The sequence below is a fragment of the Miniopterus schreibersii genome (genome assembly GCF_964146895.1).
Source record: "Miniopterus schreibersii genome assembly, chromosome: 13".
Classification (NCBI taxonomy): domain Eukaryota; kingdom Metazoa; phylum Chordata; class Mammalia; order Chiroptera; family Miniopteridae; genus Miniopterus; species Miniopterus schreibersii.
In genome coordinates, this window is record NC_138113.1 from 17,947,639 (window position 1) to 18,090,942 (window position 143,304).

The 143,304-nt window shown below is 42.5% G+C and overlaps 4 protein-coding genes and 1 pseudogene across 17 annotated transcripts in view; 3 read left to right on the forward strand and 2 right to left on the reverse strand.

Annotated features, from left to right (window-relative positions):
* The first annotated feature begins 15,447 nt into the window (after positions 1-15,447).
* GALM (galactose mutarotase) lies at positions 15,448-56,392 on the forward strand. Of its 3 annotated transcripts, XM_081156602.1 has the most exons (8): positions 15,448-15,897; positions 21,301-21,455; positions 25,624-25,830; positions 30,909-30,990; positions 52,913-53,054; positions 54,495-54,669; positions 55,283-55,361; positions 56,135-56,392. In XM_081156602.1, the coding sequence occupies exons 1-7, from the start codon at positions 15,708-15,710 to the stop codon at positions 55,358-55,360; spliced, it is 1,029 nt and encodes a 342-aa protein (XP_081012728.1). In that variant the 5' UTR covers positions 15,448-15,707; the 3' UTR covers position 55,361; positions 56,135-56,392. The 3 variants fall into 3 exon arrangements, with proteins under 3 accessions (XP_081012728.1, XP_081012727.1, XP_081012726.1); XM_081156601.1 differs by having other exon boundaries at positions 55,283-56,392; XM_081156600.1 differs by lacking the exon at positions 55,283-55,361 and having other exon boundaries at positions 15,619-15,897.
* Positions 56,393-66,995: 10,603 nt separating this feature from the next.
* Positions 66,996-72,770, reverse strand: SRSF7 (serine and arginine rich splicing factor 7). Of its 4 annotated transcripts, none has more exons than XM_081157087.1 (8): positions 72,568-72,770; positions 71,398-71,578; positions 70,643-70,819; positions 69,697-69,771; positions 69,510-69,611; positions 68,507-68,560; positions 67,944-67,979; positions 66,996-67,294 (listed from the first exon to the last, which is right to left on the reverse strand). In XM_081157087.1, the coding sequence occupies exons 1-8, from the start codon at positions 72,593-72,595 to the stop codon at positions 67,240-67,242; spliced, it is 708 nt and encodes a 235-aa protein (XP_081013213.1). In that variant the 5' UTR covers positions 72,596-72,770; the 3' UTR covers positions 66,996-67,239. The 4 variants fall into 4 exon arrangements, with proteins under 4 accessions (XP_081013213.1, XP_081013212.1, XP_081013215.1 ...); XM_081157086.1 differs by having other exon boundaries at positions 69,501-69,611; XM_081157089.1 differs by lacking the exon at positions 67,944-67,979.
* An 8-nt stretch (positions 72,771-72,778) lies between these two features.
* LOC308566617 (tetratricopeptide repeat protein 39B pseudogene) lies at positions 72,779-86,771 on the forward strand (annotated as a pseudogene). 4 transcript variants are annotated; one of them, XR_014000649.1, is made up of 5 exons: positions 72,779-73,144; positions 82,753-82,851; positions 83,656-83,771; positions 83,872-83,998; positions 84,571-86,771. The product of XR_014000649.1 is annotated as a tetratricopeptide repeat protein 39B pseudogene (transcript). The 4 variants fall into 4 exon arrangements; XR_014000650.1 differs by lacking the exon at positions 83,656-83,771 and having other exon boundaries at positions 72,794-73,144; XR_014000651.1 differs by lacking the exons at positions 82,753-82,851; positions 83,656-83,771; positions 83,872-83,998 and having other exon boundaries at positions 72,974-73,144; positions 84,571-86,708.
* A 7,634-nt stretch (positions 86,772-94,405) lies between these two features.
* GEMIN6 (gem nuclear organelle associated protein 6) lies at positions 94,406-97,497 on the forward strand. Its single transcript, XM_081157100.1, has 3 exons — positions 94,406-94,622; positions 95,023-95,165; positions 96,770-97,497. Exons 2-3 carry the CDS (start codon positions 95,032-95,034, stop codon positions 97,143-97,145), a joined length of 510 nt encoding a protein of 169 aa, XP_081013226.1. The 5' UTR covers positions 94,406-94,622; positions 95,023-95,031; the 3' UTR covers positions 97,146-97,497.
* Positions 97,498-100,788: 3,291 nt separating this feature from the next.
* The window catches only part of DHX57 (DExH-box helicase 57), a 45,489-nt gene continuing 2,973 nt past the window's right edge, over positions 100,789-143,304 (reverse strand). For 4 of the 5 annotated variants that reach the window (XM_081157091.1, XM_081157092.1, XM_081157090.1 and 1 more), the window contains exons 3-24: positions 139,597-139,755; positions 138,409-138,594; positions 137,286-138,124; positions 135,522-135,700; positions 133,970-134,091; positions 132,835-133,030; positions 131,971-132,095; positions 128,822-128,955; positions 127,844-127,898; positions 126,132-126,337; positions 122,381-122,497; positions 119,807-119,903; positions 118,854-119,027; positions 118,114-118,314; positions 115,929-116,205; positions 115,189-115,284; positions 115,017-115,100; positions 112,659-112,793; positions 111,926-112,000; positions 110,193-110,327; positions 106,877-107,077; positions 100,789-105,199 (exon numbers count right to left, since the gene is read on the reverse strand). In XM_081157091.1, the coding sequence (XP_081013217.1) occupies positions 105,056-105,199; positions 106,877-107,077; positions 110,193-110,327; positions 111,926-112,000; positions 112,659-112,793; positions 115,017-115,100; positions 115,189-115,284; positions 115,929-116,205; positions 118,114-118,314; positions 118,854-119,027; positions 119,807-119,903; positions 122,381-122,497; positions 126,132-126,337; positions 127,844-127,898; positions 128,822-128,955; positions 131,971-132,095; positions 132,835-133,030; positions 133,970-134,091; positions 135,522-135,700; positions 137,286-138,124; positions 138,409-138,594; positions 139,597-139,755 (3,937 nt within the window). In that variant the 3' untranslated portion in view covers positions 100,789-105,055. The remainder of the gene's footprint in view (positions 105,200-106,876; positions 107,078-110,192; positions 110,328-111,925; positions 112,001-112,658; positions 112,794-115,016; positions 115,101-115,188; positions 115,285-115,928; positions 116,206-118,113; positions 118,315-118,853; positions 119,028-119,806; positions 119,904-122,380; positions 122,498-126,131; positions 126,338-127,843; positions 127,899-128,821; positions 128,956-131,970; positions 132,096-132,834; positions 133,031-133,969; positions 134,092-135,521; positions 135,701-137,285; positions 138,125-138,408; positions 138,595-139,596; positions 139,756-143,304) is intronic. The other variant, XR_014000203.1, reaches the window with a different exon arrangement.

Sequence of the window (143,304 nt, forward strand, 5' to 3'; positions counted from 1 at the left end):
ATCGCTATTGTTTTTTTATGTTTAATTGCCTTTTTTTTTTTTTTGCTTTATCGAGGTATGGGTGACAAATATCAATTCAAGTTCTTGATGTCATTTTGGTGTTAGAGTCCTTTTATTTTTAAAGATACTTCATTATCTTGGTATCTGCAGAATGAGACAGGGGACACTTGGCAGTAGATGCTGACACACAGCTGCAGAGCTCGTCGACGCTATGAAACGGCATTTAAATTTTGTCTTTTAGAATTTGAATGAGCTGTGATTCCATTGTGATGCTACTGAGCGCATTTATAACGTGAGCATTCACAAACGCTCCCTCCGTGATCAAACGGCTCGATTGCCCTTTCCTCCCAAACTGCTGAAGACAGATCCGTTGCTGGATTTAAACAACCTGTACTGTGAGGTCAGAGCCAGATGCTCTACATCTTGCAGATAAAGAAGCATAAAACCACATTGACCATCTTCTTTGGTGGAAAAAATGCATCTATTTTCACTGTAACTACTGTATCTCAGTCCTTAATGGTGTATGTCTTGTCCAGAGAAAATGAAAATAGAAATTCTGGTGCAGATAAAATGTTTAAATTAAGGAGGAACGTGAGAACATTCAAATCACTTTGAAACTAAATAATGATAAATTGTAACAGCTTCCAACAATTACTTAGTTCTTATGAAAAGTATTTACCATGGCAACCACTGCATCAAATTGCTCTTAAATAAGTCCTGAGCCACACACACACACACACACAGCAAGCAGGAGAAAATGTGTCCCCTATGCCCATGTTTGTTTGGTTTAGGGCAAGGAGGTAGCCTGCAGTAACATGCTAACACAAAGGAAGCACGTGTGCCCCTCTTCACACAGTGCCTCACACACACTGTCTCAAAGGTGTGCCCATGATGGTGGGATCGGCTTAATTATGTTGATCTCTTCCCTAATATTTCAAAAAGGACTCCCAGACTATTTAACTGTGAAATAAGAGGTCTTTTGCAAAAGCAGGGAGATCACTTCCATACCTGGTTTTAAATCCAGGCTCTGGCACTTTCCAGATGTGTGATGTCTTTTTCCCTGTTTTTCACCTGAGGAATTGAGGTAACCATAATACCTATGTATAGGATTATTGCAAGGTTGGTTCAAGTCAATACAGAAGCAGGGCACGTGAACAATGCAGCACGTAGTAGGTGCACTGTGTGGGTTTGCTGCTACTGCCACGATCACTATTAGTAAGCCATTCTATGGGCATGGCCTTAAGATCCTTCAAACACACTGGCTCCTTTCATCGATGCAGGCACCTTATATGGTAAGTATTATTAGTCTCATTTTATAACTGGAAATTCAGACTCAGGAAAAATGCATAATCTACTAAAATCAAACAACTAGTAATTGGTAAGACACACTAATTGCGTAGCTAAATAAATAAATAAATTTAATATTCTGGATCTGTTTTTACTAAATTTAGGTGGGATATTTACAAAAAAAAGATGTGACTTAAAATTTAGGCTACCTGGTTTACAAAAAAAAAAAAAAAAAATCACTCTGGGGAGGACTACAGAGTAGTTACTGACCAATGCATCTGATGCTGAAGTACCTTGTGAGGTCATTGGGGGTGCTCACTGGGACAGACATGAAGTCAGCTCAACTATACACCATTTGTAGCGGCTAACTGGTGCAAAACATCTCCCCACAATGGTGAAAAGTAATTAAAAGCTATAGGAAAAACCAGCTAAGAGGTATGAAAACCTTCAAAAATGCAGGGGTAAGTTCCCTACTTTAAGTGGTATGTAGCCCAGTATCAAAGGTGATTTATTAAAATGTTCCCTCACTTCTTTGGGGGCACAGTTTTTCTTTTTTCAGTATTATCTGGCATGAATTTTCTGGTTTTTTCCACAGCTCCTCAGACCTCTGATCAGAAAGCCCTGGCCCTGGAGCTCCTTGGTGGCAGTCCTCGGCCTGCGCTGAAACACGCCTCATTTCCTGTTTTCTCTCATCTTGATGCAACAGGTACAAGTAGAGCAGGATATGACAGTTAGAGGGAATGTTGCAAACAATAGTGAAAGCAGTTACTCTGAGCCTCAGGCCCATTTGCTCTTTTTCATTTCAGTAGGCAAGTGACATCTCGTCTATAATGTTCAGAGTGGGACGGGGCTGTCCCCGTCCACATGGAGAAAGGGCACCTGGCTTCGGTGCTCACTGTCAATCAGCAGCGGGTTTGGCCTCTTCAGGTCTGTGTGTGTGTGTGTGTGTGTGTGTGTGTGTGTGTGTGTGTGTGTGTGTGTTTTAAGCAAAGCCTTTCCACTAATGAGACTTTGAGTTTGAATTGGGGTTTTGTAACTTTATATCTACTTTATATTTTTACAAATCTCACTTACCTTAAAGAAAGGCTGGAATATAAGACAGACAGGATTTAGCAAAACAGCATGATTCTTTAGGACAAAATGAGGAGAGAGGTGATGTGCTCAGAAACTCTACTTTCCCCGAGTGCAACACCAGATCAGCTCTTCACAGAAAAACTCCACCACAGCAGATGAACTGCCTTTCATAGTATATTTAAATCCAGCTTTATACCCTGACACTCATCTTTATAGTGTTTTCACTAGACATTCCAGCAGAAAATCAGACTCTTACACATTTGTTCTTAAACAGAAAGTGAACGAGTGGTTGCCGTGGCCTGGGGTTAGGTCCGAGGTTACTTTTTGGGGTAATGAAAATGTTCTGACCTTCGATTTGGGTGGTAGGTGCACAACTCTGTGAATGTACGAAAACCGTTGACTGACACACTGTAAATGAGTGGGTTTTATGGTTTGTACATTATGTCAATAATTTAATTAATAATTTGATTTTTACCCTCAAGGAGGAATCTGAAAGAGAGAAGAGTATCATAAAGAGAAGTTCGGAGTCTCTTGGATTTGAGACATCTCTTTGCTAATGCACTAAGGCCAGGAGAGACCTGAATTTTTTATTTGATATACCCTCGCCTTCACTATTCTTTCTCCCCACCTCCCATCAGGGTTCTTTTTTATAATCCATCTCATGAGTATAGCCCTGTAATAGACGTTGGGGATTGGCAGCCCCAAAGCCATTCATAATGTCCTGCTCTCTTGCCCTTTTCTACTCTTGAGGCTGGAAAGCAAACTACTTGATTTTCCTTTTTCGCTGCTGGTGGCGGCCATGGAATTCAGTTCTGGCCAATACAAGGTGAGCAGAACCCTCTTAGACACGATTTCCAGGAACATTTACTTTCCAGATGAAAAGGGGTAGATGTAACTGGCGGAGCCCTTTTGTCCCTTTCAACTCTACTGTCTTTTCCCTCTTCTTCTTGTCTAGGAAGCAGACGTGAGGCCTGGAGATGCAACAGTCAGGGGGTGACATGAGGTGACACGCATGAGGGTCAAAGCCCATAAGCTAAGGAAGGTGGAGCAGAAAAACGGAAAGACCCTTGGTCCTTGCTAGCATTTCTTAGCAGCTGCACCAGTGCTGACAGCTCAGTTCTGAGCTCTCACTGTATATGAAAAAGAAACCTCTTTTTGTTAACCTACTGCTACTTGCCGTTGCAAACAGGTACCCTGTTACTTGCAACCAAAAGCACTCCTAACAAGCCGGTTATGAGACATCCATGTTTTAAAATTATTTAGATATGTCAGTGTCAAAGTGGGTATATTTTAATGTCCAGGGGCTGCTTCTTGTGCACATAAAAGACTGTTTATAGTTCATTGGTGTTTAAATTATTATTGAAGACACAAATTTTCCTTAAGCCTTTAAGTTTAACTTAAAATATTTTTTTTTATCTTTCTTATAGAGAAGATAAGTGCCATACAAGAGATCTGTACAAACATAAAGAAAAGGAAAAAAATTGTTTCACAGAGAAGCATTTTGAGCTAGGCCTTAAAAATTGAAAAGAGAATTCCAAACAGAAAGAATGCATAAACTCAGAGGCATGAAAGGGCGTGATGTGTTAGACGGGCCTGTGGGGCTGGAGAAGGGCACACTGGGCTGGAAAGCAAATTGAGATAAAGCTGTCCAGAGTTTTTTGTGTATCAGACTAAACAGTTGAATTGCCATCCTATAAGATGCTTTTAGAAATTTTGGAGGAAGGGAGTGACATGATCACATGGCTGCTTGAGAAAGAAAAAGAAGTTGGAGAAGGCCATAGGTAGAGAGGCTCTTGGGCGATGGCTGCAGTAGAATTAACGAGAGGATGAGGGTCTGAAAAGAGAGAAGGTCCCACGGCAGAGGCTGCGGAGGGCCCCAGGGCAGGGGGCGAGTGGAGAACAAAGCAGAGGCTCAGGGCTCAGTCGGAGGGGGCGGAGGAGAGGCCAGTGCAAAGGGAGAGGGCGGCAGTGTCCCCAGGAAGCACGGCAAGGCTGTCACGGGCCTCAGGGTAACTGCTGCAGCTTCGGAAACCCGCAGAGCATACGGCAGACAGGCGGAGAGGGGAGCAGAGGAGGCAGAGGGCGCCCCAGCCGGGGGACCCGGCTTTCTGCTGCGCCAAAGACTCATGAAACATGCCTCTTCCTCTTCACCGCTTTAGGAAAACAGGCAGGGAGACGGGGAGGTTATCTGGGAGCTGTATTATTTTTATCCAAGAGAAACCGAGCATACCTATTAAATTAATTAAACAAGGAGGCCATTAGACTGAGTGGCTCTAATGCCATGTGGCCTACATAAGCAGACCCAAGTCTAAGTCTGTAAACGCTTCAGGGTTATGAAATTGAAACCTAAGACAGCCAGCCACAAATAGCCAACGAGGCTTTATGCCGTAGCCAATCAATAATTTCCTACTTTGCTTCTCTGCTTTTTCTCTCTAAAAGCCTTTCCCCAAACTCTTGCCGGTGGAGGCTCCTAACTACTTGTAGTTTGGTGCTGCCCTGATCCCAATCAATCTTTGCTTACATAAACCTGAAATTTTTAATATACTTTAGTTTATCTTTCAACATACCTAAAAGGGTCATTTCAGTTATCGCATTACCATGCTTTAAACCAGATCAGACATTTACATAATCACTACCAACAACTAATCAAGTAGGTGGAAGCTCTAGATGAGCCCAGATCAGATATGAACAAAATAAAAGGAAAAGCCATCTTCTCTGCACAACAAAGTTGTAGCACAAGTTAAATTATGCAACTTTGATGCAGATACACAGAAAAAGAAAGTCGAAATGCAAACATTGGCTGCTTATATTCAACACTGTCTGTGGGAGGCACTGAATCCAGGGGGCATTAGCAATCTGGTCATCAGAGGTAAGTGCCACTTGTGAAGCAGGTCTATTTTGTGGGGCTTGGCTGTAGCCCAAGACTCTCCAGCTCTTTGCTCCAATCCACTCTCATCAAATGGCCCTCGATTACTAATTCATCATCGTCAGTTCTTCAATACTACAGACTGAAAGAGTATAACCACCTTTTAAAGGAAAAAAAAAAAGGGGGCTTTTAGTTTATGCATTAGTCTCTTAAGAATGTAGTTGGTATTAGCATCCCTAATTAGGAGAGCTCTTGAGGTCCTGACAAGACTGGGTTTCTTGCCTAGAAGAGCAAGGACCAGACCCTGGACTCATGGGTGAATTCACACCCTGGTGATCACTCAGCCAGTTTCTCTGATGACACCACCGCCTCCCTGTCCTGCCCCTTCTATCAATGTCATGTTACACTGCCGCCTCCACCCAAGATGGACAAGAATCTACATAGAAGTAGAACACAGGCCAGCTAGGTGCATATATTTCCTGTGCCTGCCATAGCACATTCTTCAGGTATGTTGGCCAAGCTGTCCACTCAATGACTCATCCCTGAACAGCACTGCCTATCACCTAGTGCACTTCCTTACTTTTAAAGTCCTGCCTGCTGATTTTTATATTTCTTCTCAATGATGAGAGAGAGTCATTGATCGACTGCCTCCTGCACACCCCTTACCGGGGATCAAGCCCACAACCCGGGCATGTGCCCTGACTGGGAACCGAACCACGACCTCCTAGTTCATAAGTCAATGCTCAACCACAGAACCACGCCGGCTGGGCATTTCTTCCCATAATTATTTTCCCACTGTTCCCAGTGGTTCTGACTTTGGCTGACTCAAAAAGCCTTAGTTGACACTTTACTATTTCTCCCTCTACCCCAACCCTGAACAGAAGGGCTGGTCTCCACGAGGCCTACCCTGGCATTACAGACAGGACTTAGACCCATCGAACAATCCAGGGCACACTCGTCATGTCAGAAGAGGCCCAAGTTGGCATCAGCCATGCTAGATTCAGCATGGGATGTATAGACCCCAGCAATTTCCAGAACTGGTGGTTGAGCTCTACCTCAGAGATTGGATTTCAGCAGAAAGATATGGGAACATTCATTCAGCAGGACTGGCGACTTCCCAGGGAGGCTCGGCGAAGGAGGCGCTCCAGTGACTAGCATCTGCTGGCAGAGCTGCCCATCGGTGCTGCCGTTTCCAGAAGTGACGATAGAGTGATTGACACTGTCCTGTGGCTGCAGCAACTCCAGCTCACAACCAAGTCACACCAGCTCAACGTGCTCCCTTTTAATTACTTACCATTTTGAGGTAAGTATTGGAATTCTAGCCATACTTCATCAGCCCCAGTCTTCTCTGAGTCTTGGTTTCCTCAGCCATGAAATAATAATGGTTATACTTCCCTCACAGATAAACCACATAAAAACACCTAGCAGGCACATTGCCCAACACACAGCAGATCTGTTCTGTGCTCAGTTGTAATTCTTTGTCCTTAAATCAGGAGGGGATCTCGACCTACAGTCAGACTCGGGCTCTTCCTTCAGAGTGTGATTAGACTTGCTTCTGGAAAGGACTGGTGTTGGGGTGGAGGAGACTCAAGGAAATGCTTACTCCACGATTCTCAAACTTCGGGGAGCATAGGAATCATGTAGGTTTATTAAAAATACAGAGACCAGGTCCCTCTCTCAGTGATCAAAAGTCACTGAGACTGAGACACAGAAATCTATATTTTTAAGTTTCCCAGAATATTCTAATGTGCACCAGAGTTTGAGAATACTGCCCTTTCTGGAAGTTTCTCCTCCTTGACCTGATTGCTCTGGTAGACAGAGTAGGTGGTGGGGCCTAGTTTGGCTGTAGTATAAAAAAAATCAGTCTTTGTCTCCAGTTCCTGGCACAGAGCTCCCCAAACCCTTAGAATCTCTTGAGTGATGAGTCTTACTTATGCTAATGAGCCCCCAAGTTGGTGAACCCATTCCGGGGCTGGGAAGATGGCAGGACAGGAGAGAGCGCGAAAGTTCTCAATCCCACCACCACCACCCCTGTAACTTGGCGAATGTATTTCTTCCACTTGGCTGTTCCTAGGTTATATCCTTTCTAATGAACCGGTAAAGGTAAGTAAAGTGTTTTCCTGAGTTTTGTGAGTCATTCCAGCAAATTACCAAACCTGAGAGGAGCTCATGGAAACTCTCAAATTTGTGGTCAGCTGGGCAGAAGTGTGGGTAGCCCTTTTGCAGCTGGTGTCTGAAATGGGGACAGTCTTACGGGACCGAGCCCTCTAACTGGCAAGATCTGACCCTAATTCTAGGTAGATAGTATCAGAACTGAACTGATCTGTTGGGTATACAATTGGTGTCATAGATAGAACTGGTTGGTGTGTGTAAAAACAACACACATTTAGTGTCAGGAATGGTACCAAAGAAAAAAAAAAAATACAGGGCCCCTGTCACATTTTGGCTCCTCCTGACTTTACTTGGCCCTTGTGAAACCATGCTTCTTTATAGAGTGTGGTTAAACCCAGAAGAAACGGCCAATTCTGCTGCAATTCTCTGACCTAAATTCAGAGGTGTAAAAGGGGGGCTGAAACTTTCCCCATCCCAGCCTACCCAAAGGAGGGCAGAATTTGCCCACAGGCCTCTGACCTGCTGACAGTAATCCCACCATGGCCAGACGCAGTCTCCAACAGCCAGGGAGCAAAGGGCCTGCTCTAGAAAAGGGCACAAGCCCATCTGTTGGAATCATCTTATGGATTCGCTCAGCACCTTGACGCTGGCTGGACCCCACGTGAGCTGCCTCTTCACCTTTTAAGCCTGTTTATAGGTGCCTGCCAGGGCCCTTCCATCCAGCTAGATTCTTTGGCCTAGGTCCTCTTGACTATTTGTCAGTAGTCAAACCTTTCTTTGTGCCCCAGAGTTGCTACAATAAACTCACTCAGCCATTTCCACTAGAAAGTGTCCCAGGACTCCAGGCAAAGGCTCTGCCAATGAGCCTTCCTCTCCTGGCTTCATGCCTCAGTGCCAGCTGCGCTGCTCTCAGCATTGTTGTTAAAACACTGTCCCCTCCCTTTCTTGCCTTCTGTTCCCTCTCCTCCTAGAGAAGCCACACAGTCTTGCCAATCAGTGTCACTCATCTTGGTATACCTGCTGGCATACTTGAAACTATTCAAAGGGGCCTCATTCCTAGGGGTTTTGGGGGTTTTTTGTTTTGTTTTTTAATGTGGTGATTTCTTATAGGGTCTTCCTCTGCTAGGACCCTATTCAAGACAAGGTTAATCTGGCCAATGATTGTCTCACCCAGCTGCAGGGAGGGAGACACAGTCAATTTGGTAAGAGATGGCACAAAATCAAGGCACATGATTGAGGACTAATGGGCTGTAGAAGCCCAAGTGGAATAAACTGGCCAAGTGCTTCTACTTTGAGCAGAAGCTTCCCTGGCACCAGAGAGCTATTTTGCAGAGCCACCACTAACTAGTGGAGAGGGCCTGACAGCTGCAAAGTCATCCCTAAGGACTTCAGCTGGACACTACTTGGGATAGTGTCTCCGGCAGCTCCCAGTCACTTGGCCCCAGGAAATCCCTTACTGTAACTGTACTGGGTCAGCACTGGCTCCTGAAGCCCCTCCGCCCGACAGTGGCTCAGTCTCCTCTTCCAAGACACAGACGGCCCATGTCCTGTGCTGCCTGACTTGGGATTCTCCATGTCCTTCTTGGGAGCCAGTTCAGGGAGGGTTGTGGGAGGGGGAGGGGGAATCCAGTGTGGATTAGGTTCTTCCTCTCTTGACAAAGCCATCACCATCACAATGGTTCTCACCTGCACTACCTACCCTCTGGGCATAGTGACTTTTTTAAAAAAAATGTGTTTCTATTGATTTCAGATAGAGGGAGAGAGAAACAGAAACATCAATGATGAGAGATAGCCACTGATCAGCTGCCTCCTGCATGCCCCTCACCTGGAATCAAACCCTGACCTCCTGGTTCATAGGCAACACTCAACCACTGGGCCACACCAGCCAGGCCATAATGAACTTCTACTAGAAATCTTTCAGACTTTGAGACTGTGATCCTTGGAGTCTCTAGCTGCACACTCACAAATTCACCATCATCTGGAGTAGAATCTCTGTCTCCTTCCACATCCCTGGAAATCATGACTCCTTTGTATTTTCACCTTGGGCAGTGCCTGACATGTATCTGATACCTGTAGTCCCATCCCAGTCCTGTGCTTATAGGAATCTGGCTTTTTAAAAAATATATATATGTCTATTGATTTCAGAGAAAGGAAAGGAGAGGGAGAGAGAGAGAGAGAAACATCAATGATAAGAGAGTCATTGATTGGCTTCCTCCTGCACGCCCCCTACTTGGGGATCGAGCCCTCAACCTGGGCATGTGCCCTGACTTGGAATGGAACTGCCATCTCCTGGATCATAGATCAAAGTTCAACCACTGAGTCACACCAGCCGGGCTTACCTATACTTTCTGATACAAGATTCCATATTATAAGGAATGGAGTCTAGATAAACTTGGAGAGCAATTCCCTGACCTGCCTTTAGGCAAAGCAGGAATGAATCTGCTTCAGGCTAGGTTGAATCTGAGCTAACATTCTTTCTAGAATGTTGGCAGCTCTTGTCCTTTGAAAAACAGCAGCGTAAATGGAAATGTGCAGAAATGTTCAAGCAAAGTTGCACCACTACCACATTAGTCAGGAGACCAAGGAAGACAAAGATAAAACAGAAAAAGAAGTGAGGATGTGGCAACACCTACTACTGAACCACTGACAAAATGTTGAAAGCTCTTTTGAGACAAAGGCATTTCAATGTGCTGAAATAATCTAGATGTTTGAACACTCTGATGAAATTAGCCCCTTTACTCTTTTTGGTGGGTACATGTTGTTTTGGCCCGATCAACACCCATTCTCTCTTTGGGAACAGCATCCAGATTTTCCCTTGGGGCATCACCTCTCCCACTTTCTCAGTCCCTATTGTTGAGTGAAGCTGACTGCCATACCCAGCACCAGGTAACTGATTCAGAGGGCACATGATGGAGTGATTCGAAGCTGGGGCTTTTGTCGCTTCTGCTGAGATTGTTTCCGTGAATAACATAAGGTAGAAATCATAAGTATAAAGAGCAGTGCTGAAAATAGGGCCACCACAGTGGAAAACAGGACCAGGAGGAGGCGAAATATCACATAGTTTTAACTCAGTCCAGCCGTGCCTGAAGGCAGATCCCTTCCTGGGCTTTTCACTGTTAGCCAAGAAATTCTCTTTTTTTTTCCGCCTAACCCGAGTTTGAGTTGGTCTATACCTTCCAGAAACAAAAGAGTTCTGACTCTTGAAGGTATTGCTGCCTCGGGAATACCTAGAGGTGACTATTTAGTTTGTATAAAGGCAAAGAATGTGCTCAGGCTGGTTGTGGCTCCAAATTTCTATAAATAGGTGTCACGTTCAAGTCAGAGGGACTTGTTTTGAAGCTGCTTTACATAAAATTGATTAAACATCTATTATTCATTTCAGAGAATGGGGGGAAGAAAAGACACCAACACCCCAGCCACTCCCTTGGCACCACCACTGACTCAAACCAAGGAAAGAGCAGTCAACAGGCTTCCCAGAGTCTAGGACATGTCTGACCGTCGATGCTTACCAGAGCCAAAACGACGCAGTGGAAAGCGCTCTGGGGTCAAATCCTAGCTCTGCAGCTTACCAAGCTAAATGGCCCTGGGCTAATGGCTTAAATTCAAGGAGATCTAGCCAGTTTTGCAAATTTTTGTATTTGATGTAAATGATGTATTTGAATCCTTCTACCACTGTTTTTTTTCTCCCTTAACTTCGTAATTATGAAGTTCATGCCCGAGGACTGGGGGAGCCCCAGTGCATATTATATCCCATTACATCAAGATGCCATAACTTTTAAATCCATTTTTCAACTGATGGACCTTAGGTGGTTCCAAGTTTTTATTCTTACACATAATACTGCTATAAATATTCTTATGCCCACATGCAAAACATCACCTAGGGTATAGTCCAAGGAATGAAATTGCTGGATCATGGCCACTGCTGAGTTATAGGTAATTTGACTTTATTAGATATTGACAAGTTGTCATCCAGAGTGGTTTTATCGACTGAGACTTTCACTAGCTTTGTATGAGAGATGCTTCATATCTTTTCTATCGTTCAAAAGTTCATTCAGGCCTGGCCGAGTGGCTCAGTTGGTTGAGTGTTGTCCCATGGACCAAAAGGCCACAGGCTTGACTCCCGGTCAGGGCACATGCCTGGGTTTCGAGCTTGATCACCAGTAGGAGGCATGCAGGAGGCAGCAGATTGATGTTTCTCTCTCATTGATGTTTCTCTCTCCCTTCTTCTCTCTCTGAAATCAACAAAAACATATAAAAAATGTTCACTCAACAAATATTTCTTAGTGACCTACTAATCTGCTCTAGGTACTGGGATACAGCAGTAAACGTTCCTGCTCTCTTGGAGCTTCCATTTTCTTGGTAGGAGACATGATAACAAATAAATGTTATTCACACACTGTGTAAGTGAATACAATACCTTTTTTTTTTTTAATGCAATACCTTCTTGAGCTCAATGTGACCTAATTCCAGAAGCTGATTTTTTAAAATATGTAATTACTATAAAAATTAGAAGATAAATGTCTTACATTGGTGTAATATGTTAGTGTTTACAGTGTGTTTGGGAATCCATGTTCTCAGTTGACCACAATACCAGTCAACACATAAGGAAGTGGTTAAATGTTTCTCTCCCTGCAGTCGATCTGCCTGGGATCAAGTCTTGGTTTCCTGACTTACTACCGTGTGACCTTGAACAAGTTACTGAACCTCTCTAAATCTCAATTTTTGTATCGGATAATAGTGCCTGACTCTTAGGGATGCTTATCGTGGTGCCCAGTAAATTTTTAGTACTTTTTGCTATTTACTAGCAATCAATAATAATTGGGTGGGCCAATCATGTAATATTATTCCCATTTTATAGATGAGGAAACTAAGGTTCAGAGTGGTTGAACAAATTGCCAGTAAGTTCTAGTAGCTCTTAAACCAGCTCTTCTGACACCAGAGCCAATCCTCTACTACAACAATGTACTTATGAATGTATCGTGTGTTCGTTTAATAATTATTTCTTGAACATCTCAAGTGGCCAGTCACTATGCTTGGTGCCAGAGAATTCTGAAATAATCCCAATATGACTCATCATCTTTGGGCAACCCTGAAATCATAACTACCTTGTGGCTAGTCCTAGCACTTTGCTTCATCCAGCGTGGGCTGGTAATGAATTTTCAAGATTCTACTGAAGTTTTTATGGAGGCTAGAGATGAGCATTTATCACATTAGACTGGGACTCCTTGAAAGGCAAGGATCATGTTTTACTTAACAGTGTACAACTGGCACATAGCACAGTGCCTAGCACATGCCAGTTGAATATTTGACAAATGAACAACATGTCATACAGCTAAATCTACTTTATCTTCCTCAACAGCTTCTCACCTGTCCATATAACACCTTCCTAGCAGCTGCTCCAAAATTACTCATGGGATAGAGTTGCATTGCATTGTGAAGAATTCTACCTCTCTTGAACTTGATGGGATTCTCCCAGGTATCCCTGTTTTCCAGATACACGTAGTTTCCATCTGAAACCAAGTGTAAGTGATGGCTGGGTTAGGAAAAAAATACGTAAATCAAAATATTGAATCAGGGGGCCAATAGTTGAGTAAACAATCACAACAACAAAATGTACTCATGGAAAGACAAGGAATGATCTAAGACAGTGCATGCTGAGCACCCTACGAAGAGAACTGGCAATAAACACTATTGGAGTTCAGAACAGTGAGAAAGAAAACAGGAGGATGGTAAGGTATCTGATTGAAAGGAATCTATTCTAGGTCTCTTTATAGACAAACTGAGGCATTGTGAGTTGTTTTTATTGTTATATCTCAGAGTTTCCTCTGCACAGCAGCAGCCTGTCAACTGCTTAAGGCTTTGGAGCCAGCCATCTTCATGGGCCCAGAGTCTGACAGTGCCCAGGAACGGCCCATCTGCAGTTTCTGTGTAGAATTTGGAGGTGGAGCCCAGGGTCCCAGGGCTCACATTTCCTCATTTTTGGCTCCCCCACGCTCAACTTAGGGTACTAAACTCCAGCTGAGAACAGGGACAACATTTTATCTTCACCTGTCCATCGCTGGTTGAAAGAAAAGGTATCCATTCTAAGTAACTCCTCGCTGACATAAACGTCACAATTTCTACTTCCTTTACTTCATAACCTTACTCTCAGCCTCTATCCCCATAATAAAAATAAATACCCCCTAGAATTTGGCAATGCTTCCTTTTCAAGATTACTACCTTGCTTCTGATCTAAATCCTATCTTGGAGATGGAGAATATTTTCTTAGATTTAGGCTTCTTTTTTTAGGTGCATAAATATTTCTTTAGAGTATGACTGTGGGACTAGAAAAATGGGATGTTTTGGTAAGAAAAATCAAGGTTCGTACCTGACAGCTGCCTTAGCACAAGGTAGTCCTATTTGGCTCTGTATGTTAAGCCCTTAAAAGGGAAAGGAAAAGGAAATTAAGAAGTGTACTCCTTACATCTTAGAGAGACATCACGGTATGTTTCATTTTCTACCAAGTCAAGCTACTAGACCTCCCCTAATGACACTGGAGTTTGGCCATTCAAATGCACTTATTTCTTTCCAGCGACAACATGATCTTGGCAGAACATTGAGAACTGGTGGCCGAGAAAAGAAAATGCAGTCTTCCTGCTTGCAGAAGAGATTCTGAGACACCCTTGCTAACACAGCCCAGCCCAAAGGGCTGGTGTATGAATCAGCCATAAACGTCGCGTGGGCTGATGAGGGTTGCAGAGTTCATGAGAATTTCTGATGAAGCCGCACGCAAGAGTGCTTATCGGTTATTGTCTGTGTGGTGCAGTCTGTAATTTGCCTTGTTTGGGTCTTTTTGCTATTATGTGTTATGCTTCCCCGAAGCCTGACGCAAGCTCTCATTTTCCTTTGCTGTCAGAATTCCCCCGCTTCAAATGAGAACTCTGAGGCTTTGTGGCAAGAATGCTAAATATGCCTTCCAACTGCACAGACAGAAAGGGCTAAGAGATGGTTATATTGTGTTAGCATCGGATTCCAGAAACATGATCCCAATTCTCCTAATTTCTTAATCACGAATGCTTTTGGCACTCGCCACAGTATAGTTGGATCCTCTCTGAAGTACTTAGGAACCAAACCAAATCAAGCAAACACAAGAAGAGCATGCAACGGTCAAGTAAAACATGTTTTCAGGCTTCCGGCATCCTTCCTTCCTAGGCCCAGTACTGCCTAGTTTTACCAGATTTAGCAAAGGAATACGTATATACAGGCTCCTTTATTTTATCTGACAATCCTATTAAGGCCTTTAGTGGGTCCGTTTAATTCCCTGCCATCGGAGCCTATCTGGGGCTGGGGGAGGGGGCAGTGAAATTATTCATCAAAACTTAGAGCAATATTTCTTAAAGTTTGGTCTCAGATAATCTGCATTAGAATAACCCAGGGAACCCATGAAAATGGCAGATTTCTGAGTCTCGACCTAGGCTCACAGATTCAGAAATGCCAGGGATGGGCCTGGGAATATGTGTTTAAAAATCTCTGCAAATAATTCTGACAATTCTTTAATGACCTCGGTGTCTTTCCTCTCCCAGTAGTACATATTTAAAGCCTTTTTCTGCTTGTGGAAAGGAGATAATAGAAGTACAGTATCAGATATTTATGAGGGCCTTATTAAATATTTGTTTCCTTAATCCCTTCTTAAATGGACTCTGGGCTTCAAAAGAAAGTGAGAGGCTGCCTCTGATCGCCTCCATATGCATCTGACCATCTATGACTGACCCTTTGTAGGCTGCTGCTATTCCAGGCAGGCAGTCAGGAGAGTCTTTGGGCAGCGGCTCCAGCAGAAACATGTCCAGAGCTTCACCCAGTGGGACAAACAGAATGGATCTTCCATCAGTGTGCAGTGTGCCAAGAAGCCTGCAATTACCCCTTCTCTAAACCCCTGTACTTCTTTCCCCTCTGGATCAGAGTTAACTTAAATCTAAAAGTCAGCCACCAACATTAAGCAACGTTGCACGTTGAGAACCTTGGGCCACAGACCCTGGTAGAATCCTGCAGGTTTAGGATTGGGTTTAGAAAGACTACAGGCCCCAAAATGCAATTTCACCTTCCAAAGACTACCATTCCCAACATGCAATGCAGCCAAAGTTAGCAAAAGAAAAGACCTGCAAGCACGGTTGGAAATTTTTATATTTAGGTCACCTTAGGCAAAGAAATTATTTAAAAGGGCCTCAGGATAGTTTTTTTTGCAGGAGTGATCACTCCCTAAATCCAGGAAAGGAAGGGGAGGAGTCTGAGCCGTGTCACACCCCTTTCCCAGTAAACTTCTTTCTCTCCAAGTTTGGGGGCCGGAGTTCCAAGGTCCAGGAGTAGCAGCCGTACACCCTGAGCTTTCCCCATGGTTTCGGTGACCAGATCCGTGTTTGGAGAGCTGCCCTCGGGGGCAGGGACGGTGGAGAAGTTCCGGCTGCAGTCAGACCTGCTGAGCGTGGACATCCTCTCCTGGGGTTGCATCATCTCGGCCCTGGAGGTCAAAGACAGGCAGGGCCGAGCCTCGGATGTGGTGCTCGGCTTTGCCGAGTTGGCAGGTGGGTTAACTCTGCCCCGCGCACGGCCGGGCTCGGGCTCGAGCTTGGGCCCGTCAGGAACGCTTGGACCCGCTAACTCACGGGGTTGTGATCCTGTGCTTGGGAAAAATCAAAATGAATGGAAACAGCTATGGGACTTGGCCTCTGGCTATCCATTCAGGCTTTGCCTCAGTTGATTTTAAAAGGCAGTTGAGAGTAAGATAAAACTCCAGCAACCCTGGAGCGATCTTTGAACTGTCTGATCTTTGTGAGCGCAGCAGAGGAAAAGGCAGGCTGGAGGGGGTGTGGCTCCCCGTTTCTTCCCCGGGGCCCTTTCTCAAGAAGGGAAATCAGAGACGTGCTTCTTCAACTTCCTTTTTCCTTGATTAGATTCTCTCGGAGGCCTGGTTGTCTCAGAAATGCTCAGGGGACACAGGCAGCTTGTGCACTTTGTTCTGAGCCGGGATAGCGCCCAGTGTGCCCTGGCTGCTCAATGCCCAGGTACAGACGAGCACAAACCTCCTGATTGTCCAGAAGCCAGGTCTCCTTCTGACCAGGGTGGACTTGTATTCTGTTGGAATCCATGGGCCATTAAGATCACGCATCGGTACCTGCATTTAAACACTGTTAATCCAGTTGCCTCGTCCAATGAGACAGTTGAGGTCCCCACCCGCACAGAGCTTGCAGTTTAGCTGGGGACATGGCCATTATCCAAGGAATGGCATAAATAAATCATTACAGTTGCAGTTTGATAGCAACAAAGGAGAGCATACATAGTGTTCTCTTGGCAGTGGGCGTGCAGCTAGACAGAAAATGGGGTCTGAGATAAAGTTGGCAAGGGGGTGCTGTTGAGAATTGACATCCTCTGCTCAGCGGTAGAGGTGTGGGCAAAATCTGCTTAGAGGGGAGGTTTGAGGTTTCCCTTTAGGTGTGTCTTTCTGTCTGTTTGGTTCTTTAGATATGCAGCATGGTTCTTGGTTGGAGGTCAACAGAAAACTCTTGAGAGTATTGGTTTTCCCCTAAGAGACTGAAATTTGCTCCCCATATCCTTAGCAAAATGTATTGTAAGCATATTCCTGAGGATCCTTTCCCTTGCCCTCCGGTTGTCTTAATCTGCCTTGGAGCTTCGCAGCTTGGCTTGGAGAGGGGTAGATAATCTTCAGCAGAATTTCTTTGGTAACTTCAACAAATCTGTTATGGGAGACTCAAGGGTGGGAAGGTGCAGGGACATGGGGAAAATCAGCTCCATGTCCCTGTGAATTTCTGGGGGTAGAGGTTCACATCTGTCTTCAAAGTGAGAAGGCAAGAGAGTTGATAAGTGACAAAAGAGGATTCCTCATTTTGCTGCGTTACCTCTTGCTGTTAGTAGCATAACTATTTTCCAGGCTGAAACAGAGCCATAAAGAGTTTACTGGCCCGGCCGGGCGTGGCTCAGCCGTTGAGCGTCGTTGACCTAGGATCCAGGAGATCGGGGTTCGATTCCCGGTCAGGGCACATGCCCGGGTTGTGGGCTGCAGCTGATCAGTGACTCCCTCTCTCTTCCTCTCTCTGAAATCAATAAAGATATATTTTAAAAAAAAAAGTTTACTTGACTGGAGCAAAATTGTCCATGGAGTTGAAGAATTGGGTATTTGGCCAACAACTGCAGAACCAGTAAAGAACTGGAGATGATAAGCTGAGAGCACCAGCTTTTTATCATCTCACTTCCATCTCTGCCTTACCAGCATTCAGGAGGTAACCACCCTCCCTCTATACACAGACTCAACACACACACTCACTTCGTACCATTTTCAGTTCTGATGTGAGTCACTCGGACCTTAAGCACAAGGTGTCTCTGGAATTCATATGAAATGTGTCCTGATGACATGGCACCTGGGAAGCACCAGGCATGGAAGTGGCGATTTTGCGAGGGCATTTATATAATTGTCTCTATGAGTCTATGACTCTTGTGAGATTTCTGTTGAAAGAAAATATTATCCCCTAATGTTCCTAAAAGAGAGGGAAAAACCCTGATCCCTTTAGATCCCCTGGCTTATATTGTATTGCCCTTCGTGTTATTAACATCTCTTGAGAAAGTTAGAGCATTTTCTTAACCAGAATGCATCACAGGCTTCACAGAAAGCATCGAGAGGGACATTTCCATTCCTATGCTGTCATTTAGATAATTTCTTTATGTTAAAAGGGAATCAAGCTGTTTTCAAAAGAGAAGTTGGACAAAAGCCCTGAGAATATCAAAGAAAACTTTCTAATATATTCAACCACCTTCGAGGTTATTGTTTCCTTTTTAAGGCCCTGTCCTTCAGGTTTTTTGTAGATTCTTTTAGTATTGCCAAAAATAAAGAAGACTTCATAACAGGGATCATAATTGTCTCAATCAGAATATAGTCATGGCTCCATAACTATGTTTCGGTCAAGGTCGGACCACACTTCGGTAATATACCGACCATATAGCCCAGATGTACAGTGGGCTATACCATCTAGGTTTGCACAAGGACACTCTGTAATGTTTGCACATCAAAATCTCTCAGTGTGTCCCCACCATTAAGCTGCGCATAACAGTAGAATGAAATGGCTCTCTGCTACTATTTTGATCAATTCTAGTGTATTAAAGCCCATGTTAAGAAATTGGCAACAGTGGTTGTCCTTAAGCAAAGACCCTGGATGACTGGGGTACAGGGATAGGAAGGAGACTTAATTTTCACTGTGTAGTCTTTGAGAATGTCTGAGTATGTAAGTGTTATATAAACAAACCGAGGCCAATAACTTAAAGCAATAAGATATGACAGAGTAAAGGGTTACTTTCCTTACCATGTCCCAAAAAATGTTTTGAGCCACAGGGAAGAGCTAAGCATGTATAATTCCATGACACATGGTCGTTTTGTAACTGCCAGGTTGGTGTGAATGAACTATCTCCAATTTCTCAGGTAGATTATATAAACTGCTTGGATGATGGCCATGACCTGAGGTCAGAATGGTTCAATTCCTCCCTGGGAAAATGAGATCTTTCTCCTGTAGAATTCTAAAGAGGTAAATCATATGATCTTTTAGTTACAGGCTGGGAACATTAGTCATGCCTCCTGTGAGTTTTTCTATCATTTTTTTGTATTTAAAATATTTTTAAATGTTTCTTATCTGCATGTCCCACCTGCAGTCATTATGACTTCCTTCAAAACCTGTGATGAGAATATTTTCTTACAAGCCACAGGTACAAACAACCTACCCATGAAATCAATGCAATGTCTTCCCCTCCATCTTCCCCCCACCGCCCAGTTACCACCCAGCTATTACCAGCATGAGAGCCATTATGGAAAAACTAGGAAAAAACAAACAAACATAGTGCTTTTAGAAAATCTGAGTTCCTAAGAGGGGATACCCCGGAGGAAAAGGGACCAGTGTAGAGGCTGCACTTTAATATCACAGAGGCCCAAGAGTGCCCTTATAGGAGCACTGAGGAGTCCTGGTTTAAATCTGCTTTGTCCCTTAAAGCTGTGTCACCTTGGGCAGGTTATTTAACCTCTCCAGACCATTTCCTCACCTGAAACAAGTGGATATGATTAAACATGCTGTTGGCTGCGATAGTGTCTGACTATGGTGAACAGTGAATAATTTTATCTTCTTTCCTTCCTCTGCCCTCAAATTTCTTCCCTCACACTACTTGAACTTTTTATTTCACTTTGTTAACACTGAAAAAAATGGCATGGAGATTCATCTGCGACAACCGGCAGCCATTAAAAAATATATAAAATATTTGGGATGCTTAAAGTGCTTGTCAATTAAAATAATGTTTGTTTTCCCCCAAAAGCCAAAGGAAAGTGGATCAGGGTGAAGAGGTTTTGACTGAGACTAGTGAGCAATTTTGTTGAGACTTTAGGGCACTCTGGCTAAGGTTTGGGCTGTCTGAGGTGGATGTCGTAGCTGGGATCTTTGGGATGGTTCAGCATTTATGACTGTGTTCTGGCCAGTCCCTTGCCCCCCTACCCCAAGGAAGGGACAAGGTTTTTCTCTATCCTTTATCCCACATTAGCAATTGACTTGAATAAATCAGCATTCCTGATTTGACCTGGAAACTTTGCCTTTTTTCATAGAAAAACATGTGAACCAAACCAAGGAAAGGTCTGGTTTTGGTGACCCAGGGTAAGGGGTTTTAAAGCTACAGCTTCAGAAAGAGAGGAAAGTGAGGGGAGAAAGGTGGGAGCTGACAGAGATCAGCCTGGCCTGTGCTGAGAGATGGTAGTAAGGGCAGTTACCTGAAAGCCTTGTGCTTTCCAAGTAGTGTGAGGCTCAAGAACATGTACTCAGGAGCCAGGCTGTCTGCATTCAAATCCTGGTTCGGCCATAACTAGCTGTGTGTTTGGGAGCAAGTTACTTAACCTTTCTGTTTCCAGTTTCCACATCTATAAAATGAGGATAATAGTGTCTCCCTTATGGAAGCATTCTGAGGATGAAATGAGTTACATGTAGAGCATTTAGAAAGTGGCTGAGACTTGGAAAGCTCAGTGTTAGCTGTTAGGACGTCTACAGGCAGGACTCTGAGGATCTGCATATTAGCAAAGAAGTAAACCAGGGAAGACCCAGAAGAGAAGATTAATGTTTCACCTTAGGCCCAACCAGTTGAGTAATGAGAACCCGTGACCTGCAACTGGCCTAATCTGTTCAGGGTCCATATCCCAAGAGCCCCTCCAACCACGGTAGAAATAGTTCATATGCTTAAATTGCATGCTCTTCGGATCCACAGCAGATGTGATGGCTGCACAGGACTGCAGAAAGGGAGATGGAATTCCGAGGGCATCTGAGTGAGAAATAGAGTAGAAAGCAACCCTGGCGATAATACAAAAAACAAACTACCTCCAAACTTTAATCTCTGCCAATGTAATCTGCACTAAAAGATTATATAGCGTAGAGGAGCTCACAAAGACGGAAAGTACTGTAATGTGCCCAGGCACAGAGTAAGTACAGGACGCTCTATGTTTATTTGTAACCCCCCTCACACACACACGCACAAAAAAAGCTGCCAACAGTTTATGCTCATCAATTGCCTGTAACCATCAAAAGGAATATGGTAGGTGGATACGTAGTCACATGGAGAGCTCTTAAGACATTTGATAACTGAAAACAGCAGAACAGAGTGTATAATTCTCTTTCAATAGAAAGTGTGTTTGTGTATTTGTATGTGCTTATACGTAGTTAATTTCTTTTAAAGTAAGTGTATATTCCTAACTGCTAGCAGTGGGAAGGCGAGGAGTTGAGAGGCTGGGGAGAGCTCTCATGTTTTACTCTTGATTAAGGTTGCCAGGTTTAGCAAATAAAAATACAGGATGCCCCATTCAATTAGAATTTCAGGTAAATAATGAATATTTTAAAGTGTAAGTGTGTGCCATGTGCAACAATAATATGGACATACTCTGTCCTCCCATGGCCTTGCAGGGTACCTCCAAAAGCAGCCCTACTTCGGAGCAGTGGTTGGCAGGGTGGCCAACCGCATTGCCAAAGGAACGTTCACAGTCGACGGACGGGAGTATAAGCTGCCCATTAACAACGGGCCCAACAGCCTGCACGGAGGAGCCAGAGGGTTTGATAAGGTGAGTTGTGGCACTGGGTAGGGTCCTCACCTGGCACACTTCACAGAGCACCTTCGAGTGTACCTTCTGTTTACCAGGCACAATCCTAGGCACCGGAGGAAACGCATGGAAAGGTGATTCAGGAGAGAGGCTGCTCCCACGGTGCGGAGGAGCAGCCGCGCTGACGCCGTTCCAGGACCCATCCTCGTCTAGCTCATCCGACCATAACAGGCAGGGGAGCCCCGAGGGAAGGACAACGGCCCTTGACTTAGGGAAGACAGGGAATGACTTTGTGACAGTGTTGGGATCAGGGAGTCAGGTTGACCTTAAGCACAGCAGGAAAGTGGATTGAAATAATGCCTAACCACTTACGACACGAGGCATTTTCATGTATTATCTCTCACCCTTTCTAGAACCCTGTATTATCACCAAATGAGAAATCTGAGTCTCCGAAAGGCCACACACTCCTAAGTCAGGCTGCCTGGCCAGAAGCCCTCATTCCTACCCAGCAGGGCCACCACCGTGGGTGCCCCAATCCAGCGCACATCCCTGTATCCGTCATTAAGCCCTGCTGCATTCAGGGCTACCCTGCCTCAGAATCGCCTCTCACTCCACAGTCCCCCCTTTCCACGATAAAACTCCCATTCCCCAAGTGGATCCCTGGATAAGCAAGGTTAGGAAAGCAAATCGATCAAACAGCTTCTCCCCGAGGCAGGAATGCCTGGCCGCCTGCTTCCTGGCTGGGTGGCACCTGCCGGTTAACCCCCTGCCAGTGACTCTCTTACTAGTCTGATTTCAGGCTGTGAGGGAGATTGTTTTGGAAGTTAACTTCCTTTCGATTATAACCACCCATTATTTCCTAAAAAGAGCCAGAGAAGACAGGAACATGTGTGCAGTTAAGGATCACAATTTCTTTTCTGCCTCTGACCACCGCCTGTCCTGTAGAAGGAAGTTGGTCAATCTCTGCTTCCCTCGACCCACCAGCTTCCTGTCTGTGGCCCAGAACCAGACTGCCCATCAGTTCCCTTCTCCTCGATGATGGGACTCCTCACGCCAGAGAGACACAGAGCCAGAGGGTCTCTGGCCTATGCCCAGTCTGCGGGCAAACCCCAACCAGAGGACGTTAGGCCCAGCTCTGTTTGGACCAGGATCGTCAGAGGAGCCTCAGAACAGCACCTTGTTCCTGTTCCTTCTGTTCAGCTGTGGCGTTTTCTGTGGCATTGCCGAACATGCATGCCCTGTATGAACGTAGCAAATAGTGAGTGTACATGTGTACATGTCCCTGAATGCAATGTGCCCACCGAGCCCCTCCTGTGAACCAGGGCACATTATAGGGTGGGGGTTTCTGAGGCTCACAGTATAGCAACAGAGCAGGACCCTTCCATTAACAACTGTTATAAGCCTGTAATATAGACGCCAGTGGTGTGGTAGAGGAACTGGGCATGAACAAAGTCATAGCAACTGGGGAGGTGGGATTTGCACTGGCCTTGAAGAAAGGACAGCATTTCATTCACTATGTTGATATTGGGGAGAATGGCTGTGCAACAGCCCAGAGAGAAGTGGGGAAAGACTGGGAATGTTATTACGGCGCCATAGAAAGTCTTTGAACAGTAGGTGTGCTATAGTACCATGAGCAGTAGCAGATGAACTTTGTTTTAAGTTGTGTTTGATCTCAACAGGTACTGAATATTGTTCTTTTGCAGACATGTGTTTTCTTTTTATAGCAACGTGTTTTTTAAAGATGAAATTTGAATAACCTGACAGGATTAGAAATGGTATACTTAGGCCTAAAGGTGCAAACTAGGAAATTCTCTGGCATTTTGGAAACTACAGGGCCAGGGAAATCCTTCCAGGAGTAGGACTTTTACTTCCCACGGTATTATACTTATCTGATGATATTGGTTTACACACAAATCTTTCCATTGTGTCCTTTCTCTAAAGGAGAAAAGCTAAGTAGCAAGTTAAGATCATTTTATTTCAAATATTTCATTCCTAAAATTTTCCATTTGGGAGATTCTTTTTACTTTCTTTAATCGCATATATAACAGGCTTTATATGTTCAGTGTCTTGAAAGTTCAACATTTCTGGGAGGTAATTAGGGTGTAAAATTAATATTTTACTAAGGTCAGTGAATTTGTTTCAAACACCAGCTGCTTTCACAGTAGGTGAAGGCAGGGACCTCCGTTCCCGCTGGGCTCCCCTTCCTGGCAGATGCAACGTCACTGAGAGGTCCAGCCAGGAGTGGGTGGCTGAGCCTGGGCTCATAGGCCATTCCTCAGGCCAAAGGAGTTGTAATCTTTCAAGTCTATTTGGAATGACACTGTTTGGCCTCAATTCATGGAGATTTGAATGAAACATTTACTGAAACCAAGCTATGTTATAATGTCGATTATCAGACTGAATTTGAATCCTAACTCTGTCACTAATTATACTTCCCAAGGTATTATACTTGACTTATCTATGACTTGCTTTCCCCCCCCTCCTTTAAACAGTGGGCATGAAATATTAACAGTTTCTACTCCACTCCCCTGGGATGTGGGAGGTAGAAGTGAGCAAGTTACCTCCACTGAACTCAATTTGCTCATCTGTAAAATGGGGATAATAATATTAATTAGAACCATGTAAAAGCACCAGGCTGATGGGCACTCAACAAATTGGCAATCTCATGTCTGCAAAAGGCCCCTTTACCCCAGGGCTCTCCAAAGGGCCTGGGGTCTCTGGTCACCTCGTCCTCTGAGAGTGCGAAATAAGGGAACAGGATCAGACCACTTGTTTCAAATGCACGTCTTACTAGCTGTGTGGCCTGGAACAAGCAGGTTATCTTTTCTGAGCCTCAGCTCTGTCATCCCCAAATGAAGATAATGGTACCTACCTTAAGTCAGCTCTGAGACAGATAATATAGTGTCTGTGAAGTTTCTAGCAAAGTGCCTTGGCTCACAGTGAGCACTCAATAAATGTTGGTTTTCCCTTCCCCATAAGGGTCATCTTGGAGCCTTGAAGGCAAAGCCAAGAGGAATCACTGTGTTAATCGAAGATTCCTATTTATATTTTCAAAAGCAAAAAAACTCTTAAAAACTTTTATTTGCCTGGCCGGCGTGGCTCAGCGGTTGAGCATCGACCTGTGATCCAGGAGATCCTGGTTCGATTCCCAGTCAGGGCTCATGCCCGGGTTGCGGGCTCGATCCCCAATGGGGGGTGTGCAGGAGGCAGCGGATCAATGACTCTCTCATCATTGATGTTTCTCTCTCTCTTCCTTTTCCTTCCTCTTTCTGAAATCAATAAAAACATATTTTAAAAAATAAAAATTTTTCTTTCCACTCTTAGAATACTATTTTCCAGAGTGAGAAGAAACCTTGGCGATCATTTTCTCAGCCCCTTTATTTTATGAATAGAATTGATGTCCAAAGTCACACAGTGAGCTGAGAACAAACTTGGCCCCCAAATCAAGACTCCTGACTATGGGCTAGAATCTTCCTAATGGAGCAAGTGCCTCATTTGTTTGGAACACCAGGGAACATAGAGAAACTCATGGTGCTTTTAAATAAACATTTGTAAATAGTACCCCCCAGGAGAGAGGAGCTGATTTATTAAGGTTATTTTTAATACTATTAGCAGATAGCGTGGCCGGGCGTGGCTCAGTGGTTGAGCGTCGACCTAGGATCCAGGCGATCAGGGTTCGATTCCCGGTCAGGGCACATGCCCGGGTTGCGGGCTCGATCCCCAGTCAGGGGCGTGCAGTGGGCAAACAATCAATGACTTTCTCATCACTGATGTTTCTATCTCTCTCTCTCCCTCTCCTTTCCTCCCTCTGAAATCAATAAATATATATATTTTTAAAAATTCTATTAGCAGATAGCAGATATTGCTATATGACACTCAGAATGTGGTGCTGAGGTTTCAAAATAGTCTTAAAGTAGGAGAAAAAAATATTGTAGACACGTATAAATTTAGGGGGAAAAGAGTACGGGAAATGTGAGTAAAGAGAAAAAAATTTTTTATCTCAAATTCTGTATAAAACAGAATTTTAGAATATTAAAATCTAGGCTATTATTTTAAACTTTATAAATTGTATCATAATTTCCCTTCCTGGAATCAGTTGTCTTTAATATTGAAATAATACTATGTCTTTAATATTGGCATTTAGCTTGGGATTGGAGTGACTAAACAGCTTTGAAAAAATTTGTTCTAGGTCCTCTGGACCCCTCAGGTGCTGTCAAATGGCGTCCAGTTCTCCCGGGTCAGTCCAGATGGTGAGGAAGGTTACCCTGGGGAGTTAAAAGTCTGGGTAACATACACGCTGGACGGTGGGGAGCTCATGGTCAACTATCGAGCACAGGCCAGTCAGACCACACCAGTCAATCTGACCAACCATTCTTATTTCAACCTGGCAGGCCAGGTAAGTGGCCTTGCCTCTTCTCTCCTGTGATGTGCTTTGTGAAATGACTGGGGGGGGGGGGGGAGGGTTGACTGGAAAGACCAAAAAAGCATGAAATTACTCTGGCAATGGGATCACCCCCATGATGATGAAAAGTGCCCAGCCAAGCATCTGGCTCATAGTAGGTGCTCAATAAGTGGAAATTATAGAGAAAGATAGGAAGAGCACATTCTACTGCCAAGAGAACTATCTGTTTCCTATATGCTCAGACAACTAACTAGCTATTTTAAGAATTCCCTCTCATCTAGTAACTATACTTACATTTGCTTCCCCTACTTTACTCCTACTCCCCACCCCTTCTGCCAAAGAAATTGGTTCCAAGGACAGTGCTTCTACCCTTGGACCTTTCAAGCTGTGCTCAGCCCAACCCTTTTAGATATGCTGCCTATATTTGCATGTTCCTACTGGGCACCCTAAGTGTGGTGTAGAGACATTGACACCCCTCCTTAGGTAACTTCTAAACGACCTCATTCCCTCCTAATGCAAATATTTTAGCTTGTTGAGGCGATTGCATGAGACAGAATGAAAAAAGCTTAGCTAAACTCTGCAGATTGTATCTATGACTTCCTGCTCATCTGAAGAACCTCATCACTGTCTACTCTACTTGAATCAGTCACTTGGGCATGATTTTCTACCATGAGATGATCTTCACAGCCAACTAGTAATATCTTGCATTTTCACACTCTTTTAGGAGTTTGCTGATTTTTTCCCCAAGGATCTTTTCAAAGAGCATGAGTTAATGGGTTCTTATGTAATTTCCAAAGTCTCCCTTTAAAAATAAGGAAGGTGTGTCTTTGTATGCCTGTTTCTTATCTTCAGGAACTTCTACCACCCTTCTTGAGATCTTAAAGACAAACCAAAGCACAGAAACAAAACAAACATGCCCAGCCATAACAGGCTCTGCAATAATGAACATAAACACTCTGCTTTTTAAAATAAGTTCAGAAAGAAACTTGACAAAAATAGAACAAAATATTCATGGCTTAATGTAGGCAGCATATCATGGTGATTTTTTACTATTTCTCCCCATTTTTATACACTTAGAACATCCTATTTTATAATCAGGGGTGGCCTAAAGGAATGGATTCAGAAATAGAAAGAGAAGTTAACTGTGAAAAATTACATCTGCCAATGTGTCCCAATGGAGGAGACTTAATGGGAATGTAAGGTTCACTGAGGCTCTTTCCACTGACCTGGCAGGAGAACCCTCCTGACCGGAATTTTACTCCTTTCCAAGCCTAAAGGGACTTGAAGTGACAGGTATTTCTGAATCTCTTTCCAGAGGCTGAATAGTTTCCCAGATTACAGACCCCGCCCAGAGGATGGTCAATGTCAACTCCCTTCTGTATGTAGTCTTAGTATGTGCAGCTCCATCCCACAGCCACTAGCTTCAGGCTGAGGGTGGGCAGGGGTTGCCAGCCTTCTGGGGCACTCAGGTAAGAGTGGATGGTCAGTCACCAGGCCTTGCGGTCAAGGGGCCTCTGCGTTTTCAAAACATCTCTTGCCAGACCCACAGACGCATTATCATGTGTCTTAAACCCTCCCCAGGGAAATGGCTCAAAACGTGGTATTTAAGTCAGTTCATCTTATATTATTTTCTTCTTTTGTTTGTTTTTTAAATTGAATACTATTTTTGTTCTACTTGGGGCTAAGCTTTGACTCATCACTTCTAAGTCTGAGTGTTGGAGGCCTTGGAAGGAGAACTGGGTTTTTCAAAGAATGGAAAAGTTATGTGGGTTGTGGGTTAGTTGTGGGGTTTTGTTTGTTTGTTTGTTTTTTCTGCTGTTCCTACTTTTGCCTAACATAAAACAGGGAGAACACGTTTTTTTATTGAAACTTTACCTAAAGAGCTATGAGAGCAGGCCTGGTGGAACTTGAGATAAAAAGCAGTAACTGTGGCTCCAGTACAACTGGGGAGGTATGTCATTAAGGACCCAGATTGTTCTGTCTTTCCATTTGGCTTCTTCAGTGCTTTGGCCTTTGTCTTCAGGCTGTCCCCTCATGGTCACAAGATGGTTGCCACAGCTCCAGAAATCACCCCTTCATATAGTCATATCTAGAGGCAAAAAAGGACCTATTCCTTTTTCTTTTCTTTTTTAAATATGTTTTGATTGATTTCAGAGAGAGAGAGAGAAACATCAGTAATGAGAGAGTCATTGATCGGCTGCCTCCTGCACGCCCCCTGCTAGGGATCAAGCCCCCAACCAGGGCATGTGCCCTAACTGGGAATCAAACCTCGGTCTCTTGGATCATAGGTCAATGCTCAACCACTGAGCCACACCTGCCTGGGGGCATTCCTTTTTTTCGTATCTTTTATCTTCCATTTTTAAGAATAAGCAAAACTTTACCCAGAAACTCCAGACTTTCCCTACTTTTTCTGGCAAAAGTGTGTCCTAAGCCCCGTTGAACCCAATCACCAGCAAGGGAATTAGACCACCGGGATTGGCTTAGACCAACCAAGATTTGCCCTCTGGGGCCAGGGTGGGGGTCCTTTCCCTGAATATAAAATCTAGCATGTGATAAATCAGCAGGTCATTTCCTCCCAGGGGGAAGGGAGGGTGCTAGTGAAGGAGTTGCTATGGCTTGGGTAGTAACCAATAGTGTCTTGTTATATCCTGCTAGAGGCGATAAGAGTTAAATTAAGACAGGGTAGTGGCAATACACAAAAAGGTCCATCAAACCCATGCAGGCCACAGTGAGCTCTATAAATGATTAATGTTACAGACTAGCAACAGCCAAGCCAAGTTCACCAAAACAAACACTGAGTTCAGAGATGGACCTCAAGTTCCATTTGTGAATTCGCATTCTTTGCCAAGTTTTCATCCACCTGGGAGGGAAATGAATCCAACAGTAATATTCCACCGGAGTAGATCACTGCATTATTCCAGGTCAGAAGAGTCATAAAGGAAGCACGCTTCCCTTTAATGAAGGAATTAGTGCTGCTCAGCGACCCAGTAACCCTTGGGAGAGTGGGGGCCTGATGAATGTTTTTTTCCCTTCTCCCTGGCTCCTTCCTAACATCTCAGGCTCATCAGTTTATTCGGTGTGTGATTTCACATTGAATCATTTTCTTTCTGTGTTAGTACTTAAAAAAAAATGAAAGGAAGGAAGGAAGGAAGGAAGGAAGGAAGGAAGGAAGGAAGGAAGGAAGGAAGGAAGGAAGAAAGAAAGAAAGAAAGAAAGAAAGAAAGAAAGAAAGAAAGAAAGAAAGAAAGAAAGAAAGAAAGAAAGAAAGGAAGAAAGGAAGGAAGAAAAGAGGAAATTCCTAAGCAGCTTTATTCATAATAGTAAAACACTGGAATGACCCAGAAGCCCGTCGGCAGGAGAATGGGTGAACAAGTCGCGATGTATTCATACGATGGAACGCTCCTTAACCCTGACCTGAGCACTGAACAGGTAGAGCCAAGGAAACAGTCTCAAATTCTCTTCCCTCAACAGGGAAAAGACACCCCTCAGTCCCAGAGGCCTCTCTGGGGCTGGCAGTGCCCCTGAGGCATGAGAGGATGGCAGGAGGGAGAGCCACCCAGATGACCCCTCTAGTCTAGAGCTGCCCTCGGCAGACCCCTCCCGTCTTGGACCTGCCTTCCCAGGCCAGAACAGGGACCAAACAAGTGGCTAAGACAGTGCAAGCAGAGGAGAGCCCCTGGCCCAGCCTTACCTGCCACCGTCCCTACCCCTGCCCAGCATGCACCCGCTGGGAGAATACAAGAGATGCTCCCCAGAAACACACCGTCGTAGCAGTGTAATTAAAACTATTTCTGTCCTGAAGGTCTATTTAGATCCTGAAGGTCTCTAAAACTGGCCTCTTTCCAATTTGATTATGCGAACCTGAGGCTTTCTGACCACAGAACCTTGTTTTCCATTAACCATAGTGCTCTGTCTTTCTACTGACTTCTCGAACCCAGCAGAACCTTCTGCGTCGCTTAGCTCAGGGTTTCTCAGTCTTGGCACTATTGACATTTCGGCCAGATAATTCCTGTTGCAGGGTGGGGAGGTGCATTGCAGTGTTTAGTAGAATCCCTGGTCTCTTCCCACTAGATGCCGTTAACATTGCCACCCCAGTCATGACAATCAAAAATGTCTCCAGACATTGTCAAATCTTTTCCCCCATGGGGCAAAATGGTCCCCATTTGAGAACCACTGGTTTAGCTTATTTTTTATTACTCACTAGGCAAAAGCCCTCACCTGGTTTCCCTTTCATATCTTCTGCCATGAAGGTTTAAAATAAACTGTTACTAATCAAAAGAATCCTTTTAATTAGAAACATACGTGTGTATCTTTTAATTTGCAAGCAGCACAACACATCTTTACTAAGCTGTTCTTCAGAAGAGCCCTGGAAAAGCTGGGGCCTTCATTAGCCCAGTTTTACCCTGAAGGAAATGAGATTCTAGGAGGTTGTGTCACTTCCCTGGGGCCACTCATTGGGAGCTGAAACTAGACTCCAGGCCTCTGACCACTGACGAGACTTTGACTCCCCCAGGAGAGCAGGGTACGTCTTTATGGAGGAGACAGACAAACTCTAAAAAGCAGGGACCCCAGTTCTGACTCCCCGGCTTCTGTCATGTGGCAGGCAGTATTTGGGTGGGAAATGGGCCAGAAAAGGTGAATGCCCCACCTCTAGTGAGCCCGGAGGCGAGGCCTTGGCCGTCCAGCCCCTGTGTGCTACAGGTCACCGACCCTCGCTTCTGTTTGCCTGGCATGTGAGGAGAGTGGAAGAAACCCCTCTGCTAATAAGCTGAAATGCAAAAGGCTTTCAAACCACTGATATCTCCCTGACTTTGCACCTTTACAATTTCCTTTAGTAAAGAACATGCATACTGGGGTCACTCTCGAAAGTTTCTTCCAAACGTTATCAGCTGCTATTTGAGGCCCTGTCTACCCCACTTAAATGAACATTATCAGCCATCACCACAGGTCACATGAGATTTCTAACGTTTTGTCAATGCCTGAAAACATTTCTGCGAGAGAAATTATAAAGCAAATGTATGAAATAAGACTAAGCTTTAAATCTTTTCTTCTCTATCTCTTCCCCCGCCCAGGGTACCCCAAACATATATGACCATGAAGTCACTATAGAAGCTGATGCCTTTTTGCCTGTGGATGAAACCCTGATTCCTACAGGTTGGTGAATTTTAACTTTTTATAAGAATGTAGAGCTGGGGTGCAATTTGAGAAACATCAAAACTTCACTTACCTAAATTTATTTTCCCTGTTGGCCTACCAAAATACTTATAATTACCGTGATTAGTCATATATTTTGGTTAAAGTTGGGTGACCATATAATTAAACAGCCAAACCAGGACCCTTTTGAGAGGGAAAGGGGATACTATTACTAATTAAGCCAGGGCAACAGGCATAAACTGAGACAGTCCCCAACACATTGGGCCCCCTGGTCATCCTAGCCAAGCCTTAGGTTCCAGAAGTTCTTTACTAAAATGTAAATCTGTTACTTGTTAGCTCCTTAGCAGAGATCAGTTTACCTGAACGTTACCTCACAAATGCAGGGCACTGATAGAACAGCACATGGTTTTTGATAGAAAAGGGAAGGGTTGGATGAGTTGTACCTTGAGCAGGACAAATGCAGATGTCATGTAAGATATTAACATTAGAGAAAGGTGGGCGAAGAATACACAATGATATATTATTTTTGAAATTAAAATTATTAAAAAAAAAAAGTCCAGGGCACTAAGCAAGACATTGCTTTAAGTTTACTGGGCGCCTGCCATACTTTAGGTAAGGGCTTTTGTTCTGTTTTGGCCTCTTTAAAACAATGGGATTGTGTTAATGGCTGCCAGATCAAAACGGGTAGGAGGGAAAAGGTAAGAATGTGAGCCTGCATATTAAACAGCAACTTCAGTTAGCAGTAGGCATTAGAAACTCCCATAGATATAGTGACTATGAAACTAATTAGAAGACTGTGAAATCAAGATAAATGGATTAAAATTTTGGCATCACAACGTCGAATGTTTTCCTGGCTCCAGGGCTGGGTTTAGAGGCTTTTATTTGTCTTGGTGACATTTGTCATCTTTTGATATTGACATGGCTCAATAGATGGGCATGAGTGAGCTGGCCCAACTTGTCCTAGATGCAGAATAAATGCATTCGAACTGTATCTTGTGAACTGCAAGGAAAAAATAGTGGCGGCAGCTGTTTTGCAACTGATAAAGAAGAAAATGAACTAAGCACCTTACAGGCAGAGGTGATGAACTAAGTGCATATTTATTTGTGTATATGTATAAAATCTTATGCTGTCCTCTCGAGTTTTGATTAGGCGAAAATCACCAAAAATGCGTAATTCATTCTGTGTAAAGATTACTTCCATGACTGTACGAGATAATGCAGTTGAACAGACTGCATATAATCGGGCTCATCTCAGTGCTGCACTGTGCATGGTTTTAGGGTCAAATTCTATACCCCACCAGCACGGAACTCCTGGGAAGTCGAGTAGGATGTAAGCGCCCCAGACTCAGGGAGACAAGAGCCCTGGTTCTGGCCTTGGCTTTGCTGTCAACTAGCTCAGGGACCTTTGGTGTATGTATCATGCTTTAACATTTAACCTCTCTACACTCTCACTTTCTTTTCTGCAAAGAGAAGGGATGTTGAACTCAATCCAATTTTATGGGCCAGTAAATTTTCTTTAATAAACAATTTAGGAGACTTCTCTGGGGTTGCCTGACTTTTCCTTTTGCCAAGTTAGAAAGCTATCCTATATATAGGACTATTAGAACTAATTGGGATGTATGTACGTTATATTTCAATACATTTTTAAGAAACTAATTGCGCTAATAATGAGAAACAGAGAGAGACTATATTTATTTTTTTAAATTCCAAACTGCCATTTATAATCACTATCTTTTCATAAAAGAAAGAATATTTTAATACCACAAAAGTGGGGGAAATTCAATCTCAGACTAAAAAACAATCCTTTACATTGAATTCATCTTGTTTTTTAAAGAAATGTGATAGATTATCCAAATATATCTCCATTTTCCATGGACCGGTGAAAATTTTATCACACACTCAGGATTGGGAACGAATAATTTGTAAGATCACTTGTAGCTCTTACATTCTGTGATTCTAAGAGGCTCTTAGTAGAAAATTTTACTATTTCCAACACCCTTAAGTTCATCAGAACCCTCTCAGGAAAGTCACTAAGTGGTAGAGGTTGGCAATAAATTTTGGTCTCCTGGCATGTGAATGGCTTTTACTCCATAAATCAGTTACTTTGCCCACCATCCCCATCTTTTGCTTTCTACCCCAAATCCTAAGGTCATAAAAATCCTCATTATTTTTACTTGGAGCTCCTAGAGAGAAAAGTCTCTTTTCATCATTGTACCAAAGGCTCCTCACCTACAGCCAGCGTCACAAGAGCAGAGAGCAGCTGAGCACCTGAGAGCCTCTTACAGGCGCATCGCGGCGGGTTTGGAGGGCATCGCGGTGGGTTTGGAGGGCATCGCGGTGGGTTTGGAGGGCATCGCGGCGGGTTTGCGGGACGCTCAGGGCCACGTTCTAACCCGGAGGCTTTTTGTCAAATCATCCTTTGAATACTTATGGGCTTGTCTCAAATATATATAATCTGACAAATTGCAATTTCTTAGCACCATTTGGTCAGTCTCCTGTGGACTTTCTGCCACGTCTCCTTGACTGGCTTCTAAGTTTGTGATATAAGGATGTTTAATAGTCCCAGGCCCCTGCTTTCTGTGGCTATTAATTTATACTTAAGTTTTTCAACTCCTTCTTTTCTGTTTGCCCTTCATAAACACTGTAACCTGAGTAGTTCCTGGGGAAAATGCTGATGCAGATCTAAACTTTGGGGGTGTTTTTCACCTTGGTTACAGACACTCGGTAAATGATTTTTCAGGTGATGGGAAAACCCACTGTCAGGAGAGAGCAGCACCCCTTATTTTATAGTAGCTGCCCGTCTGTGGCCAAGGCACTCAGTACCAAGGGCCCTTCCGCAGTGTGTGTTTGGGGGAGGGATGAAGTCCTGGCCTCGTTTTGTTTGTCACCGGCTCATTGATTGGATGTTATTACAGGGAGAGGAAAGGAATATGCTGGGATACAAGTTTCAGGAGCCAAAGCAAGCACGTAGGATAGAATCCCCCCGTCTTACACTTACAGCCCCATCGGGATCCTTACCCTGGGCTTCCTAACACAGGTGAACAAGCCCTGTGTTGTTAGGCTGGAAGGCTCCAGCATCTTTGATTTTCTTCGGGGGGGGGGGGGGGAGGAAGAAATAGTTTGAGTAAAAGAGTAGAATCCATCAGCTAGCTCCTGAAGCTACTGCTCTAGGTGAAATTCCAGGCACCTTGGAGTCGCAGGGGCGTTTTGGGCACGAGGTCCCTGCTCACAGGGGCCTCTTGGCTGTGCGGTGGCCACACCAACAGAAGGCATCGCCCTGCAAGGCTGAGAGCTCTTTTTACCTGCAAACCAGGAGCAAGGTTTGCCGCTGAGCTCTCAGGCTGGGTTTGCATGTCAGCAGTTAGTTTAGCTTTGCTTCTTCCAAGCAGTTTTTTTCTTTACTTAAAAAACAATTGCAGACCATAAAACATTTGCTACTACTTAGGTTGTCCTCAGGGCTGTCCCTATAGTTTCCCGGAGGTGGAACTCCTGGAAACCGTTTACCAGAAAGGACAGGAATGTGAGGGATGTCCAGAGGGCGAGGGCCCTCCAGGGCCAGAGCACTGTGCTGCCGTGTCAAGAATTTAGCTTCGGGACCCGAGTCTAGTGTCCTGCCTGTGGCAACAAGGGAACCGGTTCCCTGGTGCCCTGCTCAGGTAATAAGCCAGCTAAATGTGAGCCGGTGAGAAAATGCAATCCTGTTTCTCAGGGACGAATTCACCCCCAGGGTGGTAAAGATACGTTTCACCCCTTCGCCTTACGCAACTGTGGGACTTAGAGGCGACCTGGGCAACCCGCCCAGCAAGACAGTACCGTGTGGAACTAAACGTGTGTCTTAAAGGCATTTACAGCACATAGCTTTTTTTTCTTTTAATTTTGCTGCTCTTTATTTGCAGATAAGGAATTAAGAAAAGAAAAAAAAGAATGCTTTGACTAGGTCCTTTGCCTCTTAAAGTAACAGTAGAAAAATCCCATCTTATTATTTTTCGTGAGAAAAGATACCTTTTCTTTTTATAAAACTTAACCCAACCCAGTTTTTCCCCCAACCCATCTATGTTCACTTGCTATTCTTGCTGCTTTCCGTTTTTGAAAGCTCGTTTTAAAATTGCATGAAAGCAACCCCATTTTGACAAAATTAGAATTCTGGTCGGAAAGGCTCACCACAGGCTGTGGGGAGAGACCCGGCCAGATCTGCGTATTTTATTTCAACCTCTTTGGGTTCAGCGTACAGTTCAGTCAATTTTATAATTACTTCCCTAGGGCAGGTGTGAGTCTCTGCCCTGAAGAAATAACAAATTCCAAAGTAGTCTCCTGGTTCAAAGACAGCACAGATGAAGACTGTTTTGATCTGTATGTTTTGATCTTTCTGGAGCTTCTTCCAGAAAATTTCTTCAGGCTTCATATGATTCTAAAATTTTGGACATATTTGTTTCAACTTTCCATCAATGTGCTTCCTCTTTTCTTTTCAACCTCACCCCTTCCCCACCCAGGACTCTTAGTCATCAGGTCCTGCTGATTATTAACTCCCGAGTGTTTCTCGAATCTGCTTCCTCGGTGTGTATTCTTGATGATATGGCTCCATGTTCATCACCACTGTCCTGGTTTAGGCTCTTCTTGTCTAGGTCAGTGCCTGGCTTCTCTTATGAGCTTCATAAATTGGGATCAGTGGGTGAACAAATGAATCTGGACGATAGCTCTCTAATTGGAGGGGTATATCTTTAGCACTACCTTCCATCGGGTTACTAAAGGTATCTATCAAAAATGCAAATCTCACTTTGACACTCTCCAGCTTAAAAAATCCCTAAGATGTCTCCCAGGTCAGATACCAGCTGCCTCTAGGCCCATGTCCCACGGTGCCTCACTCACACCCCACCCTGATTCAGGGTCCCCTCCCACGTACAGGGACCACCCAGTAAACCCCTGTGTTTTTTTGGTTTTTTTAAAAATATATATCTTTACTGATTTCAGAGAGAGGAAGGGGGAGGGAGAGAGAGAGAGAAACATCAATGATGAGAGAGTCATTGATCGGCTGCCTCCTGCACGTCCCCCACTGAGGATCGAGGCTGCAGCCCGGGCATGTGCCCTGACCGGGAATTGAACTGTGATCTCCTGGATCCTCAGTCGATGCTCAACTGCTGAGCCACGCCATCCGGGCAGTACCCCCTTCTTTGATGCATAAACCCTTACTCTTTCTTCAAGGCCCGTACTTTCTCCTTAGAAATCTTCCCCCACTTCCTGGGCTCAGTAGGTTTTTTGGTGCTGGGGTTTTGTGATGACATAGCTGTTTGGAGCTCACCTTGTGCCAGAGCTCCCTGGTCTTCCCCTCCCCAAGTCTACCTCAGATGATCTTTCAGGATTCGGTTACAGAGCCAGAGCAGGGAGCCAGCAGAGAGCCTCCCGCTTGGTCTGTCTGGCTCGAAGCTAGAAAACCAATCGACACTAAACACAAAAATGAAAACAAGTAATAGCTAGCCTGTACAGTCCAGTCCTTTCTTTCCCCTCATAGTCAGTCTCTCTCCACTCCCCTCCCTTCTTTACATTTGTTTTCTACATAATACATTAAAGCAATACCGTGAGATAACTGGGATTCAGAAAACCTGGATGCCTGCAGGTCTCAGTTCTGCAGCCCACCAACTACGCCCTTGGATGAAAACTCTTTGGGCCTCATAACCTCATGTGTGAAATCTCATTAGATGAGTTGAACTCTGAGGTCCCGTCAGTTTCTAACACTGACTCAGAGACCACATGGAACCTCTAGCCCAGATCTTAACCAGGGCCTGTGCTTGTATGTCTGGGAAGATGATGAAGAACTTCAAGGGACTAATGAGCCCCTGAAATTCTGTGTCAAACCTGTGTGAGTTGGTTGTGTCATCTGAGTCCACAGAGGGGTTGTCTGGTCTTTTTACTTCCCTCAAGGTAACGATAGTTTATGATTTTCCTGCTATGTATTATTATACATAAATGTCATCATTGTTTTTGCAAATAGCAATAGTTTGTTTTCCTATTTATAATCTTCAGAATGGTTTTTTTAAAAAATGTTTTTGTTGTTGTTAATCACAATTAGATTTCCTGAAGGGAGCTGGAAGGCTAGCTACAGGAGAAAGATGATGCGCCGAAGAGAAAAGTAACCTCCCCAGGTTTTCCCCAGAGGAGCAACAGCAGCCGGGACTCTGGGTTGCAGGGCCAGCTTTTCTGTTTCTGCTTGATCAGATGAGTGAAATTGCTTTCTGGTATCCACCAGCCCTGGTGCAGTCCGGAGTGCAGGCCTGGCTGTCAATCTGTCGAGTGTAGGAGCCGGCAGGCGTGCTGGGACCTCGGTGCAGATGGAAAGCCAGGGCCTGGTGTTCTGGGTTCACTCTTAGCTCTGCACTTCTGCAGACAAGTTCCTCTAGCTCCAGGCCCACTCCCCGTTTCTCCTTTTCCCATTCTCCATCACCAGCTGATATCAAGTGCCTCTTATGTGCCACGTACTATGCCAGCCCTGAGGAAGCAATGTTGAGTGAAAAAATATGGAGAACATATAGCCATGTACATAGCACAGGTCTTGTCCTCAGAGAAATAAAGCCAGAGTTAAGAAAAGGCTTGAATAACATTAAAAAGGGAGGGAATCATGATATTGGGTCGTATGGCAAATATTTACCCTAGAATTGTTTCTTCTCTGACAGGTCCCTCCTCAACAGTGTTCAAGGAAGTCAATACAGAAACTCTAAGGACCTCTCCCGGTAGCAGTGATACTCTCCAAGGGGGTGTATTACTGAATCACTCTATAAAAATCCCAAGAAGAGTTTTATGAGGGCCCAGAATAACTCCCAAAGCTCCTTGTGTTCCCTGCTAGAAAACACATCACTGCTGCAAGATTGGCAGGCATGAGCCAGCATGGTGGAAATTTGGCAGGAAGAAAGCTCAGAAATTAGCACTTGGCCAGGCATTGTGTAATTGCTATGAACATTTTAGACTAACATCAAGTAAATGTGTCAGGAGAGTTATTTGCTGGAGCTCTAACTACCACCCTTGGAGAGCTGATGGTTTAACAACCTCTTGCCCCTGCCTGGACAGGAGCTGGCCCTAGTTCATACCTGCTGCACAGCTATCCTTAGGGTCATTAGAGGTCATTGTGAAGGGGCTGAGAGGTAACTGTGGGCTTTGCACTGTGGGCTGGAAGGCTGACTCAAGTGAGTTCTCGGAACAGACTTGCATACAGTTCAGCTAACACTTGTGGAGCAGATACTGGTTGCTACATGCTGCCCCAGGCACTGGGCATAGATGACTGAACACTATCTCTGCACTTGAGAAGCTTCTCATGTGCCCAGACCTCACTAAAAGACCATCCAGCCCAGCCGGGTGTGTCTCAGCAGTTGAGCGTCGACCTAGGATCCAAGAGATCGAGGTTCAATTCCTGGTCAGGGCACATGCTCAGGTTGTGGACTTGATCCCCAGTGGAGTGCATGCAGGAGGCAGCCAATCAATGATGTTTCTATCTCTCTTCTTCTCCCTTCCTCTCTCTGAAATCAATAAAGATACATTTAAAAAAAAAAAGAAGAAGAAGACTATCCAATGTGGTCAGGACAATGATAGAGATAATGCCCAGGGGACTAAGGAAGCACAGAGGCAAGGGTAGAGGAGGTTTTCTCGAGATTACCCTGAGCTGCGAGACAGTTCTTAGTGTCTGTAAAGATCTAGCAACAAGGAGAGTGAAATTACTAAAGCACAGAATGTGGGAGTGGGGGTGGGCTGTTGAGCCAAAAAGGTAGAGAAGCAGTTGGGCAGGGTGGCGGCTAGGGTGAGACATGCAACACCTAGGGTGCAAAATTTAAGGCAGCACTCACTCTCAGGGTTGTGTACCTGCTGGGTCAGCACCTGAGAGTGTGTCCTTAAATTTTGCACCCTAGGTCCTCACTTGCACCCTGGTCTCAGCCCTGCAGTTGAATGCATTCATGGTGGACCTCCTATGCCATCCAAGGAGCTGGGACTTATCTTTACATCATGGAGTGCTTTGAAGTGTTTCAAGCCAGGGGATTGCCCTAGCAAGACTGGCGTTTTAGAAATACCGCTCAGCAACTGTTGGAGCTAGGGCTTGACTGAAGGCCAGTGAAGAGGCTATTTTAGTAGTCCAAGCAAGAGCTGAGGACCTAAACTAGAGGGAAGATGGAAAAAACATAATTTTATAACAGTATTTAAGAGGTAAAATCAGGAGGCCTGAATTGAATGCAGTAGACGAAGGAACAGTGTGGCTGTATGGTGACTCCTAGGTTTCTCAGGCAGCTCTTGGGCAGTAGAAATGGAGATACTAAGTGAGTCATAAACAGAGGAGGAAGATGGGGGCAGGGAGGGACTGGGGGAGCTAGGGGTTTGGTCTAGAAAATATTTGAGATTAAGGTGCCTGTGGGGCATCCAGGTGATGTCCAGCAAGCAATTGGACAGATGGACACAATGTTAGGAGAGAAATGAGATCAGCATGTACTTTGTAGAGGAAGCCATGTGGACTTTCCAGGGAGGAGCCTTACGTTGAAAAGAGCAGTAAGTGGTCTGAGGATCCCACCCAGGGGAACCCGAGAAAACCACCAGCAGTATGTAAGGTGCAAGAAAGGCTCACATTAAAGGTGCCAAAGGAAATGGTCAGAGGAAAAGGCAAAGAGAGAGAAAGGGTGGCCAGAAGTCTAGGAGTGACCAAGAACATCACTATCCCAGAGAGGCCAAAACAGGGAGCACATGTGCTATCGGGGCTCTTCCCGCGGACCCCGTTTCACAGAGCGGGCTGGTGGCAGACTGTGACAGTTGGAGGAGTAACTGAAAGTGAGGAGGGGGAGGGAGGGAGTGCAGCTGATGAGCAGTTCTGAGCCAAGGCGACTTCCTTGGACACAGAAGCCCAGGCCCCACCCCGGTGATTCTGATTCATTTGCTTTAGCACAGGGCCCGGGAATCTGCACATCTAAAAGCCACTGGCATTGAATGTGCTTTCAAAACCTTGTGAAAGGGCCCAGGCAGTGTGGCTCAGTTGGCTGAGAGTAGTCCTGTGCATCAAGAGGTCACCGGTTCGATTCCCGGTCAGTGCACCTGCCAGGGTTGCAGGCTTAATCCCCAGAAGGGGGCGTGCAGGAGGCAGCTGGTCATGCTTCTCTCTCACTGATGTTTCTGTCTCTTTCTCTCTCCCTTCCCCTCTCTGAAATCAATAAAAACATATTTTTTAAAATTTTTGTGAAAGTTACAAGAGAAGGTGCCTCCGTAAGGTGGAGATGTAGGACCAAGGAAGAGGTTTTTTAGGGCTGGCTGAGGTCAAGTGAAATGTTTGTGTGACGGTACTGAGAATCCAGGTGAGGAACGAGACCCTGGTTGGCTGTGGCCTCAGTTGGTGCTCCCGTGGGTTTTCTCCAGTTTCTCCCAGCAGCATGGAGTGAGGAGCTGAGAAGGTGGATTGTGGGATGATCCAAAGTTGGGGTTTCGTCAGGTGGGAGGGGTAGCAGAACAGGGTGTAAGGTGAGTCAATGAGAGTGTCACTAACCGAGTGGCAGGTAGTGAAGGACATGAGGGACCTGATGGATGCCATGGCGGGGGCCCTGCGGACCTGGAGGACAGGGCGGCACTCAGGAGGAGGGCAGCTCTAACAGGAAGGCTGCAGACAGACCGTGGGTACAACTTTCAGATGGCCGCAAATCCCTGGGTGCCATCTTGATGGGAGTCTAGGCTGGAAAAATTTCCTGCATGAAAATTTTCTGCCCAACTGTGAAGTAAAATTGTCTCCTCACCTGAAAACACCAAGTAACTGGGTTTAGCACGCCCTCCCCCACTGCAAGTCAAAGTAAAATCAGAAAATACTCAGTGGAAAGGAAAAAAAAACCAGCAGTAGAATAAAGCGGCAGACCCAGAAAGCCTCAGCAGAGGAAGGGGAAAACTGCAGCAGAGACAAGCTTTGACGCTGTGTGATCTGTGAACGTTTATAGAAATGTTACTTCACCAAAAATCCCAAGGTGCTTCACTTGCCAACCACTGGAATGAAGTCAAAATTCCCACCCAGGGTGTTACTTTTAATTATCATTTATGTTAATTATCTTTATGTTATTTCCTAAAATAATAACAGGCATCCTAGAGGTGATTTAACCAAGATGGCTTAATTAGGTGTCAGATGACTACCTGTGGCCGCGAGCCCCATTACTCTGGCTTCCTTGTGCAGATTTGCCCGGCTGTTCTGAACCTGACTAGATAGGAAACATAATTGGAACAGCTGGGCTGGAAGCACAGCTGGGCCGTCCCCATGGAGACCAGGCTCCAGTGCTCTTCCCATTGCCCCAGCATCCCTCCCCTCCCTTTCTTTGCTGAGATGAATGCATTGCACATCTGAGCCTGGGTCTCCCTTAGATGACTCCACATCAGTGCCTTTTACCTGTAATGTGCACACAGATCACCTGGGAACTTGTTAATATGCAGATTCTGGCTCAGTTGGCCTGGGATGGAGCCTTTGGGTTCATGTTTGTAAGGATCCCTAGGGGATGTGGTGCTGGGTCCACACTTTGAGTAGCTATTTATTTATTTACTTATTTATTAAATATTTTTATTGATTTCAGAGAGAGGAAGGGAGAGGGAGAGAGAGAAACATCAGTGATGAGAGAATCATTGATCGGCTGCCTCCCGCACGTCCCCTACTGGGGATTGAGCCCGCAACCCAGACATGCACCCTGACTGGGAATCGAACCCCGATCTCCTGGATCCTAGGTCGATGCTCAACTGCTGAGCAACGCTGGCTGGGCTTGAGTAGCTATTTAAAAGGCTCTACAAAGCTCCGTCTAGCCTCACGTGACCCTTTTTGCTTTTTCCTTTTGGCACCTATTTGTCCCCATTTGCTCCCCTCCTCAACAACCCTGTTTCCTCCTCCTGCCCCTTTAACTACCTTTATTTCTCTCCCCCGCTCCACACTTCACACACCCAACTCTGGCCCTCTCTTATCAAAAGCCATTGTCTGTGGGTCATTCTGCAAAGAGCTGCTCTCAGCCAATGGCCTCCATAGATAAGACAAGCTAGAAATATGACTTAAAAAAGAGGGAGGAATGAAATAACCAAATATTATGGTGTGTCCCTCAAGGGAACAACCTGCTTCATTATGTTTGTCCCATGAGCCAGTGGCCCTAAGCCCTGGAATGTCACAGTTGGAAAGGACCTTATCTTCTCCAACCACCACCCACTTGTCCAGTATTTGAATCCCAGAACGGTGGGCCCTGCCGGCACTCCGGTGCCTCTCGGACACGAAGCTCATCAGAAATGCCTTTCTGATATTGAACTGAAATCTGTCTCCCTAGAGCTGAGCCCCACTTGGGCTAGTTCTTGGATCCCAGCAGAGTAGGCTCCAGGCCGTCGAAGGCAGCTACCATGACCCCCAAGTCTTTTCTTCTTTGGGCAGCACCTCCCCAGGTCCTTGACTATTCTTCTTATGCCACGAATTGACCATCTGGTTCTTCTCTGATCCCGCTTCTGCGTGTCTCACTGCCTGTGATGCCGGTACTGAAAAAAGCAACCGAAAACTGTCTCCACCTCATTACATTCTACATGACTCCTATTGAACTGACTGCCAACCACATCCTTAAAGTCATTTTCACACATGCTGGGGCTCAGCCACATCTCCCTAGTCAGTAATAATTGCAGTCATTAGACTTAACATTTATGGGAGTTAGTATAACAGGACGGTTAGGGGCCCAGGCTCCAGAACCAGACTGCCTGGGTGTGAAGCGCTCTCCAGGAGCCGTCTAATCATTAGCTGTCACCATCAGGATCACCATCATGGTCATTGTCATCACTGTGCTAAGCAGTTTGCCTCCATTAGCTGTTTTAATCCTCATGACAACTTTATGAGCAGGGGCTATATTATCCTAATTGGATAAGTGAGGAAGTGGAATCTTAAAAGATTGTTTTGTGCCCAGGTGTAGCGTTACAATCTAAACCTAGGCAGTGTCCTTTGTTTTTCGTTTTCATTTTTGTTTTTTTGGGGCACAAGTGCAGGGCCTTTTCTGTTGCTGTTATCCATAAATCTCCCCTTGCCGTCATCAGCGCTTTACCTCCACTCTGCGCTGTCTTTTGGATTCCTGGTTCTGCCACCCGAGGGACTGCCTCCCAGTTTCACTTTCCTGCTGTCTGTCTTAGTTGGAGAAGAATATCTTCTATATCTTCATCTAGATCACCCACAGTCCAGAGGCCACTGGACAGCTCCTTACAGATTCTGCTCGCTCTGGTCCAGGTGCTCAGTCCCCAGAAGCTTGGGAAGTTCGCTGAGACACCAGCCTCGTAACTCGGTCAGAGAAGCCTGGCAGGTGGCTGGGAAAGACTTGTATTTGAATATACCTGTGTCTGGCTCCTGGTGGGCATGCTTCCTCCTCCCTTTCAGGTCTCCATTCCAGAATTCTCCCCAGGACAGAGCTCCTATATTTGTGGTTTGTGGAATTGACCCTCTGGGGCAGGCCAGATGCAAAGAACAAGTAGAATGTAGGGACTGCAGAACACACATCCCAGAGAGGATAACAGTCACATGGTGCAGAGGGTGACATCTAGAAGGTTGGCCCCGCACGTGAGGCTCCCAGCCTCCGACTGCACCTGCAAACACAGGACTTCTGTGCTCCCCCTGAACCACAGAAGGCCGAGCTGCTGTGATGGGGCCCACATTTCTATGTAGGGGGAGCTTGGGGCAGCAGTCTTCATAAAAGGGGGACTGGGGCACACTCTGAAACTTAGATTGCATGTTTATTTGGGGAAATTTGCAAGAAGGAAGAGCACTGATGGAGATCAGAGGGGCTAAACCCCCCACATAAAGCCATTCCTAGGTGCTGCCACTGTGCCAACTGACCAGAAAGGCTGGACTGGTTTCTCCCCTCTCTCCTTTACTGGTTCCCTTCTTTGACCCCTCGCCGTTAACATAATTTGGCTATATTCAATTAACAGCCTTTTCATGGTGTCAGGATGTCGGCCACCTGTCCCTGGTGTTCCTCTTGTCTTCCTGTGAACTGTGGCTGTGGGAACCTTGTTCTTAGAGGAGAAAAGGCCTTGGGTCTACCATGAGCCTGAGTTCCCCAATCACACGATTGTCGCTGGAGCCTGCCTGAGCTGCTGTGAAGCAGCAAAACAAGCATGCGGGGAAATTCTTCTGCCCTTTTGTAACCATCAAGCAAACCCCAAACACTGTCTGTCCCTGTGGTCATGCGGAGGGGCTGCCCCTCTCACACTAGAGCCTTCACAGCCATTGGCAGACTGAGCTGGGTGGAGTCAAAGGGATTTGGAGAAGGCGGTCTTGGTCTCACAGCTTGCCCTAGCACTCTGCCTGCTTTGGGGCCTGGGTGCCCCTGCGTGCCATGGAAACTGATGGGGGCAGGCGAGGGCATCCAGCCAGAAATGGAAAATGCCTCTGACCTTACTGAAGTGGGTCCGTGTCCTTGATATGACCTTGAATGGCTGTTTAAAAGGACTGATTTTGATGCATTATCATGAGGAAAGCACAGTAGTTAAGGGCATGGACTCAGAACATGAGCAGTTTAAATCCTTACCAGTTCCGTGAACTTGGACAATTAATTTGAGCTCTGCAGTCTGCATGTGTAAAGTGGAGATGATATCGGACCTATCTCATTGTTGCAAAGATTAAATGAGGTGATACATGTAAAGTGCTTAGAGTAGTTCCTGGCATTTAGTAAGAACTTTGCAACTATTAACTGTTGTTATTATTATTATCATTCTAATCGCCGTCATTACTCAGTGTTTAATATGTACCAGGCACTGAGCATGTTGAACTGCCTTTTGAAATAGGTATTATGCTTCAGTTGAAGAAGCAGACATTTGGAGAGGTCAGGCAGTCTGCACAAAGTTAAACAGGCGATTGGTGAAGCCAGGTTTCCCTGAGTCCAATGTCTGCTGTTACCCCCTCGGCTACAGTGCATACTCGAAGCTGTATTGCTGAGGGCCTCCTACAGACTGGGCAGGGCGCTGAGCACCTTACATGCCTTATCTTGTTTAATTTCCATAATCCCATGAGGTAGATACCCTTCTTATCCGCATTTGACAGATGAGGAAAGCAAGGTTCAGAGAAGCTGAGCAACCTCCACAAATTTTTACAGCAAGGAAAGCCAGGATTTAAATCCAGGAGTGCCTGGCTTTAAAATCCATTCCAATATCTACTGAGTTCAGCTGCCAAACAGGTGAACAGGGTGCTCCTGGAAGGCTGAAGACAGTAATTGGCGATCGTGACTCCTGCTATCCGCTGTAACGCAGGGACACACAGTTGCCTAATCAGCCCCATTTTCTGAGCTGTCATTAGGGGCAATTTCCACTTCCTCTGATGCTTCATTTTCCTGCAGTTTCTGAAAGCTGCTGATTTGCTCAGATTAAGACAAGCTTCTGTGCCTTTCACGTGACAGCTTGTTGTACGTGCTACAAGAATAAGGAGGAATCACAAACAGGAGGCCTTGATGTGTTATGCGAAGCCTTCGTTGCAATAGGAGGAACCTTCTGGTAGCCTCCCAGCCTGCATTTCTTCACCAAACCCCAAGGACATGTGACTGCCTCATTCCAAATGTGCATTTCAGTATCAGGTCACGAGAGGGCAACTTGTTTGGTGCTGAGCAGCAGTGTAGGCAGAACATATTCACCAGCCTGGAGACCCGAGGTTCGTAACCAGGCGCTCGTGGGCTGGGCTTCGGAGGGCCTGGGAGCATTCTGTACGTGTGTATGCATTTTCCTGGAGAAAGAGCCCATAACTTTTATAATATGCTCAAAGGAGCCCATGACTAAAAAAACCAGTTTACAATCCATTGCTCTAGATTTTAAAATCACTAAGAAAAGAAGCTTCAAAAACAAAACACCTGAATTTTTTAAATGAAAATGGCAATGCCCCCTAGAGGCAGGAATGCACGTTTCTTTTGCATGAATGATTCATGCTATAATGAACAATTGTGGTCTCTGTTCTCTATTTCTGGAGTGTGTGTGAGTGAGAGAGAGACAGAGAGAGAGACAGAGATGTGTCAGATTCTAGCCTACATATAGGACCTCCTTCATAGCATCCTATCAAGTAAACCTCACAATATCTGTATTAGGTAAATATCAATATTAACTCCAGTACATAAATGGGGAAATTGAATCTTACAGAGGCATACAAACTTACCCAAGGTCAGTTAGTAAGTTTATCTAAATTCTAAGATGCTGCACCTAGATTTATAAATCAAAATATAGGATAAATTATAGAAAATAATTTTTAAATAATATACTTTATATTTTTTAATATTGCTTTTTTAAGGGAGAAAAAAAATATTGGAGAAATTTTCTTCCTACCTCCCCAATTTTTCTAGAAGCCTATGCCAGATTTCCCCCCCCTTTTTTTTTCTCTGTTTACAAAATAATTGTTAATTATTATTTTAAATAGGACTTCCCTGTCCTAAGGACTGTCTGACAGAGCTATGATTTTATTCCTGCAATGCTGTTATTGGGTTGTGTGAAAATGAGATAGAAAGGGACCTGCCAGGAAGGAAGGGACTAAAAATGAATGAACTTAGAGAACTGGTGACTCTTGCAGTGACCATCTGTTCATCTTCTCAGAGAGTCAGGCATGAGGGCCACCAGGCAGAGAAAAAAGCTATTTCAGATGATGGGAAATTAAAAGCTTTGAATTAAAAATCACCCCAGGTGAATTTTTCTCAGTCAGACACTGAGGAAGTGTTCATGCCCAGATGCTGCAAAAAAGCCATTTCACTGAGTTAGTGTTTGGTCAGGAATCCACAAGAACTAATTCACCTTCAACTCCGTTTCCTAAGTCTTTTGCCCCCAAAATTAAATCAGAGCTAGGAGCCCATGGAATATGCATAATATAAATGCATCTTGCCTGTGCCCCAAGCACAACATCACGGGTGGCAGGAGTCCATTCCTGTGCTTGTGCCCTGTCCAGTTAGCCAATCCCCACTTCCCTTCAAGCCCAGGCTTCTGCCCTGTCGCTGGAAAGCCTTTCCTGAGCCCCGCGGCTGCACTAGGTGCTGCGTCTCCCTGCTCCGCCAGAGCTCCTGAGTGCCCCTCACTGCCCTGTCACACTCTCCTGTAAGTTTTTATTCTGTGTGTGTCTCTTTGACCAGATTCTAGACTCCCTGAGGTTAATTTAATGCCTGGTATATAAAAGATGCTAAAAAGTGAGTAACCTAACAAATTTGTATTTGTCTTTTCCCTATCCAAAAGTAATTGCAAGGATTAGTGTCCTTAAGGTAGAATCATTTAAAAGCACTTCTATGTTGAAAGGGGGGTGGAGAAGGGGCATGTTAACCTCCTGCCAGGACTTGTCAAGTCAGTGCTAAGAAGTGAGAACATCCAAAGTCAGTATGCTAGTTATCTATTGCTATATAATAAATTATTTCGACACTTCATTTATTCTCTTTGTTTCTGTTGGTCAGGGATTTAGACCAACACAGTATTTTGCCTCAACATGTGATGTCTAGGGCCTCTCCTGGAAGATCAGAACTGAGCACTGGACTCATCAGGAGGCTCATTCACTCACATGTCTGGTAGCTGATGTCGGCTATGGGTTGGGGACTTGGGTGGGGCTGTCAGCTTGAACACCTTACACATGGCCTATGATGTGACTTAGCTTCCTTAGAGCATGGCAGCTGGGGCCCAAGTCACTTCTTATTCCTTGCTCATGTCACTCTACCACTCTTGTCATAATTCTTGATTATTTCATTATTTACATTGATGACACCTTGACCTCTCACTCAGCTTCTTTTTTTTTTTTAATATGTCTTTATTAATTTCCGATAGAGGAAGAGAACAGGAGAGAGAGAGAGAGAAACATCAGTGATGAGCGAGCCGTCACTGATCGGCTGCCTCCTGCACACCCCCTGCTGGGGATCGAGCCCACAACCTGGGCATGTGCCCTGACCGGGAATCGAACCTCAGTCTCCTGGATCCTAGGTGGAAGCTCACCCGCTCACTCAGCTTCTTGACATCCTCTCTTCCAATGACCTTATCTTCTACCCTTCTCAATGCTCACTCCTATGGTCACTGGGTCGGACCCTTGACTTTGTCTTTACCTCTTATCGCAGCCTTCCATGATCACTATTTAAGAAGTCTATCAGCTCCAATAATCCTTCAGTGCTACAAAAACCTATAATCTAAGACCTTACCACCTTTTCACCATCCCTCGCTTCCTCACGACCTCACGCCCCCCAAATTCGGTCACAAGTCCATCATTCGAATCACCCCTTTGCATATGCTCTCAACTCCCTGCCCCCTCCTTCTTTGTATTCTCCTAACAAAACTCAACTCTGATTAATACCCACCCTCCCCCCAGTAGGCAGCTACTGGTCTCACTCTAAATCCATGACAGTAACCTCAAGTGGGTCCTTAGTGGGGCTGCTGTCAGACTTTCCCCGAAAAGGTGAAGCAGAAATCCGCCTCCCGCTGCTCCTGTGCCCTGACCTTTGGGCCGGGGCCCACCCCCCACTGGGCATTGCTGCTCAGACCTAACGCACACCCAGCCCATCCGCAGGAGGAGACATCATCCTCTTTAGGAAACAGCTCCTCTCTGCTGACACCCCAGCTCTCTGGTGGCTTCAAAGCCAAAGTCTGGTGATGCGACATCCTCTCTGAGGGCACCCTTTCCATTTCCGCCTCGCTTTCTCTGCACTCAGCGCTGCAGAGAGAGCTATTTTGACATCTCCTTCTATTCTTAGCACCAGAGCACAAAGTTAGAACTGCACATTAGTGAGAAAAACCAAGAGCATTTGGGGGTGGAGGTGGAAGGGGCTGTAACCAGGTCACTCCAGGGTGAAGTGGAAGCGCTTGAGTAGGCACTGGAGACTTTGACACGAGGAGGATGTGTCACCTTGGGCAAGTCCCTTTAGCTGGACCCCAGCCAGCCTCGTCATCTGCAAAGTGAAGGGACTAGATGAGGTAATTCCTGAGGCTCTTTCTGGACCTTTCACTCTGACTTTGTCACCGGGTGCTACACCATGCACACTTGATCCTGTTTTTTAGAGCCTTTACTTCATTCACTCATCAGTTTTTCCATCCAGAAAGACTCTGCTTTATGCCCAGAGGGTACAGAGATAAATAGAACACAACCCTGGCCCTCTAGGAGCTCACATTCCTTGTAGACAAATAGCTTGATTGACACAATTCTATAATTATGCCATAATGTGATGAAGGTTTGGGGGGAGTGCATGTTTAAAGTGTGATGGAAACAAAGTAGAAAAGAAGATTAGTTCTCACTGTGGAGGTGACAGCCCTTCCCCAAGGAAATGGCATTAAAGAGTATTCTTTTTTCTTTTTTTTAAATCCTCACCAGAGGCTATTTTTTTTCATTGCTTTTCAGAGAGTGGAAGGGGGAGAGAGAAAGAAAGAGAGAGACAGAGACATCGATGTGAGAGACACACATCGACTGGTTGCCTCCTGCACTCGCCCCGGCCAAGCGGGATGTGCCCTCGGCCGAAACCAAGCCTGGGACACCTCAGTCCACGGGCCAACGCTCTGTCCCCTGAGCCAGACGGGCTGGGGCCAGGGTATTCTGAAATGCTCCCGTGGGCTCTGCCCGAGTGTGGTGGGTGTCGGAGGCACACAGAGGACATTCCGGTTATGAGCAAGGCCCCAAAGACAGGGTGAATCTGGGGACGAATTCCAAGTTTTCTATGTCTAACCGTTAGGCACATGAAGGAGTGTGGCAGGGCATGAGGTTGGAAAAGAGAGATTGGAACCTTTTCTCTCATTTGGCAAAAATCTCATCTTAGAATTATCCCAAGTTTCTCATTTTTTAAGTCAGGACGTCCCTGCCGTTCTTGAAGTTCTTACCCCCTCTAGCCTCCGCTCTCTGTTATATATGTTATCCCAAAATTCGGCCCTTTTACGTATGTCATCCTCCTGTATACGTTCAAGCAAAACATGGATCAAATATTTCCATGTACAGTAGGCAGCAAATAATAGCAGCTTCCTTTTGCAGAGAGAAAAGCTAAGGTAAACACTGATTCGTAGATTGATCAGTATCAGGTAAACAGACTGGAAACATGCCCTGGGTCCTTAAGTCATGAACACTCCACGACTTTCTTTTTTCCATGTCAAGAGAAATAAGTAATCTTGTCTGACCTAAGCAATCACATTGGGACTGTCGTAAGGGTTAGACTTTGAGCCAAGTATAGCTTTAGGAAGAACTAAATATTGTGAACACCATACAAGAGAAGAAAACATAAAGTACCACTTAGCATATGGATTGGTAAAATTAAAATCTTGGGCCCATGAGAACAGTTGCTTCTTTTTCCCAGTCTAACTGTTTCATAAGGAAACAGTGTTGCCTTTTTAAAAGTCACTGTGGGAGGTGGTTGGTCACCTAGACTTCACAGGACAATAGGGCCCAGGTGGGTCACGACCAAGATTTGGCCTTTGGCCTTAGAGATCCAAAAAGTTCAACCATTAATTCTTCCAGAATAGATGAGGGGTTAGAGGACTGAGCCTGAACTCAGATGAGGTCCACGTTTCTTTTATAACCTTTATATTGTATCTCTAGCACCATCTACTGGAAAACAAAAGTGCCCTTGTTAAAAATACTTTGAAAGCGTCAGAAACCCAACTCAGCAAAGAGAAAAGAGAAAAAAGGGGAGGAAGGAGAAGCTAGGCAGAGTCTAAGAAACAGAATATGAAGCATATTATATTCAAGTTAGTTACATATAGATGTAACCACTAAAGCAAAAACACACTTTCTAAATGATCAGAAACACACACGCACAGATCATATGGTAAAAGACTTTTAAAAAGCAGTAACTAGAATTCATAAACACAGAAAGCAAACTAAGAACACTTAGAGCATATATATGTCATACTAATGCCATAGAAACAAAGTCTCTCAGATGGAATCACAAGGCAAAACCCACCGGAATGCTGTGTACAAACCAAGTGACTGAGAAAGGTTGAAACTATGAGAATTCAAGAGCACACCAAGCAAACGAAAGCCCCAGTAGCAGGGGTCTCAATCTTAACATCAGTAAAGGCTGATTTCTGGACAAAAATAATTAAATTATATAAAAGAAAACATCTTATAATGATAAAGGATGCAATTCACAATGAAAGTTCACCAAAAAAATGAGCATTTCTAAGCTCATAAAGAAAACAGAACAAAACTTTTAAAAAATAATAGTAAAAATAAAAAAACAAAAGAAAAAACAACAGACAAAAATAAAAAAGAAAGAAGGAAGGAAGGAAGGAAGGAAGGAAGGAAGGAAGGAAGGAAGGAAGGAAGGAAGGGAGGAAGGAAACAAACATAGGGCAGCCTGAGCGGGTTTTCTCAGTGATTAGAGCATCGGCCACAGCCTGAAAGGTTATATATGTATAACAGATGCATAAGCATAGTAAAAATATAACGATATCATTGCTATTACTTGCCTCTTTCAAATATATTTAATATACTCTTACAACCGGGGGATTTTTATGAAAACCAAATAAGAAGAAATAAGCAAGGAAAACATAAAAGAAATAACTACACCATCACATGACTTCCTCAAGCAGCACATGGAGCTGGACAAGCCTGGTCTTACACATTCCGCTTCGCCCGAGGTGGCACAGACAGGTCTCCAGCCTGGGGTAAAAGCAGCCGCCACCATCCCCGAGTGGGGGCCTCCAGAAGACCTGGGCATGGGGGAGGAGGCGGGGAGGAGGGAAGCACTCGGATGCCCCCAGATCCTTGACGGGGGAGAAGAGGCCACCAGCCCTGTCCGGGCGGAGAGCCCACCAGAGACGCCATCCTCCGGCCTTCCGGCAGCGCGGCCTGTGGGACAGGCTGGAAGGGCGCCCAGCAGCAACGCAGGCCCTGTGCTCGGTGGCCCCCCAGCTTTTCTGAAGCCTTACTTACCGTCTATGAATGGGGCCATAGACATGTCATGATACACCAACCTGCTGATGCCAGGTTGTTCTTTGTTGTTTTCCTGAAGAGAATCACCTCCCCAAACCCTCCTGAGACGGTCCTGTGCGCAGGAGCTCCGGCGCAGACGTGCAGACCCTAACCGACTGCACGGTCTAGGCCGTGGGGCTCCGGCGGCAGAGAAGAGTGCGCCTCGCAGCTGAGACGACGGGGACCCATGAAGGGCTACAGCTAGCCTCCAGGACTGTCGGGAAGGGTGAAAGGCTGTGCGGTAAACGGACAGAAACAGTGTCCACGTTCACCCCTCAGGGTCAGGTTCCCATGGGAACGGCTGCCTGTCTCTGGCGCCGAAGCTGCTGGCACAGCCGTCGTCCCAGGGCCGTGCCACCTTTGCCTGGACTGGTACTTAGAAGAGGATGTGCCCCACCCCGTGGACCTCTGTTCAGAGTCTGAGTTGCCTGTGCCCACATCGGGACCACAGGTCCCAAATCTCATTGAGCCCCACCTGCCACGGAATCTGCGCAGCGCGAGCTTTCGTTTCCTGGGCCCTGTGCAGGAAGGCACATTAGACTGGAGAAATCAACCCGCAGTAGCAACCACTTGCGGAGCAGACCAGCACCCAGTGGGGCGGGTGGGCAAACCAAATGAAAAGACCCTTCAGCTGAGTCTGAGAGCAGATGGCCCCGGTTTAGGGAGAACATATAACTCAGCTGGTGGAGAGCCCTGGGCTCCTGCAGCACTAAAGCAAGAAATGTCAACAAAGTGACTGACTCAATGGTTAGGACAATCGTCATCCCGTATCCTACTTGGCCCTTAATGGAAATGATGTGTTTTCTTGATCTTTGTATTTTTTCACATGTGAATGATTCTGAATATTATGACTAACTACATTTGCAATCAATAGCATCTTACAATTTTTAAAAATCTAGCAATTCATTCTCCTTCTTAGGATCTGGGCTCCCGTCTCCTTTACAAATCAAAGTGAAGGCTGAGAGGGTAGAACCAGCGGGTCTTTAGACCACCACGTAAAAAGATTTGATTTGGGCATTTGCCACCCTTTTCCCTGCCTCTTCCCACCAGGAGAAGTTGCTCCGGTGCAAGGAACTGCATTTGACCTGAGGAAGCCCGTGGAGCTTGGGAGACACCTGCAGGAGTTCCACATTGATGGCTTTGATCACAATTTCTGTCTGAAGGGATCTAAGGAAAAGCACTTTTGTGCGCGGTAGGTACTTTGTACTTCCTGCCTCAGTAGAGGAGACAGCAACCCCTACTTGAGGAGCTTCTCCTCTGTCTTCGTGAATACCATTTACTATGCTACAGGGACCAAACACCACAGCCAATGTCTTTCCAAAGCTTGTATTCCATGGGCGAGCTCTGCAGAATTTTCCAGTCCCCCTCCCCACATGCCATGATCCCTGTGCCCCTGCCTGGCACCCCGTTGCTGTCCATCTCTGCCTGCTCTATAAGGCCCATTTTCTGTTAGGAGCGCTAATGCCTCCTGACTGAAGACACTCCGCCTTCTTTAAACTCCCAGAGCCCTTGCACTTCCTTGGCCTGTGATTTCTGCCCTGCCCACGTCCACGGAAGGCTGCAGGCTGCACCTCTGCGGCCCTGCAGGCACTGTGTGCACGCTCCCCCCTCACTAAGTCCTGAGTCCCTTCTGCCAGCTTATCTCTGTGAATCCCTGCCTCTGCCTAACACCTAAGCCATGCTTGGCACTAGCAAATGATCCATAAATGTGTGTGGAATGAATGCATCTTCAATGGCGCAGACAAAATGATTCAAACTCTAAGAGAAAGAAAACTTAGAAGCCGCCTTACCCGGGAGCCCAGCACCAAGGCCCCAACTGTGTCCTCTCAGCTCGAGCCTGCTTCTCCCCTCTGCCCGCGGCTCACACTCCTCCCCCAGCTGCCCTCACCTGAGGAGACCCCGCCTTCTCGCCAAACCTCCCATTCCCAAGCCTCTTTCCCTGACCTCCTGGTTGGCTACACACTGTGGGGATGTTTCACTTCTCGGAGACTGTGAGACCCAGGCTTTCTTTACCTATATCCCTTTGACTCCAAGTACAGGACCAGGTAGGTACTCACCTCTGCAGAGGCCTGGTTTGGGGGGGCGGGGGGGGGCAGGAAATAGTGAATCTAGCAGGAACCTCAGCAGATGTGGGGAGAGCCGACTAAAGAGCACAGGCCTCTCTAGTCCCAGGGCGGGGGGCCTTTAATGTAGGGAAGTGTCGCTTTCGAAAAACAGCTGGTTGCTTTGCCAGGCTGAGCAGAGCGCTCCAGCTCTTTATGAGAAAGAATCGCAGCACCTCTGGGGCTCTAAAACTGCCTCCCCACAACCTGGCTGCCCCAACACATACACACATGCACACGCTTGCACGCACACACATGCATGCATCTGGCTGGGGTGAGTTTGTCCTTCCCCAGAGAAACCAAAGTCAGAGAGAGAACTTGCTGTTGAAGATTCTCAAAGCCTCCCCCGAATGCCCGGCCCAGGAGGCTGTGAGAAGCCCCCGTGATGCTAATCCCACCTTTGTCTCCATTTATCTTGTCCTGGCTCTGTGACTGGGCCCAATTCCTGTCTCAAAGCTGCCTCCCAGCGGCTGCCCGGCCCCGCCTGCTTTCCCACCCCGGGCCTCTGTGCGGTTTGGCTTTATCCCCAGGGTCCTTCACGCCGGAAGCGGGCGGGTCCTGGAGGTGTACACCACGCAGCCCGGGGTCCAGTTTTACACGGCCAACTTCCTGGACGGCTCGCTGAAGGGCAAGAGCGGAGCCGTCTATCCCAAGCACTCTGGTTTCTGCCTCGAGACCCAGAACTGGCCTGATGCGGTCAATCAGGTAAAGCTACAGGCCGGCCTGTTAAGAGTGGTGGTGTGTCCAAGGTCACACTATATGATAGAGGTCATGACACTCGAGTCAGTTGTGATTCAAAAGTCCATGTGTGTTCTCTTCTCCAAGTCATGATAGACACAGGAAACACTTAGCCAAGTTACTAGCATGGCATTTACATGTTTTTTAAAATATCTATTTTGTACCTTCAAAGCCTTTGTTCAGTGTTTCTCATCAGTACCTACTCGTTTTCTGCACTTTTAAGATGATCCCTCATGTCTTCTCTTCCTATTTGCTTCCTCATAACTCTCTTTTCTAGCTATCTCCTAGGGTAATGAATGCTCTGCAAAGTGCCCTATATGATAAGACTCTTGCAGCTTGCACCAGAATATAAATCAACACACAGATTCCTTCAAGAACGTCTTGCTACGACGTGTGCTTACTGATGTAGTGGATTTTCATTCTGGCTCACATTCTTTCTCTCATGGGAAACCAATAATAAACAGTTCTCACATTGCCACCTGGTGCACAGGGCTGGTCTAAAAGCCAGTCCAGAAACCATCCTGGGTAAGGGTGCGACCTGGGCTGGCAGAGTGTAACCTGTGTTTGTTCCCCTTCACAGCCCCACTTTCCTCCCGTGCTGCTGAGGCCTGGTGAGGAGTATGACCACACCACTTGGTTCAAGTTTTCTGTGGCTTAAGGTGTGGAAATATGATCTGCTCCAGGGCCAGGCTGGGAGCGCCTTCTGCAGCCTGTCTCCTATTCAGAGATGAGATGAAGATTTAGAGGCTTTAAAGTGATCCTGTGAATTAAAATCATACAAATGGTAGCTGTCATGATAACCAGTCTACTGATCTCCTTTCCAATGACTGGCTCCAGGTCAGGTCTAATGACCAGCCCTATTCTGTGTAGCTAAGAGGACCCAGACACCAATCATTATCCAAGCCCTAACCCTAGCCCAGAAATAGTGCCTCGACCCCCATGCTCTGTTGGCTCCATCTCCACACCTTTCATTGAGCCTACTCTCTCACTCACCTTTTTTCCCTTCTCTACCTCCTTGCCCTTGAGCATCTCTTTGGAATTTTCAAAGGTCACATTAGTTCACTCAGCTTGCTGGCAGATAGACCTCTCTGCCTAGGTAAGGCAGTAGATGAGTGAGAAGTGAGGGGGCTGACGCTTAAAGAAGGTAAGTGACCCCCTAAAGGTACATAGCTGGGAGCAATTTTAGCCAGGACTTGGTCAGGTCATGTGAATTCAAGTCGCCTTCTCTGCTCCCCTTGTCTGCTGAGCATTCCTGGGGTCACTCATGGGCAAAGCAGGGGCTGAGCCTTATCTGTTAGAGCCAGCCTTTCTTCCCAGATTCACTTTTATAGAAAGCATTAGTCTGAGTTTGATTAACTGCCTCTGAGCCTTAGAAGTGGTGTGACTTAGTGTCCAGGAAAGAATCTGTAATTTTGACTCTCTGCCTTTGAAGTTAACTGATAAAGTCCAGCCCAGCCAAAGTATGGAAGAAAGGAAGCCATGGAGTCAGGAGCTGTGTCAGTGTGAGGAGAGGGCCTTACCTGAGGATTGCACATTGCACCTGGAACAAATGTTGTATGATGTGGATGAAGCTGGGGCTCCCTCTTTTCCTGAAGAGTTGAATCAGTGATGGGTTTGGGTTGGTGATTTTTAAAGAAATGTATCTTTTATATACTAGCAATCAATTGAAATAAAATATAAAAACCTACACCTTCAAAGACTCCATTTCCTCACTTATCTTTAAATCTGTCAGGCATGGATCTTTAGTAAGTGGACCAAGGATATGGTGTGTTCTGGGTTCTACTATGCTCTCCAGTACGAGTGCCAGCATCTTCCTAGAGGAAAGCTGGAAAGCGACCTAACTGGTAGCCTGGTGAGCTTCCCAGACTTCCTCTCTCTTAGCAACCACTATAAACCAAAGATAGTGTTTATTTTTTAATTCATTTCAACATGGATTTTCTGAGTACCTATTTTGCAGACAGTTCTCTGCTGTGTCTATTAAGGGAATTAAGAGGTAATGTCTAAGATGAAGTATGTTCCCTCGGGGGTATCACAGTCTCTCTGAGAGAGACAAGACCAACAGTAGCAATTCAGTGATGCAGAATTGCATTGTCACATGGCTGGGAGCCCTGAACTAGTACTAACTTTGCTTCTGGCATTTACTTTGTGGGCAGACAATCTGATTTCACTTGGCCTCTGATTTCTCACTTACAAGGCAAAGTTTTCCTCTGTTCTAAAAAAAGAATTGTTTTTATAATAAGCCTAGCCTAGAGTAACCCAAATAAGGATATTCAACTTTAGGACAGTGAAAATTACTGGTATTTTGTGTTATGAAAGGCAATAAAGAGGCAAAGTTTGTTTGATTGTCAAGCCATAAGTCTGATGAAGGTAAAATTTGAGAGAAATTGATCTTTGGTGATGGTAACCAGTCTATTCTTTTTCATGAAACACACACATAAAAGAGAACTTGATGTTCTTGAGAAAAGATACTACATAGTTATGAGACACGTAGAGTATGATGTATGAGCATAATTGTAGCATTTTATGATGAAATCACTGAAGGTGTCAGCAAGAAACAATTTTACAGTCTAACAACTGGACGCTTTGCTCATGTGAGATGGTGAAAACAAACATGGTATTTAGTATGAAAAACATGTAAATACAGCCTGGTTGAAAATGCAAATATCCACTAAAGCGCAATATACACTCCCTCCCAAGAATAAGGAGTCCCTAGGAGTCCAAACCTTCCTTATCACACACCCCCACCCACAACCAGGTTAGTGCTTTATTGTTCTGAGTTCTGATCCTTCACAGGTGAGCATTCACTGATTTCACTCAATGATCTGTGGAATCCTGTTTCAAATTCATAGGACATTAAGTTCTTATCATTAGCCGTAGGATTTTCATTATTCCAATTTCCACTCATTTTGCCTAACAAGAAAGATGTACTATTAAATAATTGCACAAACACTGCTATAAAGACTAAGATGCCATGCTGTGGAGGTTAAATTGTGACTATGGCAGTCCAACCTCATCAGACTAAAGGAAATTAGTGTCAATGAATAAATGGATAGTTTGTGAAAAGCAGAACATGAGCCCTAGGTTGAGCGTCAACCTAGGATCCAGGCGATCGGGGTTCAATTCCTGGTCAGGGTACGTGCCCGGGATGCAGGTTTGATCCCTAGTCAGGGGCGTGCAGGAGGCAGCTGATCAATGACTCTCTCATTGATGTTTCCTCTCTCTCTCTCCCTCTCCCTTCCTCTCTCTGAAATCAATAAAGACATATTAAAAAAAAAAGCAGAACATGAGAAAATACAAGACTACCAGAAGACAGGAGGGAAACACAACATATACCCTGTTCCCTAGCCAGGTCCCATTACCAATTCTAACTATTAAACAATTGGATCACCAGTTTGCAAGGGGCTATCTGGGCAGTTTTGACAGGAGTGCAAACCTTTTCCAATCAAGGTATTTATCTTCTCCCTCTAAGTTCCAACTTCTCCAATTACCCAAATTATAATTAAAGTCTCAGATGCTTTGGGTAGCACTTCAGCTGTAGCCAAGAAAGGTGCTCAGCAAATCCTCTCCTCAAAAAGGCAACTATAATGCTGAGGGAAAAACTGACAAGACAATTTTGTTGCTTTGGAAACTGACCAAAAACATACAACAATCTGAGATGTGTTTCTGTTTGAAAAACGGCTGAACTTTGGGTAGGAACAGTGGGAAACTGGTGTTCTTACCTGAGGCTGTTCCCATTCCCCTTACTTTCCCAGCTCAGTCACTGTGTTCTGCCAGGACAAAACAGAACATGAGGCCCAGCAGGTTGCTGTGGTTGATGGGGAGCTCACTCAGTTTGGAGTGGTGGGTCATACCCATGTCCAAAAACCTTATCAGTGCAATGGAAGTATAATGATTTCTGTTATGCGAGCACGGAGGGCTGATGGCTCTGTTAGCCTGAGGTTGCAGTCATGATCAGAGCAAGCAGGCTCTGCCTAATCATGCCGAGTACATGCATAGAAGAGGGTACAACCTATTCACACACTCCTGGCCAACTCTGAGGGCATGCAGGTGCAGAGAAAATAAAGAGGGGCTCAGCAAAAAGTAAAGCCAGGACAGACTTGAAAACAACCTAAACACTGAATTTACTCTCTACCTACACAGATACATCAGCAGAGGGGAAAAACCTGACTGGTTGAGGTGTTTCTGTCCAGTTAATGGCTGACCACTAACCTATGCAGACACAGGGCAACCCTCAAGAAAGCTGAGCTTAAAAATAAACACAAGATTTAAAAAATAATAACCAAAATACTAGAGATTATAAAAAAGAACCAAGTGGAATTCTGAGGCTGAAATCTACAATAACAAATGAAAAGTTCTCTAGAGAGGCTCCAAAGCAGATTCAAGATAGCAGAACTGCAAGATAGATTAATGGAAATTATCAAATTTGAAAAACTGAGAAAAGACCTGAGGCGTGTGGGACAACATCAAGTGCAATGGGAGTCCAAAAAGGAGAGGAGAAAAATATTTCAAAAAATAATTTTGGGCCCGGCTGGGCGTGGCTCAGTGGTTGAGCATCCATCTATGATCCAGGAGATCTCGATTCCATTCCCGGCCGGGCACACGCCCAGGTTGCGGGCTCCATCCCCAGTTGGGGGCGTGCAGGAAGCAGCTGATCAATGACTCTCTCATCATTGATGTTTCTCCCTCTCTCCCCCCACCCTCCTTTCCTCTCTCTGAAATCAATAAAGGTATCTTTTTTAATAAAAACAATAATTTTGGGGGAAAACTCTCCAAATGTGATGAAAACCATTAATCTATATATCCAGAAATCTCAACAAACTCCAAGAAAGATAAATACAAAGAGATCCTCACCTAGATATGTCTTATTTAATGTCAAAAAAACAAAGAAAATCTGAAAGCAAGAGAAAAATGACTCATCAGTACAGGGAACATCAGTACAATTAACATCTGACTTCTCATCTCAAACGATGGACCAGGAGGCAGTAGAATGACATGGTCAATGTGCTTAAAAACCAGTGACTCCATATCACCCAAAACAGCCCTTCAAAAGTGAAATTAAAACATTTCCAGATACACAAAGAATGAGAGAATTCATTGCTAGCTGACCTGTCTTACAACAAATACTAGAGGAAGTCCTTCATGCTGAAAAAAAATTAGATGGTAACTCAAATCCATGGAAAGAAATGAAGAATATCAGAAATGATAAATATGTGAGTTAAAAAAGTATTTTCTCATCACTTCGTTAAAAGATATAAAATTGTATAAAACCACACTTATAAAATGGTATCACTGAGTTTATAATACACATACAGAGCACAAGGGAGGAAAGTTCAGAAAAAGAAAATATTGGAGCAAAATTTCTGCATTTTACCAAAATATTAATCCGAAATAGACTGTGATAAATTAAGATGCAACTACTAAGGAAATAACTAAAAACTAAAGTAAAAAAAAAAAATCAAGAAGTTAAAATGATAGATTAAAAAATATTTAATGTAAAAGAAGGCAGTTGAAGGAGGAAGAGAAAAAGACAGGAGACATAGTAAACAAAATGACAACTGTAAATCCAATCATATTAAATGTAGATGGTTTACACAACCCAAAAGACAGTTTGTCAGATTGAATTAAAAAGCAAGATCTAGTAACCAACTATATATACCAATAAGCTGAAAGTAAACATGGAAAAGATATACCATACAAATAGTAATCATCAGAGAACTGGAGTGGCTATTTTAATATCAGACAAAATAGACTTTAGAACAAGAAATATTACTAGATAGATATTTTACAATGATAAAAGCATTAACACATCAGAAGATTTAACAATTATAAACGTTACATATGCACCTAATAGAGCTTTAGAGGCTTTGAAGGAATAATTGTGACCAGAGGCCATGCCTGGAGCAGCATTGGTATTGGGCACAACTCAATAGTTATGATAAATACCACTTGAAATTTCCTGAACGTTACCTTTTTTTTAGATGAATATTTATCTGAGCACAGTGACCTCTACTGGTACTAATATAAATGAAAATGCAGTTTCTGAACCCATTTCATAGAAAAGTTCCATTTCAGCATAGGGTCATTTGGTTAGAGAAAGGATCAGAGAAACCTAGAAAACACATTAACAGAACCCTGCTTTGAATCACATGTGAGTGCTACTAACTTTATTATAATAGCAATAAGCCAGGCCAATCCATTCAATAACTATGTTTACTATGTCTCAACTAGGCTAAGCTGGCTAACAGCCCCTACCCTCCAACAGTTTTCAACTCTGGTTATATACTAGAATCAGCAAGGGAGTTTTTTGGATTTTAATGCCCAGGCTTCACCCTCAGCAATTTTGGTTTCATTAGGTTTTAAAGCTCCTTGGGTCCTAATATATAACCAGGAATGAGAACCACTGCCCTAGAGTAAAAGCTTTCCCCATTATTCTCTCATAAAGTCCAACAGTGTGTAAGTACGTAACTGTGTTCAGCTAGAATTTGCTTCCTAGCTTCATGAAGCACTTCCTCAAGAATGAGTCACAGAGAAACTATCTTCCTTGTTAAGGCCCTGCAAACCCTATCAATAATCCTGGCACCCAAGGTCTTCAGAGAGAATTATTTTGAAGATTGTAAACACTTGAAGATACATGTCTAAACCAGGGATTGACAAATATTTTCTATAAAGGGTCAGAGTATTTTAAGCTGTGTGAGACTTACAGTCTATTGTAATTACTCAACTCTTGTCATTGTAACATAGAAAGTCATAGACAATAGGTCAATGAATGAACATGACTGTGTTCCCATAAAACTTTATGGATACTGCAATTTATTTGTTTTTAAATATATCTTCATTGATTTCAGAGAGAAGAAAGGAAAGGGAGATAGAAACATCAATGATGAGAGTCATCAATTGGCCACCTCCTGCACGCCCCCAACTGGGGACAGAGCCTGCAACCTGGGCACGTGCCCTGACTGGGAACTGAACCCAGATTGCCTGGATTCTAGGTCGATGCTCAACCGCTGAGCCACGTCCGGCCAGGCTGCAACTTGAATTTCACATAATTCTCATGTCCTTGAAATATTATCTTTTTTCCCCAACCATATAAAAATGTAAAGACCATCTTAGCTCATTAGCTGTATGAAAACAGCAGTGGGCCAGATCTTGCCTGCAGGCACTACTTTCCTGAATCCTGGTCTAACAAATAGCCAGCACTCTGAAAGAATAGAAAAATTAATGCATAGCATATTCATCCTTAGGCAAAGGGAGCAGTGCGTTCTTGTTACAGGAGCCCAGGAACTCTGGTGATTGCCCTCTTGACCATGACTGAGATAAACTGGCCCATCTGCTTTGACCTGTGCCATGTTATCCCTACAGCCAGACTTTTTTATCCATGGCTATAAAAGGATTCATCTTCTGCAATCCAGATTTCCTGAAGATATGTTACAACCCAAAATAAAAATAGGATCTTTGTATAGGATAATATCCAGCTACCTTTAAGCTTTAGTCACTAAGATCCATCCCCTTTAGTCAGGGAATCTAGAGGTGGAGACCATATAACCTCAGGCAGCAGAGTCATGAAATAGACACTGCTAGTTCAATGACTTGACCTTACATGGATTAGGCTGACTCACCTGGGCTCAACAGCTCTTGGGGTGGTATGTCTACACCCTTTTTCTGCAGAGAACTTTCTGCACAGAAATTTTCCACACCTTTTCTGAGTAGAACTCTGACTTAACCCAGATGAGGAGGGAAAAACCTTGCACTAGAGCCGCAGAGTAGAGCTGGGAATTGTAAATAGCAGCCTAAGGATCTCAATCCTCTGCAGGCAGATTCAGACAGGAGTCAGTCTTATAGGGGACTAAAATAATTCTCTGAAGACCGTGGGTGCCAGGATTGATAGGATTTGCAGGGTCTTAACAAGGAAGATAATTTCTCTGTGACTCATTCTTGAGGAAGTGCTTCATGATTTTAATTGATTATAAAGGTCTCACAGAAAAGGTTAAAATTTTATGTTTGGTTTAATAGATTAGAATTCATTCATTCATCAACTCACTTTTTATTCACCAAACATTTAAGTATTAACAAGTGCTAGGCAACAAGGAACTGGAACAAGGCCTGGTACCTGCTGTCACAATGTGCCTCGTGGTGGCAAACCTGCAGAGAAGTAAACAGATTACAGTGTAAAGAGGTATCCCACTATGGAAGAAGTTCAGTGTGTTGAGAGCAAGGGAACCTAAACCAGACTTTTAAACACATGAAAATTTTCCAGAGTGGGGGGAAACATGTACTTTACAACTTAAAAAAGGCCTGGCTGGGTATGGCTCGGTGGTTGAGCATCAATCTAGGATCCAGGAGATCACGGTTCATTTCCCGGTTAGGGCACATGCCCAGGTTGCGGGCTCGACTCCCTAGTTGGGGGCTTGCAGGAGGCAGCTGATCAATGACTCTCATTGTTGATGTTTCACCTCTCCCTCTCCCTTCCTCTGACTCAATAAATTTTTTAAAAAGAAAAAAAAAAAATGTGTTGAGACACCATTTTTAACACAAGATTGGTAAAAATCAACAAGCTTCATAGCCCACCATGTGGTCGTGTACCATGTGGGCAAACAGGAAAACAGGCACTCCTACACATTGCCACAAGGGCAAACTAACAGTATCTAACAAAAATGTAAATGCACATGCACGTACCCTTTGATCCAGCAATTCTACTTCTAGGGATTGCCATATATATGCACGGTCACATGCGCAATGTATTTATTGTACAAGGGTATTCACTGCAGCATTGAAATAGAATTAGAAACAGCCCCATCTACCAGAAGGGAAATGACTCAATTCCTGCACTCTGCTCAAAAACTCTCAAGGTAAAAGCGAGCCCTTTCTAGGGCATACAAAGGCCTACGTGACGCATATCCGACATCCTCACCTTCCCATGCCACCTCTTCCCTCTCCTGTGCACTTCCTATTGGTCTCCTTACCCTCCGACAACTCAAAACTACTTTAGGGCCTTTATACTTACTGTGCCCTCTGCCTAGAACTCTTTCCCCAGAACTAGATGTGGCCTACTCCCTCACTAGCTCAAATGCCACTTTCAGAGGCCGCCTCAGAGCACCCTTCACACACCAACCAGCTCCCAATTCCTCTTACCCTGTTTCATTCTTTCACTTGTATTACCCACCTGATATTTGTTCATCTCTCAAGAATTTAAGCTCCATAAGGATAAAGACTTTGTTCACTTCTGTATTCCAATGCTAGCAGTAGCTGGCACATTGAAGGGGCACAAAATTTTACTGCATAAATTCTGCAACATCCAGGCAACTAAATAGTATGCAACATTAAAAAAAGAAGACGAAGTGCCATTTTACTTATATGAAAGATATTAAATGAGAAAAGCAAGGTGTATCTTGTATTAAACGAAAAAAGGAGAAAGTATCTATGTACATTTGATCAGGCTACATAACTGGTTAACAATGGTTTCCTTTTGGGAGTTAATTGGATGGCTGAGAGTCAGGCCTAGGGAGCCTTCTCACTGTATACACCTCAAATATATTACCAAGTCTAAAAAGGAAAATAGATTGAGCCAGTGGCCTATGGGAAAAGGAAAAAGCACTAAGTTTGAGAAATGGCCTTAAGTTAACTGGCTACTACATTCCAAGTGCTCCAGAATTATCCTTCTATTCAGCATCTTTTCCACATTAGGTCTGGAAAGAAAACTGCTAAGTTATTAACAGTAATCTACAATGCATAGGATCAATTGTAAATTTTCCCCCCATAATGTGACTTTGTTTTAAAGGAGCAGTCAAGTGCTTTATTGATTAAAAAGAGCAAGGGCTTTAAAACCATAGGTAGAATTCAAACTTTGCCTACCTCTTAGCAGGTTAATAGTTGAGTATTAATTTACCTCTCTCCTCTTCTGTGAGATGGGGTTAACAGTACTATTTTGTTGTGAGGATTAAGTGACAATGTCCTTTGATATTTTTACTAGAATGGTAACAACAAACCTGTCAAGGTGTGGGAAAAAGAACTATCAGGCTTTGAAACTGTTTACCGATGCTTTTTCCCTTAATTGAAGACAATTCTGGATATAACAGCTTTAATACCTAGGCATCTTTGCCCCATTTCTTTGGCTTGTCATCAGTCATCACCACACTCCAAGACCAGCCCAGGCACCTAGTATTTCTTGTGACTTTGACCTTTTTTGCTTCATGTCTTCCCGGCTATACAATTATGTACACATATTCTAGCTTACATAGCCCTGCCTTCCAAAGGTCTCTAAGCAGCAGTTGCTCACTAAGCCAGATCTAATGAATTCTTTGCTATTATTTTTCACTCTGATAACTCTTTGCTAACTTGTCAGCTTTAGGGCTCCCTATACCTACTAGTTTATCTTGGAAACCAGTCCTCCTTTAGACTTCAAGATAGGCTACACAAAGATGACAATCACAATCCCCTACTACCATTCATTTAACCAAGTCTCAAATTGATGGCATTTCAAGACCCCCAATTTTCTGTCCTCAGAAAGGACACTGCAAGATGGACCACTTTCACTTGATATTTAGCCTGGTTTAAGACCCAAGGGAGAAATGCCACTGTGAAGTACACTACTTACCTCTCTATACATAGATGAGGACCAGATAAGGTTCTATGTCCAAAGCATATCTGACATGTTACCTACTAATAATCAGAGCCAGGTTTACAATTTCGAGTGATTTAGAGTCTGAACCAGCACTTTCCAAGTCAGTCATATAATCTATTTAGCAGTCCTAACCTCTAAAAGTAGAAAAGTACACTATCCAAAGTGTATCATTTTAAGATGTATTCTAAACACAGGAGTACTGAGTTGTAGTCAATGGTATAAAAGGTGTTCACCTAGATAACCAGGTTTCCCTTTCCCTTAAGGATAGAACTTTGTGTTTTTTCTTAAACCATTTTGCCCCTACCCCACCCTCCCTATCTTTTTATCCTTTCATATGATCTCTAGAACACTGCTAGTAATCCATTCCAAAGCTACAGAAATAATTCCTACTCTTGGCTCAGAACTCCCACTTTCAAAAACTGAGTATCAGGATTGTTTGTTCTCTGCAGATTTATTGTTGAGTAAACTTATCTTTATATAATACAGAACAATTAAAGCCAAGTGCAACAAATAAAATTAGCCTGCCAATTACAGTTTTATACCAACCATAATTCAGCCAGTTTTCCAAATTCTAAAAACAAAGTATCCAAACCTCCAACATACTAGTGATCATTCAGACCAAATAATTTGAGGCAGACCAGTATTCCAAAATTGCAATGCTATCCAGTAACTTTGTTAAGCATAAGGAAATGGATAAGGGCAGATAGATACCTGTGCCACCAGTATTAATCATTCTGCAAAATCTTTTTTTTTTTTGCATGATCTTTTTTTTTGCACCAAGGCTAGAGAACACCTGGTAGAAGCTTGACCAGGAAACTCAAAATTAACTGTTACTGTCCTACTAAAGATATTTAAAGTCTAAATAGGCTATAATATTCTAAGGTCTACCAGATGCTACCAAAAACCGACTTAAGGTGTGCTAAATATAGGTGAGATTTACAAAACTGTCTCATTAACATTTCTGATTGACATCTTTAATTACTTTGCACCAGCCTGGCAAAATAAGATAATAGTTATGTTGGTGGTTGGGAACTGAAAAAAATCTAGCTTGGGAATTAAGAGATCTCTGCTCAGAATAAGGCAATCCATTTGAAAGAATAGATGAGAGTGTCTGGGCTGGAAAATTTTGCAAAGCTGGTTTACATGAAAATGTTTTGTCCCAAATTTAGACAATTCCTCAAACATGCAAAAATGTTGGTATAAAATTGGCTAAAGTTAACAGAGAACTTCCTAAAAGGGGAGTTCTGATTTGACATCATTCCATCTAATAGCCTGAAAACTTCAGTAACTCTACTTTTAAGTAGCATTCAGCAAAGTTCTTATACCATTTACTTTAATAAGCTTTGTTTAGTCCTTGTAACACTTATTTATAGGCAAATCAGTGGTTCCTTTAGTTGACAGATCTAGATCATTAGCCTGATAATATGCAACACCAACTCCAATTGATTAATTCAGGGATTTGTCATGATGTATTCATGCTATTAAGGAGGACTCGAGTTATCTTACCCAAACCTCTAAGGGTAAAAGGGAGTTTTCCAAGTGTATGTATACGACAGTTAACGACGTTGAGGACTTTACACCATTAAACTTTGAATGCCGGTCTGTACGAATATGGTTGATAACAAAGATGACTACTGAAGATTACCAAGTATTAATATTGAACACAGATCAAAAATCTAGTTAGAAACATTTTATTTAAATGTGCCAAATAAAAACCCACATTTTCAAACCATAAGATGTTAATACATTCAACAAAAATTTATATTATCTTACTGCTGTGAATTTACAGAGTAATAATCCAGATCCATTTTGATTAGATGGTTGAAATAACCTTCCTAGGTTACATTTTACAAACATCACAAATCCCTTATAATAATGTAAACAAAATAACTTTTCCCTAAAAGGTGAACTTGAGAACTTCAGTCCACTCTTTCAGGACTTGCACTTCTTCTCGGACTTCCTGATGGGGAACGACTAAAAAGAAAAACATTAGGTGTGGAACCCATTAGTGTCTACTGAAACTTACTCTTCTCATGAACATGTCAGGGTAAAGCTGTTTCAATAAATCCAAAGGTGGCCAAAGGAGCTAAGTTTCTATAGCAGAGAACTAAAAATTACATAAAGGATTTATACACAAATCCTTTGTCCCTAATTAAGATTAGTCTTAATAGCCTCCTTGCTAAAATTGCAAGGTTAAATTAAAGAGAACTATTTGAATTTTGGATTTTTTGGATCATTAGCAGCAACTAGACAGATAATGGTTTAGCTCCAAGATTTCAATCTACAAATTTTTCTTCATGTAGGCACTTCCTTTTTACCTACTTTTGCTATGTTGGGGGAAAAGCATGTTTCTTAATGTGAAATTATACAATTAAGACTTCACAGGACTACATACATCTTGATCATCTTTCTAACACTTTATGACTAAATATTTCCAAAAATATAAGGTGATATTGAAGCAGAAAAAGCGACCCTTTAAACAACTTAGTAAGTAGTCTTTATGTATATAGCACCAATTCTCCAAAGAGTTCAAAATCAAAGCCTGCAAAGTAGGCAGGAAGCAACAAATTCCACAGAGGCCACATCTGACAGTTAAAATTTGGCAACGAATTATTTAGCTTACCTTCTTTTTGGAGATGGAGATCTGGACTTTGATCGGCTGTCAAAACATGAGAAATTCTATTAAGAAAAAGTACTAACCAATCCCTTTTCTTATAGTCATAATATCATGAAATAAACCCCCACTGTCCTGAACTTAAAATGTCAGGCTGCAATTAAACTGAAAATAAATAAGCCTATCAGTTTTTGCTAACAAAAGCCAATCTTTCAACAACTGTTCTTCATAAAATGAACTACTGTTGTCATGATTAATCTGCCTTTTAACCACAACTATCTCAGAATGCTTCTCCACGCACTTATTAGTTCTATCAAGGCCTCTTAACATAACCAAAGTCACAAACTGCTTTCTCACTATAGCTTGACATTCCCATGTCCAGGAAGTCATCCAGAATGGGCACGTACAAATGAAGTTCTAAAGTTTGGTTTATTAATAAGGTACTGTGTTCCCTCCCACTCAACACCTAGCCTTAGAGTTAACACTTGAAACTTCAACAATTCAAAAACTTTGAACTCTTTGGATATTGGTGCCATATAACTACAAGAGCATTTATCAAATTTTACCCATACCTGCTTCTTGGTCTTGAAAGAGACCTGGATCTTGATCTTGACCTCGACCGTGACCTTAAAAACAAAAATTATACCAATTAGTCCATACTGGTAATTCCCTTAAACACCTTCTGAGCACCTCATTAGGTAGGCTCCGAACAGAGGCCAAAACTGAGCAAGATGCAACTCTTGCCTTTTATCAGTCTAAGATTAGGCCAACTGTCACATTTTCAACAAGCTTTGGTATCAAATAAATAAGGAACCACCATTTCAATTATTTGCTTCTATCAGACTCAATGAGCTGGATTGTCAGGTGCAGAGATATAATATTCTTAGAGTATGGTATTCCAAGAGAAAGTAGACTGTTTTCATTTAAGACTGATTTGATTTGATTTAAAAGAACCACATAGACCCCTGGACAGAGATTTCAATTATTCAGGTGATAAGATCAGTGAAAAGAAAGTCGCAGTGGGTAAGGCTTTATTCTTAAATCAGTAAGCTTTCATGGTTCAAGATCATCAATTTATCACAGAAGCCAAATCAGGCTGACATACACATTTTGGGGTCCCATAATCAAATTAAATTCCTTTATCTAGAGAGAGGGGGTCCAGAGCTTTCAAAAATGGACCACAAAAGTTTCAGAATTTCTGCATTTAAAGACTTATAGAATAATGGTATCTCCCAGTGGCATTCCCTACTACTGATTCATCATCTGTTGTATTGTCAACTCATTTTCTAAATGTTATTCATTTTTATCACCTTTACACGCCTTCCACAAAGGGAGTAAAAAAAGCTGAAGTTCTGTTTGATTTTTACCTTCTTAAATTTCAGTGTCTAAACTTAAGTGCCTGGCTAAATAAGCCATGTTCACCCATATGTACACTACTACTTCCCTAAACTTTCCAAAGTCTCAAATTCACCCCAGCATCCCAAATTATGTCCTTAAGACACTCTTCTACTGTCATTAAGACGTGACAATCCAAATACAGATAAGGGGGTAAAAAATGTTACATACTGGAAATACCTCGATCCTTTTATAGAACCAGACCTAGATCGTCTGAGTGATGCTGATCGTGATCTACGAAGAGACACAGATCTTGATCTTCGAGGAGAGGCTGATCTTGACCTAAAAATTAAATCAAAGAGGTTTAGGTCCATTTCCAATTGAAGTTTCTTATTGCTTGTTAAAACTTGCATTAAAGATCTCTCACCTCCTTCCCCTGCTCCTGCTTCGTGAGCGAGAATATCGCCTACCCCTGGATCTCGAATGTGATCTAGACCGTGACCTATTTTTCAAGTTAGGAAAATAACAAAATGTTAGATGATAACTCGTTTTTATAGTTTGTGTGCCTCTGCTGAAATCAAATCTCAAAACTATTTAAATTTAGTGTCTCATTTGGAAATAAACTCTGGGCCTATTAGTTGTCCAGTTTTTTTTTTTTTTTAAACTACCTAAAAAAAGATTTGTTAAAAGTTGAATTACATTTTAGAATTACATAATATAAAACACTGTAATGTGTATTTAAAATAAACCTTGCAAGTTTGCAGGTCGACCCTCTTTGGCCCATGGTCTAGTAGATCTAGACGATCTAGAAGTATCTATAGCCGATCGCTGCATCTAGATGTTTTCTTCAATCTAACGACGATCAAACTGACAGCCAAATGAGCCAGGTGAGGCTTGATTGACGCAAGAAGATTTTTCTAGTTGGAAATGTGGTCAATCTGGTGTTCCTCTTTCTAAACCGGAGGGGGCCCCAATTGTAAGCCAAATTTACTGTTACGGCGATCACCGACTCAAATTTTCTGCCCTTTAAAGAATAAGGTGAAGCTAGGTGTAGATGACTCGAGGGGATCTGGCCTCTTATGCTGATCACCTCAAGGTCTAGGAGGATCTTAATTGTCGGATTTGCAAGGCGCCTCAGCATATCATAAGGCTCGTGACATTCTGAATCAAGGCGACTGACTCAAACGAAGAAACCTGAAAGGTTTTGACCAGGTTGATTATTAATATATTAACAATTGTTTAATTAAACACAAATTGTAAAATACACCTGTACAATTAACATTCAAGTTTATATAAAAATACTAGTTTCTGCCTTGCTAATAAAAGAATTACTTGATTAACTAGTATACCAACCATTCTTTTAAAATAAATACCTGCTTCTTCTTCTCCGGCTATAGCGATGACAATCATAAGCATAATGTCCCTTTTCGCCACACTCATAGCATCTATCATTGGGATCAAAGGGACGTCGGGCAGGTGGTCTATCAAAACGAGATCTCCGAGGCATGCCTGTTGATAATTCAACCCTCACTCGGGAACCACAAATCACCCTATAAGAGAGAAGTAACAGCTTCAGCTGCAGTATTTATAAAGTATAACCACAGCAGTTTTTCATACCTTCCAAAACTTGCTTTAGTGAACAAAGCTCTTTAAGAGATGAATAGAAATGGAGAGGAGTTCGTGAAATGAAGCCACCAAGCACAGTGAGTTGCGTTGAATATCCCAGGACTGTTTCAGAAGCATGGGGACTCAGCTCTGTTTTGTCTCAACTAATGTAGCTCACCCTCCCGGGGCGGCGAGAGCACCCAGCCAATCGCTCCTACACCACACTGTCTCTAAAACGTGTCTTTTGGTGCCACAAATAAAAATCTATGAAATTGTAAAATAGAAAGACAAGCAACAAAGTTCTAATGCTAAAAAAATACATGACTTCTGGATTTAGAACTTTTCAATCACTCTGCTTCCACAGGCCAACTCCACCTTTGCTCCCTTTCTTAAATAAATAAAATGATTAGCTATTTACAACTTCCTCTAGACTACAGAATCCAAGCTTAGCACCTAGCTTATCACCCAGCCCACCAGACTATTCTAACGAACATGTAGGTTTCATAGCCGGCATCTTACTTACTTGCCATCCAGGCCTCGCACTGCATCTTCTGCATCTCTAGGGTCTTCAAATTCCACAAAGGCAAATCCTGGAGGATTTCTTGCAATCCACACAGTTCTTAAGGGACCATAATAACTGAAAGCCCTTTCTAACTCTCCTTTGCCAGCACCAGTTCCCAGGTTACCAACATACACCTTGGTTTCTGTTTAAAAATGCAAATAGAAGAATGCACGTTATGCAAAATTTGATCCAAGTTTGAATGACTTTGCCTTACAACAGGCCATCCGTAAGCCTGTTCAAAGCACGTTTCGTGCTCTATCAAGGATTGAATTTGGTCTTAAAACCAGCAAAGTCCGTCATTTCCTGAAGAGCCGGGCGTATGACAAAGCAGGGAAACACCTCCAGGACGCCGGTACCGACGAGTGGTAGGATATTCCGAGCGCGAGGCGGGTTCCGCCCCGGCCCCGCCCCCGAGTCCCGGCAGCCCCGGGAGCGCGGGGAGCGCGCGGACCCGCGGCCGCAGCGGCGTCGGCGGCGGGCCGGCCCCGCCACGGGCCCGGCGGGAGCGCGGGGCTGCGCCGGCTCTCGTCCTCCGCGGCAACCGCCCCGGGCGCAGGCTCGCCCGAGACTCCAGCTCCCCGCCCCAGTCATAAACCGCGCCCGAAACAGCTAAAAGAGAAAAGAAACCAGCCGCCAGACGAAAAGATTATGTCTCCATACCCTCTCCGCAGTTTGACCGATTGCGTGACGAGAAAGCGCGGCTCGAAGCTGCCCGTTTTGTTCAGGCTCAAATTCACCCGTGATTTTATGGCTGCGACCAGACTGTCCGCTAAAGTGGCGGGAAAGCGCCAAGGAAATGCGCCACCATGCTCGTCAATGTGCGCAAAATGGCAGCCGAGGGCGGGGGGGTGTGGGGTGGCTCGAAGAAGGGCAACAGGAAAGCCGTGACCGTGGGCCTGACTTGGGCTGGGGCGCGAGACGAAAATGCCCGAGAATTAACACAGAACCCGGCCGAGACCTACACCCGCCCTCCCCGTCTCCCTCCAATCTCCCGCCCCCGCCGCCTCCGGCTTCGTAAAGCCGCCATTACGCACGCGGAATAACCGTCTCCCAACCGCCGCGCCAACCCCACGGCCTCGCAAGACGCGCTGCACCCCCAATACCGCCCCTCGCTGGGCCTTCGCCTCTTACCTCCTCCGTACCGCCCGTAGCGCGACATGATGACCGGCCCGCGAGCTCGGCTCGATCGCTCGCAGCGCCCAGGGAGCGAGTCACACAAAAGCAGCCAAACGCTACCACGCCAACGGTCCCAGCGGCACTACGAGGAAGAGCCTGGGTTCCGGCTTTTATACGCGGCGGCCGGGTGGCGCTGCGCATGCGCCCCCTCCGAGTTCTGCGCGGCACAAAGGAGCTGGGCGGAAACCCCGGCGGGCGGCGCGGAGGGAACCGGGGGCTGAAACGCCAATCGCGGGCGGAGGGATACGTTTCCATGGGAACGTCAGAATCTCGCTAGTAAACCCCCGGCCGTCCCCGCCGTCCCGCCCCGTCCTTCCCTCCCCCTTTCTCCACCCTCCTCACTTTCCTCCCCTTCTCCCTCCCCCTTTCGTTTCCCCTTCTAGGGACCCTCAGCGCCGGCAGCCTCACCACAGGTGCCTCAGAGCCGCCTTCCGACCGGCCGTAAGATTTAACCGCTGATGTTGCCGCCGTCGCCGCCCTTCTGCTGGGGGAGCCCAGACTACTGCTCAGTGATCTTTGGGGCTCATCAGAGGTAATGGGGAGTTTGGCCAGGGTGAGAGCTTCATGAACCCCGCCATTCTGGGCAGCGGTCTCCGCATCAGAGGCCTCCACAGGGGTGAGACCCCCAGGGACCGCCGCCCTGCCCCGACCCCCAAACCCCTTAAGAACCAGCCACCAGTTTTCTGAGTTGTCTCCTTCTTTTTCCCTTTCCTCTCTTTTTGTCTGTTTTGTTATGTTGAAATGGTGACAAACCCTAAATCCTTAAAGCATTTTGGTTAGTGGCAATTCTGAAATTATTTGCGCTTGAAGCACAATTGATTTCTTTTTGCTTTGGATTGTGGTAGCGCGTCTCGTCGACTAAACGCTCAGATCCGCAGGACTGGGGCTTAATTCTCTCTTTTTTCCCCCCCGTTAATGTTTTAATTGATTTCAGAGAGAGAAAGGGACAGGGAGCGAGAGGTGGAAACATCGGTGAGAGAAACTTCGGCTCCCGCACGCGCCGCCTCTTGCACGCCCCCTGCTGGAGGTCGCGCTGCCGCCGGGGAATCGAGCAGGCGGAGCTGGTGGTCGGTGCCCCGGACGTTGGTTGCTCTACCCGCTGAGCCACACGGGGGAGGGACAGGGGCCAGTCTTTTAGTGGAGCCTCTTGCTTCTTGACCACTCTATATGGAAACCTTTTCGTTAAGTTAGGATCACTTAAAATCCAGCTTTGACTTTACACATTGCATTTGTGAGACACCAACTCTACAAGTACAGATTTAACTTTTTTTTTTTACCATCCACCAAAAAAAGACATTACACCATAAATACTTGGGATACACAAGTTGGAAATACAGCATATAAAAGAGGAATTTCTTAGGGATTTGTACTTTTCTTTCATCTGCTGTATCTTTACTTGGTGTATATAGGTGTGGGATATAGAGTATAGGAGAAAGGAGGCCTAGTTGAATAAGCCTTTATTCGGGTGAATAAAATATGGATTCTCTCCAGGTAATGCTATGAATTTATACATATATATTTTTTCAGATTTATCAAATTATGGAAAGACCTAGTCTGTCTCAAGCAGATCTCTAGCAAGAAAATAGAAATTATGATACCGGACAAAATAGGTCGGTTACTGCCTGTCGCCACTAAGCCAATAAGCAGAGACAGGGTTGAATCTTTTATGATTGTTTATTTGAATTGCCAGCAATAGGAGAGAGCAGCAGGCATGGCACCTTGAAAAACTGCTCTAACATCTCCTGCCAGTTGGCTGATTGTGTAGGGGTCAGGAAGAAAAGCTACGTGCAGCGGGGACGGTATAGCAGGATAAGGGCTTCGGAGTTTGTCTGTCAGTGTGTCTGCTCCAAGATCTTAGAGTCTGATAACAGGGTAGTTAATCTTTTTGTGATAACAAAACAGCTTAGCCCATTCCAGGAACTGGAGAATGGACAACATTCCTGAGGTAAACTCCCAGAGGGGGCCAGTGTCTGGACACACCAACCAGGTCAGGTTCCACTTTCTTTGATCAAGACCAAACAGGCATGATTAATAGTATCTATGAATATTACTTGTGCCCCACCATTCCCTCCCCAGCACCTATCAGTTCTGTGTAGTCTGTTATATTTGTTCTCCATTAACCTTACTAATTTTTGTTGTCATCTACTTAACAGGCTTCTTCTCAAAAGGGTTAAACGATAAAGATATTTTTACATATTCCCTGAATGATAGAATACAGTATCAATTTTATAAAGCCTCGCTAACCCCACTTTCTCCTATTAAGAATTTATGAAATTGCAGTTGGACAAAACATAGATAACTTATTGAAAGATAGTACTTCTTAGTCAACTGCCATCCCACCCTGAATGCCTGAGATCTGGTCTGATCTCAGGAGTTAAGCAGGGTTGGGTCTAGTTAGTACTTGGATGGGAAAGATGATTTTTATTATGCTGCATAGCTCCTAATAGGCCTCAATAATTATTTTTTGGCTCTGAATACAGTCTATTGTACAAAAGAGAATTTGTAAGCAAATAATAATACTAGCAATATGAAAAGAAGCAATTTTCCAACTTATAACAACCTCTTTCAAGCACATTACAGGAAAAGGGGTAAACCCTGACCGGCTTGCCTGCCTCTCTAGGAGACAGGCACTTTGATAAACTAATTACATATTTACCTCTATTAAAAGAGGGCCAAGTTTAGGCTGGGTTTTGCTAACATAGTTGCTATGAAAAAAATAATAGTACTGTAGTCCTGGCCGGTGTAGGTTCAGTTGGTTGAGAGCTGTCCTGTGCACCAAAGGGTCACCAGTTGGATTCCTGGTCAGGGCACATGCCCAGGTTGTGGGCTCCATCCCTGGGGTGCGTGTGGGAGACAGCTGATCTCTCACATCAATGTTTCTCTCTCTCTCCCCCTCTCCCTTCCTCTCTCTCTAAAATCAATCAAAACATTAAAAAAATAAATAAATCATAGTGCTATTTCTGTAAAGACTACTTTTATTCCTGACAATTATTTTGAAATCAGTTGCACTTACATTTTTGCCCCTAGGATTCTGTGTTAAATTAAGATCACATTCTCAGATTCAATTTGAATGTGAAAGCTATTTAGTTCAATTCAACAAATATTCTAATATTTCCTAATATGAAGTATTAAGTAACTCAACACATTACTGTTGCTAAACATTGACAACATTACTTTTGGGAGAGGGATTTCTTTTTTTTTAATCCTCACCAGAGAATATTTTTCCCATTGCTTTTTCAGAGAGTGTGGAAAGGAGAGAGAGAGAAAAACAGTGATGTGAGAGAGACACACTGATTGGTTGCCTCCTGCATGAGCCTCGACTGGGGCTGGGGGCTGGGGATCGAGCCTGCAACCAAGGTATGTACCCTTGGTGGGAATTGAGCCTGGGACCCTTCAGTCCACTGACCAACACTCTTAACCACTGAGCAAAACTGGGTAAGGCTGGGGGGAATTTCTTAATCCTTTTACAGCAGCTTTCAAAATTCATCTGCATTTCCTAGATAAGTATTTTCAGGGAAGCATTAAAGAAAAAGTTCACTTTTTATCTTATTTTCTTCTCCATTTTAGTTTCACTTTTAAGTCATTGTCACCATTTTAGCTTGGATGTGAAAACCTTGAAACAAGAAAAACAAGTTTAGACCTTTTGCACATGTATTGATTTTTAATCTAATGAAACAGTCTGTAGTTACAAACACTAGTCTTCTAATGTGTATTTATGTATGTGCTGTGTATGTATGTACTGTATGTCGATCCAAACAGCTGTACTCAGCTACAACTTCCCCCCCCCCAGTATTTCATAATCTTCTGTTTCTTCTAGAATGCTGTTAAGAATTCTGGGAAGGAAAAATCACTAGTGGCATATTTATAATTTTTTCATATTGTATAAAAAAATTGACTTCTCATTAGCCAAGTACTGGACCATAATCAGTACTGAGGGATGGGGTGGGGCAACAGTTAAAGAAAGCCAGTGCTTTAACCAACTTCAAAGAGTGAAACTAGGATGAAGAAAAATGTGATGCAGGAGTGCCCTGCGAATACAAATATTACCAAAATGAGTCATTTTGTAAAAATCTAAGAAGAGTGAGGCTTTCTGAGGAAGGCCTGATTGTATTAAAAAGTGAGGAAACTGTAAAACCATCAAGCCTTAAACTAATCAATTATGTTGTTCCTTCTCTAAAATACTATTCATGAAAGGAACTTGGTCAACTTGGTGTCTTAACTAGAGGGCTGGACTTGTTTAGACTTTTTTTTTTTAATGTCTTTATTGATTTCCGAGAGAGGAAGGGTGAGAGAGAGAGAGAGAGAAACATCAGTGATGAGTCATTAATTGGCTGCCTCCTGCACCCCCCCCACCCCACTGGGGATCTGAGCCGGAAACCCAGGCATGTGCCCTGACCGAGAATCCAACCACAATCTCCTGGATCCTAGGTCAGTGCTCAACCTCTGAGCCACTGCCACCTGGGCAAAACTTGTTTAGACTTTAGAGTTTAGTAGTTTATCCAGTACTATCTTGGAAGAAGAAAACCTATGTTACTTAGTACTGCTCAAGACCACTGGCTTCCCTTTGATGTTTTGATATTCACTTTCTAGTCCCTGGAAATGAATATGTTCTATTGTAAATAAAAATGGGTTTAGTTCATAAATTCTTAGGAGAGGTGGTGCAGTGTACTAATTAAGAATGTAAGCACATGGAGTGTGATAGCAATGGGTTTGAAGCTTGGCTCCACCACCTAATAACTTTCTACCCTTGAATTGTAGTGAGATATGTTTTATATTTTTAAAATGTGCCTATGAACCTACAACTATACTACCATTTTCCAGTGGGACACTGTTGGTATTTTAAAACAACAAAAATCCCACTTTATCCTAGAATTCTTTTCTCTGGTTACATACTATGGAAAGTTATTGTCTTTTTATGCACCAACACCCCTGGTCTCTTCCTCCTCCCATCCAATGCAGCAGGTTTAGGTTTCTCATACAGATAAGTGAATTACTACAAATATTGGAAGGCATCTTGATTTTTGGTAACCTCAGTTTTAAATGTCTTTGAATGAGATGCTAGTGAAGTCCAAGCTTTGTTTCCCATAGGAGCCTTCCAGCTTCAATGAAAGGAAAACTTTAATATCTACATGTATTTACTTGGGTACTAGGAGGAGAGTATAAATCAACACTCTTTACACTGCCTAATCTAGGATCATAGCAAAGATATGTTTACTCCCTTTCATCTTTTCTTCCTCAAGAGCTTCTATTATGCACTTAATTAATACCTTGCTGATTGGCTACTTCGAGCCAGAACTTGCCTGTGCGGCTGGCTACTTTGGTCAGCAGGGTATTTAAAATTATTTAAATTAATGTAAGTGCAGACACAGAAACGCGTGTATACTTGTGACTGGTCAGCAAGGTGTTTGATAGGAATGAGCTACTGCTTAAACATCAGGATAAAAAACAATATATGGATCTTGCCCTCAAGCCCACTAGGCTATAAACACATTAAGAATACACATAGCCCCAGCTGGTCTTGCTCAGTGGTTAGAGTGTCAGCCCACACACTGAAGGGTCCCGGGTTTGATTCCACTCAGTGGCAGGCTTGATCCCCAGCCTTGGTCGGGGTGCATGTGGGAGGCAACCAATTGATGTGTTTCTCTCTCATCAATGCTTCTCTCCCTCTCTCTCTCTCTTCCACTCTGAAAAGCAATGGAAAAACTGTCCTCAGGTGAGGATTAAAAATAAAACCAAATTGATTTGGGATCCATTATTTTAGACCAAATTTCAGATTTAATACTCTCACCTGTTTATTTTCTGTTAATCATTCTGTTCTTTCTCGCCCTGAGTTTTCTCAGGATCCTTGCTGTATTGAATGAATGACAGGAAGGAAGGCTCCTCTTTGTTAGTGGAAGAGGTTTTTCTCATCCAAGGCTGTTCTCCCCTTTACCTGTGCTCTGTGCATCCCCCTGCCTCCTTTTTACTGAATTGTTCTTTCTGTATCTTCAACTTCTCCCTTTCTACTTTATTCAAGCCTCTAATCAACTGATCTTCCTGGCTCAGTATTAGCCATCCCTAATCCATCCTCACTAGATTGATCCTTCCAAATACAGACAAGCAGATAGAGGTAAAGAACATTTTAAGCAAAATAATAATAGGAGTGTGACTCTGCCTTTATCACCAAAAGCTTTGGAGCCCCTCCACAAAGCAGTCTGCATCCTAAACCTCATTGAAAACAAGTCGGTCAGCACCTACTATGGGGGGTTGAGGAGTGGGTACAGAATCATATATTAAGAATTTACTTCGCATGCCAGATACTGTCCTGACTGCTTACATATATTACTTCACCTGATTCTGCCAACCACTCAGGTAGAAGGACTGTCATTCTCTATTGGAAGATGAAGAAACGGGTGCAGAAAGGCCAAGCAAGTGACAGAATCAGGACTCACACCTAAGTAGTCTAACTTCACAGTCTGTGCATTTTACCATATTATAACCTTAGTGATAAGCCTTGTTAAAGAATTATTCCCAGGGTGATGTGAAGGAAAAGAAAGAGACACCTTGCTCAGCAAAGTAGAATTGTCGGGGCTTGGATATTAATCGCTGATGGATATGGGAGAAGAAAAAGAAGAGAGTCTAGAGTGGGTGGTGGGATCAACCATCTAGATAGTTGGAGATCTACAGGAGCAGATGGTTTTAGGGGTCAATAAATAACATCCCCTTTCCTCCCCTGAGTTCAGAAACAATGAGATATAAATGCAACAGTCAGGCAAAGAAGACCAAAGCCTGACTTTTTTTTTTTTTTTTTAAGTTGATAGTTACTGTGACTTCACAGGTGCTGCCCAATGGGCTCACTAATGCTTCGCCCCTTAAACAGATTTACCTACCTGGTCCCAGGAGCAGTTGGACAGTAGAAAACAAACTCTTCCTGTTTTTTGGTTTCAGACTTGAACAGGGTGGTTCCAAAGGAGGGAATTCAGAAAGCACAGAAGGACACTTTCCCAGTTTCTTCTATCAACTTCTCAGCCAGAAGTCAGCCCACTGCTGACTTCAAGAGTATTCCTTCAGCAGAAAAGCTCCCTTACGGGAACATTAAGAATAGGGAACATGGTGGGTGGGAGAAATAGAGGTTGTTAAAAGAGTATAAACTTTCAGTTCTGAGATGAATAAGGTCTGAAGATCTAATGTATAACGTGGTGACATTGTTGACAACACTATTGTTAATTGAAAACACTTAAAACTTTTTGAAAGATCTTTGTCTCCTTTTTTTTAAAAAAAAATGTTTTTATTGATTTTGAGAGAGAGAGGAAAGGAGAGGGAGAGATAGAAACATCAATGAGAAAGAAACATCATTGATCGGCTGCCTCCTGCACACCCCAACCAGAGATTGAGCCCAGAACCCAGGGCATGTGCCTTGACTGAGAATGGAAGTCATCTCCTGGCTTATAGGTTGATGCTCAACAGCTGAGCCACACCAGCCAGGCCATTATGGTTATATCTTTATGTGTTCTCTGGGAGTAGCAAACTTAGTTACATGGCAGAAAGATGAGTTCACAACTTGCTTTCAAGAAATTCCTAGAAATATGTTGTACAGGTACCTGAATTCATTTAGCAACAATTTATTAATTCCTACTTTGTTCAAGAGAGAGTGCTAGAACTGGGATATAATACTAAATAAAACACAAATTATGCCTTGAAGCTCCCAGGCTAGTGGTGAAAGCAGGTGCATAAAAAAATTATAATGCAGTGAGCTAAAGGCTAGTAGAGATATATACAGAATGCCATTAGAGTGATTATGCTGACAGACTCAGATAAACTGGAAAAAGGAGATTTAGGTTGTGTTGGATGGAGAATAGGAATTCTATGGAATATCATTTGAAAGCATTAGGCCAGAAGAAAGAGAACTTTGTCCTTAGGTTGAATCTGGCCCTCATCTAGGTTTCTCCAGCTAACCTTAATGTAAACACTACTATTGTAGCTCCAAGAATATTTTATGAAAATATATGCAAGTGCAGTGGTGTTACTAAGAATAGCATGGAATGGATTTTTCATTCCTAAAATCTTTATTCTTCTGTCTGGACAAGTCACTCTTAATTTTAACTAGAGACCTATGCAAATACATTCCTCTTTCAAGCCAGATTCTTGTCCCCAAGGCTTTCGTAGAGAGAGTTTTTACACTTCTACAACATAAATACACAAAAGTATGATCTTATGAAAAGAATAGATTGGCGGGATGGTTACAAAAGAACACTTCTGTTTACAAAGGATTTACTTCACAATGTTTTATTTTTATTATTTTATTTTTATTTTTTTAAAATATATCTTTATTGATTTTAGAGAGAGGGAGAGAGAGAAACATTGATGATGAGTCATTGATCGGCTGCCTCCCAAATGTCCCTGACTGGGAATCAAGCCTGCAACCTGGGCATGTGCCCTGACCGGGAATCAAACTGTGATCTCCTGGATCCTAGGTTGATGCTCAACTGCTGAGCTATGCCCGGCTGGGCTTTATTTTTTTAAATTTATCTTTACTGTTGAAAGTATTACAGATATCCCCATTTTCTTCCCCCATTGATAACCTCCCAACCACCTCTGCCTTCCCCCACCCCCAGGCCTTCACCACACTACTGTCTGTGTCCATGGGTTATGCATTTATGCATGTAAGTTCTTTGATTAATCTATTCCCATCCACTTCCCCACTCCCTCCTTCCCACTGAGATTCATCAATCTGTTCCATGCTTCTGTGCCTCTGGGTCTATTTTGTTCCTCAGTCTATTTTGTTTGTTAGATTCCACATATGAGTGAGATCATGTAAAACTGAATCAGGAAGAATCAGAAAACCTGAATAAGCTAATAACAACTGATGAAATCGAAGCAGCAATAAAAAAACTACTAGCAAACAAAAGCCCTGGTCCAGACAGCTTCACAAGGGAGCATTCTAATTCTTTAAGTTGTAGGGTTAGTTTACTAAAAATTTTTCTTGCTTTTTGAGGTAGGCCTGTAGTGCTATGAACTTCCCTCTTAGGGCTGCTTTTGCTGTGCCCCATAGATTTTGGGTTGTTGTGTGTTCATTTTCATTTGTTTCCAGGACGTTTTTGATTTCTTATTGGTAACCAATTCATTGTTTAATAACATGCTATTTAGCCTCCATGTGTTTGGGTGCTTTTGAGTGTTTTTACTGTAGTTGATTTTTAATTTCATGCCATTGTGATCTGAGATACTTGATATGATTTCAGTCTTCTCGAACTTGTAGAGACTTGTTTTGTGTCCTAACGTGGTCTATCTTTGAGAATAACCCATGTGCACTTGAGAGGAATGTATATTCTGCAGAACATTTGGGGTGAAATGTTTTGTAAATATCAGTTAAATCCATCTGATCTAATGTGCCATTTAGAGACACTGTTTCTATGTTGACTTTTTGTCTGGAAGATCTATCCCGTGAAGTCAGTGGGGTGTTAAAGTCCGTGGCTATGACTGTATTGCTGTTGATCTTTCCCTTAAAGTCCTTAAGGTTATTATTTTTTTTAATTTTATTTTTGTTTAAAATATTTTTCTCCCCAATGACCCATTCAACCCCATCCCATCCCCCTCCCCAGGCCCTCTCCCCACCATTGTCCGTGTCCTTGGGTTGTGCATATATGCATATAAATTCTTTGGTTACTCTCTCCCGCTCCACCCACCTGCCCTCCTCCATCCTTCTGACAAGGTTATTACTAATAGGTCCTTATTTATTGCCATTTTATTTCTTTTTGTGTGTGTGTATGTGTGTGTTCTGTTTTTGTTTTTTAAATATATCTTTATTGATTTCAGAGAGAGGAAAGGAGAGGGAGAGAGAGAGATAGAAACATCAATGATGAGAGAGTCATTGATCGACTCCGCAACCTGGGCATGTGCCCTGACTGGGAATCGAACCCTGATCGCCTGGATCCTAGGTCGACCCTCAATGGCTGAGCCACGCCCGGCTGGGCCCATTTTATTTATTTCTGCCTATGTTTCTCTATCTATTTCAACTTCTTATTACAGCAGTCACTTTCACATTTCTTGCAGTCCTGGTTTGGTGGTGATAAACTCCTTTAGCCTTTTACTGTCTGGGAAGCTCTTTATTTCACTATCTATTTTGAATGATAGCCTTGCTGGATAAAGTATTCTTGGTTTCAGGTCCTTGCTTTTCATGACCTTGAATACTTCATGCCATTCCTTTCTGGCCTAAAGAGTTTCTGAAGAGAAGTCAGCTGACAGCCTTATGGGAACTCCTTTGTAAGTAACAGATTGCTTTTCTCTAGCTGCCTTTAAGATTCTTTGTCTTGAATTTTGGGCATTTTAATTATGATGTGTCTGGGCATGGGCATCTTTGGATTCTTCTTGCTTGGGACTCTCTTTGCCTCCTGACTTTTTCCTTGACCAGATTAGGGAAGTTTTCTGCCATTATTTCTTCAAACAGGTTCTCTAACCCTTGCTTACTTTCTACATCTTCTGGCACTCCCATGATGTGAATATTGTTATGTTTCATATTGTCCCACAGCTCCCTTAGAATATCCTCCTGTTTTTAAATTGTATTTTCTTTTTGGATCTCTGATTTTTTCTACCCTGTCTTCTAATTCTCTGATCTGACCCTCAGCTTCCTCTAGTCTGCTATTTATTCCTTCCAAGGTATTCTTTATTTCTGCTATGTCATTCTTCATTTGTGACTGGTCATTTTTCAGTTTCCATATCTTTTTTCATGCTGAGTATTCTTACAATCAGTATTCTGAACTCTATATCTGATAGATTGCTTATCTCCATTTCATTTAGCTCTTTTTCTGAAGACTTCTCTTGTTCTTTCATTTGGGGCTTTTTTGTCTCCCCATTTTGGCCGCCTACTTGGGTTTCTTTCTGTGTTAGGTAGGCCTGCTAGGACTCTTAGTCTTTTTGGACAGTCTCTGTTGCCAATGTCAGATGCAGTTTGTGACTGGCTTTGAGTACCCTGTTTGGAGCTATCAACTCATGACTTGAGTTCCCTTCTGTTGGGGCTGGGTGCATTTGGCCAGTACCAATATGCACACCAAAGTCTGCTTTTCCCAGGCTTGGATCCAGAAGCAGATCAGGCAAAGACTCAAAGCACTCTGAGGTCTGCCTCTGCCTGTAGGCTAATTAATTCAATTCTCTTAATGAGCCTCAGCCTGTGGAAACTCCAAGAGGTAGGGCAAGAGGTTTTCCAGCAGGGTGGGACAATTGCTTCCCCCTCAGGCAAAAACTGCTTGGAAGGTAATCTCTGCCTGTGAAATATGTCTTCTGCAGTATGGGGGAATGACTCAGCACAGGAATCCAGAGGGGTGCCCTCTGAGTTCTATCTCCAGAGCCCACAACCCTAGATTCTCCTCACACCGCTCCAGTCCACTCTGCCCTCCCTCTGCTGGAGCCTAAGGTGAGTGGTTTCACAGGAAACTTTGTGTGTTGGCTCTTTAAGAGGGTGCCTGCATTTCCAGCAGCCTCTCCCTGTCTGATAGAAACCCTGCTGCTTTTCACAGCCAGATATTATGTGGGCACCTTTCTCAGTTCTGGTGCTCTTGGCTGGGAAGCCCAGCCTGGGGTTCAGGCCCCAGAGTCCTCAGTGGGAACCCCCCCCCCGCCCCCAGCTGAGATCTCCCTCCAGACCTTCAGCTGCTGCCTGTGAGAGCCCAGCCAGCCCTCTCGCCTCTGCACTTCCTACCAGTCTCTATGCGGTCTCCACTTTTCCTCCTTGGTTATGAGGGTGCTCTCCAGCTTGTCTTCAGTTGCAGTTGATTATTCAGGATGGGCTTTCTGTATTTTAGTTGTATTCCAGTTTGGTCCCTGGAGGGTGTCAGTGTAGCTTCCACTCAGTCCGCCGCCACCTTTCTACTTCACAATGTTTTAAAAGAACCTGCCTTCTTTAGTATATTCCAAATGATGTGAATTATTCAGAAATACATCTTTGAGGTAAATAACATTATCTTTTTCCCCCTTTGTCTGATCTAGATGAGAATATCCTAATGCTACACCTAGAGCTCTTAGTTTGTTTGCCTCCATTATAACATCAACACCTCAGGCTGTGGAAGAAGTGATCCGGTCAGGAGGACAGGAGCTACCCTCACTGCAGCCACATCACTCCAGTGCAAATATTTCCCCTCTCTAAAGTGAGGAAGTGAATATGTCACTTATTCTAAAAAAAAGAGAAAATGATAAGAAAAATGGTGCATCATTTACTTCATGGAATAAAGAAAATGATAACGAGGACAAGTTTGAAGACGCCTATGAAATCATCCCGGTGGCAACAACAATGAATCTAATGTCTTCCTTGGAAGAATGCACAACTGGGTTGTATTTATTTCTAAATAACAGATTCTCAGATGCCATAAACCTCATTTACCCATGGTCGAAAAACAGTATATACCATGCTGTAGTTTATGGTATCCTTATGGTTGTCAAAGCCATCTTGACATTTGATCCACAGGATATAGAGATTGGAATGACTGCTGCAAAGGACGCTTTGAAAACCTGTAACAATTTCCGAAGAAAAGGCAGGATGTCAAGTTTTTCTCGTCTAGTGAGTAAACAAGGAATAAAGGCTGTCAAGGAAGAGGAATTGCATGCTGAAATCTGCTATGCTGAGAGTTTGATCTTGAAATCCGCTGTAATATTCATACAGGATGACAGTCTACTTGGTTTTCTTAAAAGTGGGATCAATGTTGGGTTAAGTTACCAAATATACAAAGACTGTCAACAAATATTAACACACATATCTACCAACCAAAGCAAAACCTCCAGACACCTGGTTGGTGGAGTAAAATTTGGACTCGGAGCATTCAATTTGATGTTATCACTTATGCCACCAAAGACACTTAAGTTACTCAATTTTGTTGGATATTATGGTGATAAAGAGGTAGGCTTGACTTTGCTTCATGAGAGTGCATCTGAATCCCATATAAATAATGTCTTAAGTATTCTGACTCTACTCTTCTATTACAATTATATCTGCGTAGTTTTTGGTGTTGAAACAGGTCACAGTTCTACTGTAGAGAACCTCTTCCTAATCTATCTCCATAAATTTCCAAAGTGTGTCATACTTAAATTTTTTCATGCACGTTTCAGTATGCTGAAAGGAAGATTTGAAAATGCACAGTTAACATTACAGGGCTGCATTATTATTCAGCATGAATGGAAGCAACTTAATCACCTCTGTTACTGGGAACTCATGTGGTGCCATATTTTCGTGCAGGATTGGAAGAAGGCATACCACTATGCTGCTCTGCTATTTCAAGACAGCAAGTGGTCCAAGTCAATTTATTCATACAGTAAAGCTATGCTACTGGCTTTGCTTCCTTCTGGATTTGCTAAATCAGCAAATGAGGATATAAGCTCTCTCTTCTTAAATGTAGAAGGCCTGAGAATCAGATTTTTAGGAACTTCTGTGCCAATAGAAAAGTTTCTTGCCGAGAAGGGTCAGCGCTATGGTGCTACGACAAACTGGTTTATAGCACAGCCCATTCTGGAATTCATTTATGCCTTGAGTGGTTTCCATGTCATGAGCAAAAGACTACACCTTATTTCATGCTGGCTAACAATAATTAACAAAGGAGAAGACCTTTTACGAGAAAATCCAAATAAAGGGCATAATATAGATGACATCAGTTTGCTAAATTTACTGAAAGGTCTTTGTATGAAATACTTAGGCAAATATTTGATGGCTGAGCAGTACTTTAATCGTGTCATTCAAAATGAGAAATTGTTAAAATATGACCACTATTTGGTGCCGTATGCTTACTATGAACTGGGAATTCTATACTATCTGAAAGGAGATTATGGCAGAGCAACAAAAAGCCTAGAAAACATAAAAAACTACAAAGACTATTCCATGGAAGCCCGATTACAATTTAAGGCTCACATAGCTCTTGAACAAATATCCAAAGGAAAGTGATTCAGATACAAAGTGTGGTTTTGTTTACTATGAGTGAAGTATCTACAGTTAGCAAGATAATTAACAGGTAGAAAAATAATTTCTTTGTGGAAGAAATCCAAGAAGAGGCAGCTGCTAAGAATCTGACTGGTAACAAGAAAGAAATTCCTTTTCCCTCTTTCCTTCTTTATACCTATAAAATGGAATGTCTTACACTGGCAAATGGAGTTATGTACATTCTTGAAAAAGAAAAGGTAAACGATGTACATTATAAAAGATACTATCATATAGTTATGAATTTATCAATAATATTACAGCACATTTTCAAAACTCAGAGAAAAAAAATATATTTTATCCTCACCGAGGATATGTTCATTGATTTTAGAGGGAGAGGAAGAGAGAGAGAGAGCACGAGAGAGGGAGAGAAACGTCGATTGGTTGCCTCCTGTACTCACCCCCACTGGGGATGGAACCTTCAGTCTAGGTATGTGCCCTGACTGGGAATCGAACCTGCTGCCTCTTGGTGCACGAGATGATACTCCAACCAGTGACCCACCCTGCCAGGGTTCAAAAACTATTTTTTAACATTTCATTAGATAATGTATACAACTTGCAAATAAAATAGGGAAAGTAGCTACACTAGGAATCCCAGTGCCCTGCAATTGTTATTTAATTGGTAAAAGAATGAAAAAAGTTTAAGGTCTTACTGACATTTCAAGACAATGGTGAACTGAAGAGCATAGACACTGAATGGTTTTCCCTCCTACACAGTAATTTTTATTGGCTTTTTATAATGGAGGATATTTTCCTTTTGTGTGCTCAGTAGTATATTTTACCTTTTTTCATTAGGAAGCTCAAACATTGGGCTATAATTTACAGCAGGATAGAAAAGAGAGCGCCACCCCCCCCCCCCCGCCAACCCACACATACATAATAAACCTTTTGAGGATAATTGGAGGAGGCCAAGAGGATAAATGCACTAGGTAGAAAAAAAAGAGTTTAGTACCACTAGCCTTCCCTAAGGTGTAATTCTGATTAAGACAGCTCTTCAATATAATTAAACCACTTGCATCTATCTTGAGTCATTGATAGTGGCCTAATCTGAGAGTCATTGATTGGCTGCAGCCCGCAACCCGGGCATGTGCCCTGACTGGGAATCGAACCCCAATCACCTGGATTCTAGGTCGGCGCTCAACCGCTGAGCCACGCCCGGCCGGGCAATAGCGGCCTAATCTGAGACTAAACAGCAGCTGTAGGCGTGGGGCTTGATACTGTTTTACCCACCTAAGGGATAAAATCAGTCCCTAGTTTTTAGACCTTTAAGTCTGGCTGAGTGTATCCTCAGCGCAGTCACCTGTGGAAAAAGAAGTTGCTGGGAAAGTTTGCTTTGCTAAAACACGAGTGAAACGCATGATCTTAATGTTTTGAGTGTCCAAACAACCCACTAGAGCACATCCTGGGCTAGTGTTTCAGATTTAGAAATGCTTAGGTTAAAAAACATGTTCCTCGTTAGTTAAAAATGGCTTTTAGGGCACAATTGTATTTGCGTTATTTGCCATTACTCGATAATGATGGGACTGTATAGTGGTTGAGGGGCTGGTTCCAGCCTGGTTGCCTAGATTTGTGGCCCGGGTCTGTCACTAACTAGCTGTGTGGCCTTGGGCCTCCTGTGCCTCAGCTTCCTTAGCTGTAAAATTGGGATGATGGGAGTTCCTAGCTCATGATTTTCCTGTATTAATGAAAACTGAGTTCATATGCATTTATTATCACTACGACTAGTAAGAATAATAATACTGTTCTTCAGTGAAGAGGATTTAAATTACTTTCTTGGGAAAAGCAACGTGTTCCTTTATTGCCTGCTTTGCCTATCTAAAATTTGATCGTTAATTTGCTTTTTCTGTTCTTAGTTTATCTTGGTCACTGATGAAATAAGTAACTCTCTGCCTAAATTACGATTTTGTGTTTTGTACCAATTTCTAACAATGAATAACAAATTTATTAATTGGTTAAGCAAATATATGTTGATTGCCTACTATATGCCGGCACTGATCAGGGTACAGAGTATATAAAGATAAAGCATGGTCACTCTCCTGAGGACTTTGTTAGGGAGACAAGTTAGGAAAAATTTTGTTAGGGGTGGAAACACTTAAAGCAGTTGCTTAAACTGACAGGAGTTTATTCATCCCAAACAAAAGCAATCTGAAGTAGGTAGTCCAGGTCTAGTCTGGCTCTTTTTATCTTGCATTTTTCTGCTTGGCATAGAGGCCTTCTTGTGCATGTTTCCTCATGGTGGCAAGAGGCTGCCTCGCCTCTGGGCCTTATGTCCAAGCCAGACAGGCTGGAGGAGAAATGGTTAAGGGTCAAAAAGGCCTTCTCTTTCTTAGGAGGCTTTGCTTTCTTTTTATTTCAGAAGAGACAGCCTTCCTAGGAATGTCCACGTGTATCTCATTGGACTGAAATATTCCTATGGCCACTTCTACCTACAAAGGAAGCTGAGAATGAGTTTTAGCTTTCAAGCCTCATTAATCAGGAGGTTGTGGGAAAGGATTGTTAAATGAGCTGACCTGCAGTTACTGCCCCAACACATATGTAAATAACAACAGGCTACAAAACGGTATCAGAGGGGCACAGCTGAAAAGGAGGCGCGGCGCCCTGTCCGGTGCGGCCTGGTTAGTGGGCATCGTCCCATGCACTGAAAGGTTGCTTATTCGATTTCCGGTCGGCACCAAAAAAAAGGAAAAAGAAAAGGAGGAAAGGCAACAAGGAGATGGAGGAGTCACCTGGAAAGACTATTCAGATCTAACAGTAAATCCTGTGACTGACATTTCCTTGATGAAGCTACTACCCACAGCCCATGTTCTGGCCTTGAACTGGCCCAACGGTTGATGAGACACACTGAGGCTGATTTCCACCAGTCAAACTCACAAGAGATTCAGGTATAATTTACTCTGCGAACTTATTTATTTACACAGTAGTAGGAATAATTCCAGAATTGCAAACTCAATTTCCTGTAGGGATCAAGGCAAGCAATATAAACATATGAAAGAGACAAGTGTCAAACAACAGTGGTGGGGACTAGTTGTGACAAAGAGAGAGCAAACCTTTCTAAAAGCTTACAAATTATAAAGCAACTTAACACTGTGCAGATATTAAGCCTCTTCATGTCCTGATAGGACCTTTGGCCCCTAGTGTGTGATGTCTGGTCTATCCCTTTCTATTGACTAGACAGTGCTCATGTTTCCGTCTCCTGATAAACAGTATACCTAGAAAACCAGCGAGGAGTCACAGGCAGCATGGTGAGCATGGAATTGGAATATAGAGAGACAGACAGTTTTAGGGACACAGTGTCTATTCCAGGCCAGGGTGAGACATAATGGAGCATCCACTCCTCACTATATGGATATATCTCTGGAAAGTATCTTCCAGATTCAGAGTCTCCGAGAAATACCTCCCAATCTTTTGCTTGCTGACCTTTCTTCTTTTACTCCTTCTGCTGCCAACCCTGGGTTACTGAATGTCTCAGTAGGGTTCAATATAATTAAGTTTTCATCTACTAAAATACAATCCCAGTCCAGCCCTGCTTTCACAAAATGCAACAGGTCATTTAGTTTGGAATTTCCAGTCACCCCAACATTCTTTGGTTACCCATATTACAGATGGTCTCTTTGTGCAGATGAATCACAGATCTTATCACATCCATTTTACTTAATGTTTAGGGTTAGTTTATAAGAGCTTGGAGGAGGTACCTCAGAGTTGCCTCATGCCATAAATACAGATAAAGTGCTATTGAAACATTTTTTATTCCATGGAGAAATTTTCTTACTTAATTTAGTAAATATAATAACTATTTGGAGCCTGATATCCTGAAAAAATGAAGAGAAAGGCAGGGTTATGAATGAAGAAAAGAACAAAGAGAATTTCTGTGAAAGACCTAGTACCAAAGTTCTTGACATGCCCTTGCCCCAATCAATCACTAAATCCCATTGATTTCTCCTTTGAAATATTTGTTGAATCTATTCCCTTTTTCTCTTTTTCATGTCCACTGCTATCAACTTAGGCTAGGACTTTATTATATCTTGCCTAGACCACTGTAGTCATTTTTAGGAACTCAGAGGTGGACATTTTTTTTTTTTTTTTTAAATATATCTTTATTGATTTTTTAGACAGAGGAAGGCAGAGAGAGAGAAATGTCAATGATGAGTCATTGATTGGCTGCCTCCTGCACGCCCTTGACTGGGGATCGAGCCCGCAACCCAGGCATGTGCCCTGACCAGGAATTGAACTGTGATCTCCTGGATCCTAGGTCGTTGCTCAACCGCTGAGCTACGCCTGGCAGGGCCTTATTTTTCTTTTTGAGTCACCATGTCTGATACTTTGCAGCCCTCTCTGCCATCCAGGAGTGCCATATTGGTGATTACACCCTCCTGCACACCATTGGCAAGGGATCCTTTGCCCAGGTGAGGCTGGCCTGGCAGACTTTGACTGGCACTGAGGTTGTTGTGAAAGTTTGTGAGGCGACAGGGTTCTTCCAGAGTTTTATGAGGAGTCCATTGTCTTAAGGACTTAAGTTGCCCAAACATCCTAAAGTTATTCGAGGTAGTTACCACCAAGAACAAACTATGTCTTCATGGAGCACGTGAGCAGAGGGGAACTATGGCTCGTGATGGAGGAGAAAGCCCGAGCCATGTTCTGGCAACTACTCTCAGCAGTACAGTATTGCCACCAGAGGGGATAGTCCATAGGGACCTGAAGCCTGGGAACGTCCTTCTAGACAGTCACATGAATGTTAAGTTAGCCAACTTTGGCTTCAGCAGGAAATTTACAGATGACAAACTGTGCACCTTCTGTGGCACCGTCTCCTATACAGCCCCAGAGATCTTGCAGTGCAAACTCTATGACGGCACAAGGCTGATGTCTGGAGTGTGGGGGTACTTCTCTACCAGGTGCTGACGGGAAACTGCCATTTGAGGGGGACACACTTGAAGAGGAGAAGCAGCAGACATTGAGTGGGCACTTCCTTGTACCATACTTTTTGTCTTTAGAATCTCAAAAAATTTTAACAAAATTAATGACGACCCCAGCCAAAGACCAACCCTGGAAGATATAATGAAGGACCCCTGGGTCAGCAATGGCCAGGCAGAGGAACTAGGCACTATAGGAGCCCCCTGGGGTGACTTGGACCCCCCACGTCACAGAAAAAATGAAGAAACTGGGGTTTGAGCAGTAGAAGATACAGGAGTTAGTAACAGAAAGAAAGTATAATAATATGGGGACATATTTAATCCTAGATAGTACAAAAACCAAGATGAAGGGCCACAGGATCAGGGTAAGGCCCTCCCTCTCCACTGACCCCAACATCAGTCTTTCCCTAACTCAGGGTGTTCAGGCATCAAGGCAGAAGACAACAGACCCTGACAGACACCCAGCTAGCAAGGAAGTGACGATGCCCACTCCCCCAGGCAGCCTGAAATCCAGGAATACCATTCCTCCAGCCAGCATGGAAGTGAGGATGACTACTCCTCAAGCCAGCCTGGAGACAAGGACCCCCAGCCCAGTCCTTCTGCATGGCCCTGGGGGCTCCCTACCACCCACAGCAACTGCACCAGCAGCGGTGTTGAGCACCCCCAGCTTCTTCCTCTGACCATGGCCAGGGCCTGCAGGGGCTGGCTAGGAGGGTCTTCAGTTCTCTCTTAAGATTTATATGATGTATACCATCCTCTAAAAAGAAGCATCTCAAAAGGTCAAGAGTCAAGCCTATACAATTTTTAAAAATCGTGGACGGCCAGAGGCTGGACGCAAATAGCTGTGGGTAAGAGCGGTGCCAGAAATACGTGATGTGCGTGCAAGGTGAAAGGACTTGGTCCAGGGCACAATGGAGGTATACAAACTGCTGAGGTGTTCTCTGCATGGGATTCGCATCAGGAGAGTACCTGGCATCTCCGTGACCCGCAGAAGCATCTCATCCAAAATACCTCCTGAGCTCCAAGGACAGCCTGGAACTCCCTGGGGGTCAAGAGGAGGGGCTGCCCTTGCTGTGGGTCCACCCCTCGGCCCCCACCTGAATGAAAGTTCAGAGACTGGGGCTGATTTTCCTGGGCCCTTCTCCCCTGCTCTCCTTTGCTGCCATGTTTGTGGAGGTTCGAACACTGTGAATTGAAATTTGTGACAGTTTAGCCCAGGCAGGCCAGGTTTATCTTTGCACCATGATAAAGAACAGCGGCCTGGCTGGCGCGGCTCAGCAGCTGAGCATCTACCTATGATCCGAGAGATTGAGGTTTGATTCCTGGTCAGGGCACATGCCCGGGTTGTGGGCCCCATCCCCGGTGAGGGGCCTGCAGGAGGCAGCCAATCAATGACTCTCTCTCATCATTGACCTTCCCATCTCTCTCTCTCTCTCTCCCTTCCTCTATCTGAAATCAATGAAATATTAATAATAATGAAAAAGAACAGTGAACAATTTAAGACTATTGACAATTTTTAAACTTTTGCTTTTCTTCAGGGCACTTAAGAAACCTCTTTAAAAAATATTTCTTGCTAAAATTAAAATAAATGTACTCCAAAATCTAAAATAAGCAATTGTGGTATTGGCAGAGGAAGGGATTAAATGTGTCTGTGAAGGTTTGAGGGGGAGGCAGACATTAGGAAGGAGATGGAGGGAGAGGGACTGGGAAGAGAGGGAGAAAAGTAGAGAATGTGAGAGAAGGGACACCAACTGGTATGGGGGATGTACCAGGGGCATCAACGGGAAAGAAGGTACCATCTCGTCTTAGTGACCTCAGACTACAGGAGAGTTTCTCTGAGAACTTGTGTGTTAGGGAACTTCCATCAATGATTTGCATCAGCAGATGCTGAGAATGAGCCTTTTAGTTAGGAGACTAATGGGAGAGAGGAGAGAAGGGAGGGAAATTGCCCTGCCTCATCACTTTAACAGCTTGAAGCTAGCTTCTATATGTAGAATTATGTATACATAACAATTATGTGTATATATATAAAGTCTTTCATTGTGCAATACAGATGGTTGTTAATTCTTTTAAACTGGATTTTTACGAGGTCAAACGTTTTCCTTCACTTTATAATAACAGTATTTCTATTAGCTCTTTGTAGATTTACAAAGAACTTTAACTGGCAAAATCTAATTTAATCCACTAAAGCCACATTAATATAATCAGCCAATCATTCAATGAGTGTAGGTTGGTGGAAAGTTTTTTGTTTTTTTTTAAATGACAATAAGAAACAATATAGTACTTCAGGATTACACAAAACTCAAGTTCCAAGTAGTAAGGAAAAAGCTGATCAATTTTCAAAGTCTTCTACATCACGGTTTGATAGTCCTCTCAGTTTTTGTAAATTTCCCTTGGTGTTCACCATCTCCAGGAACATTTACCACCTTGTAGCATTTTTCAGGATCACAGTCCAGAAAAAATTCTGGACCATGCCTGGCGCCAGCGAGGCTCGGGGACGCGTCCCCCGCCCTTTCCCACGGGGGCGGCGCGACCCGCCGAGCGCGCGTCCCCTCCCCGCTCCCACGGCCGCAGGGCTGAGCCGAGCGCCCCCGCACGGACGGGGCGCGCGGAAATACCTGGGCTCTGCGCTCCCCTCCCAGGCCCCTCGCCTCACCTCCCAGAGCCTTCGGGGACCTGGCGGGGTCACGGCTTTGAATCCGAGGCAAAAGCGGATTCCGTTTTTATCAACGAGCACCTGCACGAGCATCTTCCTCTTAAAAAATTTTTCCTGAAATGTCCACCGTGGCAGCGGAGAGGGGTGCCAGCGAACAGCGAGGCTCACTGTTACTCCCCTGGGAGCTCCGCCCCGCCCCGCCCGCGACCCTCGGACCTCCAGCTTTGACCAGGGCCGAGGACTACAAACCGGAGGGTTCTGGGGGCAGGAAGTGACGCGTGGCGCACAGCACGCTGGGCCCGGGCGGCCCCGCCGGAAGAGCCGCCGCCTCGGCGTGGGCGCTGGGCTGCGCGCTGCCGCGTTTAACGGGCGCTGGTCTCGCCCGCGGGGACTGAGCGCTCGGGCGCCGGCGTGGGCACGGCCGAGAGCCCCGCGGGCGGGCCGGGCCGGAGGTCAGCTCCGCCGCGCCCCGCTTCTGCTCGCTTCCCGCACGCATTTTAAGGGGCTGTCGTGACAGGTCGGGGGTCGGGCCTCTCCCCGGGGAGATGCGGGGGACCCAGAGCGCGAATGGGCGGCTCGCGGGGTTTTCTCTTTCGGTTTTTGGCTAAAGGTGGCGTGGAGTGAGCTCCTCTGGTCGAAGGAGAGCAGAGTTGAGGGGCTCCAGCGCCCGCAGACCGGAGGTCGGGGCCCGCGGAGGCGACCTGGGGGGGGGGGGCGGAGGCGGCCCGTACCCCGGATGCGCCCCGCGGCGACCCCGTGACCCCGAGGCTTTCGGACTGGGTAGGAAATACGGTACTTTTTCTTATGCGGAGCCTGAGGCCAATCGCAGGTGTTCCTGACCTGTAGGCTGGCGATGAGGGGCAGGACAGGTGCTTGGGTGGAACGTGTATTTTAACCCGAACTGGTGGTGGTTTCAGATCCGGCCCATGGCAGCGGCGGATGAATGGATGCAGAAAGGCCCCTTAGAATGGCAAGATTACACTTACAAAGAAGTCAGAGTGACAGCGAGCGACAAGGAGTACAGAGGATGGCTTCTAACCACAGACCCCGTCTCGGCCAAGTGAGTCGGGGTGGGTCCTGCTCCCTCGGTCGCAGCCAAACGCAAATGAAAAGCTAATCATTCCATGTAGGGATTTCATTGCCCTTGAGTCTAAGTGCAGCTCACCGTGGATCACCTTGTCAGACCAGCCACGTGCGTAGAAATGACACTTTTTTCTTACTGCATTTTATTGGAAAGTTTCAGACAGACACAGATGTGAAGAGAACAGTGTAACAAGCAGACTAACCTTACTCCTCCTTCCACGCATTTTAAAGCCAGTTGTAGGCATATAATTTTAAATACTTTAATATATCTCTTAGTAGATAGGGACTCTTTAATAAATGTAAGCACAATATTATAACACCTACCAAAAGTAATAGTAATGTTGATGTTAGCTAAATCCCAGTCTGCATTCAGATTCGCCTGATTGTCTCCAAAGTATCTTTTTATATTGGCTTATCAATTTGCTTGATAAATCTCTTAAGTATCTTAATCTATAACTCTGCACTTTCTCTTTTTAATTTTCCATATCCCTTATTTGTTGAAGAAAGGGAGTCATTTGTCTGATAGAATTGAACACATTCTTGATTGAGTTTATTGTGTTATGATGATGTAGTTTATTTTTTATTGACTTGATTTTAGAGGAAGGGAGAGGGAGAGAGAGAAACATGGATCGGCTGCCTCCTGCACACCCGCAACCTGGGCACGTGACCTGACCGGGGAATCAAACCCGTGGCCTCCTGGTGCCATAGGCCAATGCTCAACCAACTGAGCCATAACTGCCAAGCTGCCATGTTAAACTAGTTATTCAATTTTTATTTAAAGATTATAGGACTATTTACACTCTTTTTTTGTGTGAGTCAGTAGTAGAAACATTTTTCAGGAAGTTTTCTGTTTTAAGTTCAAAATTATTAGCATAAATTTGTTCTTAATACTTTATACTGCCTTATTCCTACTGTTATTTATATGTCTTTAAAAATTTTTTTTTTTAATTTGTTGATTGTAGAGAGAGAGGGAGAGAAACATCCGTTTGCCATTCATTGGTTGCTGCTTGTATGTGCCCTGACTGGAGATCAAACCCACAACCTTGGTGCATCAGGGCGATGCTCTAAGCAACTGAGCTATCCAGCCAGGGCCTTCTTTCTTTCTTGTTATTAATCTTTCTGAGTTTTGTGAATTTTTTTTCAAAGAATCAACTTTTGACTTTCATTCTCTTATTGACTTGTTTTCGATTTTATTTTGTGCTTTATTATTTTCTTTGGTTTGCTTTGAAGGGGTTATTCAATTGTGTTTTTTTAACTCTAAAAGTTAAATCTGTACTATCTCTTCTTTTCAATACACATTTAAGGCATTCATAACTCTTTAATGCTTCCATTGCCTCCCACAAGGATTAGCTTTAGGCTGGACAAAAAGTTTAGATGTTTAGGACCCTCAATGAATGCTTACTGAACAAGTGAAAACATCTAGTGCTGAGAGGATTAATTTTAAAACAGAGAAGAGCATTCCCTATTATTCTAATGACTTGCTGGGGTTGATGCCTCTCATTCCATTGCTGCTTTCATAGTTTTATGGGCCTTTAAGTTTTTCTTTTGCAAATCCACTCTGAACTTACTTTTCCTCCAAAGTATCGTCCTCGTGAACTTCCTTGAAGATGGCAGCATGTCTGTGACCGGAATTATGGGACATGCTGTGCAGACTGTTGAAACTGTGAGTGAAGGGGACCATGGGGTGAGAGAGAAGCTGATGCATTTGTTCACGTCGGGAGACTCCCAAGCATACCATGTTGAGGATCTGGAAAATCGAAAGAACAGCCTAAAGAAATGGCTCGAGAAGAACCACATCCCTGTCACTGAACAGGGAGATTCATCCAGGACTCTGTGTGTGGCTGGGGTCCTGACCATAGACCCACCTTATGGTCCAGAAAATTGCAGCAGTTCTAATGAGATTATCCTGTCCCGTGTTCAGGATCTTATTCAAGGACATCTGGCAGCCTTCCAATGAGAGGCCAAGGACTATGGATCACTGAAGTAAGACTTCTCTTTTTTCCCCCCTTTATAAAATGTCTTGAATGTTAAGGCCATCATATTATGGGACTTTAAAGGCACACAGTGTGTGTTTTTTAATTTGTTGTTTTGGTAAAATCAAAGAGGTAGACTATGAGTGCTAATAAACAAGTGAACTGTGGCAAGGATAACATCACATGCAACAAAATTAGCACAGGGACATCAGAATTGTTTAAATCTTTTCTTTTGATGGGGCTATATCTCCATTTTTGTTAGATTTGCAAGAACTGTATTTGGAACAAATGCAATGTTACATTCAATATAAAGTGTATTAAGTCCTTTGCACTAACTATATTTGTCTGTTTAAAGATTTATTTATTGGTGTGATGATGAAACTGGTTGAAACTTGAAAGTTTTGACTACTGGTAAAAATCTTCACATAAGCCTTATTAACTCTCAAAGCCTTTCAAGTGAGAACGGGCTGATACCTCTGAGGAAAAAGGTAAGTGTAACAGGTATCCTGCGGCTGAATTCAACTCAGTTCCATTTCTCAGGTTAGGCTTCACTGAGGGGAAAGTGCAGGAAGTGTGCTTCGCTACCCCTGACCCATGGAAGCCAGTCAGGGCTTGGGCTCCATATGGAGGCTTCTGGCCTAGAAAGGCATCTCAGATTACTAGTTGGGGGATTTTTTTCATGGGCATGTCTAGAATGAACCCAAGGTCATTATTAGATTAGAACTCCGAGGCCCTGACTCCCTAGGAGAGGGGTTAACAAAATTTGGGCCCTTGGGAGAAATCCAGCCTGTTGCCTCCATCTGTTAAAGTTTTATTGGAACACACTTACTAGTTTGTTTTATATGCACCTGCTGCTTAGACATAATGGCAGAGTTGAGCATTGCAAACAGAAACCGTATGGATTGTATTTAAGAAAAATATGGCCCTTTACAGAAAGTCCGTCCTTCACAACTTTAAAGTTCCACAGTCCTGTAAGTGAAATTTAGTGCACAGCCTTTCTGCCTGTGACCCTAGAGTGTCTTCGCAAAGCAAATAGGGGAAGGGAAATAAAATTAAACTTGGCATGGAAAAGATTGACAAACTGAGGCGGCCTTGGGAGGAGTAAACCATGTAGGCAATTATTCACAGCATTATTCGGGCTTGGTCCTTGGTGCAGGGACAGGTGCATTGGTGTTGGTAGATTTATTTGCTGTCCAACTAATGAGCTGAGGATAGAGACTCTTTCTTGGCAATTGAGTCTTCTGGTTGTTTAAACAATTTGCCTGAGTGCTGAAGAAGTTAATGATCTGGCTCTGCCATGGAAACCTGCCTGCTTGGGGAGTTTTCCCAGCCAGTTCCTCAGCTAAGATTCTCTCCCAGGAGTTTAACTCAACTGTTTCAGATCCCTCTTCTGGTTCCAGATGCCCAGAGGGAGATTCCTCCCCCAAGTTCGCTGCACTCCCTTGCCAGATGGAGGCAGTAGCCAGGGCAGCCTTTGAAAACAAAGGGTATCGAGAATGCTGTTCAAAACAAAGGTGATTATCACTGAGTATTTTTTTTTGTCCCCTTGGAACAAAGTTTCCAACCTTTGCACTGATTTCTTCCTATCCCATTGTTCATCTGATTTCCTAATCTCTCCACCTTTTCCTAGAGAAGTTGTTGCTGAAATAGGTTTTTCCATGAAAAGTTTTAAAAAAATCAATGGAAAATTTAAAACATTCACAGTCATATTGTTTGATGAAAACTGGTAGAAACGTCATGATGCCTTGAAGCAGATTCTAGAATGCTGGAGTCGAGTAAGGATTACTAAAATCCATGCCTACATTTTGGGAGAAATCAGAGCAGTGAAGGACTATAATTGCATATACTTAATTGCTTCTACTGCCAAATCTAATTGCATTAACATACAATGATTAACATAAAAAGCTGCACATATTAAATATATACAACTTGATAGGTTGAAGATACCCCTGTGAAACCATCACCAGAGTGTGTGCTATAAGCATATCTATCACCTCCATAAGTTTCCTCCTGCCTTCTTTATTATTATTACACAGTTGGATTTTATTGTTCAAACAAATTAAAAGATTTTTCTTCTATTAAAAAATTATTCTAGTACCCATACATGCTTTATACTTTTGTATATTACTTTCTAATCCTTTAAGAGTTGTTACATAATTGTAATCAATGTATATAGTTTTTAAATTTTTGTTTTCATAATTTTAGTATTAAAGACTATCCTATTATGTTGATAAACCACACTTACTAAAACACTCCCCTAAATTTTGACATTTGTTGTTCTTTTTGTTGCAAAGAATATCTTCATGAATACCTTCATTGCCATTATCAACGACAATTTAAGTCGCCTACAAATGAAAGTACTATCAAAGCGTATAAACTTAGGTAGGTTTTTCCTTGTTTTTTTAAAAACATATCTTTATTGATTTCAGAGAGAGTAAGGGAGAGAGAAAGAAACATCAATGATGAGAGAGTCATCATTGATTGGCTGCCTCCTGCATGCCCCCAACTGGGGATGGAGCCCGCAACCCGGGCATGTGCCTTGACTGGGAATCAAACCTCGATTTCCTGGATCCTATGTCGATGCTCAACAGCTGAGCCACGCTTGGCCAGGCTTTCCTTGTTTTTTTTAAATGGTTTGTGCTGCTTTACTTTGATAAGAGCACTAAATAAGTATATATACAAATTTCATCAGACCCTTAGAGTATTAACATTTTGTTTAATTTTTGCTACTGAACATAAAATGGTGTTTAAGGTGTTTTGTTTATTAGTATTTCCCCATGTGTTTATTTCCACTGTGGGTACTGTTTGATTCATATCTTCATTTTTTAAAAAATCTTCGTTTTCCAGAAATTATTTCCCCTATATTCTCATTATCTTGTCATATTTGTTTCTTGGCTTCTATCTAATTTTTACTCAAATAGACCCACTGACATTATAGCATACAGGTACACTGCAATTAACTTATTTGGACATGTTAGATTTACAGAAAATTTGCAAGAACAGGACAAAGAATTCTCTGATCTTTTCTCCAGCAAATGTTAACATCTTATTACCACATTTGCATTTCCATGTTTGTGTAGGAATGAGTTCATTTTTTCCTCCCCTTGTACTGTTTGAGAGTAAATCATGGACACAATGGGAAAATGAGTACATTCTCCTAAATGACCACAGTCAAAATAAGGAAATAAACATTGATATAGTACTGTGATTTAATACAGACCTAATCCAGATTTCACTTATCATCTCAATGATCTTCACAGACACGAAAAGTGTTTTTGTTCCTTGGTTCATGTACTGCATTCAATTGTCATGTCCCTTTAGTCTCTTTTAATCTAGAATAGTTCCTCAGTCTCTCTTTGACTAATGACAGTGACCTTTTAGAATACAGGCCAGTTATTTTGTGGAATAACCCTCAATTTGGGTGTTTGATGTTTGTTTACGATTGAATTCAGTATGCACTGGAACACCCTGGAAGTGATAGTGGGTTCTCAGAACATTATATCGGGAGGCCATGACATTTATTTGTCCCATTTCTGGTGATGTTTTATCTGTGATCGCTTAGTTAAGGTGGTGCCTGTCAGGTTCTTCCACTGTGAAGTTACTGTTTTTCTTTGTAGTAGTCATACGTATTTTTAAAAAGAGCTTTATTAAGGTATTATTCACATAAAATCCATCCACTTTATGTGTATAATTCAGTGATTTTTAGTAACCTTGAGTTGTGCAGCGGTCATCACAATCCATTCTTTTTTTTTAAAAAACCTTTCCATTATCCCATCACATCCCTTAGCCCATTTGTAGTCGATTCCCATTCCCACCCTCAGTCCCAGGCAGAACATACAGTACATGTTCATTAGAGTTGATTTGGCAGATATTTTGCTTTCATTAGTCAAAATATATTCACATTTTCAGAGACAACCATGGAATAATTTATATTTGATTAGTAACTAGTAGCTAGACTTTGTAAGTGCTTACCTATCTCATTTTGTTTAAACATGGTTTCTCTGCCTTGGCACTACTGACATTTTGGACTGGATAATTTTTTGTTGGGGGTTATCTTGTGCATTGTAGGATATTTAGCAGCACCCCTGGTTTCTAATCACTAGATGCCAGAAGTACCCTGTCCCCCCCAGTTGTCACAACAGCATCTCCAGATATTGCCAAATGTCCACTGGTGGGCAAAACCGACTTTAGTTGAGAACAAGTGGTTTAAAACACACAAAATTATATTTTCTCCTGTGAGAAAACTTCTTTATAGTCTTTGTATATGATAAGGTCCTGTATTTGTTATAGTTAATCAACTTCTATGGACAAATAAAGTCTTACTTGAAAGGTTAACAGACACTTTTGTTCAAATACATTTGAAATGCAAGGATAGAATGAGGTGAAACTTATTAAAATGGGACTCTTAGGAAGTAAATGAGTCATTTTGGCTAAGTTATCCTGTCTTTAATTTTTGTAGAAAAAAAATAGCCATGAATAATCTCTTCTTTATCACATAAATTCATTCAACTTGAAAGGAAAATGAACTCCTTCTGGCCATTTCCAGTAAAACCTAGGTTGGAAGAGGTAGCAGTAATAAGGAATACTATTAATAAACCCTCACTGTCTGAAATGCTTCTGTTGAAAATGTTGATGTATGTTATTATACCATATTCAGCAATATTATAATATGTCAGGGTCATCATCCTAAACACTGATTCTCAATGTTGGTAGTTATCGGACTGGGCTGAATTTCTAAGGCCACCCCTTGGAACTTGCTTTTTCAAACAAACCTCTCATACTGGCTTTTGCTGCCATTTGTTTCTTTCCTTAAAAAGTGAAATAGTTCCAGTTAATCCACTCTAAGCCATCCTCCTCATAGTTACCTCACCCAGGCAGTGATTTCTGGCTTATTTACTCTATTAGCTGGGTTAGAACTGACTCAGGAGTAGACCCAGGCTGGCCGAAACCGGGCAAAGACGTGGCAAAGAGGCCAGACTGTCTGTGCGAATAGGTTCATGCTTGGGTTGCCATCCCACATCTTTATGCGTCATAGATTCCGCTCATTCCTATAAGGGGCATGTGTGATTCTCCAAAAGAATTCTTTCTGCCTCTGATAAAATAAATTATTAAAATATCTAAGATTTTAAAGCACCCTAAGAATTAGTGATTGACTATAAATCTTATTTAAGACCAATCTTTTTGATACATTGTTTTGGAGATAACTCAGAAATAGCAAGAATAAAGTCTCACTGTGCTAATGACTCATCACGGTTAACTGTCCACATAGTCATTGCAGTGTCCCATTTGTGAGACTAAAAGACATGGGAGAAAGCTGTGAATCTGAAACAGTCTGAAACTATCGCTGGGACAATAAACTATCTGTGTTTCTACCCGAGGCACTCTGTACTGTGAGCACTCAAATATTGACTGACACAGATGCACAATCAAGATCTAACTTCTGAAAACAACAGCTTGCCTTGTATTTATTAACTGGCTAAATATTTTAAGTAAACTTTTCATCTGCATTTGGAGGAAAATAAGCCCTAGGAATTATGCTTAATTCCAGCATGATTTAGGAGGAAAGAGCCAGCCTTATCTGCCTCCGTTGCTCAAGCCCAGCAATGGCCATGTGAGCACATCCTGCTGTCTCGGGAACCCGCAAAGGGCATCCTCAGTGTGTGAGCCCAAGCTCACCAGCTCTCAGTCTAGCAACTGAGAGAGCATGACACAGAGTGCGGTCCCCATAAAACCAGCCTGGGCTACATCGGAAAACCACACCCTCAGCCCTAATTTAGTTTTACAAAGTACTTTCACAAGATCTTACTTTACAATAACCTTTTAGAGACATTTTTAAACCATTGACTAGAAAGAAAAGGGAACATTTACCACATGCCTACAGATCCACAGGCTGTGCTTTGATAAACTACTTAAAATGCTCAGACAATAGAATGGGAAGATGAAGACCAAAGTTGAGTACTTTTCAGGGAGTTTGAGTTGTGATAGTCAGATATGAACTCAAGGAGGAAGAAGACAGAGCTAAGGCTTTGTCAACCTATGACCACCTCTATAAGAATGTTTAGCTTTTTGAAGTTTCTGAGAACTTCTCAGTTAGACATAGTACAAAACAGTAGTGCAGGCTAATTTTGTAGCAGGTACTTTATTAATACTGTTCCCTAACTAGAATCCGATAAAAGTAAAACAAATATTTAAGAAAACATTCACAGAGTTCTCCATAAAATGAACATAAATGCTGACCGTCTTGTTGGGGCTTAGAAATCCAGTCTCTCATTGAAATACTCCACTGTGTTTTGATCTTTAATCACAGGAGTAATCTTATTTCATAGTCCATAATTTTAATAGTTTGGAGGTGAGGATTTTCTTATTCTGTGCCTTCAGCCAAGGCACCCCAACCTTTTTCATGTTCCAGCACATCTAGAAAATGATAGGATTTGTGCTTTTATACGTGGCTGCAAGAAACCAGCCCACAAATAGCTTCCCCGAGGAGAGCAATTTCTCAGCATCCGAATGGAAAGGTTTGCTGTTGACTATCTCCTGGCTGTGTGCTCTGCTACAAACTTGTGTTAAAAGTCCCCATGGCTCTAGCTGGGCAGCATGAGCTCCACTGTAGCACCAAAAGTCAGAACTGGCTTTAGAAAACTTTTGAGGCTTACTGCAGTTTTACCTTCATTTCTCCTAAATGTCCCAGCCTAACCACTTCTGTCAATAGCAAGTCAGCACTTGGATACTGTACATTCTATGCATAGGTGCACTGAAGCTTAAACACACCTGATACTGATCAACTTGGACAGTCTAAGAAGTTTCCTGGAAACTTAACTAAAACAAAATCTTAAAAACTGAACATCCTTCACTGAGGTGGTTTTTCTTGATTAGTTTGAATTCCATCTACAGTATGAAACCAGAGGGCTAGACAAACACAAGAATACGTTTTTCCACTCAGTTCTCTGGGATTCTTCCTGGCCACACTGATGAATGCCGAGGGGAAATGTAAATGTATTCCTGTTCTTTCAAAATGCTGGCGCCCCATTAACCTACGTGGTGAGTGAAATGAGCAGTCTCATGGAAGGTATTTTTATGGCTGTAAATCTGACACTAGCATGGCAGCCTTTTCTACCCCAGCCATGCCAACTCCGCTCTGTGAACACCACTACAATTCCCCTCTGGGTATGTGAAATGTGGCCATTAGATCTGGGTGAGTTCAGAAGAGAGTGAAGATTTCTAAATGGAAAACCTTACGGAGAAGAGACACCGGAACTACTCTGCGTTTAAGAATCAGGGTTGTGGGTAAGACCAGCTTGTGTTTTAATAACGAGTAAGAGCTCATTAAGTTTGTTTCTTAAGGCTTACCTTGAATGAGTGAAAATAAAAATCCCTCACAAATCAAGTTTACTCTGCAGCCAATAGCCTAAAATGAAATTTTAATCTTTCTTGCTCACATGATTTTTTTTCTTCTCTGTTCTACCTTCTCTCAGTTGAGCCTGTATGACAGAAAAAACAATCAGTATTTCTCCTCATGCCCCTATCTCACCCCAGTAAAAAGCAGGAGAAAAATAATACACAGATTAGAACAGAATTGTATTAAACATTCACTTGTGTGTGATCAGGCGCATTTCATTCATTCTAGGACATCACAGGGAAAGAGACAGGCAAGCTGGTTTTAGACAGTCTTACCAGACACTCCAATTGTGCTGGGAGTGCCCACTGCTGTTAGAAATACTCAGTCTGGAAAAGTTCCCTAAGGTATGTGGTGCCTCAGCCGGCTGGGCAGTGCAGGCCCCAGGCTCCTTCCTCAGGGCCAGCCCAGCACAGCTTTAGTTCGAGGTAGAGGCGCTGCTGCTGTTGCCCAGGTGAACGGGACGCAGGTGAGTAGCAAGCACTCTCCTAAGACTGGTCTTTACTGTGTGGTGACCAGCTTCACGATCGTGCTGATGATCCGGGATCCCCGAGGACATGTGCACAGATCTATGCTTGGGTTCTTGATCTTATCCTGGAGGAGCTGGTCAAGCTCGCAGCGCAGCTCCTTTACGAGTTCCGCCACCTAAAATGGGAGTTGCCATGTAAGCAGTGCGAGGACCAACGGGGGAGGGAAAGTTATCAAAGGAAATGCCCCGACTGATGATCATTAGTCTAGATTTCTGGTATTAATTTTAACTTCATTAGTGGGGTGGGTTGGGGGTGGAAACTAAACACATTTTCATTCTAAAAGGGCTTCTCAAATTTCTTGACACAATAGGAAATTCAATGTCAGCTCTGTAATGTACTAAATGGGGTCCAACATAAAAAGGCTCCTTATCACATATCATTTAAAGAAAAGATTAAATCTGAAAGAGTGGCTTTTATGCAGTGTTCTCCACATTAAAGCTTGGTGACTTCTGTAATCTGCTCCAACAGAAGCAGGAAAGTGGAGAATTAAAAATGGTGGATATTAAACCACAAAAATCTCTTTAGCTTTGGGATACACTTTCTGCTTTTGTGGGGAGAAATAACCACATTTTATGTCGTTTTGCCTGTGCTGACGTAGTGGCCCTCCACATGTCTTCCTAACGTCTGGCCTGCGCCTCCCGTTTGTTCAGCAACTGTGCCGTTGGGCCCTGATCTAAGCAAACAGGCTCACGCCATCCTTGCCAGGGTGAGTGGCTCAGGTAATCCGGGCCTTAGAGCCCATGACATTTCTCTGGCCACAAGAACTGGTTTAGGAAGAGGAGGTTTTAGTCTCCCTGCTGGTCAGTGTGCTGCGCAAGGTCAGGCCCAGTCGTAGCCATCCTGCTACCACCAGGTCAGCCAGGCTTTATCATCACTGAGCCACTGAATTAAATCAGTCCTGCGGGGCCCTTCTGACCTGCACTATCCAAAATGGCAGCCACCAGTCACATGCGGCTAATCTAATGCCCACGTGAAATGTGGCTGGTCCAAAGCGAGCTGTCCTGTGAATGTAAAATACAAACCAGATTTCAAAGACTTAGTATGAAAAAAGAATGTAAGATATCTCAATAAATTTTTATATTATGTGTTGAAATCAAAACCTCTTAGATGTATTAGGATAAATAATATATATTAAGATTAATTTTACTTCTTTTTACTTATTTTAATGTGGCTACTAGGAAAATTAAGATTACACAGTGGGTCACATATTTCAATTGGACTGTGCTACTCTAGACTTTAGTTAAACACACCAGTAAATTCCCTTTAATGTTTGAGTTGGTGTTTCTGCATCTTGCAACATAAGATTTCTAACATGTGTTAAGCTGAATTTTTATTTCTTAAAACATCTTCCCCCTTAAATGTCTTCTACAGGCTCCACATAGTGCATAATTGAGAACTGAGAATAAAAGAATTCAGTTCCATTATCTTTTTTAATGGTAGTGGGAGACTCAGGGTGATTTTTACTGATTTTTGCTCATCTGTGTTTTCTGATTTCTCTCTGGTGGGCGCATCATTTGCATATAAAATAGGAGGGTCCAACACCTCATGCACCGCTTCCCTCCTGAATCTTTCACACCAGCCATCCTGGGCTTCCCCTCCCGGCACGCTGCCCAAAGTCTTATGAAGGCTCCACCCCTGGCACCACTCCAGCCTGTTTTTCTCAGGGTCTCATTGTAGACCCATCACTCACTCTTAATGAGCTCTGTTGCCCTTGGTCCCTGAAGGAATGCCCTATACTTCATATTATCAAAGCCCCTCAGGCTTGAGACTTGCAGGACAGATCTGTCCTTACCTGATGGGAAGCAGCTGCAAAACGAATCCAACCATCATCCAAGGAGACGACGAACTCTCCCCTCTGAAGCTGCACATTCACTTGGCCTCCTCCGAACAGGACCAGTGGGTACACGGACACCATGCTGCAGTCTCGGATGAACACCCGACTCGTTTTGATCTTCTCGTGGTAGAGCAGGTAGGGGCTGTCATAGTGTCTGACCTGGAGCAAAAAACCTCAGATGATGCCAGTGATGTCACTAGCAACATAAGGGGACCTCCCACTGGTCCCATGGATGTAAAGGCCACCTGTCCAATGACCTGCAAATTATCTCCAGCCTGTACCTTTCCAGAGTTGTACGTGCAGCTACCTACTTGACATCTCCACTTGGTTTTCTAATAAGCTCGTGAAACTTCTCATGTTCAAAAGGAATCTTGATTTCCCTCCACGCAGTGTCCGCCATCTGAATAAATGGCCCTCCTATTCACTGGCTGCTCGAGCCCCAAATTTAGGAGCCATTCTTGATTGTCCGCTTCCCCTCACTCCAGCTACATCATCACTAGTCCAGTCAGCTCCACTTTCAAAATACGTAATCAACTGACGAGTTCTCACCACTTCTACAGCCACTGCCTTGTAGGGACCACCATCATCCCATACAGAACCCTGCAATGGCTTCCTAAGCACTCGCCCTGCTTCTCTTTTTGCATCTTTACAGTTTCTTTTCCACAGAGATCATTTAAAAACATAAATCCAGTTAGGGCTCAAAATGCTCCGATGAATTCCCAAAGAGAAAACCCCAGATCCTGACCATGGCTCACAAGGTCCCAATGACCTGACCACGGCCTGCTTGCCCCAACTCACCCACCACCCTCACCCCTCACCGTCCCACTCCACCTGCACTGCCGCTGTCTTGCACTTCCTGGAACACACCACAGATGCTCCCCTCTCCTGGTCCTCGCACTTATTTCCCCTGCTGGAATGTTCTCTCTCTAGATATCTGCATGGCTCACCCTTCACTGCGTTCAGGATTTGCTCCATTGTTTGCTCCTCAGAGAGTACTTCCCCGACCATTCTACATAAAACAGCCCCTCTCCTGTCACTCCCAATCTCTCTGTTTGATTTTTCTTCATGGCATTTGTCACCAAGCTGAGACTGTTCACTTATTTCTTGCCTGTCTTCCCCACTAGAAGCTGTGCTCCCTGAGAGCAGAGATTGTCTGTGCAGCTCATCTGCTGTCCTCTGTAGCTACAACAGCCCCTGGCACAGAAGAGGGGCTCGCAGATACTGAGTGGGTGCATAAATGATCTGCATTCACGGCATGAGGGCCACAGGACACTCAGAAGAGGAGGAGTGGAGCACACTCAGGCCTCTGGTTCCCACGTACACATGCAGCTGAGAGGGCAGATGACCTCATGGTCCTCAGACGCTTCTGAGCTTAATTAAGGAGATCCTTTTCATGCTTTGCTGACATTTTACTCAGTAGTTCCAGGGGACTGACCAGCCCTGACACTTCAAACCCTCTTCCTCCATTCTCCCTCTTTTTCTCCTTCATTTCTCCTAAAAGCTTTATCAGGCATCTGCTTTTGGCCAGGCACCATGCTAGACATCAAGAATGTAAAATGAAAATAGTTCCTGTCTTTACGAATCTCACAGTTAAAGGAAGGAGACATACCATAAACCATAAAATAATGTGATCAGCACAACAGTGGGCAAATGCATACTATACAGTGGTGAAACCGAGCAAAGAGCAACTTAGGGAGCAGGACACCGGGGAGGCAGTATTTAATGGAAGCTTGAAGGATGAGAGAATCCATCCAGGCACAGAGAGCATGTGTGCTATGTCATGGCATTTGGGGACACTGCTGGAATCTCACGTTGCAGGAGCATAGGGAACGACAGAGGGGAGAGTTGAGGGGAACATGGTATAAGAAGGGGCCAGACGTGAAAGGTCATATGAGAGTTTGCAGTGGATGCCAGATATAGAGAGTTTTAAGCAAGGGAATGACATGATCAAATGCATGTTTTGTAAAGATAAGTCTGGCAGCAGTAGTGTAAAAGGTTGGAGAGAAAGCATCAGACGTAAGAATAGTACTTTAGGCAAAAGATAGCTGTCTGGGGTTTGAACTGAGGAAATGGCAGTGGGGTAAGAGGAGCAGGCAAATCTGACACATGTCAAAGGTGGAGTTTTGGGACCTGGTGACCAACTGAATTGGAGCAGGGAAAAGAAGCACGGTCTACGTCACTCCAGGGTTCTGGTTTGGATGGTGCAATTCACCAAGGCGGGGAACATAGGAAGAGCAGAGTGCATTGGGAGATAATGAATTTGATTTTTCAGCTTCTGTGTGTGAGGTGACTCGACGGCATCCAGCTTAGAGGAAACCTCAGGACTGGAGTGAGAGCTGTGGGGGTCTGCGTCAGCACAGAGCTTGCAGTTAGGACCATGATGTTGTGGTCTGGTGGCTCAGGGAGGGCGTGTATGCTACAGGGAGAAAGTAAGGACTAAGGACAGAATCACCACTTCAGAGCAAAGGAAGAGAAACTAGTAAAGGAGATAGCAGAGGATGATCAGAGAGAGAGAAAAAAGTGGTATTTTAGAAGCAAAAGACATCAAAGATAGCTTCATGAGGAAGGGAGGTCAGCAATGTCCAATACTACGTGAGAGTCCAGTGTGATGAGGACCAGGGCACGCTCACTGGACTGGACAACTTGGAGGGTACTCCTGACTTCTGATGAGTTTACTGAGTGGCGAGCAGAGGCCTCACAGCAGCAGCCGGAGGAGGAGGGGGGAGGGTGCGGGATCAGCGAGGACAGGCCACCGCCTTTCAAGGCATAAATTCAGTGACGCAAAGAAACAATTTTACCGAAGGGATTAAGAAGTTCAAAGCGACAGTCACAAAAAACAGTCACAATATGTAAAGTGCAGCATAGGAAATGTAGTCAATACTATTGTAATAACTACCTACAGTGCCAGGTGGGTACTGGACATATCAAGAACACTTTGTAAAGTATATGACTGTCTAACCACTATGTTGTACACCTGAAAGTAATATAAAATATTATTGAATGTCAACTGTAGTTAAAAAATTTTTTTAAATAAAAACAAATTTACATCTGAAAGCAGGCTTGAACATTTTTTTGTAGCCAGTAGAATTTTCTTGAATGGAAAGTCTGTCCAGAAATAGTCCATTTCCAGTCTGTTCATCCCTACTCAACCTTCCCCAGGCCAGTGGTGCTGTTGCGCACAGCAAGGACAGAACACAGTCCGGCCGAATTTCAGGGACCGTGTTTCTCACCCCACCTGCCATATGTAACTTGAAGTGCACCCTGCCATTCTGACCTGATAGTTCACTGACGAAGGGTGAATGTGAACATAGCCATCGTTCTTGGTGACAAATTTCAGCTCATCTGATTTTTGTTGCATTCTGACAGCTCTAGTACTGGTCTTCTGAAACTTCCCTTCTGGGCTTTTCACCTAAACAACAGACACTTGTAAAAATAGACATATAATACGTATATTTCCACTATAGGATATATTCCTTGGCACAGAGCCAGTCTTGTCTGAATGCCTTTGCTGTTTCTCCCCCTCACTTAGTTTCCCGTTGACAGCAGCAGACACACACATTTTCCTTTCTTTTCAAACCATCAAGAAGTATGAATAGCTGCAGCAGCACCATGTGACTAAACCATACACCAGGCACGTGCGGGAGAAACCATGTTGGTATTTCAGGTCTGCACTAATTATTAGGTGCAGAGATCCAGCTGGCAAAGCCGGACCAGGAACCTGCCAACTATCAATCCCAATCCCACATTTCCAAATGAATTTCTTTCAATACAGCAAGAAAACATTCTATGAATAGAAAAAAAATTCCTATGAATAAACAGTATTCCATTTGAAAAAAAATTGAAAAGCTTATATATACACACACTACACAGGAATTACATATATACTGCAAAAATAATACATGCTTACTGTATAAATAACATTAGAGACAAATAAAAAAGACTTCCTATAATCACATAATTAAGAAATAACTAGCATCAATATTTGATAAATATCATTTTAGTTTTCTCTGCTAGATCTATGTTTATATATGTAGAAAACCATTAACACAATATAAATAAAAATATACATATGTATTGAAACTGATATAGGATCGTTTTCTATAAATATACTTTTCAAACTTAATATATTGTGAACTTTTTCCATGTTTTAAAATATTTTCCTAAAACATAATTCTTAATGGCAATATGGTACCTTGTTGTAATGATCTATAATAATTTAACCAATAAACTCCCTATTATTAGAATTTTAGATTGTTCATTCTAACAGCTTATAATCGCAAACATTCCCCTAGATATATCTTTATGCATGTATGCAATTATTTCCTAATAGTAAATCCTTAGAAATGAAAATGCTATCTAGAAAGGATGTATCAATTTTATTCCTACCAAGAGACGGTTTTCATTGGGGGGGGAGGGGGAGAGAGCAATCATTTGAAAAGCATGCAAGTGCTAAGCAGAAAACAAACCATAAATTAATCAGTGGATTTAACATAAAGAGAAGTGATTCAGTTCTCTGACAAATTCAAATTCTAAGGTGACAAAGGCTAGATAATAAAAACTCAGGTAAGAGCCCAACAAGGGGGTCTCCAGAAGGGAGATGGGCGCATGTGGTCACATGGCAAAGCACTGACTTGTTTTGATTTTGTTCTTTAATTTTAGTCCAGGGTAGAGGGCATAAGAGAAAATGTAGTAGAATCAAGTTTCTATCTAACACAGAAGAGTAGTTCTTTATGCACGGGTTGGCTAAGAAAGCAACATACATGTCCATTTAATTCCTGGAACGTTGTAATGTCAGAAGGATTAAAGAAGCAACCTACTATATTCAATAAATGTTCTTGAAGGAAGCATCTAAAGAGACTTAAGGAAACAAAGGACTAGAAATGTACACTAGGTTTAAACAGCTGTGTGTCTGTGTCTTTAAGAGGATTAATGTGTATGACTTTACCTATATCCCTTGGCTACAAATGAAATCAGTGGTGGCAGAACCCAGGAAAAACCTTTTGTTACCTGCACAACATTTGGGTACAGGGCAGCACACAGCATTGCTGATATCAGCTTGTGGTTCTCAGCATTTGAATTTGCCTACGAGAGAAATGCAGCATTAATTTTGTGATATGTCTACCTCTATCGTTGCTCTGAATTTACCATTATAGGTCATTTGATTGCTATCTTAAAACAGCCAAAAGCACCTAACTTCTATCCCTGTGCTGGAAAAATTATGTTTTTTATAAGTTAAAAATAGACCCTACTGGAATACATTGACACAGCACCCACTCCAAGAAGCCCATGATAACTCTGCCCAGATTTCTGCAGAGCAGCTATAGAGCCAGTGTTTCTAAGGATCAGTGGAGAGAAAGACTCTCCTTCATGAGATAGAAGTTCCCAATCTCCAGAAAGGACCGATTTCACTTAGAAGAGAGGCATCAGGTGCATCTTGAAGAAGTGTTCTTTCTATAGTTATACAGAAAGGAACCCCTGGTTGGGAAAAGGCTGGTCTGATTTAAGAAGACATTGTTGGAAAGTCTATTCTACCTCTTATGCACTTATCAAGAACCAGTGTGAAATTTAAAAACCATAAACAGGAGCAACAATGAACAGAAAAGCCCTGTTTTTATAAGTGTTAGCTGACACAAACCCACTGCATAAAAGGGCTTAAGTGAAGGATGACTACAAGCGTTCCTGAGCTAAAGTACTATTCATGTGCAATCGAAAGAGAAAGAACTAATTACACATTCCTTACCTCTTCTCCGGTGGCTTCCAGAATACCATCTCCTCCTAGGGCCCTTTTCTCTATTTCCCTGGCTCTGAGTCCCTCCTTTACAAAGCCTATATCTGATAACAGTTCAGTGAATTGTCGTTTGAGGCTGGCCATTTCCTGAAAGAACGGGATAAGAATCTTTAAGCAGGGGCATCAACACGTCAGAGGTAAGCTGTAGATAGTCTTACAATAGAGGACAGTAGTGAGGCTCATATAGGTTCATCAACAGGTCATTTCCAAAAAGGCAGTTTACATGTATACAAACGGGCAGGCAGAGTGAAACAGTTACACAGAAATTCATAGACTACAGAAAAACTCAAAGATCATTTATTTACCCCTAGATTACATTTTAAAAATCATGTTCACTGGATTTTGGGTAGGTCTGATTTTCCTGGAAATTCTTAGGACAGCAAAAAATGCAGTTGACTTTGTTTGGGAACTTGGCTCCAGGTGCTGTGACACTGTCTAGTTTTTCCTACTTGCATCTCTGCTCAGGTCCTCTTAGTTCCTTCCCTGAGCCTAGAGAGGTGAGTTAGTTCTGCATTCACCATGCAGAACACCCACCTCAGAACTTTCCCTTTCTCTTACCTGGAGGTCTCGCTGGCTCACATCTTTCCCTAGGAATAGGGACATTGTTAAGTGGTTTAGATTTAGACACTCCTTTTTGTAGCTGAGCACAGGTATAAGAAAAGCCCAAACCTCTTTCTCTTTTGGCTTCTGTTCAAACACAGACTGTATATCAGACAACAGAGAAGGAGATAAAGAAATCAAAGGAACTGAGAGCTAAGCAACACTATCCTGTCTCCTGATGACAATTTAACAGTTTTCTAGGAATGTCTCAAGGTCATATAACATGCCAAAATATAACTAGAGGTTAAATATAACATAATATATGGTTTTAATTGACATCTTAATAAAAATACTATAATGTAAACTGGAGTTTAATGAAAAAAGGAAACTCTGTTTGATGGACCTCATAGAGCACAGAAAAATCCACATATACCCTGGAAGAAGAAAAAGAGTACATTTAGTAAAAAATGTAATTTAGAAGAAATATAATTTTATACTTAAAAATCTTAATGACTTGAGGAAATATTTATTATTGCATCTTACATATAAAATGCCCTTTAGATTAGTGGTTCTCAGCACCTGCCTCATATTAGAATCACTTGGTTAACCCAAGATCGACAGAAAACAGATGCTGAGGCCCCACCCCTAGAGATCAGATGTAATTGGCATGGGGTAGAACCTGGGCATTTTTACTTTTTTTTTTTAAGCATTCTCAGGTAAATCTAATGTGCTGCTAGGACTGAAAAATCATTGTTTTTGATGTACTTAAAATAAAGCTAGAGCCTTTGTTTTCTCAAAATGTCACACTGAAGTACATCTATAGGCAGATGAGAGTGAAGGCAAATACTGGGATGCAGGCATTCATTCAATGAACCTTTATTGAGCATTAAGTGTGTGCTGGGCACTGTTCTACGCACGGGGGATATAGTGTTGGACAAAACAGATAAGGTCTTTATTCTGATGGAGCTTCTGGGATAGAGAGATGCATAAATAAATGTCAGGTACTGGTAAGTACTAAGAACATTAATTTTGTGTTCTATTCCAGGACACCTTTTAATATGAGAGTAAAGTTTTTCCCCTTCCCAGCCTCAAAATCTTGGAGTAAAACAGATGTTTTGCAAAGATGTGCACCATCAGTATCTGGCTTCTTATACCATTCTGGATGGGGGCCTAGAACACCGTCACAATGGAGGACTGTCTGTTACTACAGAGACGATAAACCTTTCTCCTTCCTGTATACTCATTACTGACACAGTAGCCTCTGATGGACATAAAGAAAACTAACAAGGAAAATCTGGTTCAGTAGTCATTCTTTGGTTTTGGGGAGAGGGGAAGGGGTTAGGGATGCTAATAGACACTTTGAGAATCTGCTGGAAGCTACGATTCCCTCCTCCCAGAATAAGGCACATATGTATAAGCATATGATTCTGCATACAGTTTCAGGGGTCTATGCATCCAGGTTAAGAATGCCTAGTAAAATTACTGAAACAAACAAGCCTGATTTCCAGTAAGCAGTAACCTTCGGAGTGCCCACAGCCCCCTATCCTCCAAGTAAGAAGCGCAAGCTCACTGAAGAGAGGAAAACGTTTAGCACAGGCCTGATGTCATGCATGGGTCAGGAGTCTGTTTCACACAGCTGGTAAAGTGGAGCATATTCCAGAAATAACATGTTCAATGTCAAAGCAGGACATGCAAGATAAAGTTGCAACACCCTGACGTGCTACCACAATAGAAAATGAATGAAAACAAACCACCACAGAAACAACTCACCTGAAGAACTCTTCCTGACAAGAAGTTTTGTCTGCAGTAATTATAACTTGTACGCATACCTTCTTTCATGCTTAGCTGCCATCCCTAGATTTTGAAGACAATCAAAATGAACTTTCTCAGTCTTTAGCACCAACTCTGGAAATAAACCTCAGCTATTAGATTGTATACTTACCTTGTATGCTCTTAGAAGGGCCAGATAATCACTGTTTGCAAATGCAAATTCTAACTTCTTCTGGTTAGCTTCCTCTTTTTTATCCCAGGGAGACACCTAAATAAGGAACATCAGGTTTGAAGAACACATGGACTTTCCTATTGTTGAAGCTGGGTGCCCTGGGAAGTGTTCTGTGTGGCACTAAGAGTACTCAGTGTGTGGCTGATTATGGGCAGCTATGGTGATCATGGGCAGGCTACCACTTATCTGTCCTTATGTCTGTCTACCCACCCAAAATAAGCTCTACTGGGTCTTTTTATTTCCTAGTGGCAATATGTCATCAAAGAGTCACTTATTCTGAAAGCTAGATCTAAAATCTAAAATCCTAACTTTCCTAACACCTTCCTTTTTAGGAGGGCTAGTGGTTCTTGCGAAGTTCAGACCAGACGACGGACAGACCCTCAGGTGGGTCACAGGGATGAAAAGGCCAGGCTCAGAGAAGTGCGGTGGCTTTCCACACTGGCCTGAGACCGGTCCCTATTGGGCGAGCATTCTTTCCTCTGTCCAGCCAGGGGCCCACTTCTAACCTTCAAGCTACATGCTTCTCTGAGACCCACTGGTCCAGCGAGTTGTCAGATTAATCTGATAGGAGGGGCCCCTGCAGAGGGCACGCTTGCCCTTTGGCCCACCCCAAACCTGCAGCACCCATGTTCTCCTTAGAGACCTATGGACTCCAGTTTAGATGAATGTTGTTTACTTACAAAAGGAGACTTAAAAGCCAAACTGGCAGCAATGGTGAGAGCAGGATCCAAACAGCGGAAGATAGACCCAAACAGCATTAGTTTGCCGATTCTCACATCCACAGGCAGAGAGGCCAAGTGATACCCTAGGGGGGTCAGTTTTTCATCTAGAGTTAATGCTCCCAAGTCTCGTAATCGTATTTTTGAGGCACGGAGAGAATCAATGTGTGGCGGTTCGATGAGCCGAGCGAACACAGATTGGAGATTATGTGTGCTAAACATCTCTAAAATTTTAATTCTGGAAAAAGAGAAAAAAAGTAATTTGACAATTTTATTTATGGTGGGATCACACCAATGAGTAAGGTTCTTTCTTGAACAGAAATAATTTATAATTGCCTAGATATATGCTTTCATAAACCAGACAATGCTAGTTTAAAATTTTAAAAAATCTCTTATGTCTTCTCATTCTCTAGCAATAAGCTACAGAAACACTTTCAGATTCTGAAATTTATTGAGATTCAGAATAAAATTATTTCCGTAACAGCGGGATCAAATCATGAAATAAATTTGGAATGATCCACTCACTCTCCTTCCCACATCTGTGTTGCACAGAAATTGTTTTTTTTTTAATCCTCACCTGAGGATATTTTTTCCATTGCTTTTCAGAGAGTGGAAGGGGGACAGAGAGAGAGAAACGTCAATATGAGAGAGACACATCGATTGGTTGCCTTGCTCACGTGCCCCGACTGGGGCCAGGGATGGATCCTGCAACCAAGGTACGTGCCCTTGGCTGGAATCGAACCTGGGACCCTTCAGTCTACAGGCTGACACTCTAACCACTGAGCCAAACTGGCTAGGGCTGCACAGTAATTGTTTATAAAGTCAACCTGCATTGTGTACTGCCTTTTGACAGCTCTTAAAAAGCTATTATTTTAAATTATAAATTTAAGCAGTTTTCAGAAAAGGAAAATCTAATATACATAAAATTTCTTTATTTCACTTACACAGGGGTGGGCAAAAGTAGGTTTATAGTTGTGAATACATGAAACACAGAGTTTATTCTTGTATTATTCTTTATTTATTACTTATTGTATTACTTATTTGTATTACTTCCATAGGAACAAGTGTAAACCTACTTTTGCCAACCCATGATTCCTTTTTAAGCTGTGAACCTATAAACATAAAATTTTACATGTTTACGAATGTGCACATATTTGGTATCTAGCTTTTTTCCACTTAGATCACATAGGTGTTTCACTTTAACACATGCACTGATAGTAATCCACTTACTTAAATTTTGAGTAGCAAAAACAAAAGATGAGCCATGTTGGCCTATATAATTTTCGTATTTCCCCACTGTTGTATTTGAGTTGGTTTTAAATCGTATGTGCTACATATATTGCATTTTCCCTTCTCTCATCCCCCCTCAAGGGTCAAACAACTTCCAAAGCTCTCTCCAACCCCTTCACTGCTCTTCATTCGCACTGTTACTACCTTAGTTCAAGGCATCTGCTTGCCCAGTTTTCTAAGACCTGACCATGAACACTTGAAAGCAGGGACTGTGTCCTGTACCCTACAGTATCTTTAGTGCTTAGCCCTAGCCCAACCCCTGGCAAATGGAAGGCTCTCAAAATAGATCTGCTGAATAAAAGAAGAGCTGTAACATCTTTGTACAAGTAACTTTTTTCCCTTTGCATGATTATTTTATGGGAATACTCCCTTACAGTGATGACTGGTCAAAGGGCATGGAGTTTTAGAGTTCTTGTACAATGCCAAGCAAATTTACAGAAAGGTTGAGTTATAGGTTCCCCAACTTCAATAACATTGAGTTTGATCATTCAGTCATTAAATTCCACTTTATGATATTTATTCTTATTTGTTCATCTGGTAAATAATGGTGTTTTCAAGTAGTTTTTGTTCACTTTGCTCTAATTGATAATGAGGCTGCAGATTTTTCCCTGTGATAATACTGGTGGTACCTCTAACTTACTTCTTGATGAATTAGATTACTTTTCTGACTTACAAATGTATTCTTAAGGTCTATTTTAGGGCCATCCTCTGCAATGTAAGAGATCTTTATGTGCAGAAAGTTAAAAGAAATGGTAAAGGCAACATCCAAGAGCTCTTTCTTTGCAAATGAATGAGGTCATCTGTATCTACTCTTAGCAAAATGTCTCCTACTAAGAAAAAGAAAACATGCATGTACCTTAGACAGAGCTGTTCCAATGGCACCCTTTGTATTTCTGGTAGCTGCTGCTTTAAAAGCTGGTGACTGAAGTGATGGCTAGTGAATAAATGAAAGCAGACCCCAGATGCAACGCGGCCTGCTCGACCTTTTCTTTGCAGAGCATTGGCTTGAGAGACAAAAGTATCCTCTAGACTTTCCATCCCTTTGCTAGCATCATATCTATAAAGAAAAAGAAAATGTGTTATTTTATAAAATGAGTTATTTTATAAAAACATGGCCAAGACTCTACTTAGCATTGACAGATTGAGCGTAGTGCTAATTTAAAGGGTATCAAATGCTACTACATACAGTTTATTTTACTTTAAAAAAAAATTTCTTTTCATCTTTATTTTTGACAAATAAAAGTTGTATACATTTAAGGTGTACAATGTGATGTTCTGATATATGTAGACATTGTGAAATGATTCCAATATAAAACTAATTAGCACATATCAATTCCCATATCAACTTTTTTTCATTCGAGTACATGTAAAGCATATGAAAAAAAGAGGGAAACTAATTACTCCCAAGATAAAACCTTAAACTTTCCATCTCTGTTTGACTTCAAGATTATGATCCGATGCAGACTCACTCATATATCCACATACAGTATTTTTTCAAACAGCAATCCACGTAGTTTAATAGCATTAGCTATTAAGAGCCATGTCACTCAAAATGAGGCATCTTTAGCCTTCCCTCACACTGCCAAAAGAGAATACCTCTTTTCTTTCATTTTCCCGGAATCGATGACATAGACAACATCATCGATGGTTATGGATGTCTCAGCAATGTTGGTGGAAATTATAATCTTAGTTACACCTACAGGAGGTTTTATAAACACAGCCTGCTGCTCTTCACTGGATAAAGATGAATGAAGTGGGTGAACAACACATCTGAAAGGGAGTAAAAGCACAGTCAGCGTTCGAGCAGAAAGCACTGAAACAGGATTATAGTGGGTGAATTTCCATTTAAGCATCACACCAGCATCAGGAGCTTCACCACCGCCCATCCCCAGGGCCCAGCTCTTCTAGATGGGAAGGTGCTTTCTGATCCTTACAAAGTATTCACTCAGTTCTATGAACTAAAAACTTTGCATCAACTTGGGAAAAACTGGAGTGTAATTCAGCAGTAAATAATCAAGAGGACTAAACAGCTGACATTCTGTAAGTAACAGGCCTATAGCACACATTCATTTTTTCCCTACCTTTAAATCCAGAGTGAGAGAGGCAGAGACAGTGATGTACACTAAGAAATTTCATTCTTATATTTCTAGGGAGTGTTCATCTGTCAGGTAGTTGTCTCCTTTGATAGGAAGACACTCAATGTTTCTTGCCACCAGAATAGGAATCATTGAAAATTCTTTTTTCTCAAAATGGCAGCATTTCTTTGTTACTAACATTGGCTTCTCCCATCTCCTGTATCTGGCAACTGAAATTACACACAATTTTGCTGAGTCACTATGCTCAGTGAAGAGAAATATTTTTATTTAATGGAATGAGAATGACTGATTTCCTGGAACAAACAGGTCTGTCTATTTCCAGCTGGCATAAACAAACGTATTCTTGAGGAGTGACACCAGAATCTAAAGAGGGTGATGACTGTTAAAGAGACCTTTTTGGTTACGCATATAACTTCAATAGATGATTGAGGATACAGAAAGCAATTAACTTACCGATGACTACGTCTGTTGTTGAAAAGGGAATTACACTGTAGCTGTTCATAAAGCATTTTGATTTCTGCCAGTCCCGGTAGAAATACAAGTATAGCACCTGGGTACATAAAGAGAATCAATCTGATACATGCAAAAAAGGAAAAACTGCTATGAAGCTATTTTTAATGGAAAAAAAGTAGTAATCTGAGATTTTTCACTTTCAATTTTCTTTGTAAAGTTCCCAAGGATTTAATAAGTAACAAACTTTAAAAATACATTTCTGACTTAATTACCATAAACATTTGACTGAAAATGAGAAAAAGAAACTATAATTGGCTGCCTGGTAATCTAAGTTTAGACATATGTTGAAAATGAGCATATTAACTAACCGTACCATTTAATGGTTTATGGGCTTTTTTTTTTTAATCCCCAATCAAGGATACATTTTATTGATTACTTAGAGAGAGGGGAAAAGAAAGAGAGAGAGAGAAAGGAGAGAGATCAGTTGCTTCACATAAGAGCCCCAACTAGGGATTGAACCCAAAACCTAGGTATGTGCCCTGACTGGGAATCCATGGGGTGACACCCCAACCAACCGAGCCACACCAGCCAGGGCTGTTTATGGGCTTTTAAATTTTATGTTAAAGAAAATAAGAAGTGATAATTGATTATAGTATATTTCTGTGCCAAGAGCAATCATTCAGTAGTAGTTACCTTCTTCTGTGCTTTATTCAGAGAGGAAACTGGCACACATCTTTACTCTCACAAATATTTATTGGGTACCTAAGTCACCTCTGTGCTAGGTACAATGGAATATAAAACAAAGGTCTGTCCATGAGGAACTCATGACCTGTTATTTTCACAGCTATTCTCCCCACTAAATAAGTAAAGAAACTAAATTATTACAAAGATGGAATTCTGAAGAAGGGCAAAGGTATGTTTCAGAGTTGGTTTAAACACTTCATAGTATACAAAGCATGTTCACATACACTATCGCATTTGACCCTCACAGCCACCTATTAAGAAGGCTATTAGTACCCTGAAAGTGACTCTGTAACTTGGCCAGGTCACAGAGTTAATGAGCGGAGTTTGGCCAAAAACCTAGGGTTTCTGACATCTAATCCATGCTCCTCCCTACAAAAATACCACACCATTTAAGAGGGGTAAGATAATCTAATCCATATGGATGGGAGAAAATATTTTGTCTGTATTTTTATGTGTCTTCTGATCTGTTCTGCCTTCATGGCTTGGCCACCTGTTTCAGGGATACCTGTGATATTCACAAATACATCACCAACTTCCTAAGCACGACATCTACTCGGCTTTGAATGCAGGTAATTTTCTAACATTTCCTTTTGTCTGCTATTCTCTATTTTTTTCAGTAATAGTCTTTTCCTTTATAAAACAAGATATTAAGTCCAGCGATAATGCATTACCCAACACTGTCTACTTGCCAAGAGATGAGAAATAAGGCAGCTGAATATTTTTATGCGGCTCACGCATCTCTGGAAAACACCATATAATGAGTCAAGCCTAAGCAGAGGAGGGCAACCATTCCCATTTCCCTTAAGCTCCGTGTACTAAGCGCATAATGTAGCTGTTTAATCTACTATTCAACTTAATGATCACTCAGTATGGCTGCATCCATTATGTGGCAAACACATACTCCATACCCAAATATTCCAGGGACTGTTCTAGGGTGTGCGAAATGGTGGTGCACAGGAAATTCTTTCTTGAGGAGCTTATATTCTGCTGAAGGGGACTGCTAGTAAGCAGAACTGTAATTTTGGATAGTGTTAAGTGCTATCATGAAAATAAAAGTCATTTTTGGACATTATGATGGAGTGGGGGAGCAAGACAACAGATAGGATAGCCAGAGAAGACTTTTCTCTGAAGACATTTGACAAAAAACTGGATAGGAAGGATTCAGTTATGAGAAGATCTGGGTCATTCATTCTTAGGATAAGGGGCTGCAAGTGAGGGAAAGAAGGCCACTGGGATGGGAAGATAGTTGGTAAGAGGAAAACAGTTATTGTTCTGTGTTTGAGCAGCAGCAGTAGTAACAGTGATAGTAATAAAACAGCTTTACCCAAGTGGATTTATTAGTGTCTTCATTTTACAGCAAGGAAACTGAGGCACAGGAATAAAGGATAAGGGCTTTTCCCAAGGTTACGGAGTTCCTGAGTAGCAGAGCTCTGACCCTAAAGCCGTTCTCTTAACCCCAGTGCCCTGGGGCCTCCATGTGCAAAGTCATCATGGGATTCAAACACTCATTACTAGGCTCACATTTAGCCAGGGACTGTTTAACATGGGGATCATCCAGGCCTTCTTTCCAGCTTTCTTCCTTTGGAACTTTGTATTGTTAACATCTTTTTGTTTGGTGAGAGCAATGGTGCAGAGGAAAAAAAGTGCATAAACCTCAAAAGGTAAAAGGGAAAACTTCCCCTGAAAAGCCTAACAAGGAACTTTATATACAGCTGGGGCAGGGACAAGGGCTCCAGGAAGGGAGGCTGTCCCCACAGTGCTCATGATCTCAGGAGTAAGCTCCCTTCCCTTTTGCCATCTCACACAGTAAAGAAGACAAGAAGCAGTTACCTGGGGGGTAGGAGTGCTTTCCATCCACAATCCATTCTAACAAGGCCTCTATTAATTCAAGATTAACCTTTTCAAAATCCATGACGGACATTGTTTTGATGACTGATTTGCTTACCCCTGAAAGAAAGGTAAAAATCAGGATAACTATACCTTATTGAAGACAAGATGCCTGTGAGCCAGGTGAGTGTCTTGATGTGATTTAATAACACAGATGTTCATATTTAATGTACTAAAATGAATTTTTTCTTTCAGTCTCTCAGAACATACTCGCTCACTCAAAGCACTTTTTGCTTGAACAATGACCCAAAGAGCAGGCTCCTAACTCTGCTGGGAAGGCCCGGAGAGGCCACTTTTCCCCTCATTCTTTCACCTCTTCTTTCCATCACACACTTGTTAACAATTTCAGTCCTAGAAATAAAATTCAAAGTCAACTACATTTTAGAAACCCCTTCCAGATTCAATCAAGTCGTGAGTGAGATCAGACAAAAGTCCAGGTAAGAGTAACCCATGGAAACCAATGGACAGAAACCACAGTCTTCACCAGCATCTTTACAACAGGATTCTTAACCTTCTGGTTCATTTCAGAAAATGACAAAAGTTATGAATCTTCCCTAAAAAATACATGTGATTTTAATGGCTTCACCAATACCTCTGAAGTCCATCCATAGACTTTTAGGTTAAGGGTCTATAATTTCCTTCTGATTTATCTGAGGCCTAGTAAAATATATAGTTCTTCAGGCTGTACTACAAGCCGCAGCTCTTTGAAAAACCAGTATCATATTCTTGGGGGGACTAACTCTCCAAAGACTGCTGCCCTTTCATCTTGGGTCCTCCTGATGGCCCAGCACCCTAAATACAGACAAACCAGAAAAAAATAACTGTAGGGGAAGTTTCCTACGTTAATGCTAAAAAGTTGGAAGAAGGAAAGAGCAGTTTCTAAATGTTTTTCTGGCAGAGTAAACCCTGTGTTGGTAGAAAAAAAGAAAAGAAAAGAAAAGAAAAGAAAAGAAAAGAAAAGAAAAGAAAAGAAAAGAAAAGAAAAGAAAAGAAAAGAAAAGAAAAGAAAAGAAAAGAAAAGAAAAGAAAAGAAAAGAAAGAAACAGGCTACACAAATAAGGGTGTGGTTGGGTGTGGAAGGCAGAAGGAGTCATTTCTATTTGTTCAAGATTTCAAATAGCCAGACTTTTCAAAAAGGAAACAGGACGGACTAACTGCAAAAAGAGAAAGAGTGAAAATCATTTACAAAGATTTTTCAATACCCTGGCAGTTTTTACTAATTATATACCTTAAAGGACTGATTTTTTTTTTTAAACTAGAAAAAGTTTTAAAAATTGAGCTTGGGAACATTATTTCATGTTCTGAAAAGTGAAAGAGCCCTGAGATCAACTAGATCAAGTCTGTTTTCACAGGGACAGGGAGGCTCAGGGAAGCTAAGCAACCAGCCCAGCCCCAGACAGAAGCTGGTGGCAAAGCGAGGTTTTCTCTCCAAGTCTGCCATCCTCCTTCCTTAGAAAGGAATTCTCAGAATTGCTTTCGGAACGTAGGTAACCTCTATGCTTGAAATTAGAGAGGCATGGCTTAGATCCAGTCATAACTCTTAAAGAAAATTCTAAAATTTCAAAAGAAAAACCAAAAGGATTTTCATGCTCCATAATTTAACGGAATAAGGAAATGGGAATTCTGAGCTGGTATCATGTACAGAAAGAACACAAACTTCTGAGTCAGATATTTTAATTAGAATCACAAATGTGCACTTACTACCTATGGGTTTGTATTATCTTATTTAATCCCCTAAGTAAGTCCGTTTTATAGATAAGGAAACTGAGGTACAGAGAGGATACGAACTTGGCTCAGGATCATATATGCATATCTTTCTAACCAGCAGAACCATGGCTAACGCCTAATTCCTTGGTTGCCATTTCCCATGCAGACTTGGGAACAGAGGCTTTGGTGGAAGGAGGAAAAGAGAAACTCACTTGTCTCTTCTCCTATGGAAGCAGTAACGGGGTGGGGGCTCTTACTCCTTGAAAAGTAAAGACTTTTTCTGGGGAAGGACTAAAAGGCGTTGGGTGGCAGTCTAGGGAAAAGAAGGCAGGAAAAACTGAGACTTATCTCTGGTCTAGGCTTTATGGAAGAAAGCAAAAGTACTAACCTTGGGGTTCCTATGGGTTAGGCCCAGCTTATAAGCATAGAGACTATCTAGGAACAAAGAATAGCTGGGTGGGGTCTGGCTTGGGAGGAGGGAGCACCTAAAAACATATAAAAATGCTCAGCACAGGGTGGACCCTCAAAATATATTATTTGGAAAGCCCATGAATAATGCTAAAACTAGTGGTAAAAATTTGAGGATATTATAGGATATTTTAAAAGTCTCAAATATCTCTCCACAAATGACTTATTAACTAGAAGAGAACAAATAATAACAACAAAGGGGAAAAACCTAGCTGACATCACCTTAAAAGGGATCAAAGTTAACATCGCAAACAACAGGACAAACCAGCATCACGTGTTTCCTCACATGATGTACTGAGAAGGCCTCAGCATTGCTTCTGTGGTTTTCTAACCAGAAATGCATCACCTAAATTCAATCACGGGAAACATTAGACAAACCCAAATGGAGGCACAGTCTACAAAATTGGTCCGAACTCATAAGTGTCAAGGTCATAAAAGAAAAATAAAAGCTAGGACATTTTTCCAGATAAAAAACAAAAACAAACAAACAAACAAACAAAAAAACTAAAGCCACATGACAACTAAATTCAATATGTAATCCTGGGTTAGATCCTGGACCAGGAAAAAGTAGTAATAAATGACACTATTGAGATAATTGGCAAAATTAGCATATGGACTATAGATTAAATATTAGTATCAGTTAATGTCTTCATTTTGAGCATGTCCTATGCTTATGTAAGAAAATGTCCTTGCTCTTAGGAAATAGATACTGAAACATTAGGGGTTAAACAGCATCATATCTGCAACTTACTCTTTAAAAGTGCAGGAAAACAATATATACATGTACACAGAGCAAATGATAAATGAAGCAAAATAATAATAGGTGAATTGGGATAAAGGATATATGAATTCATTGTATAGTCTTACAAATTTTAATTTTGAATTTGAAATCATATCAAAATAAAAAATTACAAAATATTCAAAAATATAATTTATATTTTACTACCTGCCAATTTTTCTATAATGAACACATGTCTTTTAAAATCAGACAAGTCCACTGATAAATATAATAACAATTATAATCTACTATGCATTGAAACTGCTCTTTTTCTCAGTTTAAGGTTGTTCTGATGAATTAAAGACAATGTAACTATAAAACAAGAGCTGCATCTTTCTTTAGGATCATGGTGGGGGGGAAAAATAGCTTACCCTTGAACACAACATGGAGGTTAAGGGTGCCAACACCCCCTGAGCAGCTGAAAATCCACTTATAACTTTTGACTCCCCCAAAATTCAACTATTAATAGCCTCCTGTTGACCGGAAGCCTAACTGATAACATAAACAGTTCATAACACATATTTTGTATATTATATGCACTATATACTATATTCTCACCACAAAGTAAGTTAGAGAAAAGGAAATATTATTCAGAAAATCACAAGAGAAAAATACATTTATAGTATTTATTTTTAAAAATATGCATATGAGTGGACTCTCCCAGTTCACACTCATGTTGTTCAAGGGTCAACTGTAGTTATCTTTGGCACAGCTGTAATGTCCCCCCAACAAGCATATTACCTTTATAGCGGGCCAGGAGCTGCTTGAACTCTAACTGTTGATCTGGCACGGCATCTTTGACAGAATCCTGATCCTGGAGGTGAAGGGAAAGCCTCAGGTCTTCTTCCACCTCTTCAAATGCAGTTCTGTTGCGCCTTGCTTTAAGCTTCTCCTTTGACATCTGTTTCATGGAGCGCATATATGGGCTCCCATCCTGTAACACGTATCTGAGGAAGGAAGCAAAGGAGTGTGTCTGTGTATGTGGCTCTGCTGGTGAACGAAAACATTCACCTATTTTATGTGCTCATTCAGCAGAATGCTGCTGTTTCTAATTACTGTGCTACTCTCCCACCAGTCCAGGGTTCTGCTGGCTGTGCCCTATTTCTGGCAGGGAACACACTGGAATGCTTTTGGCTTTATTTTAAGATAATTCTGGAGGCAGTGAGTCTGAAATAGTGAGAACAAAGACAGGTAAACTAGTTGAAAGATGATTTCACCAGATTCACATTCAGTGGAAGTGGAATAGGGCCCAGAAATAACAGTTTTAATAAGCTCCCTACATATGCTTGTTGCACACTAAAGTTTGAGAGCCACTGTTTTTGGATTTTTGGTTTGAGAATATGGTCCCATGAAATAAATATAGAGTTGGGGAGGGGGGGGAGGTTATTAGAAAGGAAAGGAGCGGGGAAAAGGAGAGAAATTCTGAGTTGAGTGTAAGGTGCTAGACAGCGCGGTGTTTTCATTCTGGAGCTCAGGCGTCAGGAATGAAGGTACTGATCTGGGAGCTCCTGGTGCAGAGGTGACAGCTGGAAACACACGTCTAAGAGAGCTAAGGAGAGTTCAACAGTGGAAGAAACAGTGCAGGATAGAGCCCTGGGGAACCCACAGGGTTAAAGAGTAGGAAGAGGATGCTGGGCTTCCAAAGGACAGAAACCTGTACCCAATGGGCATTCCCACTTTCCACCCAGCATCAAAATTACACAGACATCTTAACACTCAAATTACACTGCAACTTCCTGAGGGTAGAATGATGACAATAATAGCAAACATGTGTCAAGCACTTGCTATGTACCTTCTAGGCTTCGTCTAAGAACTCTGTAAACATTAACTCATTAATCCTCATAACCACCCTGTGGAGCAGCTACTATTAATAGCCATTTACATATAATGAAACCGAGTCACAGAGAGATTCAGCTACTCACCAATGTTACAATTAGTAAGCAGAGGGGTTTAAATACTGACAGTTTGTTTGCAGAATCAGTACTTTTATTTTCATGTTAAACTCTCCATACATTTGGTCCTTCATCATTTTTTAAAATAGATTTCATTTGTTAGAGCAATTTTAGGTTCAGAGCAATATTGAGCAGAAGGTACAGAGGTTTCCCATACACCCCGTGTCCCCCACACATGCACAGCCTCCCCCACTGTCAACATCCCCGCCAGAGTGGCACATTTGTTACAACTGATGAACCTACATGGACACATCATGATCACCCAAAGTCCATAGTTTGCATTAGGGCTCCTGAGTCAGCACCCTTAATATACAACGCTGCCTGCAAATTGCATATAATTTGTAAAATAAATATTTGCTGAAAGAAAGGGGAAAACAAAATCCTTAAATAGAAAAATCAGAAGAAAAACTAACACATTCATTAGTATCCTGACACTCTGAGGTAAAATAATAATTCTGTTTTCAAAGATTTTCACCAAACTTTAATTAATGTCTTCCTTACCTTGTCATAGCAATTGCATCTTCCAGAAAAAACTGATCAACGGGAAAGGTACGACCTGGAAAAACAAATAAAATAAAATAAAATAGGAAAGTCTCAGAATACCTGTTGAACTATCCTGAAGTAGTTTATATATGCAAGATTCTCTTAAAACAAAGCAGAGCACAATAAGGTGCTATTTGTTTTGTGGTCCTAAAAGTATCAAAAAAAAAAAAAATACAAAGAAAAAGCTTTGATGATAGAAACTGGAAGAGGTAGATTCCAGTTTGTGAAGAAAAAAAAAAGTGTATAGGTGAAGAGATGACCATTTGCTAATATAACTTTTTACCTTTTAAAATAATTTGTTACGCTTTTCCTACCCTCCCCTCCTCCCCCATAGGGGACCTTTAAACATTCAACAACTGTTTTCTAGATCAATTATATAACTTCTTCCTTAAATCTATTGTCAATATTTTCTATAACTAGAGCAAACAGTACTATTACTCGCTGACACTCTCCGTTGACAATCAACTGCAGGATAAACCAGAGCCCCAGGTGCTAAATTAATCCCACAATGAGACTGTGAAAGCACCAGAAGACACAGGCTACCCAACTTAACTTTCTCTCAGAATGGGCCAATATCCAGAAATTTAGCAGAGTCTAGCAATGAACGAATATGGCTTCACAGGTACAACTTCCTCCTTTATCACAGATTACCATTATAAATTCACATGTTTAGGGTAAACACACTGGAATGCTAGAAACACTAATTACCTGGACTTTTTAAAAGAGCACATAGAAAATGAAAATTTCCCAGCAAATGGACATAATGTTGCCTTTTTATTAATTATACAATGTGGTTATAATTTTATTTGTTACAAACTAATATCTTCTTCTCTAGAAAGAGGAACAAATACCTATGAATTTATATCTCAATTTAACTTTAAAATAACTTCATTTGCTTATTAGGACAATAAATATTTAATGATGCATTTTAATCACCTGGTATAGTAATAACTGGGCAGGAACTGAAATACTCTGAAAAGAGCTCAGCGTTTAAAGTTGCACTCATCAGAATAACTTGGAGATTTGGTCTCTGCAACACAATGTCCTTCAAAACTAGCAGCAAGAAGTCACTAGAGGAAAGAAAAGAAACACCTGAGGATCAAACAAATTCAATGAAGGAAAATTAATAACTTCTGATATATTTTGAGCAAGGATTGTGTAAGACCTATGTGAAAACAATTATAACATTCATACAAAGATGTGTTACGTTCCCAGATGTGAGGACTTAATAGTATAAGGATATCAATTTTCCCCCAAATAAACTAAATTCAGTGTAGTACCAATCAGAATACCAGTAGGATTTATCATTGCACTTGATAACTCTATTTCTTGATATCTGCATGTACATAAAGAGGCATATACAAAGATGTTCATTATGGCATTGTTTGTAGTAGTAAAACAATGGAAACTACCACGAAATGGTTAATTATAACAATATCACCCTTTCTGTGTAATAATGGGAGGCAGATAAAAGGAATAAGGTAGAGTTTTAGATACTGACATGAAAACATATCTATGACAATGTTAGTGAACAAAACTCAAGTTGTAGAATGATACATAGTGCAGAATAGCAATATCCTGAGTGGTCTCCCTGCTTCAGCCCTTGCCCCTTGAAATCTATTCTCAATACAGTAGACCACTAATTCTGCTCAAATGTAATTCTGATTGTGCTACCCCCCTGCTCAGAACCCTTCCGTGACTTAGTGATGCCTCCCTAACAAGGCCCCATGTGACATGGTATGTACCCACCACTCATTTGCTAATACTCTCCCTCTTACTCACTTGGCTCCAGCCATTCTGTCCTCCTTGCTGCCCTTGAGGCATGGACCTCAGGTCCTTTGCACATGTTATTAATCTGCCTGGAATGCACATAGGCAGTTCCCTCACTTCCCTCAAGTCTTTACTCAAAAGGTACCTTCTTAGCTAGGCCTTCCCTAATCACCCTATTTAAATTTTCAAATGCTCCCCTCCTCCCTTGCACTTCATATTACCTTTTCTCTTCTTACCACTTAACCTCTCTATGTTTTACTTATTTACCTGGCTTATTGTTGGGTTTCCCCACTAGACTATAAGCTGTAGAAAGATAGGGATTTGGGTTATTGTGTTCACTACTCCAGTATCTAGAACAATGTCTAGGACATAGTAGATGCTCAATAATTATTTGTCAATTTACTAAATGAATACATCGTCTTTTAAAAAAACGTCAGAAGATAAACTACCTATGTCTAACAAAGTAAACATATGTCAATGTATAGAAGGATATATCACCAATCTAATTACGGTAGTTATCTCCAGGGATGGGACTGGGAACGGTTTGGGAGCCTTAAGGGGAACTTTCACTTTATCTGCATTGTTTGAATATTTAATGAGAGCATATTGTTGTACTACTTATTCTCCTTAATTAAATGAGCTAATTTAGTTACATTTATGATTCTTTTGTTTCTTTTTTAGGTAAAAGGAAAATAACATGACAATAGGCAAATGTTTAAGTAACTTATTACATCCATACTTTAGAATTTCCTTATGCAATTATTAATAATTCTCAAATACAGTTCATGCTATTAGATCAAAAGCATCACATAAAACTATATAATCCCAGTTGTGTTTGTGGAGATACATATCTCTTTCTCTACATCTCTCCCCTAACTCCTAATACACTGTCAGAAGAAAACAAGACAAAAATTGACATATAATTAGCAATTTCATAGGGGAAAGAAATGCTTTCTCTTGATATTTAATATTTTCTAAATGTTTTAGAATAACCATGTTGCTATCTCTATGATAAGGAAATTTATTTAATATTTTAAACTAATGCAACTTTACATTTTTTCTATATTCCACCTTTAACCTTGGCTATATTTTTACTGATCTTAGGTCCTAGATTTTACCATTTTCTTCTGGTCATATATCTTCCCTGTTCTTAAAAACTTTCTACCAGCAGTAATTGGGGTCTCTTTTCATATTTGTTGTTTGTTTCTTTTTTAGTTTTGCTATTAGCTATTTTCTGCTTCTGTGTCAGTACACCAACTTTACTTAGACTTTCTTCTTCTCAAGATAATTGTAATAGTCTAGTCCTTGCTGGGAAAGCCTCATAATTTTCACGGGATCACCTTTCTTTTCCCCACTAGCTTTACTGCTCCAGAGCATGAGTCACATGGCAAACTATGATTAATGTCATTTGTTTACCTGGTCCTCCCTTTTAAAATATTGAGCATTTTGATTTTATACTTCAATTCTTTAATGCCTTCTAATTCCATTTAAATACAGTCCACATGCTTCTTTATCCATGATGTACAAGACCCTGGAATATCCGGCTCCTGCTTCTCCCACCTGCCCCTTTTCCTGTCCCTTACTACACACCAGCTGCATGGCCCTCCTCCAGCTCCCGGACTCCACTGAAGCCCCTCCCACTGCGGTCTTTGCAAATGCTGGCCTTGTCCCATTTGTCACACAGGACTCCTCATACTGCAGGTTTTAATTTAAATGCCATCTCTTCAGCTATATAATCTCTGGCTATCTCCTGGCTCTGTCCCCGAAACACAGCATCCTGTTCATTCCTTCATGGTACTTATTCCAATTTGTAATCATTTGTTTGCTTACGTGTTCATTCCTTGTTTTTCCTACCAGACCACAAGAGGTAAAGGAGAACCAGATACACTTGTTCACTATAGTATCCCCAGCAATTAATAGATCACTTAGCACTTAATACCGGCTCCATCAACACATGAATGCGTGTCAGGACTGAATGGCTGACCAAATAAAGCCCATCAGCTATAACGTGCATTCAATCTGTTACTCCTGCTAAGCACAGTGCTCAGCTCAGCATGATACCAGGAGAGTGTTATCTCTTATTACGAGCTGCCCATGTGACAGGATGACCCTTATGGATGCACTTGAGCTCTCCAAGCATTTTTAGTATTACAGACCCTGGAGACCAGGAAGGCAGCTCCCCTTCTATAACTCAGGCCCTCTCTTGCTGAGTTACCTTTACTAACACTAAGACACTGAACTGGAAGCAAAGTGAAATTCTTTCAGCCATGTCTTCATTTGGTGTGTGGGTGTACATTTGGAAAACCTGTGCTTACCTTTCTTCCGTCCTCTCGTGAACCTCATCGACAATGATATGGGTGACTCCGTGTAGAGCTGTATCTCCTTCTAGCCTTCTGAGCAGCACTCCCGTGGTGCAGTATAACAGTCTGGTGGCTGAGGACTTACAGGCAAAGGGGCAGAGAAAGCATTCATGAGATTTTTGAAACAGGAAACACTTCCCTGGCAAAGCCATTGTGAATGGACAGGGGTAAAGAATACTGAAAACAGCCCGGCCGGGCGTGGCTCAGCGGTTGAGCGTCGACCTAGGATCCAGGCGATCAGGGTTCGATTCCCAGTCAGGGCACATGCCCGGGTTGTGGGCTCGATCAATGACTCTCTCATCATTGATGTTTCTATCTCTCTCTCCCTCTCCTTTCCTCCCTCTAAAATCAATAAAGATATATTAAAAAAAAAAAAGAATACTGGAAACAATAGCAGTTCCATTTAACATAAAACCATACTAAGTGCAGTTTCTCATTGGTGACAATAAAAGCTTTTCTACTTCATATCAAAATTTTAAGTTTAGGACTCATAAAAAGCACTCAGAAAGTATTATAAAACATAAAAACAACAGTGAGTGATAAAATCAATTCTGAATTTGTTCATTCCTGATGCAGTTAAATGGATTAATTCTCTGGTTTAAAAGCAAAATGGCAATTACTAGATTACTTCTGCCAATAAAGAAGAAAGGTCTTAATAGAGGAAGTTAAGTACACCCAAATAAGAGTTTTTATACCAAAACGTTTCTAAAAGGACTTCTGAAGTACACCCCAAATTTTCCATGAATCTTCAGACACCAAGAACTCTTTATACTTGAAAACCAAATTTCTGTTAGCAGGAAATAAGCAGAGCACACAAACCTTGACACTCTCCAAGCGGATCTGGTACCCCACAGTCAGACCCACCCTTTCCGCTCTCTCTTTAGCGACACGTTCAGCGACAGAGATTGCAGAGATTCGACGGGGTTGGGTACAGATGATGTTAGCCACCTTCTCCGGTGGTCCGTTCAGAGAATCATCCAGTATAAACTGTGGAATTTGCGTGGTTTTCCCACATCTGTATATCAAAACAAATAAGTGCTAAAATGAGAGTTTGCAAGAAGAATCATATGCCATGAGGAAAGACAGAAACTAATTAGAATAAAAGTTGTTCACCTTCATCTGTTTTCTAAACCTAAACTGACTTATTACCTATAACTGATAATTCCTAGAAATTTGCACTCATTAATAGGGCGATCAAAGACTAGTTTAGTATCATTTGTAAAATTGGGACTTTTGAATAGACATTACTAAGGTCTGTAAATGCCTCTAGGAATGTGAACTCTACATATGACTCCTAAAGAAATAGGATTATTATCTTAAGATTATTAAAATACTTTATATTTTTCCCATTGATGTGTACTGCCTTGGCTATAAGTGAACTGAGGTTAAAAAGATAAGAAACTGCCAGATACAAAGTTACTACTATATCAGTGAGCGTGGGCACAAATGGAATGATTAAATTGAGAACCCTTGACTCGGTAACTAAATTACTCCTGCGACTTGTCCCTGCTAAATAGGGTTCAATAACAGAGTGTGAAGCAGGAAAAAGGATGTGTTCAAGTTGTTCTGAAAAGAACAATTAAAGCTCTAAAGAAAGCAGAATACATTTAGAAGACAAAAAGTTTTCTGAAACTATCCTTTACATTTTAAATTGGGCCTTCTTAAATGCCTTCAGCTAAACCTTCTGCCTTAAAATGGTCTCAAGGCAGAGGTGATACAATGTCTATACATTCCTAGATACATTTCCGAGTTTCATTATTGTTTTTTGTAATTTGGTTCTACTGGTTACAGATGCTGCAGTATTAATTCCTGTGAAATATTATTTAATATTTGACAGGAAAAAGCACAAATAACACCAACTACTGGCTTTTCAAAAACAGAACTGGCTATGGTGACCAGGGTACATACCATATTTATAGGTGAAAGCTGCATTACAAATAAATTGCATTCTTACCCAGTCATACCACTTATAACAAGTACTTGGTGCTTGCTCAACAATTTAAGGATGGTTTCTCTTTCTTCCCAAGCAGGGAGTGACTGTCTTTCCTGCAGAATAGACTGGAACTGTCTGGAAGCCTAATAAAAGAAAAGATAAGGTATCAGTTGTGTTACTTTGAATCAGCTCTCACAAAGTTCTGAATGTAAAAACCCACAGACCCACCCTTTCTGCTCTTTAGTCAGATTTGTTGGGGTTGCATACTGATGACTTTAGTCAGAAGGCTGCTCATAGAATCGGCCAGAATAAGCTGTGGAATCTGTGGTTTTTCTAATTAGAATAAACTGAAAGATCTTATAAGAGAAATAAACCCCTCTTGCTAAGTACTCATCCAAGTTCTTCCTAGAAAGAGTTTTTACATCAGCACTGTCCAGTAGATCTTTTTGTACTGATGGAAATGTTGTATATTTACGTTGTCTGGTATAGTAACCTTTGGCAATATGTGGCTACTCAACACTTTACTGTGGCCAGTGCTACTGAGGAACTGAATCTTTTAATGAATTTAAATTTAAATAGCCACACATGACTAGAAGCTACCATATTGGACAGCACAGTTCTACACATCAGATTTTTACCAAAATCAGTAATAGTAAGAACACTCACTAAAGGGTTCTTTTTGGCCAATCATCACATCTACACAACTCAGTCTCCTATATAATGGCCAGTGCTCCATAGTACTTACTATACATTAAAACTCTGGATGTATTTTTAAATAATGTAAGAAACTTATACTAACACATCATTTTCTGCATATAATTTCATCACATAAATTTATCACCTCTAAATACATCGACCAATTGAGCATGTAATTTTTTGTTTCTACCATCTATTATTTATTGGTGTGATTTTCTATTAATTTTGACATTCTGTGGATATTGTACTAATAGGTGACAGTTTTATACTGCGTCAGAATCAGAATCACAGAACTTTAGAAATGGAAGGCCCTTACACACTGGATTAGCATCTCCAATCCAATCCACAAATGTGTTAAGCCACTCCCCTTTGTCCCACATCAAACTCTGCCTTCATAGTTCACTGGTGCGCTCTTTTAAAAGTATCTTCATGTGAATGGGATAAAAACAACAGGCTTTGGAAACAGAGAATTAGCTTGAACTTCTATGTTGCCACTTACTTGCTATGTGTGTGACCTAGGGCAAGTTATTTATTCTGGGAGCTTTTGAAACGGGTAAAGGTCCCTCTTTACCCCTTCATTTTCTACAGTGATTCTTCAAATGTGAATCACAGTACTGCATTAATTTTCCTTCCACTTATGAGCTTGTCTGTCATAGTACCAAAGCCACATGGTTCTGAGAATACTTGGTATGTACGTGCACTGGATTTTCCAGAACTCTCTAGAGCACGTGCCCGAGTTTGCTGTGGCACGCAGAAACTTTGACCACTCAGGAAAAGAGAACCAGAAGTGTACTAGGGAGGGTAGCCAAGCTCCCAATTCCTAACCCTTCATCCATACATTGGGGAACAATGCTAGCTGTCCTCTCAGAACCCCTACCTGCTTTATTCGGAACTGCTTGCAGATTTTAGCATTTTCAGCGCGCACGGATTTCGCCTGCCAGTCGTGTCTCCTGGGAGCCTTCCTCCTGAGGTTCACGTAGCTCTCCTTCTCCACGACTACGGCCGCAGGGCCTTCATCCTCCTCGGTCTCCTCCTCGGGCTCCGGCTCTCTCTCAGCTTGAAGTGGGTAAAAGGAAACACTTTGGAGACAGAGCCATCTGATCAAAGGGGGAAAGTCACTATCCAACAAAATAACAACAACAAAATCATAAAATAGAGAAAAAGTTAAAGCTTCATTAAAGCAGATCCATTCATTACAATACTACTACTTCCACCTCGAAAGAACTTAAAATGCACCTTTACACAAACTTTAATCAAGTGTAAGTGACCAGCGTCAACAACAAAATTAAATGAAAAACAAAGACGAGAAAATCATGGCATGCTTTCTAATCCAGTACTCTTTACATTCAAGGAATTAACGGAAAGCTTCAACTATTTGCAAATGTACCCTAAATTCCATGACACAAAACAACCTATCGAATGATGAATCAGCAGACAAAACGTGGTATGTTCAAGCAACAGATTGTTAGTCAGCAATAAAAGGAAATGAAGTACTGACACACGTTACAACACGAATGAACCTTGAAAACATTATGCTAAATGAAAGAAGCCAGACACAAAAAGCCACACATTGTATGATTCCATGTCTATGAAGTGCCCCAAATAGGCAACTCCACAGAGACAGAATACAGATTTGTGGTCATCAGGGCTTGGGCGAAAAGAAAAATAAGGAGTGACCACTAATAGGTATGGGGTTTCTTTGTGGGGGGAGGAAAATGTTCTGGAATCAGACAGTGGTCATGGTTGTACAACTAGAGTATACTAAAAATCATTTAATTGTATACTTTAAAAGGGTCAACTTTATGGTATGTAAATTATATCTCAATAAAGCTGTTATTTTCTAAAAAGTCCACAACCCACAATTTGTCATTTCTCAAGGAATACATTGAATCCCACGTTTGGGAGAGAGTCAAGCAACCAGTGAGCAACTCAGACAACTGTTCCTAACTCAGGGCATCACTGCTCTCCACTCACTGCCATTTACTTAGGAACTCTTGTGAAACAGTGAAAACTTATTTCTCTGAAAGAAAGATAGCAACAAGTGAGGGAGAATTCTTTGATGAACTAATGGGGATTTACTTGTGGTGTAAGAATCGCACAGCAAGCCTGGATCTGGATAAAGCCAGCAGCCTGCACACACATTTCATTTGAGGATTTAGGGATTCATGAAGACAGCCCTAACCCAATGAACTTCAGAGGTCTTGTGTACTAAGGGCAAGAGGGTGTGAGTAGTGGTATAGAAAGGGAAGTATCTCTAAAAACTTATTTGAAAGTAATCCCATATAAAGTACCAGAAACAAACAAGAAAAACCAAAATAATTAAAGGAAACAGGTTTTCTGGGAAGATGCTATAAGTTTCTTCCAACACCCTCAACTGCCAGAGTGAACTTAGACATCACTGTAAACTTTCAATTCAGGAAGCCCAATCACAGTGACAAAACTGGGCCTTCCAATTAAAGTCAGGCCCTAGTTGAGGGGATTCTCATTCCTTTTTGCCCATGGACTGAGGAGAATGACTTGCCCAAGGTCGCTGGAAGATCCTAGGCCAGCCCTCAGAACCTTTGATTTCTTTAGTCCATGATTCTGAATGTCCCCTCCCCTCACCCCGAAACTCCTTCCACGTGATCAATGCATTACATACCTACTGGAATTCGACTTGAAACAACAGGATTATTTGGAATCACTGATTTACGACAGACAGGATTATTTATTCTGGTCCCAGAGGATGCTGGTGGAAAGTTTACTGGAGGGACACTGTACTTGTGATGGGTATTTGTTAGTAAATTGACTATTTCTGATTCTTCCTCTAAAAGGGTAATCAAAGAATATACAACAGGTTCCGAAGTTTCTGCAAATGTCAAGGCCTTGCCATAGAGGAACTCAGAAATATGTAAACGACAAGCCAGAGGTAGATTCTCATTGGTGGAATAAAATGCCACAAGGGGAGCTTCGTGGGGGTATTTGTGGTGTTTAGAAAATCGAATTTCAAGTTCATATAAAAAAGATGTGTCTTCATTAGCAGTAAGATGAGAATCATCTACACGTCTTTCTACTCTTCCAACAATTTGATTTGGGGGTACTTCATGTTTGAATTTGCATTTTGATCCAAATTTACAACTTCCTTTGAGGTAAAATTTACAGGTTTCAAGTGAAGTCTCCTGTATATTTTTGGTACTTTCCTTTTGCCTGGATTTGCAGAATTTACTTGTCAAATACTCCAGTTCTAATCCAATGGTCCAGACTCTGTTCGGAATTCTTTCTATAAATTTTTCTCCACAGATTGACTTGAGAGCAAATGCCTCTTCCCGCCGCGGTTCCACACACTCATCCTCACGTATATGCGCCGTTGCCTCAGAGATCTTCATCTTCTCTCCGAAAGTCTCGGAAAAACACTGGGTGAGCAGGTGTTCTAATGATGCCCCCACATCTCCACCACAAATCCTCAGGGCTGTTTGACAGCGTTCAGCATTGAAACCATACCTGCCGAGTGTGAAACATGACAAAAAGGGAGTAACATCAAATCACAGAAGTGAAATTCATTTAAATACACTTATGAGTGAAATTATCACTATATCTAGGCAGGGCTTATATTTTGAAAAAGAGGCCTTCATAATACTAACTCCTCCTTAATCTCCATAACCTAAGAGAGAAAATTAGGCATATCAGGCATTTCTGGGTCCCATTCAACAGGGGGAGGGTGGTTGGGTATACAATATGCCTTCCCTGAATTCTCCCCAACTCCTATAAGTGTTGAAAGCAGTCACCTGGAAAGTTTCTGCACTGCAACTGCTGAGACCGGAAGTTCTGGAGTATGAGGCTCCACTAGGTCGGAGCCGGCATAATCCACAGGATCGGCGTCAGGAACGAGGGAAGCTTCTCGTCCAGCTAACCAGTACTGCGCCTCGTCACAGTCAGGCTCATCTTCTTCCTCCTCCCCAGAAATGCTTCTTCTGGAAAAGGTAACATTTTCAAATGTTTACATTAATTTCTACACTCTTCAAACAAAAACTTAGCAAGAGTCTAAGCACTTAATTTAAAAAGTCAAAGCATTCTGACCACTATTCAGTCACTGATTTAATCTTTGATTCACCTATTAATTTATATCTTGGCAATTAACATTTATCAGGCATTTGCTGCATGCCACGTGCTACATTAAGTGTTTTATAAGTACTGTCTCTTTAAGAATCTTCCCAATAACCCAACCAGATACTTTTGGAATCTCCATTTTCCAGATGATCAACTAAAACTTAGGATTAAGAGCAACTAGAGATTTTAACCAAGGCAGTTTCACCCCAGGGCCTATATTCTTAACTACAGAAGAGTCAGCTATCCTCTCTTTCTTCCCATTCATAAAAACCACCTCTAATTTTTTGCTTTGCTGCATAACCACCTTTCCTAAGTCTAAGACAGATATGAGATTTGTAGATAGGAGGGAAACTGAGCTGCTCATGACTGATCACTCATTAATGCTGGCAAGTGGAAAGAATTAACCGCTCCAACTGAAATAAAAAAGCAATATAGCCAAAAGAGTAAAAGTTGTTTTTCTTAGGCAGGTGGTCACGAGAAGTGTAATCTTAGCACTTTATCTGATCAACTCAATATTTGCTACTTTCCTAGAATAATACTTCTACTTGTTCATACAAGGTTTCATCTGGAAGACTGTCAATAAAGCAACTACTGAATCCATATTAATATTGTCCTGGGGGGAAAAAAAAAGATGAAAAGGCAATCTGTAATACTGCTCACAGATATTGCAAAATAAACTCACTCTAAAACTGTTGCTGAAAAATCATATTCTTGCATTTCTCTTAGCTCACTTTGAATTAGTTATGTAGCCACAACAGGGATCAGTATTGATACAGTATTCAAAGGCAACACAGGCTCTTCACTGTATGTGAAGATGCCAATAGATCTTCCTTAACATAATAATTTACTCAAATAAAATCATTTACTCAGATCCAGCATCCGCATCTTGTTCTTGCAGGTCTCGGAGAAGAGCTTTCACTTTCTCTTGATTCTCAGAAGTCATATGTAGAGTCTGTAAGGGCACTTTGGCTTTGGGCTTCCATTTGGGGCGTGCGTCTCCTTTTTTTACGCTACTGTTGCTAGGTCTGCAAGGGACACAAGAACAAAATTACACATTTACCTGTAATAGGAATTTTTACACTCTCTTCAGAGTCTCCAAATATATACAACATGAATTAGATTGTCAAGTATCTTACAAAAGATGACAACGAATGGGAAGAGATTCTGTTTTCTACAATCCTTACTAGACTTTACGTTGGAACTGCTAGAAAAAACACAGATCAGATTCTTAATCATTAAAACTGGCTTCACTAACTCAAGAACCCTCTGGAAAAAGCAATGCTATCATGACTCCCTCTGCACAAGAGAACTTTCAAAAGAAGTGTGCTACACAAAAAAAGTGCTTATTGCATTCTGTTAGGTAGCCAATCTGAAAACGATCAAGAGTTCCATTTTAGCCCTGGCAGGTGTGGCTCAGTTGGTTGGGCATCATCCCATGCACTGAACGGTTGCTGGTTCAATTCCTGGTCAGGGCACATGCCCAGGTTTTGGCTTGATCCCCAGTAGGGGGTGTGTAGGAGGCAGTAGATTGATCTTATGCTCTCAAATCAGTGTTTTTCTCTCTCTCCCACCCCTCTCTCTAAATATCAATAAAAAAGAGTTCCATTTTAGTTGTTAATACTCATGAGTTAATACCTGGCCTACTTTTGAAATATTTACCTAAATTATCATTATTTCCTGATTATAAAAAAATATATGTTCGCTGTAGAAAAGTAAAGAACAAAGAAAACAAAGGTCACCTTAATTCACATAATCTTTTTCATATACATTTAAAAAAGTGTACAGCATATATAATCTTTTATAATTTGCTTTATTTCCCTATTAAAATAAAGCTGGCATTTCCCTAAAATTAAATATTCTCCTACAACATAATTTTAAATGGTTACTTATAGATATAGATGTACTAGAATTTATTTCACCAACCTTTCATTGTTGGAATTTAGACTTTGAAAGGATTCTTTTTACTATTTAAATCATAAGTTCTAAGGTTTAACTTTATTCACTAAATTTCTTTTCTTTTTTGGGGGCGGGCATGTTTCATTATAAATTTTCACAAATCTAGGGAAATGGAAGAAACGTTTTCTGTATTTAAATGCAACACATTACTGAGACTTTGAAAAGAACCACTGGGAAAGCAAAGGAGAAAGTAGAGTTGATTATGGTTTTTAACTACTTCGTTGCAACCTCTAAAAAGAAATGCTACCCCAAATCCATAATTTCCACTAACACTTTGTTTTGAAAAATTTTAAACCTACAAAAATAAACACTTTTTACTTAGATTCACCAGTTCTTAACATTTCCCATACAGATACGCACACATCTCCAGTTGGAGAGTACTTCCTAGCTGGTCTTCCTGGTTCCAACCCACGCCCCTGTAGTCTGTTCTCCACACAGCGCACTGAGTCAGGGCTACTGAGTGTGGCTGCACAGACTGGCACTGTGCAAAGGCTCCTGGCAGGCATGGGAGAAAAGGGAGGGGGGAGGGGACAGCAAGAGCTAAAATCCAGCCCATGCCCTGCTGGCCGAGACATGCACCCTCAGGCTATACCTCCCCAAAGGAAGGGGTACAATTTTCTAACTCACATGAAGGCATATATTAAATAGGAGCAGCTCTGGCCAGTGACTGATGTCACACACCCTTGCCTTAAACGCTGCAATGACTTCCCATTTTAATCAAAGCAAAAGCTTTAGGTTATAGGTCCTTTTAATGGCCTATAAAGTCCTACAAAGTGTAGCCTTTCAGATCTAACTGCCTGTCACTCTCCTTTTTACCCATCTACTCTAGCCACTGGCCTCCCTGCCATTTCCTAAACCTTCCAAGCACACTCCTGGCTCAGGGACTTTTTACTGTCATTCCCTCTGCTTTGAATGTTCTTCCCTCAGTCAGCTTCCTTCATTTCCTTCTGTCCCTGCTCAAATGTCACATTATTAGAGAAGCTTTTTCTGATCACTGTATGTAAAATAGCAACTACTGAAAATACCAGCAATCTATTTTGATTTTCTATTGCCTCTACCCTCCTTTATTTTTCTCCATAGCACTTACCACCTGACATAGTACATATTTATTGATGGTCTTTATACCTCAAACATCCCTCTATGAAGGCAAGGACAATTATTTTATTTATTGCTGTAATTCTAGTCCCTAAAACAGTACCTGGTGTATAGTAGGCACTCAGTCAATATTTACTGCATGAGTAAATGTCTTAGATGGCAAGAACCTATAATGTCTGTTTTCAAAAAGAATGGAGCTGGCCCTGGCCAGTTTGGCTCAGGGGTTAGAGTCGGCCCATGGACTGAAGGGTCCCGGGTCCGAGTCCAGACAAGGGCATGTACCTTGGTTGCAGGCTCAATCCCCAGCCCTGGTCGGGGCACGTGCAGGAGGCAACCAATCGCTGTGTCTCTGTCACATCGATGTTTCTCTCTCTCTCCCTCTCTCTCCCTTCCACTCCCTGAAGAGCAATGGAAAAGGTATCCTTAGATGAGGATTAAAAAGAAAAAGAATGGAACTGCACTGAACTTAGAAACTGGGTTCTTATGTGAGCAGCTAAGGTGAAAATACAGTTTAAAATTAAGGACTCTGCAAGAGTCCTTGAGATGGTGTCAACTTTAAGACTGCTAGAGTATTTCTCAATGTGTCCAAAATGACCATTTTTCTTCTAGAATGAAAAAAAAAAGTAGGTTCTCTCGTTGAATACCAAGTATTTGGTTATGCTAGGCACTATGTGTGAAAAACATATATTTAAGACCTAAAATCACATACTCAGTGCATCAGAGGCTTAAACTCCAAAGAAACTTGCAAACTGAGAATGACTGAGGGAATAGCAGATTCTCTCTCTGTATGGGGCCCAGATTCGTTCAGTGGTAAGTTTAAATTACTTAAATGCTGTCTCTTTTTCTTTTTTTCCTGAATGCATATAGCCGAATTCATTTAAGTTAAAAGCATGTATGATACAATTAAACTCAAGCACTCATCTACATGCCTTTCAAATAATATTTAGTTGAGTTATTCTCACAAAAGAGTGTGTGTATGTGTGTATATGTGTGTGTACAGCTTAAGAAATCTCTCCATCTCTAAAAATTCCCATAGGAGGCTCAGTGCAGTTTTAGAGACACGTAGTAGTAAATCTTTATTTTCATAAAGTATCCACTATAGTTATCAGAATTTAATCATTATTTAAAAGCTGACTATGAGAGAAGCCTGGATATGATGTCTGTCACCGGTCATCATGTGAAGCACTGGTGAAGACTTGGTCAATCTGGTTGGAAAACAGATCATTCATCAATTAGGACAGAGTCTAATCAGGTCACATGCTGGGACCTTCAAACTATAAAGCCTAAGGAATGCTTGAAATAATTTTCATCACTTTCACCATCTCCAATAGTCACTTTCCTAGTAACACTGGTTACAATAACAATATTACACTCAATTCACAGTGTCTCGTGGAAGTTAGAGTTAATGTCACATCTTGAACTTCCAAAAGGAAAAAGCTGTTATTTGCCATCATGCCTTTAGAATATATTATAAAGAGGGGGACTGCAAAGTTTTAAAATAAGAGGAACAGTGAACTTGAGCA

Bases quoted from the DNA above. Each gene is read 5' to 3' on its own strand.
- GALM (XM_081156600.1), top strand. From the start codon at position 15,708: ATGGTTTCGGTGACCAGATCCGTGTTTGGAGAGCTGCCCTCGGGGGCA. The intron at 25,831-30,908 runs GTAAGTGGCCTT...TCCCCCGCCCAG, and splicing joins ATTTCAACCTGGCAGGCCAG to GGTACCCCAAACATATATGA. The intron at 54,670-56,134 runs GTAAAGCTACAG...CTGCCTTTGAAG, and splicing joins GGCCTGATGCGGTCAATCAG to TTAACTGATAAAGTCCAGCC.
- SRSF7 (XM_081157086.1), bottom strand. From the start codon at position 72,595: ATGTCGCGCTACGGGCGGTACGGAGGAG. The intron at 69,612-69,696 runs GTGAGAGATCTT...TTTAATTTTTAG, and splicing joins AGCAGGAGCAGGGGAAGGAG to GTCAAGATCAGCCTCTCCTC. The intron at 68,561-69,500 runs GTATGTAACATT...TTTGTTTTTAAG, and splicing joins AAAGGATCGAGGTATTTCCA to GTCACGGTCGAGGTCAAGAT.
- GEMIN6 (XM_081157100.1), top strand. From the start codon at position 95,032: ATGGCAGCGGCGGATGAATGGATGCAGAAAGGCCCCTTAGAATGGCAA. The intron at 95,166-96,769 runs GTGAGTCGGGGT...TTTCCTCCAAAG, and splicing joins ACAGACCCCGTCTCGGCCAA to TATCGTCCTCGTGAACTTCC.